Raw genomic sequence first — 144179 nt, 5'->3', positions numbered from 1 at the left:
ACTGTTGTCGAGGGAAACAGGGCGGGACAACAATGTAAGTTAGGAGGGCAAAAGTCCGAATAAGGCAGGTGGGAATGGTGATCCAACAGCTGCTGACTCCCATGTGGGAGACTGGTGTTCGCTTCCTGTATGTTTGTAAAGCCAAATCTTCTTGTTGTCTATACCTAACTACATGTGTTGACTAAATGTAACCATGTACATTTGTTGTTGAGGGAAAAAAATGTCAATTCACGGTGTTGTGTGTGTGTGTATATATATATATATATATATATATATATATATATATACATATGTTAATATATATATTACATCAGATCATCAATTTCGACCAAACAATGTTTTGTGGGGGTTAAACAATGGTTGAGTTACCTAACCACTACTGTTGTTATGGTAGCAGCGTGTCACCCATCCTCTCACTCATAGTGGCCATGCCCATAATTGTAAGCTTAATAATTTCAACAGATAAGTGTGGCTTTAGATGACACTAGTTTGTCTCATGATCTGGTTTTTCATATGATGTATAGTTTCATACAGTGTCTTTATTTTGATGTGTAGGCCGCACATATAATGGCAGTATTTTGTTCACAAATGTAGAACAATGGGACTATTTTGCCACAATTTAACACTCATTGAGAAGAGGAAGAAAAAAAGTGTTATCAAGATCTTGTTCCGAAAGAATATTGACAATGAGCAAATAATCAGCAAGAACTAGGGAGTTTCCAATTTCAGGAGCCACATGCTCAAAGCTATATATATGTACATATCTATATTAATTTTTATTTTACTGAGTTGTTATTGACAGTTACTTCACCAGGCTAATGCTAATGCCAGGCTAATAACCAAACCTGAACCCCAAAGCTTTATGCAACTATGAGCTTCATTCGGTTTAGGTTAGTTAAGAGAACTCTACCACAAGCAAACCAAAAATACTAACCTGCTCTGGCTGGCACTCACTTGAAAACATCAACAAAAAGGTATGCAGTAGCCCTTAATGCCTATTTCACACCCCACTTTAGCCCTGATTTTCTACTTGCCAACAGCTTTTGGAACTCCCTGACAAAAGCCCCACATCACAGGCAAATCAGCATTGTCTCCAACAATCCTGGAAAGGCCCCCCGTCCATCTCATGGTTCACGTGTGTTACTGACATGCAGCTGATGCATGTGAAATCCATTACAATGTAGTGAGAGAAAAGTTTAAAGCAAGTAAAAAGCAAAAAACATATAGCCACATGGGGCATATTCAGGCAGACTATAGAAGGCTGGTATGGATACATCTGGACTGCAGCAGTTGTAATTGCTTCTGTACTTATATACAATTAAAACAAAACAGTTTGTTTAATAGACAAAGTATAACCCAAATAAATGTTTTGAATGTTGTCAGGGTGAAAAGATAAGATCAACGTGTGTCAGCTATCATTTGGCACCAAAGTTATTAATAATTTAGAAGGATTTGTGCCAGGGAATCAGAGCAACATATCTCATTATCATCAATTCAGGTTAAGTGCCTCCCATTGACATCTTCTGTATTCCTGATCAATTCTACTAAACACGTCACACATCTCAAATCTAAATGACACTGACTGAACAGTATCAGTCAGATCACAATCACCTGATCAGGCAAGCAGGTGTTTAACTCTAACCCCGTGTGTGTATATATCATGCAAGGATAATTTGTGGGTCAAGCAAGAGGGAGCCTGTGTATGTGTGTGTGTGTGTGTGTGTGTGTGTGAGGGTTAGAGGCTTAAGGGCACTGGGGATGGGGGGGTAGAGGGAGTGTGTTTGTGTGTGCGCGTGTGTGTCTGTGTGTGCGTTGCTCCCCATAGGTGTGGGCACCGCCACATTGTTGGCTGCCAGGCTGCCCACTGAACCATCTGACACACATTCACACCTCGGCCACCATGCCCATGAGCACATGCAGACAACACTGGCAGCCTGTGTGTGTGTCTTGAAGTTAGACCGATAAGGCAGTTTGAAAGATATCAACAATAAACATCCACCTTTGACATGATAAAGTGTGATTTAAGTACTTTCGTGCTCAATTTCACACTGCTAAGAGACGTCTCTGACCTTTTTCTCTTTGACATTTTGACTCCACACACACACAAATCATAAACTATATTTAAAAAAGGATATGGCCTTGCAATGTCACCCACTGGTTTGTGGATTCGTGTTTTGAAGCCTCGACTTTGGCATTTTGACCGTCACCATCTTGGATTTTTGGGATACAAAAGTGACCATATGTGGATGAAAGGATGGTGCTAACCCTAATGCTGTCTGGTAGCAAAAAACAGACTTAAAGCTATGAAAACAAAATACTTACCTGGGAAATTGAAGGAACATCAATCTCCTTAGAGGTTCTTTTAGTACAACTGAACGTGGAACAAGCGTTTTTTAGGTGCCCAAACCAAAATGTTACAATTAACGTTCATGGACTGAAAACACATTAAAAGTTTTGCCTTGCCTCGGTGTGGGACTACACTGGGATTTATATTTCTGTAGCCTGGAATGCATCTCTCCAGAAATGTAACTACACATCGCAGCGTTGCAGACCTCCTTTCTGTTTTCGTAAGCTGAAAACCATTTCCCCTCAGTGGAAATGAAGCTTTTATTTACTTTTATTTCACAAATTAGAAACAATACATTGCAAAGACAATAAAGCCTCACTAAACAGCATTTTTAGTCTTGTTTGTGATTTATCCTGGCTTCATATGAACAGAGGAAATCTCCGCTATTCGCCAGGCTAATTTCTACAATGTAAAATGCCATAGGCTTGTGCTAATAATGCTAGCATGTTGTATTTGTTTGGAAAATGTGTTTAGTATAAGACAGTTGTTTTGTTGGTGAACCTTGTGAGTTGTAATAGAGCCGAATTTTATAACGTCACCTTTGTTAAATGTTGCTGTTGTCCCTGGCTTCTTATGAGTAGAGGAAACCTCTGCTAGCCAGTTTATACAATGCAAAATGCCATGGGCTTGTGCTAATAACATTAGCATGTTGTATTTGTGGGGAAAATGTGTCCAGCAAAAGACAAGTACTTTGTCTGTGAATTCTGTGAGTTATAGTGAAGCCGTAGTGTGTACTTGTGGTTGAAACTGTCACAGCTATGTTTTAGGCTATATGTGTTTTTGGTGTGTTTTGAATCAACTAATTTTTACTAATTTTTTAGCACTTCAAAGAAACCCCACCGCCGACACATGCTCTGGAGGTGTAATTGCAGAGTGACACAGACACACCACCGCACAGTTATTAATGCTCACAACGGCGTAGGCTATGTGTGTAGGCTCTGCAATGAGTTGATGCACAAGCTATACATGTCTTGACAATATTTTATCCCCAGATGTGGAACAGTGTTTTGTGCCACAGTTTAACACACACTGAGAAGCAGAACAAGTATCAGCAAGATTGTGTTACTGTGCTAATCAAAAGAATACTGACAATGAGCAAATCATCAGCAAGCTTTATAGGGTTTGTAATTACAAGAGCCACATGCTGGAGTTGTACATGGAGATAAAATTCCTGTAGACCTGACCCGACGGAACCTGACTGTAATGCTAAATTGGAGACCAGAACCCACCACAAGCTGTATGTTTTTCTTTTATTCAGGTACTTCACCATACTAATACTGAGGGTCCAAAGGACAGAGGGATGTCGTATGCTATAAAGCCCTGTGAGGTAAATTGTGATTTGTGATACTGGGCTTTATAAATAAAATTGATTTATTGATTGATTGACTAATGCTAACACCAGGCTAAAAACCTGAACCTCAAAGCTCTACACAAAATTCATTATGTGTGGGTTAGTCTCGCTCACCAGACCTTTCTCAAGAAAAGAAAGGTCTGGCTGCGCTGACTCTCACTTTAAGATTGGAGAAAAAAATGCCCCAGCTTTTTTTATTTCTTTCAACCAATCACAATCGCTCTTGGTGGTGCCACAGCAATGGTGCGCTTGCAAAAATATTGGGGAAACAGGTTTTGGTGTAACACGCCCACAAAAATATCACTTACAGGACGCGAACCATGGCACAAAACTGGCTACATCCCCGCAAGATCAAACACTGCAAAAGTTAGTAAAGGACATGTTGAAAACTGCTACACAACCGGAGGTGGTAGGGCGGGACCTCAGCAGGTGGCTCGTTCCGCCAAATGAGAGGCTGATCTATGCAGCGAACTTCCACCCACTCAGACTATGTTTGGGTTATTCAGGAGAACTCTTCCACAAGCGAGCCAAAAATACTTAACTGCTTTCGCTGAAACCTTCTTGACAACATTAGCAAAAAAGTATGCAGTAGCCCTTAATGTGATCTGTTCAAAGACCCAAGTCAATCTGATCGAGGACACAAGCCGAGAGGCTGACCAATGCATCGCAAACTCACCCTACATATCTAGCAGGCTAAATATCTGGACCTGTCGGGGACCTTGTCAGTGAGCTATGGCCAGTGAGAGCTCAAGACAGGGGTTGTCGACAGAGACAAGTGCCACGAGACAAGTGCCAAATTATGTGTCTGATTGAAAAGGAAATGGGGGGTACAATGTTAACTATTTTTGTGAGTCATTAGCCGAATAACTACCTCGGTACACTGCTTTGTCACTTTTTGACTTTGATATTTTCTATAAGCACCCTTCTTTTGGTTTGACCTGCACATCACATAACATACTCATTGCGGATTTCTTCTAATGAAAGTCCTTGTAGTCTGAGACCCCCTGTCGCCAGTCAGTCCCTCAGTGTGAAACGACTTTAAGGTTCTCAATTACAAGACAGTTGTGTAGTGTATAATCTTTACATATGGATATCTGAATACGTATAAGGGATCTGTAGGCAATCAGACAAGATTTTGGTATTGGATTTGGTTCTGGTTTCCATTTGTAGTCCGCTTGTAGGGATTAGCTGAAATAACTGGCTCACAGAAGAAGAAATATTTGCCCAAATATCGGCTGGCTTCACCAGATCCAACGCAATGTTGGTCCTCACTCCAAGAGTCTTTATTGTCATCAGACAATAACTGATGGGTTCCAAGATTGTGTAGTGTGAACAGTACAGCAATCTGATGATTCTGACAGTTGTGTAGTGTGAGCTTACCTTCAGGCATCGGTAGAGTCCCACAGAAGGGCCAACAATTTCTGTTACTCCAAAACTGACTATCTGACATTCACAACCACTTCACACAGCGATTTGACCCCTGTGTGGAGGTGAGAAAGTGAGCAGGGTTTCCTGTTTACAACTGAGTGCATCACTATGACACTTTCCTCCAGTGTGACCATTCGGAACAGCTGTAAACACTTTGCTGTGAGCTTGTGCTTTTTGAGTATACCCTGGCCTTTACACTTCCAAGACTCTACATTCAGCCATGTTAGCTGACACACACAGGGTGCATTCAAAGGTTCTTTTTGATGAAGTAACCGGTCAATTCCAACTTATGTAAGCGTGCATGGAAGCCATTCTTCTGGACTTCATACTATGTGTATGTATATTTTATATCTGTGTTTGTGAGATACTGTATGTGATGTAGGGATGCATCAAGTCATCGACCAGGCGACTATCAGAGGAGGACGACAGCCAGTTGTATAATAATAAACCCTTCAAAGGCTGTCTGATGTCACACCCAGCAGCCGCGTGGATGAGAGACTAAGACAAAGACCACCAGAGAGAGCGAGCAAGGGACGGAGCGAGGCAGACAGGGGAGGGAGGACACTGTTGTTGCCGGGCTTCATGAATATTTAGCAGGACTTGTTGGAGTGAAGATAGGTTTGCTGTGTGTGTGTTTGTGTGTGTGTGTGTGTGTATGCATGTTCAAACACATTTCCCAAGAGTGTGTGGCTTGTATGTCTGCCTTGTCTTTGTGTGTGTGTGTGTGTGTGTGTGTGTGTACATGCTAAATCACATTTCTCAAGATTGTATTTGTGCATTTCTGCATGTTTGTATCAAACCTTTTAATATGGATGCATGTGTGTGTGGTGGTCGAAGGGACAGCTATTCTCATGGCAACAGCGGCGCTTCAGGTACTGTGAACACCTACCTGTGAGTTACCCCCCCTACCCCCACCCCCCAAAACCCTTATCTACTGTGTGTGTGTGTCTTTGTATTTATGCAAAGATGATTAGCAGGTCAAACAAGCAGGTCCCTCTGCCGAGCTAGTTCACCTGCATGTGTGTGTCGTGTGTGTGTATGGGGGTGTGAGGCAGGGGAGGAGGAGGGGTCATGAGAGGTTGGTGGGGGGGGTCCCCAGCATTTTGTCATGGCACACTTGACAAAACAAAGACAACTCACTTTTCTGGTCCTCTGCCACATTTGGTATTCAGGAACAAGTCGGCGCCCTGGCTGCGAGGACCCGATAACACCTCCTCTCTCCCTCTCTCTCCCTCTCTCTCTTGGGCGTTATGGTGGTGGTGGAGGGCTGGGGGGGTGGGGGGTCCCTTCACTCCAGACAGACCCTGCCATTCGAATGCAAAGCCTCAGCTGCTGCAAATCCACCCCTCCTGCCCCCCTCCTCTGCTACCACCACCCTTCTATTATTTCGCCGGATTTCACAGCTATTTTTGGATGGGCAGGCTAAGCCGTCCAAGGATCTCCACTGGAGATATGTCATCAAAACCCGGCCACCACCCCATGTGGCCATTAACATAAAAATTAAAGAATTATATGCAGAGAAAATGGGCAGCGAATAAATGAATGAATGAATAAATAAATGAAAATGTATAAATCTTCTCCAAACCAGCCATCTCCTATTTTTCTCCTCTCTTTGCTGAATGAAAGTGACAGAATTAGGATGTTAATATCAAATTGGATTATTTGTTTAGAATTGAGACTAAACACATACTTACAAATGACTTACAGGAAGGCTGAGATGGAAACAAGTAGTTTGTACAGTATATGAGGGAGCATGGATGGTGCTCGCCCTAACGGTCTCAAGGTGTCGCAGTGGCTTATTTGCGTGTTTCTTTTTTGCATGTTGGGTCCAAATGTGTGATCCATTCCAAAGCTCAGAGGAAATGCTGACCACATGCTGCGCAGCAGGAAGCAGACAGGGAAAGACGGGATCTGATGCAATGCTTTCAAATACAAAGCAGTTGGATGTGAGGACCAGACACTCTCCACAGTTCAGTTTTTTTAAAATCAACCTAGAATGTCTCGGAAATGGAAATCTCCATGTGGAATTCACCATTTATACTGTCCTCCACATCCACATGGCCTTGAGCACTAAAAGCAAATTTCAAAATAAAAGCAATAAAAGGCCCTTGTATGGTGTCAGAGAAGATTTTTTTTTGTACCGTATGAATTTATTTAATCCAGGATTTTTTCTTGTTTTGAAATCTGCTGTTGTCCTTATGGACACCATGGCAGACTGGACTTTTCTATATTTCTTGTGCATTTTTAATAGGTTTTTCAACCAAGACATCAAATTGAATTTTTGAACTGCTGCTTGTCACAGCATTGTGTACAGTATAAAACTTAAAATATAAGCAAATAAACCTCATTAGTAGCACCATGTTGGGCTCATTCAGTATCAGTTGGAGGTGTTTTGGAGAGTTCTGCTGGTTGAGCTGGGGATATGGGAAAGAGATAATGGGTATGCCAGTTGGGTGCAAAAAAATGTAACTGTAACCTTCATAAGTGAAACACAATTAAGCTTTATTATCATGAAAAGTCTCCCCTCAAGGAACTGTATATCTGAAATTATGCTATGTCCTCACTGTAATGAGCTAAGGAGACAAACTCCAAAGCAGAGTCAAGAGGACCAAAACCAGTCTGTAAGCCTGGCACACCCTAGAAAGTGGCACATCAAACTTTTTCCAAACATCCTTACAAAATAGGTGAAACTAGAAACTTGAAGACAATGTGACAACTTACAGGGCTAGCTGGGAAACTACCGTAACTGGCGAGCTAATCACTAATGTGCTCACTAGCTAGCTAGGAAAATTCTACTCAGTCACAATATATAGCCTGCTCGCTAGAACTACGTAATGGGACAGTAAATTCAAACATTTCTTTAAGAGGCATATTTGTACCATTGACCCCTGTCTCCTTATTGTCTACAAACCATGCTGAATTTTTGTGGAGCAGATTAGAGTGGCTAGTTTTAGTGAATGCTGTCACACAACTAATATGCCCCAGACGCTTGGGACAGGCTGTTCTCTTAAACTCTTCATACATTTTCCTACAAAAAGTAATGCAGCCAAATTCATACATATCGCACATAATCATGAGTAAGTAATTTGTGCATGACCCACGTATTATGGAAGGCTGCGATCATGTGACCAATGCACTGACGGGAGTAAACAAGGAAGTGGTCCCAAGCATCTTGTTAGGAGACAGGTTGAGGTGTCACATGGGTCTCAAAACCACAGACTGTTTCTCAGGACTTTTCCCTGGAGACTCGTGTTCTGAACCATGTGAACGCTGAGTAATTTTAAGGTATGTCCTCACCATGTTTCTATTCCTAAACCTAACCACAGTAACTTTACTTGCCTAAACCTAACCACAGTAACTTTACTTGCCTAAACCTAACCACAGTAACTGTATGTTAAGGATGTTACATCATTCATGGGGCACTAATTTGTAGGATATCATACGACCTGCTGTGCATACATTTTCATAGAATATCATACGTACCATTCTATGAGGATATGTTGCTTGAGAACACTTGCACACTGTGACGACATCATTCTTCTGAGGGTCTGCATGTAGGTGACTATTAAAAATGGGATCAGAGATATTCCTTGATGAGCAATATAATGGAAAGTATGGGTGATAATAACGTGTAAAACATCAATGCAGTTAAAATAACTGTATATATTCATTCCTAGTGTGCATACTACAGTGAGACAGGGTATATTCTATTAATATAATATCAGCTCCACATATAGTCAGAACACATATATCGGTCTAAGCCTCAGTCCCTCCCCTCATGTAGTGAAGGAGTGTGTGTAGACCTGCTGATGTAGTCGTGCTGCTTGCTGTGTCTGAGGCTGTGTCATCTCTGCTTCTATTTGCAAGGTGTTTATTCTGTCAATGACTTGAGTGTTTGCCCAGCTGGCACAGACTCTGGCTCTGGCAGCGCCAATGCACCACCTCCCCTGGGGGGCGGAGGGATCTCGGGCCTCACGGGGATGGGGGGAATTGAGGGGTGGTTTGTGGGAGGAGTTATGAGAGCTAAATAGAAGGAGCAAGATGCCAGTCCTACCTCCCCCTCTCCCCCCTCTACACCATCTCCACCCTTCTGGCCCACAGTGTTTACCAGAGAGCATGTGCGATGTCTGCTGAGGCAGTGGTAATGGCAAGTCGACCTGCATGAGCATGTATCGATGCCAGTCCAAAAGCTGCCACCACCGCCATCAAGGCAACCCCCCCCCCCACCTCTCCTCCCCCAGCCAAAGTGGGGCGGCTTAGCCCCCACATAATCCCTATTGACTGCCTCTTGCTTTGTCTGCCAATTCCCAGCATTGGATTTGTCTCACTCGATGATGCGCTCCACTCCACTTCTCCCACATTAATCCATACTGTTATTACTTTTCAATACCAATGCTAATTATTGCACCCCCCCCACCCACCCATCCAACCCCACCCTGACATTGCCACACATACCGTTTTGGACGTAAAACAACGGCAAGCTAAGAACAAATGAGTTAAGAGCCATTGACGAGAGGCCAAGGATGACAGCAATGGAGTTAATTCCATCCTTTAGCTGCTGACAAATCAACTGGCGGCTGCAAAGCAAGTGTGAAATGCAATGTGGGATACAGTGCTGGGCTAGGCAGCATGTGGACACGAGGAGGCCATCCTCACTACGCTGTGATCGGAGATGTGCCAGCTTTGAGGGACATCCTGCATGTGTGTGTCTGTCACACATGCAGGCTGACATCCTCTGTTTTTGCTGCTTTTGCCTCCATTATTCATTATTCTTATCACTGTGGTAATGTTTGCATTGTATTTCCAAAACATCACCTGTCATTTCAACATCACAGCCATTGCTGTGGTATCTGTGTCTTTTGGTGTGCTGTAGGTACTGGTCATTAAAAGGTCAAATTACAAAAAAGAAAAAAAAGATAAGTGTAATTTATATATATATATATATATATATATATATATACCTTGAGAAAAAAAGACAAAACTTGGTAACACTTTATATGAAGACCACATCAACGCATTATATAGCCATTCATAGTTAATTACAATGCATTTATAATGCACTATAACTACACTTATAAACGCATGCTTCGTGATGCACTACATCAAGTCCTAAAGCATAATAGATGTCATTTATAATGAATTATAAGATGACTTACAGTATAATGAATTATAAGTGTCTTATGGATGCTCTTGACTAGTTATAAACTAGAGATTGACTGAAGTGTTTATGATGCATTATGAATACCTATACTCATGTATTCACACTTCAATAATCAGCTGTACTAAGGACTCATAGTATGTTATAACAGTCCATGTAGTAACGTAAGTTATCATTGTATGTGTTAAGTAAAGTGAAGTGAAGTTTGATGTATTTATAATGCATGCATCATCATAAGGTTTCATTGTTGATGGTAAGTAAAGTGTGATGCATTTTCATGTATTTAAAACAATCTATGGTGCTTCATAAGTGATTCATGTCTATCATACACTAGAACACTTTGAAAACAATTTTAAAAGGCATAAGTCTGATACCCTCTCATATCTAAAGACAATGTGTCATGAGTAAGATTTTGCAAAAACTGTGGACCTTGCAGTCACTATTTCCAAGATTGTTAGCTTCAAGGCAGAAAAAAGTGGACAGACATTGTTGCAGTCTTCAAAATCCCCAGGGTTAGGGTTAGTATGCTATATGCTATAGCATGCTAACTAGCTAACCACCATCCCCATCCAAAATAAGGTTAGCCTACCTGTAAGCTAATGTTAGCTACTTGAATGTTGGCTATTAGCCTACTTGCAAACTATACATTTAACTTAAGATTTCTAGCTTCACCCATATAAGTGGTGACATAATGTGATTTTTTTTAAGCTAGCAATTCTTTAGTTAAAACATATGGTTAGCTTGTAGGCTAATAGCAAACATTCCAGTAGCTAATGTTAGCTTGTAAAGAACCTCTACGTGGTTAGCTTGCTAGCAATTACAGGGGACTTTAAGGGCTGCAGCAAATTTTGTCCACTTTTTATCTTCTTCACTCTATCATAGCACGATAGACGTTCCAGGCACGTTCCAGGCAACCAGTGTTGCCAACTTAGCGACTTTGTCGCTATATTTAGCGACTTTTCAGACCCCTCTAGCGACTCTTTTTCAAAAAAGCGACTAGCGACAAACCTAGCGACTTTTTCTGATTGAAGACTTCTGGAGACTCTGTTGTGAGAGCACGTATCATTCTTATTCTTCTCAACGGGCAGCGGATGCTACCGTGGGCTCCTCTCTCGCCCCAAATCACTCACAGACGGCCCAGTCCTCCCTCCCAGCAGCAGTCAGAGCAGGAGACGTCAACCCCTCCACGTCCAGACTGCAAGTGAATTGTGCATGTGCGGAACCGCCGCTGGCTGATCTATCGCTCTGATCCCGACCTGGTTTACAGTCAGGGCGGGATGTAAATGTAAAATTTTCTTTGTCTAATATAAATCACTGAAAGAAGGTTCATTTGTAGTTCTAAACATATTCAGGGTGTTTTTTTACTCAGTTTTTGTCTCTCCCACGACGTTATTCCTCTCTCCTACAGCAGCTATTACAACTACATGCATATGGACAATTATGCAAATTAGGTAATGACGTCATTTAGCGACTTCTAGCGACTTTTAGGACAGCCAATAGCTACTTTTCTTACTGAGGAGTTGGCAACAGTGCAGGCAACCTGTAACTCCTGTTTTTACAACCTTCCACCTGTGAAAGTGCACTAGAACAGCAGTCAAACCCGTAACTTAAGTTACCACCCGTGAACTCGTACCAGATCCATGCACTTGCAGTTATGTTTTCTGACATCACACAGCCCTCTAAACCAATTACCTTACTCCTCTAAACAACATTGGCAGCCCTGTTGATGCGGTGTTGATGCAGGTGATACACGGTGAGAAATAGACATAAAATAACCCTAATGTTAACGCATTATTGGCAGCCGCTCTAACAGCTGGTCTCCAGTGCAAGAATAAATCAATACAAAATACGTTTCCAAACACACAGATAATGTAAAATAAAAAGTATAATAGCATCTGTGACCTTATGTGCCATTTCTCCTCCTCCATTTCGCTCAAATGAGGAAGGAACCGGCACCTTTGGTGACAGAAGTGATCATAAACAAACACAAACCCTGCACAGTCTGCCATGCTGCTTTGAGAGTTTGGCGTGACTTGCCTGGAACGCTATGAAGTCATGAGTCGTGACTTGAAGTGGTGACTTACGGGCTCAGAAACTTGCCTGGAAAGCAGCATTAGCTACATTTGTCTTCAGTGTTGCCAACTTAATAACTTTGTCCCTATATTTAGCAAGTATTCAGACCTCTCTAGCAACTCTTTTTCAAAAAAGTGACTTGCAACAGTTCTGGCTACTGCTGCCGTGGGCTCCTCCCCCGTCCCAAAGCACTCAAAGTAGTCCCTCCCAGCTGCAGTCAGAGCAGGAGATGTTCATCCCTCCGCGTCCACACTGCAAATGAATTCTGCATGCGCCAACCCGTTGCTGGCTGATAAAAGTAAAATTTTCTTTGTCTAAAATAAATCACGTAAATAAAGTTCATTTGTAGTTCTAAACATATTCAGGGGGGTTTGACTCATTTTTTGTTTCTCCCACAATGTTATTCCTCTCTCCTACAGTGTCAATTACAACTACATGGACAATTGTACAAAGGTGATGGCGTCATTTAGCAACTTCTAGTGACTTTTAGGACAGTTACTTTCCTTACTTAGGAGCTGGCAACACTGTTTGTGCAAGACTGTGGGAAAGAAGGAGAAAGAGTTGTGAACAGGAGTGTTGACTTGTACTTACATTTGTGACGACATGCCAAATGATGGAAAGAATAAAAGAAGCGGACAGAAATTGCCGCAGCCTCTGAAATCCTTAGTGAGTATGCTATATTCTATAGCTAGCAAGCTAACCACTGCAGGACTACTTGCAAGCATATAGCTACTGGAATGTTTGCTAGTAGCCTGTGAGCTATCTCTATGTTTCAGTTAAAGCCTGCTAGCTTCCAAAATTAGATTGTGTAACCATTTATATGACTAAAGCAAAAAATCTTAAATTGAAATGTACAGTTAGCTCATGGGCTGTTGCTAATATTCCAGTAGCTAGCGTTAGCTTACAAGCAACTTTATTTGAAATGGTGAAAAATAGTTAGCTAGCTAGCTAGCTATAGCATATAGCATACTTCCCGATGTGGTGCAGCAATACATCAGACCGGTTATCGTGTCATCACTGAGGCATCATGGGAGTTTTGGGGGAAACAACTGCCATTTTTAAATCCCCGACAGATACCGGATTAGATTAGATTGGAAGATTAGACTGGATTTTTTTTTTAGATTGGAAGATAAGATTCGATTCGATTTAGGTAGGCCTATAGATAGGAATGTCCACTAATTATTTAGATAGTTTACCGGAACCTGAGCATTCACGTTATTTAGAGAAATTATGCTTGATCAATATGCCTTCATGTCCATTCAGTCTCCCTCCGTTCGTATGGATCAATGACCCAACACAGTGGCCGGAGATAAATGTTGCCGACATCTACACTTATTTAATAGAGTCACCAGGTAGGCACCATGTTGCTAACTATTTGAACTGGGCCAGGCTGACTGGAAGACAACATTCTGATGTTAGCCTGTCGCAGCTTTCGTCACTATAACACTAGCTAGCTAGCTAAGTGTCAGGCAATTCTGCGTTGGTCTCCTTTTTTTATTCCTGTTTTTTTATTTCTGTTATTTATTTTATGTTATTATTTTTTATTTTTTATTTATTATTTATTATTTTAAAATTGTAGCTTTGGCTTTTTCTTACAGGATTAATCTGGCCGTAGCGATTGTTAAATCAGACATTGTGTTAGCTAGCTAGCTAATTATCTTACCTGATATGAAATGTTCTCCACAGACATAGACATGTAGAGATGGAGGGTCCCACAGCTTCCCATTTTCCTCTCTTTTTATGGCTTGGAGCCATAAAAGCCTTCTCTCGGGGCGTTTTTTCTGACATGGAAGAGGGGGGGGGAACGAAGCTCTGGGATTTTAATTTTATTGTTGGTGCACCCAATTACACAACAACTCTTCAGCATCGCTGAACTCAATCCAATCTTAACTATTCGGATTTAAAAATGGCTGTTGTTTTTCCCCAAAACTCCCATGGTACCTCAGTGATGACGCGTAACCAGTCTGAAGTATACTAAGTTAAGGTGTAAAGAAGTCATTGGATCATGCATCACTAACAAAACGTTAGCAACCCAGTATCCTTTGTTAGTTTCAGGCTCATGCTCATTACACAAAGCAACAATGGGCATGCACAAATTAAGGTGATTACATTATCGTTTCCTAAACACTTCACTTTACACATTCTCACAGATAAAGAGTAACGGGTTTTGAAAAAGCTGCACCTTAGAGGGATTTTTAAAAAATCTCCATTTTAGGGACCCAAAACTTCACATCTGCATGTGGATAAGAAGCCAAAATGTAGAGGATGATACTGGTTTAAAAAAATATCTGTAGGCCCTATACATGTAAAGGGCCTGACTGATTATAAAGCAAGACCTTAATTTACAGCAGTCTGTCTAGACCGTAGACCGTATTCTAGCTGAAGAGTCTGTTTTCTTCCACTTTATTCCTGTAACTGCAGTGATTGTGATTATTTTTTTCTTTTGAGCACTGCAAAAACGCAGGTGGCCTACACTCAGAAGTGTGTCTAAATACATCCTGTATGGACACATATGGAGGACTGAAAATGCTGCTGATATTCAAACATGTTGCCCATTAACTGTTTTTTACATGATTATCATAAAATCACACTGTCTTCACTGTGGAAGAGGTCATAAAAGTGAAAGACCCTACAATACTTAATCTTGTACAGCTGGTTCCTGGTCCCAACTTAAAGAACCAGACTCATTTGTCATGGTGTATGTGAAGAGTCAGACAACATTTGTTTGCAGGTGTGTGTTAGTGTTCATGTTCAGCATGTGTGCGAACGCACCTCTACTGTTAAATCTTGCGATTACACACTGTAAGCATTCCAGGGGCTTCACGGGGCTCTGACCGGGTTTACCTGTCTCCTGGAGCTCCAGGGGTGCCCAGGCCTCCAGGACAGCTTGTCCATCTGTCACTGATCCCAGATGAGTCCCGTTAAGCAGCTTTGCATTGGGCCCAGCCAGTAGCAGCTGCAATTGCTCAGGCTACAAAGAAGCTGATGCCAATGGCCGAGCTCTCTGCTGTGTGTGTGTGTGTGTGTGTGTGTGTGTGTGTGTGTGTGTGTGTGTGTGTGTGTGTGTGTTTGGTTTAGAATTTAGTTCTGGTCAGTAGAAGCCTGGATTCAGCTGTCTGCAGGAACTGTATATGCCCTCACATCGCTGCAGGCTCAGCTTTGGTTCAATTGATGTTTGAAATGGTGCACACACAGGTGTGTGATACTTCTCACTTGGTGAAATCCAGTCTAGTTAAATGTAGACTGTTATGCACTTAACATTAATATACATTTTTACTATCTATGTTCTTTAAAGTGGGCAGCAAATGTTTAATCTCAGCAGCCCAACAACTTAAAACATTTTATGAGCTTTGTGTTCACCATGAGCTTTACGTACTTTATGAAGTACACTCACTGAGAATTGAGCAAACAGTGACAGACAGGAGGCTGATGTGACAAGCCACTTCTCAAAACCAAGCGGCAACCTCCGGTGCTGAAAAATTAAGCGAACACCATGGTGCCAAAAGCTGCAGTTCCTTTAATGACCACTTGAGGCTGGCTCCAAAAATGAGTCAAAAATGCCCAACTTTACAGTGGAAATAACGATGTTTACAGTGGGGCTGGGCAATAAATCGATTTTATCGATTAATTCGAATTTGTAGTTTAGGCTGATTTGTTTTAATGAAAATCGAGTTTCTATTTACAATCCGCCACCGCCGCTCCACGCTGGGCTCCCGTAGTTCAGAGCGGGGAAGAACTCCTTCTCAAGAAAGGGAACGAGTTCTTCAGCGCTTTTGTGTGCACACCTGTGTCTGTGTCTGTGTGCTCACCTGTGTGTGTGTGTGTGTGTGTGTGTGTGTGTATGTGTGTGTGCACGCATCAGGGCCGAACTCCGCTGTGCGTGACACAGAGAGCACAGGAGGATTTTAGACGCGCACCATGTAGGGACATAAATGACATGCCGTTATGTAAATAAGATAAATAAGTGTTACCAACGCCAAGCTGGCAGACCCCCGAACCGTAGTAAAGGGACCTCCGAAGACTATTAGCTCCTTTAGTTTGTGTTAACTCGTTGTGGCAACAACCAACAGGACTTCGGCTGCGTTATAGAATGGCACTTTATTTTCAGCACTGCAGGGATGATGCACAGCCTCTCTCATCAGTGTCTGACTTTAACATAGAGGGAAATAACTCAAAAACAACACATAGAATTGCGTAGGCTTCTTCACTGTGGCTGCTCGATGTAAACAACAGAGCACATGCCTCACTTTGTTCCTGGGGCGCATCCGTCTGACGTCACACACCAAACCCAGTGCACTAACATCTCATACCTCCTACATCAACTACACACATACACAGCTCCACACACACACACACACACACACACACACACACACACACACACACAAGCCACACACATCAGGCTCAGCCTGTAACATAAGGCTATTTAGTTTGTTTAATAAAAGGACAAGGTATAGACCTGTTCTATAGGAAAGGTAACCTTAAATGACTTCTGTTGTGATCCAATATGATGGTAGGGGCAACACTGCCGTATGATAAGAAAGGGGTCCGGTGGAAAGCGATGTATATTGCAAGAGAAAGTTTTGGACCCCCAGGTATGTGCTACCAGACCGCAAATATTTTTTTTTTTAACTAGGCGGGGAAAAAATCAATTTAAATCGTGAATCGGATTTTTTGTGAAAAAATCTGAGATTTTTTTTTTTGCCATATCGCTCAGCCCTAGTTTACAGCCTGGTACAAAAAACAGGTTTGGTCTCTGTAGCTAATTCACCCATACATGACATATTTTTGTTTAGTTTAGTTAATCAAGATCCCCATTACCTACTGCATTCCTGAGGTCCACAACAACTTTTAATTTGTGACAGTTTACAAAACAACTCACATATAACACTGAACAAAATAATGGGACTAGACTAAAACATTAACACAGACAGACAAGACAGTTCATGGTAACACAGCAATTAGGATAAATGCATTTCCATGATTTCATCTGGTAAGAAACCGCCGTTTTGGGGCTAAATTTTGCTCTGATTATCTGATGATGCTTCATTATACTTAATACTACTATAATACTATGCATTAACATTTGTATGTTTCCATACACACATTACATGTGCATTAAAAGGTATAGCTCCCTGGAAAAACGCTGTCATATTTTCTTGTAGTCTCCTTTGGAAATCATGAAAATATGATTAGCATACTAACAGAAAGCAGTCACCAATTTAATGTCCATGCACCACAAACAAAGACAGACCCTTCACATCCTGAGACACATGACAGTCAAACTTGCTTTTGATACTAATTAATTAGGCTTTGGCAACTACACTTTCATCCGTTTTATGGATAATCTATGTCTAATTGTTTTCCTATGTGATGTATCAAGGGAGTGACTTCCATTCATGTATACCTCTGTACATTACTGTTTGATTGACTTTGTTCCTAGTTGTTGTAGTCTTGTAGCATGTCTTGCAGTGTAATCACATCCATCTGAACTAAAAGATAATTTTTTGAATAAAACAAATAGAACTTTTGTAACTGAAATATTTCTGGTGGGAACTAGCAATGAGTACAGTAATCTATTCTTGACATGTAACCAAGCCACATCATTATGCATTGCAACTACATTTAATCTGTATCCACAACAGAGAGCAAGACATGCTGCCCTGTTCTGTACAATTTGCAAATACTAGAATTGAACAACTGATTTCAACTCTACATTTAGTTCTGTATTCAGGTCATGTGCTGTGAATGAGGACATGTATATTATAGAATCATCTGCATACATAGCAAGTTTAGCCTTCTTTAAAACAAGGGGCAAGTCATTTGTAAAGATGGTGTAAAACAATGGCCCAAGACAGCTTCCCTGGGGCCCTCCACAGTTCAGTTGTGAATTTTTATATAACTCATCCATTTTCATTTGAGTAAGGCTTCAAGTTACGTAAAATCAAGGGTATGGCCACTTTGAGTGACTGTCTGTTAGGTGTCACCACAGTCTATGAGTCAGATCCACCCCTTGCTCTTCCACAGCTCCAAACTCTGGCTTCAAAAATTCAAGATGGCAACAGCTGAAAGGCCGAACTCGAGACTTCAAAACAGAAGTCCACAAACCAATAGGTGACCTCATGGTAGCTACATCCATTATTTTATACAGACTATCCTCAAAACTCGCACACCACATGGGCAACTTTGAACTGATCATTGTATGTTAAAAATGAAGAATGATTGTGCAAGTGCATGTTTCTCACCACAGCTTTATTCAGGCACTGATTTTTAGTAGCAATTTGACAAGAGCTTTTCTACAGTGAAAATAGAACGCTGCTGTTTTCATCCTGTCAGGTGTCGGAAGGGCTCATAAAGAGACTTGTCAGTCATATATTGTACAGCCTACCTGAGATGGCCTCTGTCTCAAGTAAATGTCTGCTGAGCCTTGCCAGAAGACAATGAGCGGAGTATAAATTGGTGGCTGTCATGTAGACACATAAGACAGCAGATCTCCCTATCCCAAAATCATCTGTTTCCGACAACACACTTTGTTTTCCAGCAGTACAGTAGTGTGTCTGCATTGTACTTATTAAGAGAAACTTAAGTATTTCTGACCAGCTCATTGTGTAAAGATATACATTTTTAATCCAATATTTTTTTCCACTTCAGTACTACCTTATTTATATTCCTTTCACCATTAGGGACCCAGGGCAAGTACGCACTGGAGGGGCAGGGAACAACCCAGTCGCCACAAGAAAAAAAAAAAAAAAAAAAAAAAAAAAAAAAAGTTGTGATTTTTCCTTTGCGCAAACTGCAGATTTGCACTTCATTATCTACCGAATATGATGAAAACTTACATTTTGACAATGCCGTGGTTAATGTGTGTTTAGATTTAAGGTGGATTTATAGTTGTGCGTTGGCTCTACACAGAGCCTACACAAGCGGCCTATGCCATTGTGAGCATTTATACATGTGCAGTGGTGTGTCACTCCACAGTTACATCTCCAAAATGCTGGACAGCAATGAGGATTCTGGGAAGTGTTTTAAAGTCTGATTCATTTAAAACGCACCTAAAACACACATTAAACATGTCTTAATAGCAACAATTTCAAACACAAGTGGGTTCCATTTTACTTGCAAGATTAACAGACAAAGCACTTGTCTTTTGCTGGATACATTATCACCACAAACACGACATGCTAACATTATTAGCATAAACCTATGACATTTTACATTGTATAAATTAGCCTTGCGGCTACCTAAGTTTTCCTCCACTCATATAAAGCAAAGGAAAAAGCAGCAGCAACAGCAATATCTAACAAAGTAACGTTACAAAATTTGGCTCCATTACAACTTACAAGATACACCGACAAAACAATTGTCTTATACTCTGACACATTTTCTCCACAGATTTATTGGATTGGATTGGATTAACTTTAATAATCCCCAAGGGGAAACTGGATTGCCACCATGGCCAACATACAGTACAACAACAAGACATAGACAAAACATACATATACAACAACATCACCTAGGAGTGCAGTGGTCCAATACAACAATAGCAAAATGACCAGAAAAAAATAAATAAATAAAAAATAAAATAAAATAAAATAAAAAAATAAAGATTAAAAAGAATAAAAAGAGCACAAATGCAATTTTTAACATGCCAATGTTAGTAGCATAAGCCTGTAACATTTTAGATTGCATAAATTAGCCTAGAAGCTAGTGGAGCTTTTCTCTACTGATATGCAGCCAGGATAAATCACACATAGGACTTAAAATGCCATTGTCTGGGGCTTTATTATCTTCATAATTTATTGTTTCTTATTTGTGAAATGAAAGCTTTGTTTCCACTGAGGGAAATGGTCTTCAGTTTACAAAAATAAACAGGAGGTCTGTGTCGCTGTGACATGTAGTTACATTTCTGGGAAGGTTCACATCAGGCTACATTGTAAACTATAGCAGTGATTCTCAACTGGTGGGTTGCAACCCAAAAGTGGGTCACGGGCCCATTTTCAGTGGGTCACAGGCCTTTGCCTGGGCAAAAAAAAAAATGTTCAGAAAAAAATCAATGGAGTGTCATCTATTCACACTCCGGAACAGTAGGTGGCGATAATGCCCTGTAATGCAAGTTGATACCTGCCATTTCACACCATAGTAGACCCACAAAGTTAATATACATATGGTAATTGAGCATGGCTAAACGCAGATACGACACAGACTATATGAGATATGGGTTTTCTTATATTGAGGACAAAGGAGGACAAAAACCTCAGTGTGTTTTGAGCAGAGGTGTTGGCACATGAAAGCATGAAGCCATCAAACCTGAAGTGGCATTTGGAAACAAAACAAATTCTCTGAAAGATAAACCTGTTGAGTACTTCAGAAGAAGTGTCTCACTTATTTGTGCTCAAAACAAGAACAGGCACTCCATGCATCTTGCCAGGTGGCACATCATAGTGCGAAGATAAAGAAGCCCCACACCATTGCAGAGGACCTCATCTTACCTGCAGTCATGGACATGGTCAGAGAGGTGTTGGAGCAATACACAGCGGATAAACTAAAAAATATACCCATGTCAAATGACACTATAAGTAGGCGAATTGAAGACATGTCGGATGACATCAAACAATAGACCACAGCTCGCATTAAGGCAAGTGGTCATTTTGCCTTACAAATGGACGAATCTACAGACATAATAAACAAAGCAGTTTTACTCGTTTCCGTGAGACGTGTGGGACAGGGACTTACAGGAACAATTTGTCTGCACATGAGAGCTCCCTATTACTGCGACTGCAGAGGACATTTTCAGCTGGGACATGTGCGTCGGTATCATAGCTGATGGCGCTGCCTCCATGACGGGAAAAAACTTGTGAGGAGAATACTTGAGACAGCTCCGAATGCAACTTGGAACCATTGTTTTTTGCATCGGGAGGCCCTGGCAGAAAAGGATATGGTACCAGTGCTTCATGGAACATTAAAAAATGTCATCCAAGTGGAAAACTACATTAAACAGAATACAAAGAACACTCTATGTTTTCAAAAACTGTACCAAGATCTTGGTAGTGAGCATGTACAGGTGTTGTATCATGCCGAGGTACGCTGGCTTTCGAGGGGAAAGGTACTGTCCTGTTTTTATGAACTATGAGGTGAAATTGCAGCCTTTCTTGCCCAGAACAATTTGCCTCTTGCAGACAAGCAACAGTGTGTGGCTTGCACACGCTGCTTACCTCGCTGATGTGTTTGAACAATTAAATACATTAAATGTGTCTGTGCAGGGGAGGTGGCACAACATTTTTGAACAATATGACAAAATCGATGCTTTCAAAAAAAAAAAGATCTCCTTGTGGGCAAGTCATGTTTCCAAAATCCAACTCGACATGTTCCCAAATGCCTGTCTTTAGGAACAGCAACTGGACACGGCAGGAAAAAAATATAATGAAGAAAATGATAACGACACATCTGAATAAACCTTTTGAACGGTTTAATGACTACTTTCCTGAGAAACAGAGGGATGACAACTGGATACTTGCAGAGTCAGCTGGTGGAGCTATCATGTGACCGCACACTGAAAAGAAATTCACAGAGGTAAGCCTCTCCCAGTTCTGGTGCAGCACTGTGATGAGCGACTACTTGAATCCTTTTGAATTGTACTTTTTGTTTAATTTATTTTGAGTTTGTGGATAAAAACTGCTACTGAAGAAACAGATTTTTTTTCCATAGTGCAGTGTTCATTGTCATAGATTCAGTGCTACATAATTTAATCTATTTTTTTTAGATGCACTTTTTTATTTCATGTATTTTGCATGAAAACACAGTCTGTTAAAAATAGCTGTTACTGAAATGTTCTGATTAATATGTCAGTCTTATGATTAATGCTTGAATACGTGACTAATAGTTTTAAAAGGACATTGTTTGAGACTGAAGAGGCTGAAGTTACTGAATTGAAGAGTTTTGGTTTTAACCCTATGGGCCCTAGGCGTTTTTGGGGTATTTTTACTGCCTTTACTTTTAAGCTCATTATAAAGGCTACATACACATGCTATATTTTGTGTTTTTCAGGACAATGTGGGCTATCCAGATTTGCCATCATTTCATGTCCTTCTATGTGCCTGTATTTTATATTAATTTTTATATTAATGAAAAAAACAAATCCATGTTACTAAATTCTTACATTTTTACATGTATCTCAGCATAGCAAGCTGGAAGAAGACATATTCTGCCATATATGAAGAGGGGAGACTCTCTGGAATCTGGCAATATAAGAACCATGATGCTGGGACATTCTGTCACTTCACAGCTGTCCAAAACATGTGGTTTGTGCCAGGCGGACATGATTGCCAGTATTTTTTTATTATTGCAAGAAATTCCATTGACTCATTCACAAGTCAAAAATGTGTTTTATCTGAAAGAAACATGCAATATTTACATCTAAGATCATAGAAAAATAGTCAACCAAGTGCAATGATGTCCTCCAAGATAATATTTGCCATTTTGTTTGCAGTAAACAAAAAATTGGGCACTGGGGGGGGGGGGCACGTGTCCCCCTCAATGTATATGGTGACTACGGCCCTGTCATGCATGTATAATTAGGCCTCAGTTGTCTGGGTGCGCAAAGGTGAAGTGGCTGGTCTTGTCATACAAAGTTTGATGGAGTGTCAACTGGACAATATGGAGATATTTGCATCTTGAAAGTCGGACTACAAATGTGGATAGACAGGGAGAAACACACGCAAGCCTAAGACGTGGTAAGATACGATATTCCTCACTATATGAAGTGACTGGTAACAAGATCTGTATAATGGATTGTAAAGAAATTTGTCAGGTTTTTATTTTGTAGACAATTAATCTAGATTTATAGCCTGATGGGATGACAGCACAATGATGTGTGTGGCATCTTTGGAAAGCTCTGCCCCTCACTTTCATGTGGTATGCGTGGCATTTCTGTGTGAGCCTGCATTTGCGAGTAATCCATCCAACAATAATGTGTGTGCAAAGCTGTATGAAAGCTCTGTTGTACATAAATTTAGTGTAACTTTATGATTATTTTTTGCTGTGAAAACATTTGACTACCGCTGTATCACGTGATATGCGTGGCTTCTCGCTATGACGCACGGTCGCGGAGAAAATCAATAGAGAAGAACAGGTGTGAATTTGGACACACTATGCGTTGGGCCCATAGGGTTAATTAAAATGCAGCTAATTGAGCGTATAAGGGAATATTTCCCTCTCAAGCATCGCCCCTTCGCTGGTCATTTTGGTTTATCTTATTTTTGTTTTTTTTGTGTTGGCAAACTGTGGTATTCTATTTTACTATCTCAGGTTCAAACTGCTCCATCTTTTCATTCAATAACTTTGGGAAATTGAAGATTTTCCCCGATTTGGGTCGTGTCTTGTCATTAAGGGGTGAGGTTGGGTCCCAAAGCCAGGCCAGCTGAGAACCACTGAACTATAGTGTGGCGTCATGCCATACACCATCCCCTCCACTTCACGATGACAAAGCCAGCTCATATACGACATGATATGCATAAAATGAACAATTGAAAATATTTGTGATTTGCAGAAATGTACAATGCCATCATTTCTTTTGGGCTGGATGGAAACAGTGGCCTGGTAACCAGCAGAGTGAGCAAACAAACATTCATACAAAGTCACACATAGGGACCTGATATGGGCAGTGTTAATGCTAACCATGATATAAACAACTTGTGATGGAAAGTTAACCCTCTAACTTTAAAATGACATGCAATAATGGGCATGTAGAAGTAAAAAAAAGTGTAAAAACGAATTGCAAACCACAATGAAAAGCAGTCCATACATAACCAAGTATGAGCATAACTGAATTATCTGAGGACTGAATACTGAGCACAGACATACAGTAGGTGCAGTAGACTTGGGAAGAGCCACTTGACCAGACAGTGCCAAAACCACACAGACACAGAGAAACACACACACACACACACACACACACTCACTCACCAGGAACACAACAAAGCAATTCTATGGGAGGATAACTGGAGCTCCACTCCACTGGCTGAGCATGTATAAAGGCGGTTATAAAACCACACACACACACACACACACACACTTTGAGTGTGTCCAGTTGGCCAGTCAGACAGGCTGTGTCCAGTCTGGCCTCCATCAGATAGCAGGTTACCTTTAATGGCCAGGCAGCACAGAAAGAGACAGCAAACAACCTGCCTTTGTCTTATCACCAGCCGCTAGCTGCCCTCCCCCAGCACACACACACACACACACACACACACACACACACACACACACACACACACACACACACACATTCACACACCACATCACTCCACCTGACAATTCCAATTTACTTTGCTGTGACAAAGTTTGGACTTGACCCATTCCATCCACAGAATAAACATGACATGCTGACTGTCCTTGTCATTCTTTAATGTGCAAAGCATTTTTATCTACGCTAAAGACTCAGTATTCTAACAGTTATGTATGTTTATGCATGTTAACATGGTAAGTTGAACTGTATGTGCTTACTGGGGAAGTTAAAGCAAAGATAATTCTATCAAAATATTTGTATTTTAAATATTGCCCTCTTGCTGCATGTGAAGCAACTACCATAAATCTGTATTCAGTTTTATTCTGTACTATTCTATGCTGAATCAGGTATAGAATGTGCACAATTAAATGGAAATTTCTCCACCTTTTATGCAAATGTCCAGTCAGTTCTGATGGTAAATGTAGTAGAGTGCATGAAAGCTGCTTGTCTATATGTACCAGGATACCTTGCATGTGAGCTTCTGACACCCAGCCAAAACATAGTATAGCTGGGATTTAAAAGTTGCACCTATACTTCTGCACATAAAAACACAGAGGGTCTGTTGACTGAATCAGGGTGAACCAAGACAGCAATGCTCTTTATTATTTTCCACATTGTCCACAGCAGTGCATTATGGATTCACTCCTTCTGTTTTTTTAATTATGCAATAAAAGCCCAACTTAAATTACTCACAAAAATCACTAACAAAATAGCTTATGATAGCATTAGGTGACAAAAATACTCACTCAGTGGTCATCTGCCCTGTCAGTCCTTCTGGTTTCGGTCATCTCTTCCAGGTTATCTCCAGGTTCTTAAAGACTGTCTCCAGCACACATCTGTTCAAGTGACGTGAAAAACTTTAATGTATAGTATACGCACACACATGTTCTCTCTGGGTTAATGTCAGCTTCTGGAGGGTCCCTGCTGGCCATATCCTCTTGCAAGGTTCAGCCCATTCGCATTCTCGCTGTCAAATACCACCACTTTGTCAGTGATTTCAGTGTCAGGCACCTGATGCCAAAAGCCACCTTTCGTGCCAGTTTGATATGCCATAACGTAGCGTCAGTTGGTAACACAGCTGGAAGGAACCTTTTGCAGTGTTTTGATACACCACCAGTCAGCCAGACAGCATCTGCCACTGCAGTATGATAAGTGGATGGGTGGCATCAGCTCATAACGCGGCCGGATGGCACCTGTCGGAATGTGGAACTTACTGCATTAATCAACTATATTTACCATCAACACTATTTGTACATCCCTATAAAAGGTAGTCATTTTTTCTCTTTACACAGCACTGAATCCTACTGCACAACATGCTAAGTATAGTACAGCAGATTCCATGCTTCCAAGGCTAATGCAATAAAAGAGGCCCAAGGATTGAACCCTGGGGAACTCCCATACATCATGTTGGTCTGCTAGAACATGCAGTTGTCAAAATAGCCCATCCCGGAGATAGGACTTGAAGCACTTTAGGACTATGCCAATTTTCTAGTCTTTCTAGTAGTACTTTGTGGCCTACTGTGTCAGAGGCAGCATCAAGATGCAACAGGAGAAGAATAGATATTTTGCCTGGATTTGTTTCCAGATGATAGGAGTGATGGCAGAACTACAAAAATAAAACCATGGTTGTATGAATCAAGAATATCCTATTAAAATGCTTTAACTGAGCTACATTTTAAAATTGTATTACATTACATTCACTCAGCATGCAGTAAGTGCATTCAGCTGAGAAGGACAAAAAGGAAGGAATGCTCCAATTTTTGCTGTGACTGAAATATTGATTATATAAACTGATTTCTTAAATCATTTACCTTTAACATATGTTGATACATTCTTACAAGTTTAAAAGCATTTATAAGATGAGAACATTCCAGATGATTTTAGTTTAGTTTGGTGTCAGCTACTTTTCTTAGTGCTGTCTTGCAAAAATACTGACAGTAAATACCTGTCTTACAAATGAGATACCATACAGCTCACAGCTATGCATTTACATACAGTGTACACAGGCAAACCAGAAGAGGGAAGTGTTGATTCAAGTAGTTCTCTTAGAAAGATCATATCCAGAAATGTGAGACAGAGAAAGAATGAGGCAGATGAGACACAACTACAACAATAATTGTTGGATAGCTGTCTTCATCTGTTTCACACATCAACAATACAGCCCTCTGCCATATAAAAGAGCCTCTGCCACTTCCTGTCAGATTCTTATAAGCAACAGTTCACTGCCTCTGACTTAAAATACAAGGCATATGAGGTACACCTATTGTGTGTGTGTGTTTTCAACTCCTTATGATGGCTACAAACAACCTTTCCTGAGCATCAGTAATGGTAGTGCATGTAGGTATGTGTGTTGGTGCTGCATGTATCATGGTGGAGTAGCAGTGAGACTACATGGGTGAATATTGTGGTGGTGAGTTGTGTGAGTGTAGTGTTGTGTGTGCGTGTTGGGGGGAGTCAAGGTGCAGTGGAGCAGATAGCTCAGCTCTATGCATACTAAAACCACCATCGCCACCGGCAGCAAAGATAGAGCTGGGGGGTGGAGGGTGCAGGGTGTACGGGTGGTGGTGCGGAGGGGGGGTGAGGGAGGAGAGGGAAGGAGGGAGCGACATAGCACCCCAGGGAGCCCCTTCCTTATCGCACCTCTCGGCTGAGTTTATCTGATTAGACATGACCGGGAAGACAGAGGTAGAGAGAGACAGAGAGGTGGAGGAGGGAGGGGGGAGATGTAGAGTATGGGGGATTGGTAGAGATGGTCAAACTTTGTCAAATTTATCTTTCATACAACCACAGTTACTGGCATCACTCAGAGATTTGGGATGATGTAGAACAGAATGATATTCACTGATAAAAATAGATTGTTTTCGTAACTGTTTCTTGGCTGTTTTAATGTGTTCATGTGTTCTAGTCCTCCAGCTTCAAAAGGTTTCACTCTTACTGGCTACCCACAATGTCAATCAAAGGTCTGCTCACATGATTTGAGTTCAGTTGTGCATCACCTTCATACAGCAAGGCAGTTCAAATTGCTTTAAGACATAAAAAGGCATGAGGACTAAATCTTTAAGGGGTGCAAGATGACATAAAAATTCAGATATAAAGAGGATTTAAAAGAACAGAATGAAATAGAACCACAGTCACAGCAATCATAATCAGGTGAAAGATCCAAATTTAACTTTAGATGCAGTGGCAAAGACAAAGGTTGTGAGAGTTGCGACAAATCATCTGAAAGTCTTCTGAATGTTTGTTCTACATATGTGCAGTGTTGGGCTGTCACGAGTTTCAATAATATTACCAATGCTGGGCAGTAATGTCACTATAAGTAGCAATGTTACTAACTACGTTTCTCACTAGCATGGTGGTAACGTTACTACTTTCTGAATCAAATAGCTTTTCAGTTACAAGCTTTATTTCCCAGGAAAAGCTCTATGGTGCAGCAGACTTTTTTCTGCGGAGGTGTGGTTAAAAGTAAGGATTATAAACTGAGGATAAGTAATATGACTGATGCCAGCACCACACCGAGGCATGTAGATGAGGGAAGCACTTGTCCATGATATCACATATTGGCTGAAAAATATATTTTGGAATTCTCTTCTTGAATTAGTGACATAGCCAGATAGTCTACTGAAAGAGGCCAAGACAGAGAAATGCATTAAGTAGGAAGAGGAGAGAGAAAGTGGGAGTGCAATAGGCTCACTGATGATGTTGTTGAAGGACATATTAAAATGTCACAAAGTCTTAAAAAAAAGAAGAAAATAAGAAAGTTTTAATCTAAGTCTCTAAGTCTGTTATTTAATAATAAACAGGTTTTTTTTGCCTGCCCATTTGTTTGGCTGACAGTTTTTTCTTCTCACTGAGATAATGCTCATTTGACATAAAGTCAAAAAATAAAAAGTAGCTTTGCAAGTAGCGAGCTACTTTTGCCATTTTCTTGTTGAATAGCTTGCTACATTTCTCTGGGGATAGCTTCAATGTAGTGAAACTTCATTTTGATGTGGAGTAACTGGTAGCTTAGCTAACTACATTTTCCAAGTAACAAGTAGTGTAACATATTAATAAAAAAAATGATAAATAATATCACAGCTACTCCAAAAGCAAATAATTTGTTGTCAACCCCCAGCTGATTTAAAGTCAAACAATCAATCACTTCTCAGACTGATTATCATGATCGTTGCGTATGCATGTCACAGAGCAGCAAACTAACTTGGACACACTTACATTCAGCAGCAGGAAATATTTCAGTTATTTCGACTCAATATTGTCTCAACATCACTGTTCCAGGTTTTGGTACTAAGACTCTTTTTTACTTCGAAAACATGAGCTTAAAGGGATAGTGCACCCAAAAATGAAAATTCAGCCATTATCTACTCACCCATATGCCGAGGGAGGCTCAGGTGAGGTTTTAGAGTCCTCACATCCCTTGCGGAGATCCAAGGGGAGAGGAGGTAGCAACACAACTCCACCTAATGCAGGCTGACGGCGCCCCAGATTCAAACGTCCAAAAACACATAATTGAAACCACAAAATATCTCCATACTGCTCATTCGTAATGATCCAAGTGTCCTGAAGCCCCGACATAAAAAGTTGTTTGGAAAAACGTCATTTGAACTCTGTTTTTAGCCTCACTGTAGCCTGTAGCTCTGACTGCCTCTCTGTGGTGGAGGTGGAGTTGGAGTTGTGTTGCTACCCCCTCTCTCCTTGGAGCTCCGCAAGGGATTTGAGAACTCTAAAACTTCACCAGAGCCTCCCTCGGCATATGAGTGAGTAGATAATGGCTGAATTTTCATTTTTGGGTGCACTATTCCTTTAACCCTCATAAAACACTTACTACAACCAACAGCACAACAACATAAATGTTATGGCTGCAGCTCTACATTGGCTAAACAACCAAAACTGGATTTTAATCATGGACAGCTGCAGGCAACATGTGACAAAGAACTAATAAAGCTTGTGGCTGGAGGTGCTGGATGAAATGTTGCCTATTTAGACAGATCCTTGGGAAAATACCAGTGGAAGAAATATTTTGACCCTTTACCACAAAAATGCTCAATCGCAATTAGAAGTACAGAAATGTTTTATGCATCTAGTGTACATAAAATTAAAATTACCCACTATACATAAATACTCCTTACAAAGTGTTACAAGCTGCAGTTATAAATGTTAGTCATTAATCATGTTTTTCCCATGTTCTAATAAGCTATCATGTCTGCAGCGGCAAACGTTGTTAATTATTTGATTTCGCTCCAAGTACCATCATGACATCCCAAAAGCTGTCCTTGTGTATAAGTTCTGACTAATCAATAGCATCTGTAAATGATTTATCAACCATTGATTAAGTAATTAGTTACAAATTATTTAATACTTAAGTAAGTCTTAGAAAGTCATACCCCAGACTGTTGACACTGACACAAAGTCTTAATGCATTCTGTGGTAGTGGGCAAGAAATGTGTCAAAATTATGGACTGGCAACATGAAGACAATGTCAGTGGAAAGTCAGTGAAGATCTTTTCTTGTGGGGTACAAACGAGTTAAGGATACAGAGAGAGAGTCTGTGTAGGGTGGGTGGGAGCGGTGGCAGATAGGTCAAACAATCATGGACTTTCAACTAGGATACTATTTATGTCTCACACAAAACCAAATGTCAGCATCATGTACATAGTCATTTTAACTGAAACTATGACCTTTTTCTAAACTTAAGTAGGTATTTCTTATTCTCTAAACCTAACCAAGTGTTTTTGTTTTACTAAATCTAACCAAACTGTGACTGTTTCACAACCAAATTGCGACCCTTCATTATAGACTTTGCTAAGACATTGTTTTCATGTTGCAAGCACGTAATTATGACTAGGGACGCATGATAATATTGGCATATCATTGGTATTGGCTGATATTGGCTTTAAAATGAACTATTAGAGTTGGCCAAAATGCTTTTTCTTAATTTGCACAATGAATGAATATTACATACATTGAAAGCATATTTCATGTCTCCATCTGCTGGTGGGCCATCATGATCAGAGTATGCATGCATAATTTGATGTTAATTCCACTACAGAAAAGACTTGATGATCACTAAAGTTAGGTAGGGAAAAAAGTGGATATATCAGTATCGGTATCTGTTATCGGCCAAATTAGTTGTTACATATCAGCATGTTGGATACTGGCAAAAAAATCCAATATTGTGCATCCCTAATCATAGCACATTTTGTTGTGTCCATGTAAACTATTTCTTTGAGACTGTGTTTTATGTTGTGGCTAGTGGTATACTGTAAACAGCCAGACAAAGAGTCAAAGGCTGGAGCGAGTCAAGGTGGGGCAAATCTAAACTACATCTCTAGAGTATCCCTTTCACCTCAGATTAAACAAATTAGTGAAATAAAAAGTACAATATAAAAAAAAAATACTACTAATAAAAATTTACTGTTTAGAAGTATAAAGCAAAATAAATTGTAATAATTGTAAAATCTAAACTAAAATCACAGTTCACTCTGTCTGTCTCTGTCTCTCTCTCAGACATCATGTCCCGCTGACATTTTGCTGTGCCAGGTGTCTTTCACATGCAATAAAATATCAGTGTCACGTCGGCAACGTGCCGACAAGCCGTCAAAGTCTGTGACAAAATTCATACAAATCTCTTCAGGAATATAATTATTGCTGGGTACACTCTGAACATTTGGAAATGATCCAAATCCAATTAATAAAGAAGGTAAGCACATGAACCCAAAATGGAAATGAATGTTTGCAATGCAAATACAAATTGGCTTAGAGGAGAACATGATTGTACAAAGGATTCCAAAAAGACGACAAAAAGAGAAAGAAAAATAAAAAAATGATGTAGAAAGTAGACTTAGGTTAGGTTGCATACACAATCAACACAGTTGTCCATGTTTTGTCATGTAGTGTAGTCTGGTTTTGTTTATGATTAAATATAATAAATAAATACAGAGCTGGAAAGTTGCTTCATTTCCACATTTTCCCTCCATTTCCCATCTGTGTTCAGTCTGGTCTCATCATCTACAGCCTGGAGCGAATGAAGGGTGTGTGTGTGTGTGTGTGTGTGTGTGTGTGTGTGTGTGTGTGTGTGTGTGCATGTGTGTGTGCATGCACACATGCATGTGTGTGTGTGTTTGAGACAATGATAAGGTCTTGAGGTCTAGAGAACGAGTGTCTGTATAAACGAGCAGAATGAAGAAGTGTGTGTGTGTGTGTGTGTGTGTGCGTGTGTGTGTGTGTTTGTGTGTGTGTGTGTGTGTGTGTGTGCACGCAGGGACATCCTCGTCAGTGAGAGGGCCCAGGGGACGGCCCGGCCTCCTCAGCCTCCTCATGATGATTGATGCTGGCGGGCCCCACACGCCCCAGCCGCCCAGCTAAATTAAAAGCCTATTTTGTAAAGTTGTAAAGAGAACAGAATGGTTGGAGGGTTGCTGTGTGTGTGTGTGCGTGTGTGTATGTGTGTGTGTTTGTGTGGGTGGGTCACAGCCGGGGCGCTCTCCAGTGTCTTTAGTATCATCAACCCCTCAGAGGATAGCCAGAAGGGGGTCTCCTCCATGCCTGATGCTCTTTCTCTCTCCTGTTCTCTGTCTCATTCACACACTCTCACACATGCACAGGAGTGCACGTGTGCACACACACACACACACACACACACACACACACAGAAAGCAAACACACATAAATGTTCCTCAGTGTGAAAGTCTTGTGTGTGAGATCAGTCAATTAAAACCAAGTACAGATTTTGCACAATTAAGCACATTTTTTTCTTTATCAGTTAAATGCTATCAAAACAATGCCAAAATATATTAAAATGATACTTTTATACATTACTTTATAAGAAAGAGCACATTTAAATCCCCCCACCTGTTTAATATCTTGTTACAATATAATTTTGTTTGATTTTGTCTTATCTTTCATTTGTGGAGTGACATTTTTACAGGACTTGCTATGATGGTTATGTCACTGGTTATGCTGTTGTTGTGATAATGATGCAGTTATGTCATACAGTTACCTATTGAATAATAGTATAGTATAACAGCAGCTGTCATTTTTACATTCTTATTTCCACCACATACATTTGTGCTTAGTTTTAGTCTTTGTTTTTATTTTCTGACAGCACAGCTCTTTAATGCAGCTCACAGATTCCAAATCCTCTCACAGTACCAGCACAAAAATGCAAAAATGCTTTATTTAGTACAACAGCAAAGGATAGACATAGACAGGAAAAGGATGGAGAGAGGGAACGATACGTAGCAAAGGGCTGTGTGCCGAAATCAAACCCAGGATGCTGCTAAAGACTCAGCTTTTATTACATTAGGCACACGTGTTATCTGGTAAGCTACAGCGCACCCAAAAAAGGCAACAATATTTTGGTAGACTTTTAAGACAGGTTCACTCAATGACAAACTGTGACCATTGGACTAAGACCCTCTATCCACCTCCAAGCCTTAACAAAAAACACCACAACATCACCTGTGGTCAAAACTAAAGCCATTCACAAATTATTGCTGTCAGGCAGAAACCTTGTATATCCAAAATAGCTAAACTAGGAATAAATTAATAATTAAAATAAAATAAGAACCTGTGTTTTTAAAAGTGCTGTATGTAACTTTGGAGAAAGATAGTCGATTGTATAGTCTAATTTCCAGGTCGTTAAATACTGAAGCTTAAGGTTGGTGATTCAGTCCAATTACCAACCAAAAAAGTCTGTATTTGACAACCTGGAAATAAGACCATACAGTCAACTAACTTTCTCCAGAGTTATGTACAGCACCTTTAAGATACTTGTATATGTCATTATATTCTACAATTTTTAACCTGCAAATGTCGAGATGCATGTTTTGTCCATCACTGATTAGAACGACCCCATTGGAGGCAGAAAGCGCACTGCATCTTTACTGAGAGGTTAGACTAAATGACCTCTTAAATGTTCACCTTCAGCTCAGCTGTGTACGACACCAAAGATGCTCTAATACGGCACTTCATTCAAGGTGGGGTGGAGCTACGAGGTTTTGGCAACAGATTGAGGACTCAGCTGAGTTACGAGATTTAGTCACAATACTTTTCATTGGTTAAGTATTAAAACCCACACACAGACATAAAAGGTGACCAAAAGTATTATTACAATAATATTAATTTAATTATTAATTTTAATAATATGGGATTATTAATATATTTATATTATATTTAATATTTTAAAGAGGATTTTAGCCTGTTTTTGTTTGTTTTTTTTCGCACGCATCAGTGTTCAATAATGTACTAAATAGATTCAAAAGATAGGAAATACTGCTAATTTAGATCAGCCTCAGAAAATGTTCAAACATTCAACACCAACTTTGGCATATTATAATACTTTCTGATATTTGATGTTGTACACATTTTTGGTCAGGTGTGACACCCAGCCTTAAAGAGTACAAACTGAATTTAATAAAAAAATCTTTGGACGTTGCATGCAGGGTAAGGATGTTTAACAGTTTAAAACACTACTATTTGCTTTGAAAAATTAGCAGCATTGATATATGTTTTAAACGGTAAAAACAACAGTTTAACATTTTTAGAAATGCAAGACAAAACATAATTTCAGCTGTGTACATATCACATTAGAAATTAAACTGATCAGATCTGGAAATACCAGAGGGGTAAAAAAGAAAGAGTGCCCCAGAAACGAGTCCTAAAACCCCCCAAAATGAGTTAGCATTTCTCTTGTCTCAAAGTCAATGGGTTTTTGGTTAGATGGCTAAAATAAGGTCTGTGGTTAAGACAAACTCAAGTGACTTTCACTTTTTATTCTAAGACATAAAATATGTCAGTTAATACCCCATTAAACAAAATTTTGAACCTTTTGTGTCTTAGAAATGCTAACAACTTGTTAAATGAGACTACAGAACATCATTACGCTGAACATGGCTTTACAGCTGTGCTGTGGGGACAACATTAAGACTTGCCGCCATAGTGTAGTTCGTTTATAGCCTAACGTTAGATTTTTACTTCTGGCAATTGCATTTAGGTATCAGAAATAGTGCCAAGAAGTAGTGTTCACTTGTGAAGATTATTTTGCTGAAAAAATGTGTAAGTATCAAAAACATTTGCTCACCACAGAGCTGATTTTCTGCAATAATACAAAATCCAATGGAGGGTGACACAGACTTTTGTGAAAATGTCATTCCTGGCACACTTTATGTTTTTATAATTTTGTTTTGTTTTGTTTGGACTGTTATATTCATATTGGTGGACATTCTGTCTTTTAATCCTGATCTTTGACAGACACTCAAGGACAGGACACTTACTTGTATGTGTATCATTTGCTAATCATTTATCCTCAATGTGAATTTAATTGACCAGATGACTCCAGGAGGCAAGGACAAGCACACACACATACAAACACACGCACGCCTTCATGTCACCCTCCAGCCACCCTCCCTCTTTGCCTTCAAGCCATGCCAGACATGCCCACCCTCCCCTCTCCTGTTGTTGGCAGCAAGAGGTGAGTGGAGTGACAGCCCACCCTGAATATGGCCAACCAGCCGGACACACACAAACACACACACACACACACACACACACACACACACACACGAAACAGAGGTCAGGGCTGTGTCAACTGGGGTGTGGAGGCCAGCTGAGGTGCCTTGCCTGTGCATTGTGCTAATTTGTGGTGTGTGTGTGTGTGTGTGTGTGTGTGTGTGTGTGTCCCTTCAGGTCAACAAGGGTCTTTAAAAAGATGAAAAACAGTATAGTATCAAATCTAGGGTATATCATCATCATCATTGTCATCATCATTACTGTTATCATTTCCATTCACTTCTGTCATCTTTATTGCCATCATCTTCATCACAAACAGCAGGGTAACTGTAATTGCCATTATTTGTATAACCGCCATCATCCTTTTGTTCCCTGCATCAATACAAGCATCACCAACTGAATCGCTGACCTACAGCTCTTGTCAGTAGGTAAGTAAAGACGACTCAGATAAGGAAAAACTCCCTTTATTGAGAAAGAAAATGGCAAATTGTTTATACTGTCCTGACATAAGCTGTAGTGATGTGTCTCTCTCCTAACTTTAAAAAAAATAAATTCAACAGCAGAATGTATGTTACTAATATTATTCATGAAAGGTTAACTCATATTGCAGCGGTGCCTGGATAGTGTGACGTGTGTGGTTGTGCTGCTGCCGTGGTCCTGCCTGATGCCTCCTGCTGCTGCTGTTATCATTAGTCACACTTAGAGCTTAGATTCTCTGCCCGAGCCTGAGCCCAGCCCGAACCAGCCCGCGGGCCCAAGCTGGGTCGGGCCGGGACCCCCCACCCCTCTGGTCAGATATGAGAGAGAGAGAGAGAGAGAGAGAGAGAGAGAGAGAGAGAGAGAGAGGGGGTCAGATATGAGAGAGAGAAAGGGAGAGAGAGAGTCAGATATGACAGAGAGAGAAATGGCTACAGGTTGGGGGTTGCAATTCACACATACAGAAAGAGAGAGAGAGGGGGGTGATAGAGATAAGTGGGAGGGACAGTGGCTTTCCGTGCCTCCAAAAATATGCCCTAGTCATTCAGTGTTTACCCAACACGCTCAATACATGGACATGCAATGACAAATTGTCATAAACTTATCACGTTCTAAAAAACGATGAAAATATGGACTTACCCATGTTTAAAATGACCTGCTGAAGTGAAAAAACGAGTACTGATGGGAACAGATGAGTGGAGTCGATGTTTAACTGGCGCAGAGAGCGCAGGAGAAATGCAGCTGCCTGTGTGGACAGTCAAGTGCTTGCGAGTACACTTGCAGGACTTCCGCGGCACTAACGCACTCGGTGTGTCCTTAGCGTTAATTGTAACAGCCAACTTATTGAAAAATGTCAGGTTTAAATCGGGCTCGGGCCCATAATTACAGTTAATTGGACGGGCCGGGCTGGTCCTGGACATAACGTGCACGGGCTCGGGCCGGGTCAGGCTGAATTTTTTGGGCCTGATCTAAGCTCTAGTCACACTTCTACTGTTATTATACACATATGATTATTGTCACATACATATACTGTCATATATTGATATATACTTTCAAAATATTGTACCACAATAGGCGTAATTATTATTATAATATTATTACTTTAATTAATGTTGTTGTAAGCTACTGTCATTACTGTCTGTCCTGCATCTCTCTCTGTCTCTGTCTCTGTCTCTGTCTCTCTCTCTGTCTCTCTGTCTCTTTTCATGTATCATTTTGTATACGGATTACTGTTAATTTATCATGTTGATCTGTTCTGTACGACATCTATTGCACGTCTGTCCGTCCTGGAAGAGGGATCCCTCCTCAGTTGCTGTTTTTTCCCCATTAAAGGGGTTTTTTGGGGAGTTTTTCCTTATCCGCTGTGAGGGTCCAAAGGACAGAGGGATGTCGTATGCTGTAAAGCCCTGTGAGGCAAATTGTTATCTGTGATATTGGGCTTTATAAATAAAATTGATTGAGTGATTGAGTGATTGAGTGATTGATTGATTGAGTGATTGATTGATTGATTGATTGACTGAAAGACTGCAGTGTAGGTTTATCTGTGTCATCCCTGTCTCACAGAGTCTCATGGATAGTTGTACATACAGCCTACATACAGAGAATACAGCGTCAGAAGACAAAGAACCAAAATACAAATATGACTGCATAGTTTTATTTATTGTGATGTAGGAGATGAACACTCATACAACATAAAGTATAATGCTTAAGAATGACAGACAGTTTTAGTCTTGATGATATACTGTAAATGTTTCCAGCCCATAGTTTGCTAAGAGTTTGGATGTGACTTTAGGCATCTGAAAAACTATAAAACTCTGTAAGACAGTAATGACACCAGTAAGGTTTCTCGGGCTGTACCCCACTCAGAACTATGTCAGTTGAATTAGCTTTGGCTGTGTAATACAAATATTTGAGGATTATCTTTTGCCCCATGTAGAGTTTTAAAGTTTGAACGGTGTTCAGCAGGAGGGTTGTTACAATGGATGCTTTGGAAATAAGTTTATTGTTTGCCTCTATCTACCTGACTTTGCTGTAGCAATGTCACCATGTTCCCAGATATCAGCAATTACTTTGGTGAGTAAAATCTTATCATAAACAATGGATTTGAGTAGTAGCAGCACACATCAAAGAGGAGGCTACCAAAATCGCACATACTGTGTTAAGAAAAACACCTCGCAAGTACAGCAAGACATAACTCATTCTAAAATGAGGTAGGCTTTCACTGGCGAGCACTAAAGGAGAGGATGGGGATAAAGAGTGACCTGGAGTTGACCTGTTTTCTGTTGGACAGGTAAGTGGGTGCATTTGGCTTAGTTAGCTTGGTAAGTATCAGCTTATTAGCTAGAATACCTTAAACCAACTCACTTTGCATAAACATTTGTGCCCAATACTGATCAACGATCTGTGAACCTGCTGTGACTGCATACTGCTGTCCACTGAAAATGAAGTCAAAGAGTCAGCCCCCAGTGATTGGCAGTGTCAGACTGAATAATGGTGTAGTAACAAAATGACTATTCAGTCTGAATATCAGTCTACCTTGTCTTCGTCATCACCACAGTCATGACCAGAATTGTCATCATCCTCTCCCTGCTCTTTACCTTTGTCATCCTCACATCACCATGGCGATTTCTCTATCATGGTCATTGGTATTGTACCCTGTGGTTCTTCATTTTCCTTATTCATGGACATCTCAGCGCACGCACGCATGCACACACACACACATACACACACACACTCCTTCTCATTGCTGTCAGGCCACTTACAGAGAGGTCATAACCCCAGTGAATGATGGGAATGCTGAGCTGGAACCTATCAACGCTGCAGATATGACGAACAGCACCCCCACCCACTCACACACACACACACACGCACACACACACACACACACACACACAGAGATCTGTCAGTATATGTGAATGGCAGTAGGGGTATGAGGGGTGTTAGGGGGTTACAAAGGCAGAAAGAGTGTGTGTACATGTGTGTGTGTGTGCATTTTGTATGCATGCTGTCATGATCAATTTCTTTTGGAGAGGTGAAAAGCTGATTTTCTCAGTCACCTCGTGTGCCGCCCTATGGTGTATTGTGTTCATGCGCGTGTGTGTGCAGCCCCAGTTGCATGCTGTGTTTGTGCAAAATATGTATGGGCCATATGTACGCTTCCCTGTGAGCATATTGGTATCTATTTCTGCATCTGTGTGTGTGCCTGCATGCAAATGTGGAAATGCTTTAGCATTTGTTGCCACTTTCTCTCTATCTGTGTATGCGTTCCTATGTATATTTCTATACATAGAGTACATTTTCTTCAAAAACAAATCAGCGGAATGACCCAAAGGAACGATATTTTGTCCATTGTAGACTGTTGAATTGTTTTATTTAGCTACTTCAGGCAAAAATCCAGCGTTGAACATACATAATAAAAATATAATCAAAAATAAATTAATAGATCATTTATAAATGTATTTTTTTCCATCTTGCATTTTGTTGTGCACCCCTATGTTGTAGAATGACAATAAACAAACCTTGAACCTTGAAATGGTAATTGCTGTTTCCTATGATAACACTGTTTTCACCAAAGTACTGATGTCTAGGGACACAGTGGCAAAAACACTGCACTTAAATCGATCAGGGTTGGAAACAGGCCATCAGTGTAGCCATGTAATATGTTATTCAAAATGGTGCACTAAAAAAATGTTTTGTGCCTGTAGCATTCTAATCACCAGAAAAACTGTTGACATTGTTTCTGCAAACCCTGGATACATTACATTTGCACACTGGGGATACGTTTAAACCAAACAATGCTGTGGTCAATGTGTAGCTAGGTTTAGGCACAAAGACCACTTCCACTTCCTAACTACAGCTAGGAAAATATAATATTTTTGCTTAAAATGCCCAGTTTTAGCAAGTCGCCAGTCTGCGAGTCAGATCCACTCCTCACTCCTCCACAGTCACTTCTGGCTCAACAAAATGAAGATGGTGATGGCCGAAATCCCGAAACCTGAGGCCTCAGAATGGCAGTCTTCAAACAGATGGGTGACATCCATTATTTTATACAGTCAAAAAAAGTCTAAAAAAATCATCAACAACAACAAAAAAAAACATGTGCGGTGCCTAAAAAGCCTCTGGAAACTTAGCAATGACTCGCTAAAATACAACTGATTTTGTTGTTTGTTGGTTTTGAACAGTGGTCTGCAGCTTGGCAGGCACCTCGCCTAGGTGTCAAACTGTCTACCGTACCGTCTACCTTTAATGGTTGTCAGCTCATATGCTACGCCGCAGTATAAACATTAATATGACAGGTATAAAATATACAAAACATAACATATTCCTGTTTACAGAAATGTGCAATGCTATCACTTTCTTCTGGTGACTGGGCTGAGCCTCAGTTTGTTGACTTGTACATTTAAGTTTGTATCTGCTGTTTGTACCTGTTTTTAAAGTTTGTTTATGCAGTTTTAGGCTTGCAAGCTTCACAAAAAAGAATAAATAATGTGCAGGTGTATGTGCACTCTCACAACTTTTAACAGGTTTACTGTGTTGAAAAGTTTTGGACACAGAGCTCTGTGAAGACATTAGAGGATCTGCAAGAGGGGACATTCATTCTCAACCTTTGTCTTATCTGTTTCCCCAACGCATTTAAAACCAATAGTTTTATTATGTGACAGTGACACAGCACACATTCGCATTGCACATGAACACTGCGTGCATACCAGTACAGTAATGTCGGTCAACTGGGGGTGTTGTTTTGGCAAAAGCTAAGGTATAGAAATGTGACATGACATCAAGGACCTAGTATGCTTATGTAAACATGTAACTTAGACTTACCTGACTTAGAGAGAGCAGTGGAACACCACTCATTATGTCATTTTTGGTGCATATTTCAGCACCATGGACAGAGAGCAGAAGTCTTATATCTTTCATCATTTGTTTAGACTACACAGAAAATTTAGGAACCCATTGAATCTCATGTTAATTTCAAGTAGCTAACCAAGAGGTGTTTAAACCACAGTAAAGTTTATTGTAGTTTAAAAGACTAAAGCCCAACCATGCAGGCTGTAACATGTTTGAATTCATTCCTTACTGAAACACCTATAATTATGAACATCATTTGCACAGGCTGTTGGACATTGCCCCTAAACCAGCTGGGCAAAATGCTTTAATAACACACAAATCATTAAGGAACAAACAAGTCCACTCACTGACAATCATATCAACTGACAAGCATATCATAGAGCATCAGCTGATATATGTTTCCATCTCTTGTTCAATGCTTGTTAAATGCAAACTAGCTACCATCTGATTTTTTCTTCCTCATGATGTTGATGAGGTTAAATACGTAATACTGTATTACACATTATGCATTATGGCAAAATAGCCTATGTAATATTCACAAACACACACAAACATGAAAAGACTCAAAATGTACAATATTAATAGGCTTGTCTTTGTTGACCTGGAAAAAAAAATGTTTAGCATAAATTATGAATTTGAAGGCAGTACAAGTGAAATTAATTTGTTATTTTTATTAAATTAAAAAAACAACAAAAACAAATAACAATATGGAGATGATCCCTATGTGGCCAATGTTCACCCAAGAATCGATTTGTATAACAGCTTAACTTTTTACCTGTGATTTCACTGATTATGTTTCTTGCTCCATCTGGCTTCTTTTTAGTGACCTTACTATGTTCCTAGATCTCATCTATGAACTTGGTGAGTATTAGGTTATATTCAACAATAGAAAGGTATTATGTAAAACATCATAAACTACACCCTAAAAAAGTTCCAATGAACTGCCATATTGCAATGCCATCAAATAATGTCCTCACAAGTAGGCCTATAGTTATCCTATTCTACATGTGTGTTTGTGTGTGTTGTGACAGCAGAAGCCTAGACAGACATCCAAGAAGTGAGAGGTGGGAGGTTTTGGGTTGCACTGAGGGGAGCAGCCCATCCTGCCATCCTGTCATCCCTCCCACAACCCCACTCTGTTTCTGGGCCAGGCCCGATCTGGGGCCCTTGTGTCGCCAACAGATGGGCCTCTCACAAAAGGACCCCTTGGCCCGCCAAGCCGGTCTCCTGCACACCCGATTAAATCTCAATAGCAAAGTTAGAATTGATGCACTCAGTTTATGGTGATTCAATTAGAGCAGGACGGCATGAGGAAAAGACAGGGCGATGGAGAGAGAGAAACAATGAGCATGTAGTTAGAAAGTCATTTACCTGGTGTTATTCAGGTCGGGGGGTGGATGGGGCCAGACAGCCACAGGCTCATGTATGGTGGGATAATGTGCTGTGGGCTTGTGGCAGAGAAATATCAAAGGAGCCTGATCTGAAAACTCACTGGAGACCCTGAGAGTGACTGACTGACTGATGGCTGCTTCATGTTTTCTGTGAATGAGATCCATGTGAATGCACACACATTATACACAGATCTTTGCATCCATACCATGCATGTTTGAGGCATAAGCTAGACAAGCAGCTGTCCTATATATATATCTATATATGTATATAACCCTATATGTAGAATTTTTAGGTGATTATAGCACTTTTCATGATACCCTGATGATCTCATCCTGAATGTGGGCAGCAACTCTACTCTGCAGCTACCTTGACATTTAGCAATTATCTAGAACAGAAATAGGAAGGCGCCTCACATTTCCACTGTCACACTACTCCTTATTCACTGTAAAGCACACACCTCCTCTCCTAACACATTCTCACTCCGACCTCATCACATATTGACGTTTGGTCATGGACTTTCCCAGCTGAGATATGATGTGCAAGGTACCCTGGGTTCGTTGGTTGTTGATGTTCTTGAACACTGTGTCAAATTCAGTATGTTACATGCATTGTCTGTTTTTGAAATACACTTCCATTTTTATGGGAAATGTACAGTTTGCATACAGTCTCTTTCAAAATAAACACAAAACTTTTTTTCCCAACAAATGATCACAGTTGGGTTAAGGTAAAAAGAACAGGGTTTGGCTTACAATCTTATGAAGCAAGTGAGAGTCAGTGGTTGTTAGACCCATCCACCACCCCTCCTGCTTGCCCATCTCGGACTTCTACCGCTTTAACTTTTGTTGTTGTTCTGCTGCATTTCCCCCTGATGCAGCTGGCTAATGGCGACCAACCACCAATCGCGTCGACTTGAAAGTACAGCTTTTGTCGTCTGAGTCTGACGTTGGAAGTCACTGACGAAGCGGTGGTTTTTCGACAACTTCGGAGTGAGACCATGTTGAATGTACATGTACATACAAAAAAAAAGTAATTAAAATTAGATATTCTTCAACAGGTATCACTATCAGTAACATCAAACAAATGTCTATCATATAAATGAAAGATTATTAAGAACCAAAAAGCTTCTCCTTGAAATAGATCTGACCATTTGTTAAGCCTATGATGGTCACTGACTGGAGGTCATATTTTACTTTACTTTATTACCCACCAGTGTTATAGTACTGACCAGAATTTCTTTTGGTTGTGTCTCTCTGTGTGATTGAAAAATAATCTTCATTTGTTAACTGTGGTTTTTTTTTTTCAAATTAATATGGATCTGTTAGATTGCTTTGAGGAGTGCCTATGGTTTGCATGCACATTTTATCATTAAGTGTGTCATACATTGTGGTCATGGCTCAGTCTCGATACACTCTCGAGCACGACTTGGTCTCAGTTTAGGTGGTCTTGACAGACAACACTGTTAACCACTGCAGCACTTCAAACACCAACCAATGAATAAACAAATAAAAAAATCTCTTCCAGAGACATAGGAGAAAACTACAGTTTATTGCAACATGGATTTTATTTTTGGAGCTCTGGCAAAAAATCTGTCAGTTATGATAACTGTACCCACCACAGTAATTGCTGAGAATGGAGCAAGAAACACAAGAGGTCAGACAGGTTGTAAACACACCCACAGCTTAGCAAAACTTGTTTTAAAGTGTGAAAACAAAAAATGAACAGTAACATTATCACCCAAACTATCAGCAGTAAACATCCATCACAATTTACAGACTAATTTCTTTGTCTAAGATTGACTTACTTTACTTACTGTAGTTGTGTGCATACAAAGAAGGATTACTACCAACATTTCAGGCTTACTTCAGTCCAAAAGGATGAAATGTGTCTGAGTAATCTGGATACACTCTTTATAAACTAATTATTTACCTGCATAGGAAAAGTACAATTGCCTTAATGCTTGAGCTCAGTGGACGAAATAAACACACTATGTTGGTACAATACCGCAATTTGATTTTTTTTTTTTTTCTCCTTCAACAGCAACTCATATGGTTACCTTTAGCCAACACATGCATGTGGTTGTGTTTAGGAAAAAAGAACAGGGTTTGGCTTTACAATCACACAGGAAGCAAACACCGGCCTGCAGGGTGAAAGTCGGTGGTTGTTGGACCCATTCACCACCCCTCCCACCCGCCATAGTCCCAGTTTTGCCCTCTTAACTTTCGTTGTTTTCTGTCCGCTTTCCCCCCTTACACCTGCCGGGTGCTGTTACAAAATAACAGTGACCAGTCATGTATCATGCCGACATATAAGGATGGCTTTTTTTGCTGCTGTCTGACACAAGAAATTTAAAAGGATATCATTGCCCAAACGCCTGTATTCCATGACTTTGCAGTGAGACGAGGGTGGTGTCATAGCCCCAAGCTTGATGGACCCATCTATCCACTTCACTCTCTTCTCTAACAAGTTTGCTTCATGTTTATGGGTGTGGGGAAATAAAGTTTGGATTTAGACACTTGCTTTTATGACACAATTTGAATGCTCAGAAATAGTGATTCATCTTCATGTCAAGTTATTAAATAAAGCAACTTTGACTGACCAGCGCCTGATTAACTGACAGGTGAAATCAATGACAGACTGACAGATGGATTCAGGAAATGACTGATTGACTGGGTGACCTACTGGTAAACCACCACACTGACTGGCTGCCAGGCTGACTTACCAACAAACTCACCCATTCACTGAATGACTGGCACTTACAAACTTACTGACTGGCCCAATGTGCGAGATTGCCAAGGGCAACCAGGAGTAGGGGTTCAGCTGTGCATTTAATAGTGTGTGTGTGTGTGTGTGTGTGTGTGTGTGTGTGTGTGTGTGTGTGTGTGTGTGGGACAGACAAGCGGCTGTCTGTGATTAAGAATAAATAAGCCAATAAATATTCAATCAGGACAAAAAGAGGCATGATTAAAAGGCCTGGGAGGCTGTGATGGGGCGAGGTCAGCCTGGGCCTGGGTCAGGAAGCGTGTGGAAGACAGAAATCACACAAGCAATTTCTTTCTGATGTTCTCATTTGATAGTAATACACCACATAATAATGTAACAATGACAGCGAAACATAGTTTCATTTAAAGACTGTAATGCATTGAATATTTGATCCATTTCAAAGACTTTTAGAACAAATGAAGATATTATTACCTTAAACAAATGAACCTGCGCGCACATTCTTATACACATACACATATAGTACATACACAAAAACAGGAGCAAGACCAGCGTTAACCATAAAGAATAGTTATTAATAATAATACCAATAATAAGACAAAGGCGAAGAAGAAGAAGAAATTTCTAGTAGTTTGCAATCTAGACCTCAATGTTTTCCATTGGTTTAGTTTCTCAGATTCTCAAATTGCTGAGCATTTTCATTGTAATAAACATGTTAAATGAAATACATTGCCTAAGGACAACTCCAGGGTTTTGAAATCGTATATATGTTTTCCTCCAAACAAAGCCAAAAATATGTCATTTGAAACTGCCCTCCAAAACTATCACAAATCACTTTTGAAAAATAAATGGGCAAAGATTGTGGTTTGGGTTAAAATAAGTGCCTGGTAAGGGTTGAGAGACCTTCATTGTCATTGTCATGGCTGCAATAATAACCATGTGGTTAAGGTTAGGGAATCATCATAGTCATGTGACTTACTGGGATGACTGTCTCATTTTTTAATTTGAACTCAGCAGGGGGCATTCTGCCTTCATTTTCCATTTTAGAAAGCCATTGTTTTGCAGTTACAGACATTCTGTTTGGCAGAGTTACACATCTGATCAACCTGCTGAAGTTGTGGATATGATCATTATTTTATTCTCATTTTAAAGGTTTGCAGTGCAAGATTGACCTGATATTTGTAAAGTGCAAAGAACAGTGTTGTTTTGCAGCAGAGGACATGACAACTGCTGGGAAATTATTTCCATGAGAGAATCAACTGACGATCTTTGTCAGTGAAATATAAACACAAATACCTTTATTGTAAATTCAGTAAAAACTGAAAAGGATAAGCGTGTGGATATTGAACAGCAAATTCAGTTACTTTTTACACTGATATGTAAAGTTGCATTGTGCAGCGGTAATAGACAAGAATGCATGATATCACAGTAGCACTCATGTATGTACATGTACATGTGATCATGTATCATTCTTTGTTTCACAATCAATAAGGCAGCTGATGCAGAAGAAGCATGCATACAGGAGCATGAGGGCGTTCCTTATTCAACTATGTGTGTGTGTGTGTGAGTGTGTGTGTGTGTGTGTGTGAAGGATCTATGCTCGTGGCCAGCACGCATTAGTCAAATATACTCTCCACAGTGGGACTATTGGCAGGTCCGAGCCGATAGGACACGGAGGCAGACAGTAAGATGTATGTACTACACCGCCACACAAACACACTGTAATGGAATGCACTGTGTCTGTATCGGGTGTTTCAGCAAATGTTCAGTCATGTATTGTGAAGAGGCATATTAGCTGACTGTGTGTGTGTGTGTGTGTGTGTGTGTGTGTGTGTGTGTGTGTCAGCTAAAAGCCATACCTGAACTTTGTCGCATACCTTGGTGCATGTGCTTTATTTATGCACTGCAACTGCTACAGTGTGTGTGTGTGTAGCAGCATTCGTGCGCATGTTGGGCAGTGTGTAATGAATGATATGTGTGACATGTGCTCTCTGTCTGGTATGCCAGGCACGTCAGGCCTGCTTAGCATTGGCCCAGCCCCTATAGAGATGGCTTATCAGTGAAGGTACATATGGAAGAACAGTTTGCCTACGCAGAGTCTGCTACCACCCCCTGTCAGAAAGGGAGAAAGAAATCCTTATCACGTAGCCCTCGTCTTCCCCTCCATTCTCTTCCTCCCTCCCTCTTCTCTCCTTCCGCTCTCTATCTCTGTCTCGTCTTGGAGATATGCTAATCGCTGTGTAAGTATATCCTGTCAAATAATTACCATATATTAAGCTCTACTCATCTTGGCATAATTTCCCCTTCCGCATAATCATATTTGGGCTTCTTCCTTCGTAAAAAGCAGTGGACAGAAGGGACTTACCTCAGGCAAGTTAAGCAAGTTAATCTTCATTGATTGAATATCAGGCTCATCAATGTGTTAACGGAATGTGTGTGTGTGAAGGGGTATAGTGTGTGAGTAAGGAAAATCTAAGCATTCATGCATGTGTGGTATCGGTTGGTTGATTAAAGACCAGACACTGGTTATTAATAATAAGAAGTACCACCCCATACTGCAGTCTGTGTGCTGTATGATATATGAACACTTTATAAAGTATTCTGAATCTGGGACCTTGACAGGTAAGTGTCAAGAAGAACTCCAGAACAATGAGGACAAGTTGTAGCTAGCACAGGGGTGTAATGTATGGGGGACGGCGACATAGGGGGACTCCGACCTCGTCACATATCGACGCTTGGTCATGGACTTTCTACACTGAGATATGACCTGCAAGGTACCCTGGGTGCATTTGTTGTTGACATTCTGGGATGCTGTATCAACTTCAGTCTGTTATATGCATTGTCTGTTTTCAAAATACATTTCCGTCTTCACGGGACATGTACAGTTTGCATACAGTCTCTTTCAAAATAAACACACTACATCGGACGTTTTTTTTTCCTTCAACAACAAACGCCACCCCTTAACTTACATTGTTGTCTTGCTGCATTTCCACCTGCTGCCACTGGACACCATTACATAATACCCCCACTATCTCCAGAGTAGTTTTTATTTATTTGTTTTTCACCCATGATGTTTAGATCAATTTCACCACTTTTTGCTGTGTAAAATATTTTGTTACAACCATCCATGTCATGATGAGGATGTATCAAAGTTATGGGGAAAAAAATGGTCATGTTTTGCTCTACCACAGGTCGGGGTATCTGATACACTAAAGCCCTTCTGAGGATTTGTACCTGTGCTAACTGTGTCCCTGTGTGTCCTGGGTGTTTGTCAAAACACAACTGAAGAACTCTATATTTGTAAATCAACACATCGTAATTCACAAAAACACTTGGGAGCCTCAGGTATTGCAGTTGTGTAGAGTCCTGTGCACCATTTTATAGTTTACATATGTGCTTGAACAATAATGATAATAATACATTGTGTGTGTGTGTGTGTGTGTGTGTGTGTGTGTGTGTGTGTGTGTGTGTGTCAGTTGCATGGTTCTCCCAGTGTGGATCTGTCCTCCAGATGACACTCAAGTGACATTGTAATCTACATGACTGATAAATGCTCCGTGTCATTAAAGCCAGGAGAGGCTCTCCATTGCTCTCAGTGCAGCTTTACATCAGAGAGCAGTGAACCTCGCCAGGTGAAGCCACAACTGGGTTTTTTTTGAAAGACTGACACAAGTATATCTGGACAGGAGCATCCTATACTCTGTACATCTTAGACCCCAAGACCACAGTAATGCCTGTGTTTCAAAATTTGCTTTGGTTCATGAGATTAAAAATGAACTATAATTCACACACGTTTGTCAACCCGTGAACACTTGGATATGCACTTGCATGCATGTATACTTGTGTGAATGGGTGTGTGTCTGGGGACTGACAGCCATAGTCCCCTTCGAGAGAGCCAGTGCTCTCCAAAGAGGCATCCATCTCTGGGGTCTTTTGTGTTGGAAGGAGCAGCCAAGGTCAGCAGCTGAAAGAGCTCTCTTTGTGTGTGTTCATGTGTGTGTGTGTGTGTGTGTGTGTGTGTGTGTAGTCATCGCCTCTGTCTAGTGACTCAGTAACAGGATCCTTGGCCTATTAATTGGCCTGACAATGATAAAGGAAATGGAAGTGGATGCTATTTGTCTCTAATGCAGCCACACTCATATTAGCCCAAAGACAAATGGACACTGTTTTCCCACTTGAGCTACTCTAATTTTTTAAAACCCCTCTGAGGGTGTGTGGGGACAGTGTGTGTATGTGTGTATATGTTTTTCCGTGTTTATGTGAGCTTAGTTCATGGGTATATAGTATGTATTTGGTTGCATTCTTTTTATTTGATATCTTAAAACACATGAATCAAGCTATTATTTGCATGAAGGTCTTTGTTGTGCAGTAAACAGGCATGGGGTATGATGTAGTAATGATGTCAGCACTGGAGTGTTTGTATGTGTGCAGTATGTGTGTGTTTGCATATGCATATGTTTTTATATGTGTATGTATGTGTGTGTTAATATATGTGTCCTTGTGTGTGCATATGCAAACAGATTGGTTTCTGAGCTTCTTATGTAAACATGTGCATGCCTGAGCCTGTATGTGTGTGTGTTTGTGTGTACATGTGTTTGTGCGTAAGGCAGAGGAGGGACAGACACCTGGCTCTACCTGAGGTCAAAGGTCAAGGAGAGACTGAAGCCTGAAGCAGACTGCCGGGTGATGATTGGGGAGGTGTGGATGGTGTGAGGGGGGGGGAAACAGCCTTTATTCTACTCCAAAAAGGCCTTTTGTTAATGCTCTCTATGACACATGACCAAATGACACTGACTCACACACACACACACACACACACACACACACACGCACATAAAACCCCATGTGTGTGCACATACACAATTAGATATTTCCTGGGGCCCTGACAGATACAAGTAATTCTATTTCAGCCTCATTCTGAGTCAAAAGGCCTCTTTCTCTTTCACATGCTGTCTGCGCATTCATCAGGTTTTATATAGAGCATGATACATTTCATTTTAAGTCCAACTGAAACCACAAATAGTTAACAAAATTCATGATTTTTTTTTTTATTATTTTGTTAATGTCTTTTATATTTTAGAAAGGAAGAAAAATATCTTTGTGGATACACAGTCTAATATTTGCTCCTTTATGTTCTTAGCCTCTGAGTAGGGGGCCAGAGTATAACCCCTTACACATTTTAAACTTGAAATTATCTCGACATTACCCGGAGAAGCTGTGTGAACACGAACATCCAAATCAGTTGTATTGGATCACCAACGGATTTTATCATGCCAACTCCTTAGTACAAAGTCCATGTGATGTCCAACTGAGCCCATGTGTGAATAGAACGGCTCATTTTCCAGAGAATTCACAGCAAGCAAGTGGCCGTGTACATGATCTTTTAATCATTCTGGCTCGCACCAACTGGAAGAAAACAAACATCCACATGTGAAGAAGACGGACATAATTTACATAGCGTCGGCATGAAAATGTCTAACTGAAGAGACAACACAATTCAGGAACTTCTGTCTCTAAGGACAGAATCTGAAATCATCAGACAAATTAAAGGAATGGCAAGAGACTCTGATGCTCATAACCCAATTATGAACCAGCTCTGTGACCACAGTGTGATCTATGTCCTGCCTCCTGCACACTGTACCCAGGCGCCAGCACTCACCTAAACCAAACATATAGAAGTATTTACATTAGGTGAGCAAGCTTCTGATAGTCTCCTTTTGTGTGCTACATGTGTGAAAGTGAAACTTCAGACAATGTCTGGACTTGATTCTCCAGACAAAACTTATGCATACATATACTGTCTGTATGGAAGTAAAAGAAGTGAATGAAGAGGAATCTCTATGTTTTCTGAGAATGTTTTCATGTCAACGTGGATCTTTCAGATCAGTTTGAGAAGTGCCTATGATTTGCATGTTCCACATTTATTGTAAGTGTGTCATGCAATGTTGGACTCACACTGGTCTGGTTTTGGTTTTGATTCGGCCTCACCCTGTCTTGGTCTTGACTTGGTCTCAACCCATCAAAGCCTTGGTCTTGTCTCAGTCTGTAATACATTCTGGTCTTGGTCATGTCTTGGTCTCAGTTTAGTTGGTCTTGACTACAACACTGGTATAAGTTTATCAGCTGAGTGTGAGGGTGTGTGGGGTTGCAGTTACAACCGGGCATCACATCATGATGGGAAATGGTTATGCAGAGAATTATTGTAACCTAATCACTGATTTAATGCACCACTCTGTGAGCCTGCTAAGTGATCCAAATCAAACACACCCACAATGTTGCATCACCAACAGGTGCATACTGGGTTTGACTAACACGCTAACGTTCAAATGCTCATGGTGGATCCTCCAGCGGTGATCGCTGTTGTGACTGAGTGTACTGGTTATACTGGGGCAGAGATGCTGAGTGGACTGGTTATACTGGAACAAAGAGGTTGAGTGGACTGGTTATACTGGGACACCAAGGTTATACTAGGACAGAGAGGCTGAGTGGACTGGTAATAGTGGGACAAAGGGGCAAACTGAACTGGTAACAGTGGGACAGAGAAGTTTTAAAGTGTAAAGCAGTAACATTTAGTGAGAGTATATCTGAAGTCACATATGTTTTACTTTGAAGTAACTTTGAACTTCAAGGTCAGATTTTACTCAATTACTTTTACTTGTGTACAATGTATTTAAAGAAACAGTACTTTAACTTGGGTATGAATTTCTAGTACTTGTTCTATCCTTTGTTATTTAAGATAAAATGTTTTCCATCCACATTGAGAACATTTTGACTGGTTAATGCACAGACAGGGAGACACCATCATCAATGCCACAGATGTAAAAAAAATTCCAACTTTTAGGAACTATGGGATTGTTTTTGTTTTTTGTATGTATTTTAATGACGGCAAAAGGCCTCTGACTGACAGAGCAGAACTGTATGCGTTGTCAGAAAATATAAGCAATTTAATCTTAGTTGGACTTGGCATCTAAGGTGAAACAATGCTTCAAAAATTATAAACCTGAATGTTCTGTTTGTGTTCGGCATCAGTGTGCACTGCAAAAAAAAAAATATTTCATTACTCTCATCGTTATCATTATTTCTGTGTGAGGGAATTTTCTCTAGTCTTTAAGGCATCTATGGGAATACCTCTAAACACCCCTGTGTTGACCACCTGTGAATGGAACTTTGTTCATGGTGATCAAAACAAAAATAAAAAATAAAAATAAAAATTGCAAGTGCCTTTCTGAAGACCACTTCCTGGTTTCTCTGGATCATCCACAAACCAAACAAATAGTCATGATGATACCTGTTGTCAGTGAATTATGCAGAGTATCCAGGACATTGTTTAGGTAACTTCAGTGCAATGTAAACAGAAAAAAAGGAAAATCTGCCCTTGATGGTATGGTATGTAAGAAAATGAAAATGTATGTATTTTGTGGATTGGGTGAATAGATCATTTAAGGCTTCATAACAAAATGACTTTTCACAAAGTGATTTGTTAACCTGTCTATATTTTTTTAGTACACAAATGTTAGTGCAAGTATTTTTAAAAAAAAATAAAAAAAAATTAAACCACATTACCCATAATCCCAGGCTTTGCTTTATTGCTCCTGTGAAATGATGAAGCTCCCTGCTGCTCCGTTAAAAAAATAAACAAGAAATCTACCAGAGCTCTTCCATCTTGTAGAAAATGTGTCCCCTCCTCTCCTCCTCTTATATTTGAATGTGAGCAATGTGCCCAGAAATGGGTATCCGTGTTTAAGTGTGTGTAAAGCGTGATAAGGGAGAATGGGATCTGATAGGGCATGATAAAATACCTGGGTAATGTCTAGGTGGATTTTTATGTTTCTCCCGAGGAGCCTGTGTGAGGATGTTATCTCCAGACTGGGAAGCCATGTTTCCTCCTCCAGGGAATCCCCCCCACCAGTACCACCACCCTCAAGCGCTGGTTATACTGGGCATATGTCCACTCCCTCTCTCCCCCCACCACCCCTTTTCTCATTTATACTATCTTTTTTTTTCTTTTTTCTCTGTATTGGCCGAATCACTCCCGAACCATTTTTCAACCAGCTGCTTTTGTCAGTAAACAACTTTATCTCTTGGGATATGGGTTATTCTCTCTAGCATTATCTATATTATGTTATCGCCTTTCATTATCTTTTGGCTCAAAACCATATGGCACATGATAGTGGATCCTGTGCAAGTATTAGAGACCAGACTTCACTGTCTTGGATAGAATGTGGATCAAAGGAGGAGATATTTTCTTTTTTCTTCTAACCCAAACACCTGCAGTGGATTTCATTTATTGAACATACTTGAGGTAGAGTCACCAATTATATAATTAATACTTTCTCCACTGTAGTTCACCTCCTTATCTGCCTAACATGCTTTACTTAGCTCTAGCTGTGGTGTTGACCAAGTATTAAAAATGGCAATAGGCTGTAGTTTTAACCGTGAAAGGCAACACACAGGTCATGTGTCTCGAGACACTTTTGGAAAAGTGCTTGTTTACCATCTTACCCAGAGTCATATGAAAAGATTGATAGCAATTATGTGTCTATGGTCAGGAGAGAAATCAGGTCTTTTACATGCTAAGCACAACCTTTAACGTCCTGCTCAACTGTTTGGTAGAGCAGATTTTTAGTATCTTGATAAAAAAATGTGTTGACCTTAACTCAACCTGTCTGAATCACTGCTAATACCATAAATTTGATGTTATTATATTAAATATGTAATGAAAAACTATATATTAGTATACTTTTTCATCTTTTGTAATATGTTGTCAAAGTACTGTAAAGGTGAATTCATTTCATTCATTTTCTGTAACTGTTTATTTTGTTGGGGCTCGCAAGGGGGATGGAGCCCATCCCAGCTGGCATTGGGTGAGAGGCGGGATAGGTCACCAGATTATCGCAGGGCTGACACATAGAGACAGACAACCCAACCATTCACGCTAACATTCACACCTATCGGCAATTTACTTAACCTGGATGTCTAGAATCTGTTAATTAAAAACAACTGTTCAAAATATTTGTTCACTGAATCATTCAGTGTTTGTCCTGAGCTCCGACTGCACATAGTTCCACTCACTGAACTTAAACTCAGCTGAATATTCAGGTCAGCTCATCAAGGGCCTGTGTCCATGTTCTACTTCAGCAGAAAAGCACCGGCAGGGTGCTGGGGAGCACTTCATCCCAGCACTTCATGAAGAAGAGCTGGTAGTGATTTTTTTAATGACGTGCTGTGCGTGGGTTTTGTTTCTATGACAAAAATATCATATAACACTAACATTACCTTAGTAGCAAACATAACACTACATGAATAGAGGGTTGACTATGCAGTAAACTTCAAGCTTACAAAGCAAACAGTGATAAAAGCACAACACTCAGCAAAATCAGCAACATCTGGTGTCCGCTGGCTGATCTGCTCACGAAAAATGAGCTTTTCTGTCTTGTGACAGGAGACAGAGGCCTAGCTAAAGAAGCAGCAGTGACATCACCAGCGCCTTTCTGTAAAGTTCAGAGATTTTCAACTCGAATTGTATGGAGCAGCTGCACAAAAAAGGCGGCAAAAGACGATGGGCATGACACTTTGTCTCTAGGTGGCTGCATATGCAAAGCCATAGAAATGTTTAATCTGATCCAGGAGCAGGGCACCGCCATGTTGAATGACACTCTCACCACTGTAGTCTCATGATCTCAGCACATCTTCAAAGATATTATTTTGGGCATTTTTTGCCTTTAATGGACAGGATAGTTAAGTGTGAAAGGGGGGCAGAGAGAGAGGGAGTGACATGCAGCAAAGGGCCACAGGCTGGACTCAAACCCTGGCCGCTGCGGCAACAGCCTTGTACATGGGGCGCCTGTTCTACCACTAAGCCACTGACGCCCCATCGCAGCACATCTTGCAATCCCAAAGTCAGAGTTAGAGTCTAGAGCCATTAAAAAAATGACAAAATTGTCAATGCACCTGCAAAGGGTGAAACACTTCCCTACCTGCGCTACCAAGCAAATAGCATTTCCGGGCTCCTGTGCTATTGCACATTTACATTAGGTAATATGCATACATTTGGCGCAAAATTTGCCTCTACCTTTGCAAATGAGCCTCAAGTCACATGCAGTTAAAATGAAATTATTAGCGCCTTCAGTTTGTGGTAACTGAAGCACACTGACAGACTGGAATATCGAATCCCAGATACGGTTTCTCTCTGTCACATTTAAATTCAAAAGTTTTGAGGAACAGCTCTGCACCTAGTCTGTCTGAAAAGTTCTGTTTTCTTTTTCTTTCTGCCGTTGTTCTTCCTGCTGTGTTCTTGGTGCAAATGCAACATCTATACTTTGCCACATTGATAATTGCAATCAGATGCAAAAAAGGGGGCAAATTGCATCCAGCTGCAAAACTTTTTGGGCGTGTTTGCACTATAACATCACTAGTGCAATATCTTTTGTGAATCAGGGCAGATTGCCATTGCAGGTGATGTCGTGCTATCAATGACCGCAATCCATTCCTTTTAATTTTCCCTGTCAGATTACAGTGAGTATTAATACCAAATATTAAAACAAACATTCTGTGTATGTTTAATTAACATTTAGACACATTGTGTGTATTGTATTATGCGGCAGTTTATTATCACTGATTCAAATTTGCTTGTGACCCACATATGTTTTATAAGCACATCTGCAGTGCTTCATAATATTATTTGTGATCAGATTATTCAGATTCATAATGTAAACCACACTGACATGCAATTGCGCACAGGTCTGAGGTTGCATCTTTGCTGTGTGGTCTAACCATGACCCGAGGTGTTGCAGTACCCATCCACCCCCAGGTCTCTGCTCAATGCTCATTGCTAGACTCCGTGTCTCATTTGAATATATTGATTGGGCCATCTGTAAGCCATTTATCTCCTTCAAAAGACCGTTAAAGTAGGCCTCTCCACCCCTCAGCCCGCCCACCACTGTTTCCCTGACAGAGAGGATACACACACGCATAAAGCAGGACATACATACACACACACGCACACACATGCACGCATGCGCGCATGCACGCACACACACACACACACACACACACACACACACACACACACAAAGACACTCACACTGGCTGAAGAAATGGACCAAATATCCTCAAAATATTGGAATTTTTTACTGAAACACTACCTTAAAACAAATAAATCAGCAGCAGAAGCAGCCATGTTCACTGCGATTCGAGATAAGGGCCAGAAAACACATCATGTAAACACAGGCCCATGGTGGGCGAGCTAAGCGCACAACTCCAGCCTGCTTTGGGGAACCAAACACTATCTAATGCTTCATTTAGTGTTGCTGAAATTCCCACCAAATAATGAAACCAATTATTGCATTCATACGGCGAATAATGCCTCCTTCAAATAATCTGCTTATCTGGCCTTGCCTCCATGGCTTTACGTGTGTGTGTGCATGTCTGTGGATGTGTGTGTATGTATCTGCCTATCATCATAAACTGCATCCTGATGTTGCCGTCGCAGGGTTCTGGCACATCTGCAAGCCCCAGATATTCTTTGAACACGCGTACATGTCGTCAGCAGAGTGCATGCATCATCATGATTGACTTATTCCTGACATTCCCAGTGGTAAAGCCCGGGTAAAGGATTACTCTCTAGTTTTGGACTGCTGCCCACTGTACAGTAAGACCCTTGAACACACACACATAAGAAAAACACACTCACATACAAACTGTGCGTCTCCAACAGGCATACGTCTCTTTGTGTTTAGCGCCTTTTACTGCCTCTTTGTTTCCTCTTTTGTCTCCATTCTTCATTCAAATCTGTTTTCTCCTCAGACAAACCGTTGGCGGGCAGCCATTTGCAAGACCGAGCAAGGGGGGAGCACAGAGCTAGAGAGAAGGCTCGATGAAGAGAGGGAGACGGGGGAAGGCAGACGAAGAAAAGGAGGAGTGGAGAGAAGCAGGGAAGCATGGAAGAGAGGAAACTGAGAGGGAAAGACAGAACAGGGAAAAGAAAAAGGGAAATGAAATCGGAGAGGTGAATTTATGCTCCGCCCTTCAACATGAGCACATTCGGCTGTTTCCTCAGCATGGCGGTTGCGGATCACTCTCTACTCCTGCAGGCTGCAGGTTAACATTTGAAATTTCTCTGCTCCGACAAGGTGAAGGGTGGCGGTCGCTATCCAGCGGAGACCTTGCCTCTGTGTGTAAGTACAGGGCACAGGCAGATGGTGGAAAATTGGCGTCGGTGCTTGAACCATACGGAGCATATGCACATGGGGGAGTTTGCAAAGACCCGGGGCATGGGGTGCGAGCCGAGGACCGGTGCCTGCTGAGGCTGGCACTAGACACAAGGCACTGACATTGGCACTGGTGAGGGGTAACAGTGCGCCTGAACTTCTCTTGGAAGGCCCCACAACCAGAAAGCTTGACTTTCTAAACACACAACAGAATCCTGTTCTTTATTACAGCTGCAAACTAATTTTTTAATGTAAAAGTACACGTCATGTTTTATGCTAAATAAAAAAATTTGGTCTGCAACAGAAAGAAAGGTCCTATTTACTGTCAGTTAGCGCTTACTGTACACTACAAACAAATGTTTACCAGATTGCTTGGATTCGCTCTTTCACATTTAATAACTGGACAGGTGTGTAAAAGTGTGAATGTAGGCGTGTGTGTCAACAAGTGCAACACCATGAACTGCCTTGAAAGAAGAATACCCGTAAGTGTGAGCTGGTTATTCCTATTTCACAATTTGTTGCATCTCACCACCAGACTGGGTATAAACACTTTTGCCTTTAGATTTGCTCAAACAGCACTGTGTACAGATCTCGTGAGACAGAACATCTCAGGTCACAGTAGCACCATCTAAAGGCTCAGTGTTCTTTACACCAGTGGTTCCCAACTGGTCCAGCCACAAAGTCCAGATTTCTCCTTGGTCACTGGTTCAGAGTCCACAAGGGTTAATGTAGTCAGTGTCATACTTGCATATGGCCATATCCTCAAGCTAGTTTGCTGTCTCGGTTGCTGTTCACTATTTACTCACTCTACAGCAGGAAATGGCACTTCAAAATAAAAGCCTGTGCCAGAAATTCACTGTTCTTCAAAAATAAAGTATGTTTTTTACTAACTTGACATGTTTGCAAGTCACATGCAGTCCATTTAGAATGGACCCTGCGACCAACTTTTGGAGCGCAACCCACCAGTTGGGAACCACTGCTTTACACCACACAATATGAAAGTGTTGGACGGAACTTACAACAGGATGTAAAGTTTGTCCTGAAGATGCTGGTGGAAGAAAGCCATTCAAACTAAAAATGGTTAATCAATTTAGTAAATTTTTTTACTGAAATTTGCATATTTCCAGTTGCTTGTGTACAAGTGGAAATTTTGGCATGATGCTGGCAGCAGAAGAAATGTCAGAAGAAGGGGGACCTTAAAACCCAAAGCAAATCTATCAATATGTTGTCAAGACTCTTGTTAACCAAAGTGTTAAACAAGAGCAATGTGTAGAAGAAAAGTAAGAGAAAGTTAAGGGGTCACCAAAAAGATAAGGAGTCATCTTCTGGTGACCACGAATAGCCATGGGGAAAGTTTAGGGCCAGTACATGTTATAATATTTTAAGACAAGAGCATCCACATTTTTTTGAATGGAAGCCAGATTAGATAATTTAAAAATACCTGAAGGCCAGCTGCTTTTCACATTGTATGGGTTAAAAGAAAAAAAAAAACACACTTAAGAATTAGACAAAAATCATCTTCCACTGAAAAAGTATTCAGCTGAAAGTGGCAGCCCCTGCTGTCTACTTTACACTCCTTTCTTTGTTTACTTGCTCATTTACTGTCTGTCTATTAAAACACACTAGTTCTGCCTGCTTAGTTCATACCTGATGCATGTCTTTAAAGTATGATCGTCCTGCTATGATGTGGTGTACAGAAAAAAAGCGGGGGGGGGGGGGGGGGGGGGGGCATACTGTAGGGTACTCTGGCCACACAATATGAAACGACTGGCCCCTGGGCTGAACAGGTGTGTCATTAAAGTATGCACAGATCATATCCAGTATCTATGAACATTTATCCATTCCACTGAATGATCAGGAACCACAATAACCTATAATACTTACACCTAAATATTAAAAAAAAAAAAAAAAAAAATTATAGTGCTGACCAACCTGCTAACTATTCTAAATTATCTCACACATTATTGTTGGTGCATTTTGTAGGGAAATTGCCTCTTCATTCCGTTCAGGTAAAAAGCAGCAAGAATCAGCGCCTACATCATGCACAATAAAGTTTACACTGGAAGCTGTAAACATTTATTTCACAAATTGTGCATTAAAAAGGCAAAGTAGACTTTACACTGCGCGATGTGAGCATCACGTTACAACATGTTAGGTGCTTTAAGGGAGCAGAGGCAGAACTGTGAATCTCAAAAATGGAGGTGGATTTAGGGTGGTAGGACATCCGGTGCATAGCCCAGATGGTGAATGAACGAAAAATTGGTGCTTTTGTGTTTTGCTGCAACACCACAACCTTCAAATTACCACCACCTTAAAGTGGAAAAAAAGGGACCGGAGAACACATAAATTCATACCCTCTAGTCAAGTCAAGATACTTTATTAATCCAAAAAAGGAAATGGTAATGTTACAGCAGCATCACTTGTAACCACATACTGGATCGAAAAACAGCACTCTAAATAAAAGCAAATCAGTCACAAATAGATTCAGGAATAAAATAAAGAAGGCATCAGTGTTAAACAAGTTAAAAGTACGTTAAGGTAACTGCACATCAGGGGATAAGATCAGATTATTGCACACTATTGATCATTAAAAAGCCTCATGGCAGTGGGCAGAAAAGGCCTTCTGTACCTACTTGCATTTTGGTGGGATCAGCCTGTCACTATGGGTGGTGCCTGTCATTGTTCATGATGGCATTCATATTATTGAATATTGAACTATGTAGCAGACTAATGAAAAATTAAAGCCTTAACCTTCGTATACTCGCCGTGACCACTGGCTGTTCACTGACAATTGGAAGTGTTCCGCTTTCACCCACGGATCGTGGAAAAAAAAGTTACCCTGGAGAATAATAAACAAGGAAACACTTCTTCTTCAGGGCAGGCCCAGGCAGGCTATGCAGTATGAGGCTACTCTCCCACAGCTGCTGCCTCTCTGTTGGACTCCGGTACTGCATGTTACTCACGAGATGTTTTTTTCTTTTTTCTTCAAAAGTAAAATTCTCATTTGGGGCATTTCAGAAAACATCCAGGGCTTGAGCCCAAGTAGCCACCCCCTAGCCCTGCCCCTGCTCGAAAAGTAACAGCAAACTTACATTCAAGGTAACATTCAAGGTCACTGTGTGAAGAAATTCCCAGTGCATTTTTCAAGATTTTGTGATGGCATGTAGAAAAATCAGACAGTCTACAAGGCATCATCACCGTCAGTGCGCTAAGGCAGGACCAAACCATTTCATGCAGCTACAGGGGGGTGGTCAGTCAATTTGGATGTCTACTTTTTGGTCAGTAGGGATATTTAACTTTTACTGCCAAAACATGTAAAAACAAAGAGATCATTAATTTCATTACTATATTTGAAAAAAAATATTCTTAATGATGATGGTTTAAATATTTTATATTAATCTTTACCTCTTTTGGGGCCCCTGTCAGTCAGGGGCCCTTGGAATTGTCCTAGTGCTTCTTAAAATCAAGGATGTTCCCTTGGTAGGATGGGTTCTTACAAGTTGAGTCCTACAGAAGCTAGGCAAAACTCCTTCCTAGCATTCGATTAATATACATTAGAACAGGCTAGCAAGTGCCCAGGTGTGCGTCACTGAAGTGGGTACTTGAAGAATTGTGGGTACTTCATGCCCACTGAGGATACACACATGCATCCTTGAAAGTCCATAAAGGAAGGACTCGGTCCTTGGTAGAATTTGAAGGATCCTTGACATTGGAACAGTCCTTTGGACGGATTTGATGACGTAGCCTCCTTGAATTCGGGATATTTCCTTGACTTTGAGAAGCACCAAAGAATTATTTAGAGAGTGAAGAAAGTATTTATTAAAAAGAGAAAGTCAGAGAAGCAGAGTGGTGTGTTGCATGATTCTGTGATTTTACTGATAAATTAATGCTGTGGAATTGCTCATAATTCAGAATTTACTAAGTCAGCCTTTTATTTTGAGACTTGGCCCTTATTTGAATACCAGTTTTATGTTAGAATTTATGGTAAACATTTCGTATTTACAATATGTAAATGAAGATAGCATGTTACCGTCATGTAACATTTATTTTTGCACAACATTCCCACAACTTGGCTGCTGTGCAAAAGAAACACTGTCAAAATCCAGCTTTGGGCTGAGCTTCAACAATAATTTAACCTCTATTACAGCTCCTCCCTGAAAATCAGGACAATGATGTACAAGTGTATCTCAGGCAAGTGTGTATGTTTACCAATCGATCTACTCCACCCTGACATGTTCCGAGTCCTAGTGTCATTATGGCCACTGTTTGGTGCTATAAAACAGAGTTGGACAGTGCTGATAGCAGTGAGGGATATGGATGGGCCTGTACGGAGTAAGACAGCAGCATCGCCATACATCTTCCAGAGTAGAGGCCTGTCATCGTCACACCATCACAGGGTTTGTCAGAGAAGTATGCACACGTGCACGTCCAGTATCCATGCATAACACTGATGTGTAGTGACTAGCTAACACTGAGCACACACTCAGGTACACACACACATTTTTGTAGTGAAAACCTTATTTCTGCCTTGTCCCATCTTCCTATCACTGGTCCGTCACACCTTCCTAAAACACACACAACACACAACATCCCCCCCTCACACACGCACGCACACACACACACACACACACACACACACACACACACACACACATACACATACATACAGTCCTTTCTTCCTCAGATGTGTCTGTACACGACTCCCTGGCCGCAAATCCTTCAGTGGGATGGATGAGTGTCTCCAGCCCATTCATCATCCGCCTTATCCGCCACCCTCGCCACTGTTTTTATATCAGCCAGCAGTCACACTGACAACTGATGGCCCTCTCTCCCTCTTTCCCCTGTTCCCTTCCCTTTTCTTACTCCCCCCACCCCCCACCCCCCCGCCAAGTCTTTCTCATGCCATTTCTCTTTTTTCTCGCTCCCCAGTGCCCTACTTGCTTTGCTTGTACGCCTGACAGTGTGCATGTTTGTGGGCGTTCATGCACACTTTCTCACCTCTCCACCCCCTCCTCCTCCTTCCCCCCACTCGTACAGATCTCCTTCCTCCACCTCCCGCTCTTCCTCTCCTCGCCCTCCCCTCTCTTCTTCCCCTCTCCACGTCCCTCTCCATCTATCTATCTCTCTCCTGTGCACCGTTGGGACCAGAGTGGCACCTTCAGAGCGGGCCGTAAAAAGGCCCTATAAAAAGCCCCAACACGGGGAAGAAAGGGTAATGATGAAATTTAACTGCTCCTCTTGGTGCACCTGGGGTCTGGCCCTGTATGTGTGTGTGGATATATGAGCATGTGTGTGCAGCGTATGTGTTTGTGTGTGTTTGGCAAGCGTGAGGCCTGGGCACTGAACCGGAACTGCCCTGCTAGGGGGGTCAATGTCACGGCACCGCCATGAGAGTTATCGCTTTTTAAAGACGCACTATAGATTTTGTGAGGGAACTCATTTGCACCGGCATAAAATGGAAGGTGGCAGGGGAAGTTTAAAATCTAAAAAGGACGGGGGACTGGGAGACCAGGAGGAAAATAGGTTCGATGGCTTGAGTGGCCTCACTGGTGTGATACCGAGTTAACCCTTTGTGGAGGATGGACACTGATTTTATCCCTCTTTCTCTGATGGACTGAAACAAAAGCAAATCTAGGACAAACTAAAATTCACAATGTTATGAGTTCAAGTTATGTGCCTTTGTCTGTTCAGATGTAGCTTGCACTTTATTGCAGTATACTGTGTACAGTATATGTCTATAAAATCCATACGGAGTTATGTCCACTGCAGATGCCGAAATAGTATGTTGTTAAACTGATTTATGAAGTGTGTCGCCTCAACATTTTTTAATGTTTTATTGATGCAGGAGTGCCATAACGTCAATGAATAGATCCCATTAAAATCTAATGGCTTTGTGGTGCATGTGTTTGTTGATGCAAGGTAAATTCTCCAAGTGTGCGTGTGTGTGTGTGTGTGTGTGGTTGTAGCCACATGCACCTTCAGGCCTGTATGTCAGGGCAGGACTATTTTCAGTTCAGTTACTGGCTGGAGCCCAGCACCCTTCCCAGGCTCAGATGCTGGCTCACCGGCCTCCTCAGCCTTCCCCTGCCTCCCCTGCCTCCCACCTGTCCCTGGCTGCAAGCCTCCTCGGCTGGCCCGCCGGCGTGGAAAATCAGCCTTTGATGGGCCTGTGGGGACTGGAGGAGGGAATGGCCGGGGTTGTGGAGAGGATGAAAGCCCCGGGAGGAGCAGCATGCACTGACTGACAGGGCTTGACACTGAGAGGGCCCACAGCCCAGGCTTGGCACCTTTCCTCACAGCTACCACCAGGCCTCATTGACTGGCCTGCAGAGCTGGGCCCCATAGCCCAGTGTCGTCTAGGCCTTCATGTGAGGAGACCTTTTTCAAGAGCAATGCCCCAATCCAGTTCAAGATTAGCAAGATTATAAACAACATTATAGCCTTCTGTTATCTACCAAAATGTTCAACTATGGCTGCAGCCTGAAAACTAAGCTCATAATTTTTGCTTCTGTCTTATAACCTGGCAAGAAATTTATCTTGCCATTATAGTTGTAGGCTGCACAATAGATAATTGACACCTTTCCTATAGTCATCAACATGAACTCTTCTTACACCTGATTGGACAAATGCATCATTTACTTGGCAGCGGTTTTTGCTGATCCTCAGACTGAAAAAGAAAGATCGTGCAAATCTGAAAACACTTTCCACAAAGTCATTGAGTGTTGCTGAATGTCTAAGTTTTAGCTTAAACACGAAAACCACTCTGTGTTTCAGGCTATTGCCTATTTGTTTACCTTTTGGGACATCTCATTGCCCCGGTTCACATTGCACAGAAACCTGGACTACACTGAGACTGAAAAAAATCTGGATCTTATAAACAACAGACAAAATCTGAAGAAGTTATAAGCAGCATCATTTGATTAAAACAGATTTATGGAGCTCTATCCTTGACGAATACCAGAGATCTACCACTGTAAAAAGTGAATTGGGCTAATTGCAGTGAGGTGTGTATGATGTCTGTGTGTTCAGACCTGACCAAGTTATGACTCTGAGAAGGAGCGGTGTTACGTTTGTGGTAAATTGCATCAATCAGTTGAAAGCTCCAGGGAGAGTGGCAACATGTATATTTTTTGTAATTATTTTATAAATGTGGATGTTTTTCATATTTCTTTAGAGCACATTATCTTTGCATGCGCAAATAATGTATTTATATTCAGTTACACCAACACCAGTCAACTAGAACAATCTTGCAGTCAGTAACCTACACCTTGTCCGAGTTCAATGTGTAGTTTGTGTATCACTGCATCATGTCATCGGTCTGGTGCAAAAGGTCTTATAGTGTGAGCAGTACAGTGATTCTGACATTTTGAAAGTTGTGTCCACACTGACGTTAAAACTCTTGTTCTTTCCATAAGACTTGGCAACCCTTAAATGAATATCCACAGGCTATGCCGTAAGTATCCTCTTAACCCCTTCCTATAATAACTAGATAATACCTACTGTAAAATATCAATAATGACCAGCCTTGTACCTTTGGTAATATTTATACTGTGTAGTTACTGTACATGTCCTATTGTTTATTTATGTGCGTTTGTGTGTATGTTCTGTAATATTTCATATAATCTGTCCGCAGTGTTCACTGGTTGTTAACTAAAATACCAATAAACATACATTAAAACAACAACATTTTCTTGTTTAAAGAATTGAGCTTTCTAGACACTAAGACATTGGTAGTAGGGTGAGGACGGAGTTTCAATACGGTTTCGAATACACTGGTTTAAAGGAACATATCAACACATTCTCACTCCGACCTCATCACATATCAATGCTTGGTCATGGACTTTCCACGTCGAGATACAGTATGACATGCAAGGTGCCCTGGGTGCATTGGATGTTGATGTTCTAGGACGCTGTGTCAACTTCAGTATGTTACATGCATTGTCTGTTTTCAAAATACACTTTAGTTTTAACAGGAAATGTACAGTTTGCATACAGTCTCTTTCAAAATAAACACAAAACTTTTTTTCCCAACAAATGATCACAGTTGGGTTAAGGTAAAAAGAACAGGGTTTGGCTTACAATCTTATGAAGCAAGTGAGAGTCAGTGGTTGTTAGACCCATCCACCACCCCTCCTGCTTGCCCATCTCGGACTTCTACCGCTTTAACTTTTGTTGTTGTCCTGCTGCATTTCCCCCTGATGCAGCTGGCTAATGGCGACCAACCACCAATCGCGTCGACTTGAAAGTACAGCTTTTGTTGTCTGAGTCTGACGTTGGAAGTCACTGATGAAGCGGTGGTTTTTCGACAATTTTGGAGTGAGACCATGTTGAATGTACATGTACATACAAAAAAAAAAGTAATTAAAATTAGATATTCATCAACAGGTATCACTATCAGTAACATCAAACAAATGTCTATCATATAAATGAAAGATTATTAAGGACCAAAAAGCTTCTCCTTGAAATAGATCTGACCATTTGTTAAGCCTATGATGGTCACTGACTGGAGGTCATATTTTACTTTACTTTATTACCCACCAGTGTTATAGTACTTAAGATCGGTCTTGGTCTTGAGATGGGTCCCAAGACCACTTTTTGAAGGTCTCAGTCTAGCTCTAAACTGACCAGAATTTCTTTTGGTTGTGTCTCTCTGTGTGATTGAAAAATAATCTTCATTTGTTAACTGTGGGGTTTTTTTTCAAATTAATATGGATCTGTTAGATTGCTTTGAGGAGTGCCTATGGTTTGCATGCACATTTTATCATTAAGTGTGTCATACATTGCGGTCATGGCTCAGTCTCGATACACTCTCGAGCACGACTTGGTCTCAGTTTAGGTGGTCTTGACAGACAACACTGTTAACCACTGCAGCACTTCAAACACCAACCAATGAATAAACAAATAAAAAAATCTCTTCCAGAGACATAGGAGAAAACTACAGTTTATTGCAACATGGATTTTATTTTTGGAGCTCTGGCAACAAATCTGTCAGTTATGATAACTGTACCCACCACAGTAATTGCTGAGAATGGAGCAAGAAACACAAGCAGTCAGACAGGTTGTAAACACATCCACAGCTTAGCAAAACTTGTTTTAAAGTGTGAAAACAAAAAATGAACAGTAACATTATCACCCAAACTATCAGCAGTAAACATCCATCACAATTTACAGACTAATTTCTTTGTCTAAGATTGACTTACTTTACTTACTGTAGTTGTGTGCATACAAAGAAGGATTACTACCAACATTTCAGGCTTACTTCAGTCCAAAAGGATGAAATGTGTCTGAGTAATCTGGATACACTCTTTATAAACTAATTATTTACCTGCATAGGAAAAGTACAATTGCCTTAATGCTTGAGCTCAGTGGACGAATTTGTAGCAATGTTAAAACACACAGAATACTGACTAAAAAACGTTATTAAAGTAAATTCAAATCTAAAAAAATACACAGAAGAATCCATATCACTATGGATAGGTGAATCCTGTCAACACGTGAACATGGAGCAAAGAAAAAAAGAGAGAGAGAGAGAAGGAAACGTTTTTCCAACCCTAATATGTATATAATTTCATTATTTCTGGTGTGACAGGGACAGGTAAATCAAAGGCAGGTACTGATGCCGTTAACTCCATGTCCTCTGTTGTAAGAACCACCAAAAAAGTTGAGTGAAAATGGTTTGATATGACTCTTGATGCAAAAAATCCATAAATGCACACACACACACACACACACACACACACACACACACACACAAAAAGACAACAGCTACAGGAGGAGGCTCTCCCCAGTCACAGCTGCAGATGAGCACATAGCTTGCATCATCGGAGAGACCACTCTGTCAGGAATTATTCCTAACAGAGACAGCAACATGTCTTCACTGGAGCAGTCAATAACAAACTCATAAGGTAGGGTTATGTACATGTTATATAAAGTGTTAAATAGCTATTTATTCTGATAGCCATCACTGATAGCTTAGTGTTTGGTCAGTAACGTGAGTCTCACAGTCTTACCACTCAAACAGAAGATACATTTGTGTAGTTCTCTCTCCTGATTGATTCAAGTGGGGACGGGATGCCAAAACATGTAGAAAACATGTGTATTAAGTCAATTTAAATAACCTATTCACATTTTTAAGAAACCTAATCTAAGCTTAAATTTGCTAATTGCCAACTTATTTAGCAAAATATGTTATATTTCTAATCTTTGTCAGGTTTAACTTCTAAGACATCTGCATATTGGGACATAACAGAGCAGAATTGAAATTGTATTTTCTAATAATGACAAGCAATATTTATGTGCATTCCTAACCTACATAAGCACTATGAGCACTCTGAAGCAGGTGAAGATTTTGTTCATACCTATGAAAACATTGGAGCTACAAACATAGTGATGAATGCCAAAATACACATAAATTTCCTTCTGCGAAAATACGTAATTTCCATATAATTTCTTTGAGTGTAAAAATGAATCCAGTGTTATAACTGACAAAATGTATTAGCAGAGACTAAAAATTAAAACCCAAATTATGATAAATGATTGTTTTCCCACAACAAGTGGGTGGTTTGGGCAGACCAGAGAACAGCATCAAAGTCATTAAACGACATCATCATGACAAAACCATGAGTCATTTTATACAAATTCTGCCTTCACCTCTCTGATTACACTTACCTCCAGAGACCACTTGTGGAATCTCTTAGTGCCTGATATCGGATATTTATTTGTATGCTGTGGGTTATTAACTGAAATAATTTTTAATTGCCAAACAACATACTGCGTGGAATGTCCATCCTGCCAACGTACAATCCAATGAAACATGTGCCATGCATAAATTACTTCTACTTCCTGCAAAACAGCTTATTGCTAAAAGGATTAGGGTGACACACATATAAACAACACAAACATGCTAATCCTCATTAGCACTGCTGAAAGCCCCTCTGATGCACTGGTGGAGAGGGGGTGCATGTAGCCAGGCAGGATGGTGGGAGGCAAAAAGTCAGTTAGCTGCTAATGCAAATGGAGCTGGAATCTGGAATGTATGCACACACACACACACACACACACACACACATATACACACAGAGTACACACAAACACACAGGTTGTGTGGTTTCCTCACGTCAGATAGAAGTTGATCGATAGAGGGAGTGAGTGTGAATGAAAGGAGGGGTCGAAGAGGAGAGGAGCAGCAATAGACACGGACCTTCAGCCAACAGTGCTGGCACACACCGCAGGCTCCCTCTTGGTTTTTGGATCTGACAACTCCAATGTAATAACAGATAAATAGAGAGGGCTCGTCAGGCCACAAAAGCAAACAGCTTGGGCTTGCCAAAGAGAACAGAGGGAGTCAATGTTGGAGGGCGTGCGTATGTATTTGTGCATGTAGAGAGAGGAGCGACAGAGAGAAAGAGCTAATGGCTGACATCTGGCATCGGTCGCACCCATCTGAGTCCTGCGCTCCAGCCCCATACTGTCATGCTGAATGATAAAGCAGAGAGATTGCCTCTGAATCGGCACACTTGCAAAGCCCCCGGCCAGCCCTGGGGGTATGGGCAGGAGAGCCTCTTCCAGCCATTCACCGGTTAATGTGCCAATTTGTTTTCCAGAGTGCTCGAAGGAAGAATTTATCGCCATGTTCTGCGGCTGTGGGCAAATGCTAATAAAATGCTCTTTTGCTGAAATTCACTTAATTGGCCACAGTAGGGACAGAGAGCTTGAGGAGAAAGAGAGCTGGCTCCTGCTAAGGCTGTGTTTGCACATGTTCACCAAGATCCCCCCCACAGTGTTATATACCCCTGCAGTAGTCACTAGTATTTATCGTCTCCGGCTCCAATCAGCAGTGACAGAAATGCGACAACCTGGTGAACGCGTTCATTTTAGCCCCTTTACCAGCAAGATGAAATGATATATGGCAAATACATACAAAATACCGTCCGTCTTTGTCCAAGCAGCGCTCAAACATTGTTACCAATTAGTCTGCACCGAGTCTGAAATAGAGACAGCTTCTTATTGTTTACTAACCCATTTTTCGACCTGTTGGTAAATGTGAATGTGACACATTAGAAAAACAAAACAAAACAGAAAGGCATGCTTCTCTGCTGCAGAGCCATGTACACAACTCTAGTTTACTGGCAATTTTGATAGGTTTTCCCTTGTTTAAAAAATATGCAACACATACGCTAATGTAAGTGGAAAAGGGGTAAATAATCAACAAGGTGGCCACTGACTATATCTTTGTGGTGTCTTGTGCTGGGCAGGTAGTGTACAGTGGGTTTATCAGAGCTTTTCATTGAAAACAGCCGCCTGCTGCTGAAAATACGGTTGATTGGAGCCTTGAGCAGGGCCACTACGGGGGTAGAAATGGGAAAGCTTTCTGGGGCCCAAGGGCCCAGCCACTAGAGGGAGCCCATGGAGGCTAGCAATAATCATGTTTATCCAAAATGTAAGCAATGACAACCAAATTTTGTTTTAAACCAAAATATCCGCTATTACTTACCAACAACAACAAAAAAAGTTATGTCATGTTGTTGTTTTTGTTAAATTTAGTCTGTTTGATAATGAAACCCTCTTCTGAAAATGAAATGTTTCTTTATTTATTTTCTGTACCCAACTGTTGCAAAAGTGAAAACGCATGGAAGCCACACTGTTGACCCAAGAAGTTACTCATCTGAAGGGTCCATCATGAATGTATAAAGAGAACTGGATACAGCGTCAGAGACAAGGCTCTGATCATGATAGCTGACAGTTGCTCAGTGGCGCATGAAGCCAGGACAGTTTGACTTATTGTGAAAATGTACTTGCTGCATCCATGTCACTGGGCCAGTGGAGCAGGCAAATTAGAGACTTTGCTGGCTGAGCGCCTGACTTCTGGTTTAGCCCTGCACTAATTTGAATTTGAACTTTTTAAATGTTACTGGTCCCAACAGATCAAATCCCAATAGTGATATGAGTCATTTTGTGGCGATTTTGTGGAGAAGTTGTAATTCCACAGTTTGGCCACTATGTCAAATAGTTTCAAAGCCAGGCACTGTTCCTGGGGGCTTGGGGCCCATTCACTGGACCTTTTCAGGGGCCCACCCATTTCTGTGGGCAGGCCTGGCCTTGAGACCGAACCAAAACACTTAAGTTGTGGACTGAAAAAAATAAGTGAGTGTCCCCTTTCACACACAAGTAGCCATTTGACCCAGTGTTTATATCGACATATTAATTAGGCATGTGCAGCTTTACAAATGTTTAGTTCACAGATGACCAGTTTTGATTGGATGATTGGATTCTGTGGGCCTGTTCAAGGCAGGAATATCACACCGTTATACCACCTAGCCATGCTGTATTTAAGGTACGATCATGGAATGGATGGACAGAGTGGTCTCGCTTTTAAGCCGCCACAGGAGGAAGCAACATCACTGAAACCTGTCTGTATAAACAGAACAGCTGGCAGGACAGGACCATGGGTGGCACAGGTGTGATGGGTGACGTTTTGTGTACGACCCACTGTAGGAAATTTAAAAAGTAGCTGTTAGCAGTTAGTGATTAACTTGAAGAACAGTGGCCGAAAATGTCTGCAAATTGGGAAAACAATGAAATTTGGGATCTCCTTACCCTCCAAGCAGAGGATCAGCTGCGGTATATCGGGAATGGTAAATGATTGTTATCACCATGTTATGCCATTTTTATTGTTTATAAAGCACTGCCGATGCGTGTTATAAGTCACACTAGAGGCCAAACACTGTTGTGTGACATGTCACACCCAACACACCTCTTTTGATTCCGCAAAGCCAGCATGCTGTCTAAAATCACACACTGGAGTGGCATGTTGCTGGCGTTCTTTGATTCTGTGTAAAAATGCAAAGGCAGCGTAAAGAAGGTTCTTCGTAGCAACTTTATAACACAATCTCTTCATGAAAAGGCCCACTGTTTCTGGAAAAAGGTATTGCAATTTGTTTTTAAAATATTATTTGTTAATGCGAGTGGCAGTGATGAGAGTGGCATTAACAAAAGTTCATTCCCCTCCATTGCATCGGGGCAGAGACAGAAATCTCTGAGAGAAATATGTTAAAACAAATAAAACTAAAGCTACCATTGATGCAAACAGAGGTAAATGGGTAAAATATGTTTTATTTTCAAGATTCGGGTGAACCAGTCCCTCAAGGGCAGGTTTAAGGGCTTGATTATGATTGAACCCATATTTCTGCATTCTTACTCTCCACCATGCTGTTTCACTGTCAAAATAGTCCAAGTCCAATAATCCAGCCCCATCTTAACTACATAATGATTTCATGGTGGAGAAACAGTGCTGTCAGCCTTCAGGCATGGAGCATATTATTTGCAAATTAAATACTGCATCCGGCTCGCAAATTTTTTAACAGCAAGTTGGCAGACATCAGTCACTGTGACTGGGGAGAGATGAGACAAAAGGAAATGACAAAGAGAAGGAGGGGTGAGGATGATGTGGAGGTGAGGCAGGATCTTAAGGAGAGAAGGATGGGATAAAAGTAGCTGGTGCTTTGGCTCCTGTTTCTGTGCCAGCCCTGAGCCAAAGCCAGTGGAGTTCTACCAGGGGATGCTCTCCAGAATCTGGCCACACACTAATTACTGGCGGTTTTGTTCAGGAAATTATCTCCATGTCCATTGCTGCATTTCACAGCAAATTAGCCGTGGAAATCCCAAAAACCAATAAATAAGGCTGAAATTGTTCATCGGGTCTCTGCTGATTGTCTCGCTCACTTTCTTTGTCCTCCTCCCTAATGCTGAAGAAACTAAGAGCCCATTTCCTTTATTTGGGAATTCTTTCTGCCCTCAAAAAAGAGACAAATAAAGGCTTTGTTTAGGTCGTGCTGTGAGGTAGCGATAAGCTGTCAGTATTGATGCCAGAGTGTGTAAAAAGCATTCTTAGTGCTGTCATACACACATACCTAGTGGGCTATTCTTGCCATGTATGAGCACATTGGAATTAGCATGTTGAAAAGGAGTTGTTTCAATGTATATCCAAATATCTTGTATTAGTCAGAGGAGGAGAAAGGAGAGCATAATAGAAAGAAAACAGCAAAATGCCAAATTTGTGGTAAATAAATGCCACTGCAACAGTTAAGTTGAAGCTTTTTTGCTGAAAATAATTTTTATCTGTTCTTTCATATCTAAATACTGAGCTCCATTCAATACACTAATGATATGGTGACAAAATGGTGCATCTTAAAATTATGTATCAATGGGGTAGGATAGAGTGTATGGTGAAGTGATGTGCCCTATATGTAGTGTGGAAGGGTCTAAACATGCGAGGGACAGGTGGGTACTAGCCCGTCTAACTTTCATGTGGAGTTTCATCCTGTTACATTTGTGTTTGTATTATCTGTAACACAGCCCAGTCGCCAGAAGAGAATATTGGCATTACACATTTCAGTAAACCACAAATATTTTATCATTTGCACATTTCAAACATATCATATAATCATTTCTAGCGATGTAGTATATGGGCCGACTTAGTCATTAGGAGGTGGGGGGGGGTGGATGGCATGACACCTGGGCAAGATGCCTGGCAGGCTGCAGACAACTATTCAAGACCAACAAACAACAAAACTGGCTGTGTTTTAGTATAAGTATTTTTTTGCGACTGTCACTGTTTTTCTAGTGGGGAGAGTGGCATGAAATGCAGTTGATATGATGTCTAATGAATTATAGTGCCCCATAAATGACACGTACTTAACGTAATGTTACATAGGTCACGTTTAGGCAAGTAAAGTTACTTTGCTTGGGGTTAGGAGAAGAAACATGGTGATGAGGTACCTTGAAATGACACAAAAGCCCAGTTTTCACCAAACACTTTCGGTATGGTACCTTTGGAACCAAAAGTAACCCCTCAGACATGGTACCTAGACCCTAGCGTTTCCACTGCAAACAGTACTCTTAAATGTGGGCAGAGTTGTTGTCACTCACTGCTCCGTCCAGCACTCACTGTATTTCCTCATTACCAGTGACACAGATGGAAGTCTGCACCTTGTTGATCATCCACAAAATGGGGTTGCACGCTGACATTTTCAGAACGAAATAAAACAGGCTGCAGTGAGAGTCTCTCTCGATGGGATATTTAAAAATAGCAGGTTTGTGCATTTAGTTCTCCTCAGGCAAGCTCGGGAGTTTAGTGTTCTGTAGGCCGCAGAACGGCGCTCTGCGATGCTTTTTTCTTTTTTTTTTTTGTCCGAGCGAGGTTTAGAATATGCAGTTCACATAATCCGGTTGAAATTACTACACACATATATTGTTAGGTTGAGCTGTAGGCTCTTGGTAGGAACACATATTACTTCCTTCTCATCTGGCTGGCTGGTGGTGGGCAGGGCTTATCAATTAACTCCGTGGTCCAGGTGTAATAATGAGCGTCTTCAGAAAGAGTGAAAGAGCACTGCACTACCGAGAGACCTGAGGACAGCACTGTGGTTTTTTCGCTCGGTGAACCTGACCGCCGACTTCCTTCAGTTTTGTGTTTTGTTAGTTTTGTTTTGACCAACACCTTTATAAAAACTTGAACAATATCTGTCTGCCTCGACATTGCCTGGGCTGGCCGCTCGTGGGGAGCCTCGTCCGAGCTCGCCGTTGTTGCTGTTTAAAGGTAAGCCCCACGCACAACCCCACAGCCAGCCAGCCATGTTTCCGCTCTGCACACTCTATGTTAGAGAATGAAGTTGCCTAGACACGACCGGAGTCAGTCATCAGTCATTCTCGTAACATTAATGGGGGCTCGTCCGGGAGGTCTTTGTTAGCCATAGGTTACGTTAGCTAAACTTGGTTAACAATAAGCTTTAGTTGGGAGAGTGTTACATTGTTTAACGTTTAGCTGTGTCACGTAGGCACTAGTTAGTGACATACGGGCATTTCGTTTTGTACACAGTGATACTTGGAGTTGTATTCAGCTCGTCAGAGAGTCACACGCTGCGAGGTTTAGTTTAGACGGGCGTGTGTATTCAGAGTGTGGGCTAGCCACGCTGTACTGACTGTTACAAAACGGGTGTCCGTGTGTCGGAGACTTGTCTCCAGTTAGGCTTAACGTTATATTTTGTATTAACGTTAACACTTAACACATTTAGCGCTGTAGTTGTTACCCTTGTACTTTTGTGGCAAGTTGTGTAACGTTTTGAGCAGTGGAAAGAGCTGGTCATTGTCTATTTTGTGGAGGTGTGTTTAACCCATTAGTTGCCGAGGTGGCTTGTGTGCTGGAAAACGGGTTAAAATTGTTTTGTCGGCACAAAACCTCTGACAGGTTTTGGTGTTGCTTGTGACTCGTTGACTTTGAGCTGTGTAGCTTCTTTGACTGCGGTGGTAGCAATTATGATTAGCCTGTTAGCTCTGTATCTGCACCGTCGCTGCAGCGGTAACAATTAGCTTCTGTTAGCCCTGGGTTGGGTCTGTCGGCTGCTGTGGCAGCAATTAGCTTCTCTTATCCCTGTGTGTGCTGCCGCTGTTAGCCGTGTGTGTGTGTGTGCCGCTGCTGTATTTGCTGTTGGGGTGTCGGCGAGCTTTATGAAATGGCTACGTTTCAAGTAAAGGAATTTTGTGAGACTGATTTTGGCTGTAGTGATTTGTGCAAACCTAAGAAGGACCAGTTGTTCTCAGTGGCTGAGTACTATGAAGTAGAGGTTGATCCACAGCTCAAGAAAAGTGAGCTTGTTGAAGTTCTTATAGAAGCCTTGAGGTTGCCAGATCCCATGCTGGAAAAGCAAGAAAGGGAGAAAGCACGCCAAGATAAAGTAAGAGAGCAAGAGCTTCAGATTGAGCTGGCAAGGATTGCTCTAGACCAAGAAAAATTAAAACAAACTGCACAAAATCTACAGAGGAAGCATGAAGCCCGATTTGATATTAGCAGTTGTTTGAGGTTGTTGCCCAAGTTCAATCAGGATGAAGTCGGATCTTTTTTTGATGCATTTGAAAAAATTGCTCAAGAGCTAGAGTGGCCACAGGAGAAGTGGACACTGCTTATCCAGAGTGTATTTGAAGGGAAGGCACAAGAGGCATATGCAGCGCTTGATCGCAACCACAGCAGAGACTATGACGTTGTAAAGGAAACAGTTTTAGCTGCATATGAGGTCGTCCCTGAAGCTTACAGGCAAAAGTTTAGATCACTCCGCCGCAAGCCAGGTGAGACCTACCTGGATGTTGCAAGGCAGCAGGAAGTAACTTTTGACAGGTGGTTGGCAGCTCGTGAAGTCTATGCATTTCAAGACTTGCGTCAGTTGATCTTGCTCGAACAGTTTACCTCTAGTGTTCCAAGGCATATTGAGTCTCATTTAGATGACCTTGAGGTAAAAGACTGCCGAAAGGCAGCTATGGCAGCTGATTCCTATGAACTAACCCACAAAGATATTCCTTGGAGAAGCAAGCTAGGGAGACAGGACAGGAAGTTTGCCAGTGAGGCTGATGGTCCTGGAGACAGTGTGACAAAGTTGAGCACAACAGTATTTTCCCCACAAAATGTTGTGAAAAAGCCTAACGGACCACTTTCAGACAAAACCGTGTCTAGAGGTGAGGTGCTTTGCCACTATTGTAAAAAGCCAGGTCACATGAAATCCAACTGCCATGCTCTAAAAAGAAAGGAAGGAAAACCAATTGCTCTGCTTGCAACTGAGCCCAAAGTCAGCCTTGTAGACCCAGTGGTCCCAACTCCCAAGCAGCCTCCTAAGGCCTATGCAGGTTTTGTTTCTGAAGGAGGTGTGGCCGTAAGCTTGGACACAAAAATGGTCCCTATATCTATTCTGAGAGACACGGGTGCCACTCGGTCCTTGCTCGTTTCTGGAGTTGTAGATTTATCACCCACCACCGAGTTGGGAGTTTCTACCCCAGTTAAGGGTGTGGGCGGTGGATTTGTTGGTGTTCCTCTGCATAAGGTTGTCTTGAAATCTAACCTTGTAAATGGTCCTGTGGTTGTTGCAGTTGTGCCCTCCCTGCCTGTTGATGGCATTGATTTTGTACTAGGTAATGATCTGGCTGGCACACGAGTCTGTGTAACACCTGTAGTAAGTACTGATCCCTGTGAAGTGCCTGAAACATCTGCTCTAGAACAAGAACACCCTGAGGTTTTCACAGCATGTGTAGTGACACGGTTCCAGTCAAGTAAGCAGCAGCAGCCTGAAGCCCAGAGTATCCAGGAAGATTCTTCCATTGACTTAGCTGACACTTTCTTTGCGAAGGTTGCTGGTTTGGAGGCAGCGACTCTGTTTTCACGAGAAACCCTTATTGGTGAGCAGAAGCAGGATTCTACATTGGCTTCTGCCAGAGAACAAGCTGGTAGCCTTGAGGACATTCACGAAGTGGCAGAGGGGTTCTTTTGTCAGGATGGAGTTCTGATGAGGAAGTGGAGGCCTCCAGGCCGTCCTGCAAATGAACATTGGACCACTGTGTCTCAGATTGTGTTGCCCTTATGTTTTAGACAGGAAGTGTTGCGCTTGGCTCATGAAACTGCCATGGCTGGTCACCTTGGCATACGAAAAACACAGGAGAAGCTGATGCGCCACTTCTTTTGGCCAAAATTGCATCAAGATGTAGTTTCATTTTGCCGAAGTTGTCATGCCTGTCAGTTGGTAGGTAAGCCCAATCAAGTCATCCCAGTAGCGCCTCTGTATTCTCCACCAAGAATGGAGGAACCTTTCTCTCGTGTCCTGCTTGACTGTGTGGGTCCCCTGCCCAAAACAAAGAAAGGCAATGAGTATCTACTGACTATCATGGATGTTGCCACTAGGTTTCCTGACGCTGTGCCTTTAAGAAATATCAAGGCTAAGGTGATAGCCGAGGCTCTGCTTCAGTTCTTCTCTAGGGTTGGCCTTCCAGTTGAGGTTCAGCATGACCGTGGGTCTAATTTTACTTCTGGATTGTTCCAGGAAGTCATGCATGAACTAGGGATCAAGCAGGTCATGTCCACCGCCTACCATCCTCAGTCTCAAGGTGCCATTGAGCGCTACCATCAGACTCTCAAGACCATGGTTAAAACATACACTGTGAACTGTCCAGGAGACTGGGATGTAGCCATGCCATTTTTGTTGTTTGCCATCAGGGATTCAGTGAATGAATCAACAGGGTTCAGTCCGTTTGAACTGGTGTATGGGCACGAAGTCAGAGGCCCTCTTAAGATGGCAAAAGAGAAATTGTTGGAGCCTAAGGAGGCAGGTGGGGTTTTGCAGTATGTGGCCACGTTTAAGGACAGACTAAAAACTGCCTGTGAGCTGGCCCGTGATAAATTAGGAGCTGCTCAAAGAAAAACAAAAGTCCGTTATGACAAGAAAGCTGTCAAGCGTGTGTTCTCAGTTGGGAATAAGGTATTGATCTTGATGGCTATGGTTGCTTCTCTTGGAGTGAAGTTTTGTGGTCCTTATACCATCCTAAAGAAAGTGAGCGATCATAATTATGTCATCAGCACTCCAGAACGCAGACTGAAAACCAGACTCTGTCATGTTAATCTCCTCAAGCCCTATGCTGAGCGAGATACTCCTGCTCAGGTGGCTTTAGTGACTCATGGTGATCAAGCAGAACTTGAAGTTGAAGAAGACAGTGAGGAGGAGGAAGTCCCTCCTGTAGAACCAGTCAGTGCAAGGCTGAAAAACTCCAGTGCTATGGCAGATCTCAGAGTGCAACTTTCTTACCTTACAAGTCAGCAGGTGGAGGATGTAGTTCAGTTGGTGGGGGAACACGTGGCATTGTTTAAAGATACACCAGGTCTTACTCATTTAATAACTCATGATGTAGATACCTGAAATGCACCTCCCATTAAACAACACCCTTACAGAATTCATCCTAGCAAGTGGGCTAAGGTTAAGGAAGAGTTGATTTATATGGAAGAGATAGGAGCCACTGAACAAGGCTCCAGTGAATGGAGTTCACCGTTAGTACCTGTGCCGAAGCCTGACCAGTCTGTTTGCCCTTGTATTGATTTTCGCAAGGTTAATGGTGTCACGAAGTCTGATGCATACCCGATCCCCTGGTTAGAAGACTGCATCGACCGAATAGGTAATGCCCAATTTGTGTCCAAATTCGACCTGTTGAAGGGTTATTGGCAGGTCCCTTTAACAAAGAGAGCTCAGGATGTGTCAGCGTTTGTAACCCCAGAGAGTTTATATCGGTGCCTTGTTCTTCCGTTTGGGATGAAAAATGCACCCGCCACATTCCAAAGGTTGATGAACAAAGTGACAGCTGGGCTAAGTAACACTGTAACTTATCTGGATGACGTGGTGGTGTACAGCTCTTCATGGGCAGACCATGTTGCGCACATTAAGCAACTTTTTGAGCGGCTAGAAGTAGCAGGACTGGTGGTTAACTGGCCGAAATGTGAAATTGGGAAGGGTCAGGTGACGTATTTGGGACACCATGTTGGCAGAGGTTCAGTCATGCCTAGAGCAGCTAAAGTGCAGGCCATACTAGATTTCCCAGCACCTCAGACTAAGCGGCAGCTGATGCGCATTCTGGGGATGTGTGGGTTTTACAGGAGGTTTGTACCGAATTTTGCTGCAGTAACAGCACCATTAACCAACTTGTTGAAGAAAGGTGTCAAATTTGCATGGTCACTGGAGTGTCAGAGCGCTTTGGACATGGTGAAAGCCATTTTGTCCAGTGAACCTGTGTTGGTGGCACCTGACTTCACAGCTCCATTTAAGCTTGCTGTAGATGCATGTGACATTGGAGTAGGAGCTGTATTGATGCAAACGGATGGTAAGGGAATAGACAAGCCAGTGGCTTATTTCTCCAAAAAGCTGAATAAACATCAAAGGCGGTACTCAACCATAGAGAAAGAAGCCCTAGCTCTTGTCCTTGCAGTTCAGCACTTCGAGATCTATGTGTGTAGTGCTGGGGGTGATTTGGTGGTTTACACAGATCACAACCCCCTTACCTTTTTGGCCAAGTTTCATCTGTCCAACCAGAGAGTGTTCAGGTGGAGTTTGATTCTTCAGCCGTATAACCTGATGATGAAGCACTTACCTGGTAGGGAGAATGTTATTGCAGACACGCTTTCTAGAGGATGAAAGCCAAGAGCAATTCATGATGGTTTGTTGTGTGTCAGGATTTGAAATATTATCCTGCGTTTAAAAAAAAAAAATATTGTGCTCTTGCTAGCTCAGAATGAGGAAATTGCGATTTGTGAGAGTCATTGTAAATAGCTTTAAGATGTGTGTAAATATATGTTAAAGTAAAACAAAAAAAAAAAAATTAGAAATACAAAATAGGTTGGTCTCTTTTTTTTTTCTTGTAAGGGGGGAGGAATGTTAGGTTGAGCTGTAGGCTCTTGGTAGGAACACATATTACTTCCTTGTCATCTGGCTGGCTGGTGGTGGGCGGGGCTGATCAATTAACTCCGTGGTCCAGCTGTAATAATGAGCGTCTTCAGAAAGAGTGAAAGAGGACTGCACTACCGAGAGACCTGAGGACAGCACCGTGGTTTTTTGCTCGGTGAACCTGACCGCCGACTTCCTTCAGTTTTGTGTTTTGTTAGTTTTGTTTTGACCAACACCTTTATAAAAACTTGAACAATATCTGTCTGCCACGACATCGCCTGGGCTGGCCGCTCGTGGGGAGCCTCGTCCGAGCTCGCCGTTGTTGCTGTTTAAAGGTAAGCCTCACGCACAACCCCCCAGCCAGCCAGCCATGTTTCCGCTCTGCACACTCTATGTTAGAGAATGAAGTTGCCTAGACACGACCGGAGTCAAACTATCAGTCATTCTCGTAACAATATGTATATATATATATATATATACATATATATATATATATATATATGTATATATATATACATATAAATATATGTAGACGCTTGAAGATCCACTCATTACTAAAAGTGTATGTTATACAAAAACTTAAGTAACCGTCAAAGTTGTCACATGGAATATTTAAGGTGTGTTGATTGATTGTTGACTTTATAGTTACTGTCTACTAATAAAACTAACATGAGCTTCAAAACCAGCCACAGCTCAACCTGAGCAAGAATAACTGTCCGCTATTGACCATCAACGGACTGCAGTGTTCACAGCTCCACCTTTTAGTACCAGATCTGTGTGCTTGGTACCCCAACAGAGGGGTGACCAAAAATGGGAATGGTACAGAACAGTTCCATTGGTACAATCCACAACTTTTCACAGTGGAAATGAAAAAAAAAGCATACCGAACTGAACTGTACCGTACTGTACTGCTTGGTGGAAACAGGGCTAAAGATCACTTAGTTTCACACAGTTCCAAACACCAGTCTCCTTGGAGAAGTCCTGTGTTGGAAAGTTCTATGCTTTGTGACCTATCCACCACCTCAACCCCAATATTTGTGCAGATTGTAGTCATAACCACATGTTAACCACAGCGTTGTTGAAGAAAGTTTTAAGGTATCCATTACATAATAACGTGCAAATGTAAGGTGGTTTATATAACAATAATGGATATAATACCAACATTTATTCTTTCCCAGCCATGTGAAGATTGCGAGTGTTTTTGTTTACTAAACCTAAAAACACAGGACTCAGGATGTAAACAGTCCTGCACTTTGAATGCAATCATCCACCCTGACCACCTGCATGTGCTACAAAAATGTTGCACCTCACTGGAAAACAAACCAAAACATTACCAGTGAACATTATCAGGCAGCACTTATATTTCCCATGGAAACATAACTGGAAAAAAACAAAAACAAATTAGTAGCACATAAATAATTTATAGGAAACTGAATTGAAGATTTAACATAGTTTAACTGATTATACATTTACCTCACATTACCGCCACCTTCATTGCAATGTATGAAATAAATTATTCTGACCAGAATCAACAAAAGCACACTTGAACATCTGCATTATGCAGTATGTGTTATATTGTAAGCTGTTTTCATTGTGTGGACATCATTTCCAAGAGGTGCACGTACATTCCATGAATATACTTATGTTATGTACACTGAAAGACAAGAAATACCAGCCCAAAGAGCATCTGGGGGGAATAAGATGTGTGGGTATTTTTTGTCTGTCCCACAACATAACCCACTGGGTGCACTGGAAAATAAAAAGAAAATGAAATAAAAAAACTGACCCTGGCAATTACAAAGCTTGTCTAAAAAGACAGTGTAGAGTGCAGATGTCTGCTACCAGTAACTCATTGGTTTTGATGAATAAAATAGTGTACAAGGTACTAAGAGATCCTTTAATGTGCTCATTTTTATTACTGAAAGATACACCAGGGAAACACACTGCTGTATTCTGTACAAGTGGGTTTGGCAAAAATCAACCAGCATACAGAAAAAAAAGCATTGGATGTAAAGGCTGTGTTTGTGGAAATGTCGGTTGTACATGTTGGATCAAGACGTTATTTTTGTAATCTTTCCTGGCTATCATCATTTGCACTAAAAAGGCAAAAATTAGTTGCAAACAATTAGTTGCATTGAACTTGAACATTAACTGGCTATCGTTGTTGTGCCTAATCACTCACTGATGTATTAAAACTATGTGTTTTAAAAAACATAAAACCCCACCACCCAAGTAAGCAACAACAATTCTGGCCACACAGTCAAATAGGAGTCCTCGCCAACTTGGATAAAGATGACATATTTTCTTGTCTTCTCCGTGAACATGTCAGCTAACGTGAATGTCTAAACCCTGGAGGAGGGGTCATCAGTTAGTGACAGTAAGTGGGTCAGTCCATTCTGCAGGGTGCATGGGTGGGTGTCCAGACCACCCAGGCCCTGACACACCCATAGGATGAGCAGGGAGAAGTGTTTGTGTGTGTGTGTGTGTGTGTGTGTGGGGTGGGGGGGTGGTGGTGGTGGTGGTGGTGGTGGTGGTGGGGGGGGGGGGGGGGGGGGGGGGGGGGGAGGGGAGTGGGGGGGGGGGGGGGGGAATGTGTGTGTGTGTGTGTGTGTGGGAATGTGTGTGTGTGAGTGGGTTGGGGTTTAGGAGATGTATAGAGGTGCTATACCCAAATGACAAGCCCACTGGTCACATGGCAAGGCACAATTAATGACCCGTGCCAACATTACAGGATGAAAAATCCCCACTGTCCGAGCATCGCCCGCCCAGCCTGGCAACTGGAATTCTTCATTAGGTCTGGCAATGGAAGAGAGGGTGTGAGAGACTGTGTGTGTCATCTTTGGACCAATACATGGGAAAATCAGACACTATGTTGTCTATGTCGTATTGTAGGAAATGTAAAACACATCTAACCAAAAAAAAATTACATACAGTATCTGGGCCTTTATAGTATGAAGTTTATAAGTATGAAATGCTGGTCATAGCAAACGTGTCTCATCTATATGTTTGTTTACTATGTTTGGAAAGAGGTGGTGGTCATATTATGTTTTTATGTTTACTTCAATGCTATCAATTTTTCTATCCAAACTACTTTCTACTAAAGAAATAACCCCTATGAAAACAGTTCAGACTGAGGTCTGCGTTTCTGCAACCACACAATGCTATTAACTCTCTCACAAAAAAATAAACAAAAAACTCAACAATTTGAGCAGCACAAGTGAAATTCCATGAAAGTGTTGCTTGGCTTGATATCATGAGGGCTACATGAGAACATTTTGTTGTTGCTGCTGTTATTGTTGTTTTATCATTTGAAGTAACCCTTTGCATTTAAACCCTCCCATGATAATTCACTTGTTTGATTTTTTTCATACATAAGGCCAATTCTCAAGTAATGACTATTTCAAATAATAATAATAACAATAATAAAAGGTCACTATTTTAGGGTAGGTAAAAACATTGTAATGAGCACACTTCCCCAGTACTCACCACAGGTTCTCTTGTTATTACAGAAACTTTTTTATGCAGTAATTGTTTCTAATTGCTACATATTTCATATTTTAAAAGGCAAGCCTTGGGACATTTAAAATCAGTGGCCCCTGGGCCAATGTGGACATGCCTGGCAAACAGCATTGAGAGTAACTTAGAAAAGTGCACTACAGTGCAAATCTTCACTATGCAACAGAGTTTATTCATGTTGTATTGAGCCTAACATTAGTGGATCATGACGTATCAGGTTTGGAATTAATCTACAGATGCTCCTCTTTAACATAAAACCAAACTTTTATTTATGGGTGTCAGTTTTTGAGCCATGATTAAGGCCTAAATGTGACCTGCACCAGCCAGTAAGGCGTCTTTTAGCCAAGCTGATTTCCACAAATGCCTTTTGCTCAACACTTTTGTAATGTAATTTAGCTGATCATCTGCGGCCCCTACAGGCTGGTTAAGAGGAGTGAGGAGTCAGAAGTCATTGATGGTATAAAGCATTTAATAAAAACAGGTTTTTAACAGTTTTGAATCACCACGACCATGTGTGGTTCTTGAACATACAGTTATAATGTGCACACAAAATATTACACACACACACACACACACACACAAGTAAATTCATGATCCCAGCCAAGCTTATACCTGACAGAGATAATAAAACAAGCGTAGATCAGAAAACATATGTTTATTACCAAAATATGATTAAAAAAAACTTGTTTAACTTGAGGGTTTATTATTGATGTTGTAAATAGTTTAAGTCCACTGTCCTTACTTTTGGCTGTTCATCTTGTGGTTTATCAGTGCATTAATATTTAAAAAAAAAACAAAACATAAATATATATATATATATAAAAAAAAAAAATCACATCATATACCTTGAAATAATACTAAATAACATAATTAACAGCTTCCTCTTCAGTTTTTACAGGTGGGTATGGGGAGATTCTGCTAAGGCCCCCAAAATGCTTTGGCTGGCCCTGGTTGTTGAGACCAGCTGCAGACTCATCACACCTTCCTGTACCACAGTCAGATTCACTCCACCATCAGTCCAGATTCAACCAACCAACCACTGTGCGTCATCCAAATTCTCACCTCATCATTTCACAAGCCACAGAGCCAGGATAAACAAATCGAACCAATCTCAAGCGTGGAAATCGCTCTCAAAATAACAACTGTGAATGTAGAAATGTATTATCTTCACCCTCCAAATCCAATTTATTTCATGCATATCTTACCATCTAAATTGAATACAGCACGTAGCTTGTGCGGGAAATCACTTTCAAAAGACTTGCCTTATCTTATCTCTGGGCCCTATCTTATCCCGGGCATCTCGCTTTCTAACCATGCAGAGGCGTCAAAGTGTGCAGGGCTCTGCTGAGGGTTGTCTCACTGTGTTTTCATTGGTCTTCTCACATAACATGTTTTGCCAGATCCACCCAAACCACCGTAACTTTTAAAGGAGTGTTAATTGACATTTATGAAGTTAACACATTTTTTAATTAAGGGCAATTATCAGATTATAGAGTGCTTTTAATTATGGCCAGATAAACTTAGTGAAAATATTGGGTAAATTGCTAGAAAGTGACCGTTTGAAAACCATCATTATGGCTATGGAAAAAAAGAAAAAAAAAATATTTAAAGAGTAGATTATCTCACTGTGGATAGTACTTAATAAAAGTTAACAAGTGCTCTCTGACAGAGTAAAAACCTTAATTAAATAAGATTGATTGTTGTTGTTAATTGAATTTAATTGACAGGCAGAATGTGGTCCTGGTTCTCTGGAGGTCCTTTTCTGACTGAGAACAGTAACATGGTTCTTCCATTAATTTAGGATCTGCTAGATTCAGTTCCTTTCAGACTTGGATCTGAAATGCAGAATGAAGATGTTGTGCTGTGGCCACTTGTGCATATGAAACCTACCTAGACTGCTGGTTGGTGCAGGCAGTTTGTCTAAAGTTGGCCAAATACCAAATATTGGGCCAGGTACAGGGTTTTTAATTAAAGATGACCAATTAACTTCAAGGGTTCAGCCAAAAAAAGTATGAAGAGAAGGTTCTCCATATTCAAATGTGCTATGCAAGTACTCTCTGGGCAGAACATTTATTCATTAGCAAATCCCTGGTATCCAGTCCCAACATTGCAAGCTTTGTGTTGGCCATGATGATATCCAGTGCTAATCCTTTAAACCAATAGTTGACTTTAACTCTAAAGAAATAATTAAAGTTAAACAAGAAAGCAGTTTACTGTTCGAGCTATGCTGTTGTTGGTTGCTGCACAAAAATTGTTGACATGGGACGGAACATCCATTTATCCATCTATTATATAAACTCAAAAGGTGAGTTAGGCTACATCCTGAAAATAATGTTGATTTCACAATTCTGCATTAAATTCTGCAACATTTTGAATGTTCTGATATAGAATGTAAGGGTCATTGCCTGGGTCCAGACAATGGGATCACTCCACAGAGGTGACTGGTTTGTCTGGCATCGTAACAGGAAGCAGTGTTTTCTTGGTTGAAATAACAAACAACCAAAGAGCTCCACTGGGCCACGAAGGGTTAACCAGTCAGCACCATAAGCAGGATGAACGCTATTGTCAAGCTGTTGTCAAGTGTTGTTAAGTGGTGTATCAAAACCATTGAGGAGTAATAATAACAATGGGGAGCACTGTAGCCAAGATCGACACTGATATTGAGGCTGTTCTAAATCAACATGTTGTGTCAATATCTCACCAAAGCGCTCCGCTCCACTCTCAAGACATCGGCAAAACAAACATGTTGGCATAGCTACACATCTACAGACCTGAAATGACATTAGATCCCGATGCATACATTGGTTCCTACTAAGGCGGTCTGCGTTAACATGTTAATCGCAATGCAATTAAGGTCCCAATTATAAATTGGGTTAATTGCGTGCTGCTATTTTGACTCTCCAGCACACTGCAGTCAAGCCGCTTCAGCAACTTCCTGCTTACTGTTGCCATAGTGATGGAAAATATTGACACCACTGCGCTTTTTTTTTACTTAAAAAAATGTCCAAGATGGCTCAGTTGACAAGTCAAAAGTAATATGCACCCTTTGTCAAATGGAATTAAAATATTGCCCAAAAAATTTCAAGTCTGAGCTACCACCTATGAGCTAAGCACACAGATGCAGATGGTTTCTAGAGGATGATCACTAATTATTTTTAATTTTCTGAGCTCAGTCCTACTTACATATGGTTAAACTATTTGAATGACCCTCTGACCATTTGCATGTTAAGCACCACTAACTACAGGCTCCTAAGATGATCAGTATGATGTTTAGTCCACCCATGACTTTAAAACTGTGAAGAGTAAATAACAGTTCCCAGGACACAGCCCCCTCATCCCAGCACTCAACATGCTGCGCAGAGGTAGTTTTTCTGGGTGTGTGGTGTGTTTCAGGTCATTCCCACACTGAACGGTTCACAGCCCTGCTTGTTAGGTTGCTTACTGATCTACCTAAAAACTTCCTCTCTCACACTCCCACCCAACCTGTCCTCTTCCTCCCACACTTCTCAGCCACACCACTTCTCTTACTGTGACATGTCAAAAATATCTGCTGTGAAAAAATGTGGAAGCCCTCCATTTTTTTTAAATATGCAATATGAAGTACGTTGAAATACAATATTTTTAAAATTAATTTCAGTTACTGGTGTGGTGTTTGGGTTTTTTTCTCCCAGATTCTTCACAGACAGTCTTCACAAACTCACACCCATAAACCTCCACAATAATGTAGCTGTGGCTTGTGTGCAGAACAACTGCATTTCTCTCAAAATCGGAAACATTAGCTGACTGTAGAAACTGGCTGCAGAAAGCCATCGTAGACAAGGCATCCTCATCCCATCCTAGTGAGGTAGCGGCACCAGCTAGCAGATTGTCCAACTGAGTTGAAGTCTCCCTGCCAATCTCCTTGCTAGTCTCCAGAAATTCTGAGGTTATTGTATTGACTTTGGCTACCAAACAGTGAATTTCCTTGGCTTTTTTCCACAGTGGGGCACCCCTCAGTGGAGAGCATCCCCACACCTCTGAAGCCACACCTGACACCCTCAAGCTACAGTCTTTCCACCTCAGTTAGTTGGGCTAACTTCAGCCCCCACGGCTTATAACTCTAGTTAATGCACTGTCTGTGAGACAGCTCCCTCCCTCAGGTGGACAACACCGAGGCACATGGTGCATTCATAATGTCTATCTGCAGCTAGCAGTGGAACCACGCAAATGCGGTAAAAATGGGACCCTTACATGGTGGGGTCAGATCAACGCATTCAGACTATGACCTTGTCACATATTGGCATTTGATCATGGACTTTCCACATCTAGATATGATGTGCAAGGTACCCTGGATGCGTTTGTTGTTGATGTGCTGGGACGCGGTGTAACAAGCTAAAAAAAAAAAAAAAAAAGAAATCCCTCTCTTCCCTCCTGTGCCTCCATCTCATGTAGCGTCGCCTGTTACCCCTGGCAACCCATGGCCTTAAAAGATGACGTCACGCAGCGTCTCAGTAAAAAAAGAGGCACAAGTCTACTCTGGCCGACAGAGAAGGATCTCTTCCGTTTAGTCCGCACTCCGCGGCAGCTTAGGCACAAAGTGGAGGTAGCTAGTCCCTCGTTTTTCCCCTGCCACTATGGACGAAAAGGATAACGCATACCGGAACGGAAGGGAATGGAAAAATACATACTGGAACAATCATCTGCTGATCCTTACCCCGGCTGTCCCTTCTCCACTTCATTCAATCATGCATTCATTCACCCCCCTCTAAGGATGACGTGGCATTGGGATTCAGACTTGTGAGCAGCGAAACATAAAAAATCCCTTCTCTACCATTCCCAAACGACTGTTTTTTTCTTTGAATATCAAGAGTGACTCTTTTTGTTTTTTTATATGCCCTGAAAAGAAAAAGACTATACTGACTGATTTCGTTTAATATCATACTTACTTGGTTCTGGACTTTTGATTGGTGAATGGACATTGGTGTATTGACTTTCTATTTTGTGTTCTTGTGAAAATATAAGTGTGGAAAAAAAGAGAGAAATGATGTTTGGTTGATCAATTTTATTTATTTGAGGTTGTATACGTGTGTATATTTGTGCATCCTTTGTGCTGTTTTTTTGTTTCCTTGAGTCAACTAACTTTGAAATTGTTAGGTTACACCTGACTGGCACCCCAGAAAAAAAAGGTAACATAAAATAAAATAGTCACTCAATAAAACCAGCGTTACGTGCATTGTCTGTTTTCAAAATACATTTCCATTTTCACAGGAAATGCACAGTTTGCATACAGTCTCAAAAGATAGATATTGTCAAAGTAAATGCACTACGTTAGATAACACAGTAAACTGACGTTTTTTTCCTTAACAAACACAGGTGGTTATGTTTAGCCAACACACATGTAGTTGGGTTTAGGCAACAAAAGCACGTGATTGGGTTTAGGACAAAAGAACAGGGTTTGGCTTATAACGTTCATACGGGCAGCAAACACCAGCCTCTTGGGTGAAAGTTGGTGGTTGTTGGAAACATCCACCACCTGTCCCACCCACCCTACTCAGATTTTTGTCCCCTTAAAGCCACAGTGTGTAGGAATTTTTCCCATCTAACACTGAAATCATATATTGCATTCAAACGGATAACGCACTCTAGCGCCTCACTGTTTCAAACGCGTATTGCAACAATGGTAGCTGCTGTGCACCAAAAAGCTATGATAACATTGATGAAATGGACTTTACCAATATCAGATTAGTCTAAACGGTGATATAGTGACATGAAAAATGTGAGATATTCATATATATATGTAGCTAAACTTTGCTGGTTTTCTACCCGGAAGTATTTGTTAATAACAAGGTGATTCCCTCCAAAGGGACACTAACAACTCAAAGTACACGCCAAATAAAATTTCTCCAAACATATTTTTTGTTATTTTAGGTAGTTATCACGCTAATGTATGTTCAAGCGTTCATTTCCCCTGATAAGTTGGTTTTAATTTTTGTTATTTGATTCTATAAACACAGTCTGACCATCTCGAGCTTTTATTTTGGTACTTCCGGTGACCGGCATTGTGAATTTGCATATTAGCTAAATATTTAGTTTTACCCAGAACATTTAGATTTAACATTTCACATTTAGATTTAGATTTAGTATTTAGATTTAACATTTAGATTAAGATTTAATATTTAGATTTAACATTTAGATTTAGATTTAGCATTTAGATTTAGCATTTAGATTTAATATTTAGATTTAACATTTAGTTTTAGATTTAATATTTAGATTTCACATTTAACATTTTAGGTGCCACATTTAATATTTAGATTTAACTATTTAATATATTTCTAAGTTAACAAATATTGCTGTAAATGTGGTAAAAGGTGACGTTAAAAAATTCACAACACTTTTTTAAACATTGTTTGAAGCTAAATGTGGCAAAATGTTGATGTTATTTTCAGTGTGAGCCACTTTACTAATGGCACCCCATAATTATTATCACTTTATTATTATAACACTAGGAATAAATAATTAAGGACAGATTCTGGATCAGCACCATGGAGCAAACTTGTGGCCATAGTATACAGTATTTCTGTAAAAAGAATGGAAAGTCACTAGGTATATGTCTGTGTGTGTGTGTGTGTGTGTGTGTGTGTGTGTGTGTGTGTGCATGTGCTGGGGAATCCGATTGTCTTTTATTTAACCCACCTGATGAAATGGAATGGGGACAATGATATAATATGATGCGATTTCATGTTACATTCTTTATGAATATAGGCTGCTATAATTCAGCTAGTTTTGCTTTAAGTTATGTCATCATATGGTGTTTTAAAGTCTTGTTCCATGTGCCCCTTTTTAACTTTCAGCACCTGCCCCTCCAAAGGTCTCTGCATGGCCCTGGTGCCGGGGTAGTAGCGAAGCACCTCTTGCTCCTCTCCTTCGGCTTCTCAGTCACTCAGCACTGGCCTGGCTCTCAACAAAAAGGCCAAAGGTGAAGCTGTATGTCCCTTGCTGGCGGATGTATTTCTCAAGATAGCGAAATGTTATCTTGTCGATAGCGCCATAGGTTCGCTGCGAACAACACTCGACTCTGTAGCTCCTCTTAAAAAGAAGTTAACAAAGCAAAGAAAGTTCGCTCCTTGGTATAACTCTCAAACCCGTAAGTTATAACAAATATCGCAAAAATTTGAAAGGAATTGGCGATTAACCAAACTGGAAGAATCTTGTTTAATCTGGGCATACAGTCTCAAAACGTAAAAGAGGGGCCTCCGCAATGCCAGAGCAAACTATTACTCAGCATTAATAGAAAACAATAAGAACAACCCCAGGTTTCTTTTCAGCACTGTAGCCAGGCTGACTGAGAGTCAAAGCTCTATTGAGCCTTGTATTCCTTTAGCCCTTAGCAGTAATGATTTTATGAGCTTTTTTAATGACAAAATTATTAGAAGTATTAGAAGCAAAATTCATGACCTCCTGTCCTCAGATAGTACCTATCTAACTTCAAACACAGCTGTAAGACCTAATAAATATTTAGATTGCTTCTCCCCAATTTCTCTTCAAGAACTGACCGCAGTGATTTCTTCATCTAAATCATCAACGTGTCTCTTAGACCCCATCCCAACTAGGCTACTTAAGGAGGTCTTACCTTTAGTTAACACTCATATATTAGATATGATCAATATATCCTTATTAACACGCTATGTACCACAGTCTTTTAAGGTAGCTGTAATTAAACCTCTCCTAAAAAAGCCCACCCTGAATCCAGAGGTGTTAGCCAACTATAGACCAATATCTAATCTTCCCTTTCTTTCGAAGATCCTTGAGAAAGTAGTCGCAGACCAGCTGTGTGATTTTCTCCATGATAATAATTTATTTGAGGAATTTCAGTCAGGATTTAGAGTGCATCAAAGCACTGAGACAGCACTAGTTAAAATTACAAATGACCTTCTGATTGCTTCAGACAAAGGACGTGTCTCTGTATTTGTTTTATTAGATTTTAGTGCGGCGTTTGACACAACTGACCATCAAATTCTGCTACAGAGACTGGAACACTTAATTGGCCTGAAAGGTTCTGCACTAAGCTGGTTTAAATCTTATTTATCTGATCATTTTCAGTTTGTTCACGTTCATAATGAATCATCCTTACGTACTAAAGTTTGTTTTGGAGTTCCGCAAGGTTCTGTGCTCGGACCAATCCTATTTACTGTATATATGCTTCCTTTAGGTAACATCATTAGAAATCATTCTGTAAATTTCCATTGTTATGCGGATGGTACACAGTTGTATTTATCTATGAAGCCAGAAGAAAGTAATCAATTAACTAAACTTCATAATTGCCTTAAAGACATAAAAACCTGGATGAGCACCAATTTCCTGATGTTAAATTCAGACAAAACTGAAGTTATTGTTCTTGGCCCCAAACAACTCAGAGACTCTTTATCTGATGACATAGTTTCTCTAGATGGCATTGCTCTGGCCTCTAACACTACCGTAAGAAACCTCGGAGTAACATTTGATCAAGATTTGTCTTTTAATTCTCATTTAAAACAAACTTCACGGACTGCATTTTTTCATCTGCGTAATATTGCAAAAATTAGGCCTATCCTGACCCGAAAAGATGCAGAAAAATTGGTCCATGCTTTTGTTACCTCAAGGCTGGATTACTGTAACTCTCTATTATCAGGTAGCTCTAGTAAGTCCATAAAAACTCTCCAGCTAATTCAGAATGCAGCAGCACGTGTACTAACAGGAACTAAGAAACGAGATCATATTTCTCCTGTTTTAGCTTCTCTGCACTGGCTCCCTGTAAAATCCAGAATTGAATTTAAAATCCTACTCTTAACTTATAAAGCTCTAAATGGTCAAGCTCTGTCATATCTTAGAGAGCTCATAGTGCCATATTATCCCACCAGAACACTGCGCTCGGAGAATGCAGGGTTACTTGTGGTCCCTAAAGTCTCCAAAAGTAGATCTGGAGCCAGAGCCTTCAGCTATCAGGCTCCTCTCCTGTGGAATCATCTTCCTGTTGCGGTCCGGGAGGCAGACACTGTCTCCACATTTAAGACTAGACTTAAGACTTTCCTCTTTGATAAAGCTTATAGTTAGGGCTGGCTCAGGCTTGCCTTGTACCAGCCCCTAGTTAGGCTGACTTAGGCCTAGTCTGCCGGAGGACCCCCTATAATACACCGGGCACCTTCTCTTTCTCTCTCTCTCTCTCTCTCTCTCTCTCTCTCTCTCTAACTCGGCCATTCTGGATGTCACTAACTCGGCTTCTTCTCCGGAGCCTTTGTGCTCCACTGTCTCTCAGGTTAACTTGTATTGCTGCAGTGCCTGGATAGTGTGACGTGTGTGCTTGTGCTGCTGCCGTGGTCCTGCTAGATGCCTCCTGCTGCTGCTGTTATCATTAGTCATACTTCTACTGTTATTATACACATATGATTATTGTCACACAAGTATACTGTCAGATATTAATATACTGTCTCCACATTTAAGACTAGACTTAAGACTTTCCTCTTTGATAAAGCTTATAGTTAGGGCTGGCTCAGGCTTGCCTTGTACCAGCCCCTAGTTAGGCTGACTTAGGCCTAGTCTGCCGGAGGACCCCCTATAATACACCGGGCACCTTCTCTTTCTCTCTCTCTCTCTCTCTCTCTCTCTCTCTCTCTCTCTCTCTCTCTCTAACTCGGCCATTCTGGATGTCACTAACTCGGCTTCTTCTCCGGAGCCTTTGTGCTCCACTGTCTCTCAGGTTAACTTGTATTGCTGCGGTGCCTGGATAGTGTGACGTGTGTGCTTGTGCTGCTGCCGTGGTCCTGCCAGATGCCTCCTGCTGCTGCTGTTATCATTAGTCATACTTCTACTGTAATTATACACATATGATTATTGTCACACAAGTATACTGTCAGATATTAATATACTGTCTCCACATTTAAGACTAGACTTAAGACTTTCCTCTTTGATAAAGCTTATAGTTAGGGCTGGCTCAGGCTTGCCTTGTACCAGCCCCTAGTTAGGCTGACTTAGGCCTAGTCTGCCGGAGGACCCCCTATAATACACCGGGCACCTTCTCTTTCTCTCTCTCTCTCTCTCTCTCTCTCTCTCTCTCTCTCTCTCTCTAACTCGGCCATTCTGGATGTCACTAACTCGGCTTCTTCTCCGGAGCCTTTGTGCTCCACTGTCTCTCAGGTTAACTTGTATTGCTGCGGTGCCTGGATAGTGTGACGTGTGTGCTTGTGCTGCTGCCGTGGTCCTGCCAGATGCCTCCTGCTGCTGCTGTTATCATTAGTCATACTTCTACTGTTATTATACACATATGATTATTGTCACACATGTATACTATCAGATATTAATATATTATCATTAATTATAATATTATTACTTTCATTAATGCTGTTGTAAGCTACTGTCATTGCCGTCTGTCCTGCATCTCTCTCTGTCTCTCTCTCTCTGTCTCTCTCTCTCTCTTTCTGTCTCATTGTGTCATACGGATTACTGTTAATTTATTATGCTGATCTGTTCTGTACGACATCTATTGCACATCTGTCCGTCCTGGAAGAGGGATCCCTCCTCAGTTGCTCTTCCTGAGGTTTCTACTGTTTTTTTCCCTGTTAAAGGGTTTTTTTGGGGGGAGTTTTTCCTTATCCGCTGTGAGGGTCCAAAGGACAGAGGGATGTTGTATGCTGTAAAGCCCCATGAGGCAAATTGTGATTTGTGATATTGGGCTTTATAAATAAAATTGATTGATTGATTGATTATAGAACCCCCCCCAGACGACTTACCCGCACAGTGTACAAACAAAACCGAAAGTCTCCTTTTACAAGAATAAGTCAGATTTTTTGTGGAGGTAATCATACACCAATGATGACATATTTATGAATGCAGACATCGATTTTTGCCAATAAACAACTGAAAATGTTACTCATTGTCCCTTTAACTTACTTTGTTGCCTGGCTGCAGTTCTTCCTGACGCTGTCGGGTGACCGGTCACAAATCACACCAATGTGAAAGGACGGCTTTTTCAGTGTCTGATGTTGGAAGTCACTAACCAAGCGCCAGTATTCAACGACTTGGTCTCTAGGAATGAGACCAGGTTGGTTAGATACTTGCCCAGTGGGGTGGCTCTTTGATAATAATTATGCTCTAGTATTTATTTGCATGTTAATTTATTTCATTATCGTTTCTTTCGTCAAAGATAACAGGTTACTTTGCAGCAAAAGTACTCCTTTGTAACAGAGAACAGCAAACTGTGTATTTGTGTATAATGTATTTACTCTACTTTGAATGTGTCCATGGTAGACATAATTTGCAGTGTGCTCATACACTCTCTGTGTACAGTTAATATCTAAAATGAGCTGACCAAGCTTGGCCAGCATGCATTTCTACCAGTCTAAGGTCCTCCTAATACAAAGAATATGAAGTTAGCTTTTAATTTTGGATTTTGTGATGTTTCAAAGGGACTTTTTGTTTATTTTGTCCCAACTAGCATATTTAAAAGCATGTTAAACTGTGTATCCCAAAGTCTGACAGCTATTGTTGCAATAAAGGGTTCAAACTGTGATGAGAGTCCTGACTGAATGGACTTCAAAGAAAAAAGTCAAGATGGAAACTAAAAGACAAAGAGAGAACTAAAGTGGTAAAAGAGGAAGCAGAGCACAGCAGACCAAAGTTCCTCATGTCACTCCATTAAATAGGAGTGTTCTGCATCCCATACCCGATTCTCCACCCCTCCCTCATTTTTTTACCTTCCTACCACACATACTCCTCCATAAATCCCTTCACGCCAAACTCGCTCAAGATTAAGCATGTGTGAAATTGAGGACTTTCTAATACACATGCCCCTTCTGCTCTCCACAAACACACACACACACACACACACACACACACACAATCACACACAAACAGCCCCCACACACACATACACACACCCACTCCAGTCCTTCCTGGGAAAAATAACAGAAGAGTAAGTAGTGAATGAGTAAACGGCAGATAGGAAGTGGGGTTTGTCTGTAAAAGAGGAATTCTTATCAGCATCTCCTGGTCAGTGTGAATACTTGTGGCCATGGGTCACAGGATCTAAACATCCTGTATGTGAGTACCTGTTTAAGACTTCCTCCACTTTGATTGGAGCCTTTTTCCATGACCATCCAAGTACCACAGGGGTCGTGGGGCTGGGGATTGTGCTCGTTTACTTGCCTATTTTATTCTTTCTTTACCATAACCAAACACTGCGTTCGTAGTATTTGATAGAAAATTTACATTCCTTCACTGTCCATCAAAAGAACTTCCCCCTCCCCAATGAAATCAGAATTTTTGCATTATTGGACTATATCAAACTCTTATGCACATTTGAGATAATAAAGATAAAGGGTCAATGATATCCCCCCAACAACAACAAGTAAACCACCTGTTATCACCCTGTGAAGAGAAAACCTGTACTGCGTGTCCACTGGCAATATTCATGTGATGATGACTGAATGTATGTATGTATGCTTCTTTAACAACAAATAGAAAATTTTAGATTATTTCAAGACAACATTCAAGTAATCAAATTAATTGTATAATATTTTACCCTTACAGCTAATGAGTCCCTTTTGATAGACAGTTTATAACCATATACATTTGACATGGTGATAAAGCTACCATGTATCAACATCCTCATATAATGGTTCATATAATATCCTACAAAAATGCACACACAACAGTTCATATCATATCCTACGGATAAGTGCCCCATGGATGACATTTTGTCCTTAATGTAATATTAAGTAATTAACATAAAGTTGGTGGTTAGATTTAGAAAAAGAAACACGGTGAGGACATACCTTAAAATGACTCAAAGTTCACTCAAAGTTGACACGTTTCCAAACACTACTCTCCTTGGAAATGTCACAGGGGTAATGCTGTGTTTTGTGACCCGTTTACTACTCCAACATGCCTCCTAGCTGGACTGCTTGGGGCCGCATCCTTCTTTACCTCCAAAATACATGGATTATGCCAACATATTCTCAAAGAATGAGTCCCTCAGTTATTTTGATAGACAGTTTATAACCATATACATTTGACATGGTGATAAAGCTACCATGTATCAACATCCTCATACAATGGTTCATATAATATCCTACAAAAATGCACACACAACAGTTCATATCATATCCTATGGATAGGTGCCCCATGGATGACGTTTTGTCCTTAATGTAATGTAAGTAATTAACATGTACCACAGTATATAGTGCTCACAAAACTTTAGGTTATTTAATGATGTGACCCTCTATGTTGTGCTTCATAGTTGGAGAAGTAATCACCTGTGCAGCATCCTTCGACTCAACATTGCATTGTACTTCGTAGCCTGTGATAAAGAAGGCCCTGTCATTGTACAGTCTGAATACATCAAACTTGATGTCGTACCCAAGTTTATTAGATCCATGTCGCACAGTGTAGCTGCACTAAACTTATTGGATTGCTAAAATCTTACGGTCTGTAGGAGACTTAGGGGGTCAGGAGGAATCCTCCCACTAAATAATTTTTAGATGAACAAGCTCTATTTTGAAGCTTTTTTATGCACTTTGGTAATAATAATGTAATTAGTATTAGTACTGTGTGGGAACAGAATACTTCACAACTGCTATAGACCCTGCCATTGACGAGATTTTCTGTCATTTATGACATGCTTCCCCGCCATTGACCAGATATTCTATCAATCTGTCTTTTCACTGTTATAGGGGGTACTGAAACAGAACAGCAGTGCCGTGTCCAAATACAAATGAAGAAGAAGAAACCAAAAGAAAATGTTGCAGCTTGTAAACTGCATGAAAATGCCGGAGCAGACAGAAAAGTTTACGGTTGCACAAGCCGTGGAGATGTTAATGTACTCAGACTGCAACAATTTTTGTTTTGATTTACATTCTAAGGACCCATCCCAATACCCCCCCTTAGCCCTACCCCTTGGCCCTACCCCTACATTTGTGCGTTCCCGCGAGGAATAGTGATGTCCCATGTCCCAGTTCCTTTTTGCGTTTAGGGGTAGGGGGCATAATGAGGGGTAGTGGGTATGAAACTAGCCCTTCGGAGCGAGGGATTTCAGATGCTGACTTGCCAGCGAGGGGTAGACGTCGCCATGGCTACCACCGAGCAAGTAACAGGCAAAAAAGTTCATACGTAGCTAACGTTACCGTCGTCAGGTTGCTTGTTAGCTAGCTAGCTACCTCGCACTATCTGGCGTCTGTCATCTGTCCTGTTCTGCCAAACTGTCTGACTTTTCACATCATGATAACACGCCAACTAGTATAACTATGCTGCCTCGTAATGTTAGTTGGTTAGCTAGCTAGCAGAAGTCCCCTATCATCTGTTGTTCATCAAACGAAGCATGATGAATGCGGCAAACGCTATCGTTAGGATGAATGAGACTCCATTGTAGATGCCAGTTGGAAATGTAGATGGCTCGCAGCTTCCTGTTTAGCGTGAACATAACCGACGCGGTGACATAGGGAGTACTAAGTAGGGGTAGTGGACAAGGGGGGGTATTGGGATTGGGCCTAAATCTCATTTGGATGAAGGAACAAACGAGTTTGATGGGACTAAATGGGATCTCTATGATGTTGACAGTGACACATGGACAAGACGACCACAGAGGAGAAAGAGACAGGAGAACACTGAATGATCATTGAACATGGCAACATGTTCCGCTACACCTCAAACATTCTTTTCATTTTTATTATTATTATTATTATTATTATTATTATTATTATTATTATTGTTTTCATTTATACAATTCAAACTGATGTAAGGAAATGAGAGAAAATAAAAAATGTAAATGTGAAATTGATTTTGTACTTGAAAATGACTGACAAAAAATGCATTTTTCTCAGCTTTTTGTCTGAAATGTTTTTTCATGAATTACACAAATACAAGTGTTGATCAAAAAGAAATAGAATAACATAGAATAAAATGTTTTTTGTGTGTTTAAAAACAAGAAGGTCTCTTCTTTAGTTCTGTGAATACACTGTTTACATATTCACAGAACAAATTATTCTCTGGGTCATGAAAGATTAGTGAGTACGTCCAAAAATGCTGGTGGTGGCTGGCAACTTAAAAATAATACTCTGGCAGGGAAAGTGTTAATAAACATTTATTGAAAAGAGTTCAAAGAGAAATGTAACTAAGTACATTTACTGAAGTACTGTACTTAAGTACAGTTTGAAAGTACTTGTAGAGTATTTCCATTTTCTGTTACTTTGCACTATTCAGATATATATATATATATATATATATATATATATATATATATATATATTTTTTTTTTCTTTCTTCAGCCATTCTTCAACCAGTGTGACCAGTGCAAAAGCAGCTGAATAACCCTGTCTAACAGCCAACTGAGTGTCTGGCATCATAGTCAAGTATCAGGCATTAAAGAGCCCCATTCTCTCCTCGCCCATGACGTGTTTCAGAGTCCACAAATCATCAGAAATCTTTGACATTATCTCTGCTATTGTCTTCCATCACGCACACACATACTCAGTGTATGTGATTCGGCTGAGTTGAGAGCAGACATTTGCTCGGTGTGAGGGCCATCGCTGTCGTTTTCCTTTGTTTGCTACACATGACACACTCCCTCTCCCACTGTGTGGTAATATGGCTATTTTCTCAGTCAATTTGCCACTCTCAGCATCCAAGCACATGCAAATATGGAAGATGATACCGATTGGGGAATAGTGCTCGGCTGTAAAATGTGTACCAACTGTTTAAAGTCCAGGTTATTGTTGGATTTACATGAAACTGTGCCTACAAAGAACAAAGGATTGAAATAATTGTTTGAATTTTAACATTGAATGTTTATTTTCTTCTTTCAATATTTGCAAGCAACAAAAGTAATAAATAAGTATAACTTAACAACCTTTTGTTGACAGAGAAGGCAGAGACAATAGAGTTTTACTGATATTACCAATCTGTAGAAACAACATGAAACTTAGCTGAGCAGCAGATGAAAGCTTAACTCGACATCAAATGAACTCGAGAAGACCTATCCCTATCAATTGCTGCTGAATTACAAAAAAACAGAAGAAAAAAAAACCTCACTCCACTTTGAGCATAGAGCTGGGGCCGCTGTGGCTCTGGAGGTGAGTTGTGCACCTATCAAAAGATCGGCTATTCGATTCCAAGCCCTTCAGTCTCCATGTTGAAGCTTCCTTGGGCAATATACTCAAATGGTATGTGAGTATGTGTGATTGTTTACATACCAAGTCAGATCTGCTGCGTATATTTACTTAAATGTTGTTGCTCAGAAAATATGTATATGGCATACCTTATTTGTCAAGAGCTACTGAGATTAATGTGATGTGATCTGCAAGGGAGAAGACATATCACTCTGTCAGAGTTGTGGGAACCACAGAATCACTTGATTCACTCACGGTTTTATGGTAGTGTTAGGCCCGGATTACATTCGCTAGAAAACGTCACCAGCAAAACCATTGTTTTTCTATAGTAGGTCGCACTTGGCATGTTCTTTTGGGTTGCATTTTTCTAGAGTTTTTTAGATCCTATATTCTCAGCTTTTCAGTGCAAGGTACATTAGTGTCACACTTGGCCCAGGAAACCAATCAAATCGTTTATTTATCACAAATGACCAAGTACAGACACCGGCTGCAGAGAGCACTTTAACCAGACAATAGCCCAGTTTCATCTTGTCTTGCCATCAAGTTACCCATAGAATTAACATTAATTAGTGGCAGTTGAAATGACCTGCTGCTGGCTGCAATTCTCATGTTACCCGTGAAGAGTTAGCACCCATAACACTCTTTTATTCCCCCAGCCGTAAAGCTTAACTGGCAACCTATAAATATCTTGTTTTAAGATTATCATAAGTGTGTTTTATATTTAAAGGAGTTAATGTTATTGACCATTGCCTGCACACCATGACCTACACCCTTTGGATGTATACTGCATCTCTTTTAACCTAACCCTAAAAATGAGAAGCTGCTGAATGTATTGTACAATTCTACTCTAATGAGAAACAAATTCAGAAGTTAGCGAATCCTTGTTTGTTGAATTTAGAGTCACTCGGACCAGCATGCCCAAACAAATTTTCACATACATACAGTTACAACAGTAACAATTGCATCACAGAGGCAAGGACGAGAGCCCTTACTGAATTCCCACCTGCAAAAATGGCTGAATGTGTTTGTTGGAAAGTGGGAAAATTTTTTTGAACAAGAAGGAAATTGTAGATGTCAATACAGCTGACAAACAGCAGAAAAGCACCTGGTAATAAAAATCTACATTGCCATTATTTTTTCTCACTTCAGATTCAAATTTGTATAGTAAGTAATGTATGGTTGATTTTAAATTCATAAATATGTATGCAAAGACAGATGTGGAAGGACAAGTGTGCTAACACAGCATACTCCTTACTGAAGCAAGCAAAAGGCTCTGGTTTTTATAAGTGGTGTGAATGTGAATAACGTATTATTGCATGCTTCTTTAGTAGTACCCACAACTTCAAATCTTTGTATTTTGTAGCTTTCATTTATTTAATTGGTATCAATTTTTATATGTGTGTGTGTATGTGTGTGTGTGTATTTGAATATTATTTAATCTATCTTATACTGTCTTTTATCTGTATTTTTTTCATTTTATTATGAAAAGCACTTTAAGTTGCACTTGCTGTATGAACTGTGCTATACAAAAAAAGTTATTATTATGATATTATTATTATTATCCATTTTTGGTGGCCCAATCTCCATTGGAAAAGCAGCAAATGTCTCGGCAAAAAACAACCACTTTTAACTGCACTATACCTTTCTAAAAAGCGCCACAACAAACACCTATGTTTGGTGGCTAAAGGCTGGAAACACTGTGATGGCTCGCTACAAAACAACCTCTTTGTTGATCTTGGACAGTGGTCTGCAGCTTGGCAGGCGTCTTGCATAAGTGATGTCATCCATAATCCCCTCCATCTCCAATAGATAAATTCAGCTCACACACTACATCATTTTGATATTTTACATATGAAATGCACAAATGTAACGTATCCATCGTTTGCAGAGCTGTACAATGCCAACATTTTCCTCTAGCAGTTGGACTGTCTACATCCATCTAAAATACTGCATTCATTTGTATTTATTTCTGTGATCACCCATGTGTAAAACAGAGCCAGCTTAGTGGAAGAAATTGACTGTGCTCACTCTGTCTGTACTGTACACTGAAGGGAGAAAATAAAAAGGGAGACAGCTTACACTTCCTGTCAGGTGTATTGCACAATGGAAACTGTCCCATCCTTTACAGGCATACCCTCACACTTGAGAGCATCTGCTGAAACAAATTCACAGTATGCATACATGCACACAAAAGCGTGCAGAGAGTATCAGAGATCTGACAGTGAGCCAAGGATTAAGAATGGCTGGAGCTTTGACCTTTTGACCCCTGGATAGGGAAGGCATTTCAATTGGTTGGCTGCTCAGGAGTTAACATATAAGAGATCTTAAGACACTAAACACTGAAGAAGCTGGCCTCTACTGTAATATCCTTTATTAGTACGGTAGTTAAGCAGTGCACATAACAATATGATGGCCACTGCTTGTGTTACAGTCCATATACTTTACATCTAGCTTGTCCAGACTGCAAAAACAACTGATATTCCTCTTCTAGCTATATGTGACTTATCAGAGTAGAAAATATCCAAGAGAAAAACAGATTGTGTGAACGGCTTGTCAACATTTTTTTAGTGGGTTACAAAGAACACTGACAGAACACTGTGAAAACTGGTAATTCTGAAATAGTTCAGACAACTATAGAGTGACATCTTTCTTCAGGAGTTAAGAAAAAATATCGACTTTGTAAGCTAAAAAAAATGGATGATTTTGTCTGATGAGACATGTGACAAAATGCTGACAAATAAACACACTGACATCTGACAAGGTGTGTTAAGGAAAAATATCCATGAGAGTATGAACTAGTTGTCTGTCTGATGCCCAATTATTGATAAATGTTAAGTATTAGAAAACACATGTCCAGCCCTTAGACACACACACACACACACACACACAAACACACACACACTAACACACCCTCCCCACACTGCCCCCTACAGCTCAGGTACACCCTCCTGACTCCGTCCCCCCCAGTTGCTAGGCAACATGTTCCTTGTGCGGACACCCACCTGCCTTCAGGCTTCAGCGCTCTAAATTTGGTCTTAATTGCAAATTGAGTGGGAGAACAGTCCGACGCTGGCTGAATGAGAAGCAGGCAGCCGAGGCTCGGCCGCCATGAAGTGACAGAGACAGTCAGGGGAGACACAACAGGGTTTAGATGTGCACAAAGGCAGACATGCAGGCTGATGCCTGGATGGAAATGCAAAAACACAAGTTTGGAGGCTCGAAGGTATGTCGAGAAAAGGTTGCAAAAGCAGACAGTATTGCCTTGCTGCAGTCATCTTGGCATTCACTTCCAAACAACAGAAACAGTGTTGAAAATAAGACCTGCAGACAGTTTCCTAAAACATTTGGTTTATAGTTGAGCTCAGGAAACCTGCCATATTTTCAGACTCATCTGATTTTTAAAAATGGAAGTCAGTCTCTGGGACAAAATGAAATGTGAATTATCAAATTTTGAATTAAAAAACAAGAGCTGGAATTAAACTTTCTATACAAGGATTTCACCTGAAAAAGACAATTTATAACAACAATAACAACAAAACTGTGGATTTGAGAATCTTTTAAAAATCATTATGCTGTTGTTTTATTTCTATTTTTTTTGTCAGACAACAACTCACAGTAAGTGTAGATTAATATATAAAAAATCAGATCTTAGAATATACATAGAAAATAGACAATAAGACAGTAAGACTAACTTCTCTATACTAATTAGACAAATCTCAAGGCCATGCAGAATTACAAACACCACACATGGTGGCAAGGTTTAGCCACTATAGCTGTAGTTAAAAGAAGGGAAATAAACCCGAATTACAAATGAAGTCCATTGCATGTTGCATGAGTCCTGCTATTCAGTTACTAATAACATAATAGGTGTTGGATGTACCTCTGTCTCATTCCTGGGGTACGTCATTGCACAAGGGAAGATGCAAATGGACCCAGCCATGGTCTCTGCCGTCACTTCCTGGTCGGTTCCGGAGAATCACAAGAACCTACAACAATTCCTGGGGTTCGCCAACAGTGCAGTGGCTGCCCCTCTCACAGCTCTCATCTCCTCAAAGACCCTGTTCCAGTGGACCCCTGCAGCCAATGAAGCCTTCCAGACTCTCATGTCTCGGTTCACCTCTGCTCACATACTTCAGATGCCTGACCCAGAACGTCAGTTTGTAGTGGAGGTGGACGCCTCAGATGTGGGTGTAGGGGCTGTCCTCTCCCAGCGAGCAGTGGTCGACCAGAAGCTCCACCCATGTGCCTTTTCTCTCTGTGTCTATCTCCAGCCAAGAGAAATTATAATATTGGAAACAGAGAACTGTTGGCGGTGAAGCTGGCCTTGGAGGAGTGGCGGCACTGGTTTGAGGGTGCCCAGCTGCTGTTCTTGGTGTGGACTGACCACAAGAACTTAGAGTATATTCTGACTGCCAAGAGATTGAACTCTCGCCAGGCACGGTGGTCTTTATTGTTCAACCGCTTTGACTTTACCCTCTCCTACCGCCCAGGGTCCCGCAATGCCAAGCCTGACGCCCTCTCCCGGCAGTTTCAGAGGGGAGAAGGGAAGAATGAGGGACCCACCGCCATCCTACCAGCACCCTGTATCATTGCCGTTCTATCCTGGGAAATTGAGGAGAAAGTAAGGTCCGCAACGGAGGATCAACCAGGTCCCAGCACTTGTCCTCCCAATCGCCTGTACATGCTGCCAGCTCTGAGATGGGAGGTGCTGCAATGGGCCCATACCTCCAAACTTACCTGTCATCCAGGGGCTCAGAGAACTCAAGACGTCCTCCTCCAGTGCTTCTGGTGGTCCTCCCTGGAGAAGGATATGAGGGACTTTGTGAAAGCTTGCCCGGTCTGCAATCAACAGAAGCCATCTCACCAAGCCCCAGCAGGACTCCCTAGTTCCCCAACATCCGTGGTCCCACATCTCCCTGGACTTTGTAACGGGCCTTCCCCCTTCCAGTGGTCACACCGTAATCCTCACGGTGGTGGACGGATTTAGTAAAATGGCCCACTTCGTGCCTCTTCCAAAGCTCCCATCTGCAAAAGAGACTGCTCACCTGATCCTGCTCCACGTCTTCCGTCTTCATGGTTTACCTGTCGATGTGGTATCTGACCGAGGCCCCCAGTTCTCTTCTGTGTTTTGGAAGGAGTTCTGCAGCCTACTGGGGGCCTCTGTCAGTTTGTCCTCCAGGTTCCATCCCCAGTTCAACGGCCAGACTGAATGCAAGAATCAAGAAATGGAGACGGCACTCTGCTGCATGGCCTCCCAGAACCCTTCATCATGGTCCCAACAGTTACTGTGGGTGGAATACGCCCACAACACTCTGACCAGTTCTGCCACCGGCCTATCTCCCTTCAAGTGTGCCTACGGCTACCAACCCCCACTCTTCCGGGCCCTAGAGAAAGAGGTTTCCTGCCCGTCTGTACAAGCCTTCATTCGTCGCCAAACCTGGACCCAGGCTCGCTCCACCCTCCTATGTTCTGTGGGTCACTACACAGCCTCAGCTAACCGGCGCCACACCCCAGCTCCTGCCTATCAAGTTGGTCAGAAGGTGTGGCTCTCCACCCGGGACCTCCCTCTCCGGGTGGAGTCCAAGAAGCTGGCTCCCAGATTTATCAGCCGATTCGCCATTGAAAGGATCATCAACTCGGCAGCAGTACGACTTAAACTTCCGCACTTCATGCGTATTCATCCCACCGTTCACGTCTCTAAGATAAAGCCTGTCCATGAAAGCCCCCCTGGTACCTGCTACTCCGCCTCCTCCACCTCCTCGCTTCATCGACAGTGGCCCTGTCTTTTCAGTCCAACACCTGCTGCGGTCCCGACATCGTGGGAGGGGTCTCCAGTATCTGGTGGACTGGGAGGGGTATGGTCTGGAGGACAGGTCTTGGGTCCCTGCACGACACATCCCAGACCCCACACTCATTGCCGACTTCCACCGACGCCACCTGGATCAGCCATACACAGACTCTGCCCCTCAATCAGTGGTCCCCTCCTCTCCCCCCTCTGACCCCGGAGGAGGATCAGGTCATGGAGGAGGATCATTCCCTGGAGGAGCCACCGGACGATTAGAGATCGCTCCACCTGGAACCCACCTCCTAACCAGAGGAGATGGACTACAACTCAGAGGAGTTGCCCCGTTGGTCCTGTGGTAACTCGCTTGCCTGGCACACGGGAGACCGGGGTTTGAATTCTTCCAGAACACTTGCTGCATAAGTGTTTAATAAAGACTGGTGCATTTGTGTTGCATTTGGGTCCTGCCACACACCGTGACACATGTACACTCTATCACAGCTGGCAGTTGCCTGGTTCTGTGGGACTGAGTCCAGGCTCACCGAAAGCTGGACACTACCCAGTGGTGCCCAGTTGTAATAAATTTATTTGGTCTTTTTTTTCTATTAAACTGATGAGCCAAAGCATTTTTAGTTCATTTAGAATTAAAACATTAATAAAACAAAATACATAACCCTTGCAACATTGTAAGAATTTAAATACTAGTAGTCTATAGGCAATTACACATTTACCATTCATCTGTTTGGACACAGCTGGTGCGTCTCTGCCATCTGTTATAGCCAAAAGGGAAGCAGACCCAACACGAGGCTACATGCTCCTTGGGCTGGGTCAGTTGTAAGCTTTTATATGAATAGTATACCAATATTAATACTATGTAGCCTAATATTATTAATATATGTAGGCCACTGGTTAGTAGGCTACATAAAACATTCAGTATTCCAATCTCAGCTAGAGTTCAACTGATCACTGCAATGCTGTTGACTGCAGCAGTGATTTCTTTCTATGCTGTATTCGTCCAACTTCCTTGATGCCACTTTTCAGGCTGTCAAATAGAACCAGCTGACTAAATTTGACCTGGGATGTCAGCGTTTCCATTTCTGGCTCAGAGAAATTTCTCTTTTTTGGCCGTATTATGTCTCTCCATGTTGTAAACTCTCGGGATGAGGAATATTTGGGGCAGGATGTGTAAATGACGATTGTTTTCAGCCGCCACATTTATTAACACCTGATCATTCTTTTGCTGTGATTGGCGAGATAAGAACATTTTATGAATGACATGCGAACCTTGTCATAGTAGGATTTCTGCGCTCAGATCTGACCTGGTTTTTAAGATAGATTGATGAATGAGGACCCAGGTACAGTTGCTGTTGCTGTGGGGAAGAAACCAGAGAGCTGTGAAGAAAACACATTGTCAGTGCAGTTGGGTTTAAAACAGGTTGCTGTAGTAGCCCAGTTTTATCTAAATGTGACAAACAATCTGCAACCTGGTTTAAACTGCTGAATGTTTTATAGGATTTCTGCAAATCATAACCTTACCAGTACTGATGCAACAGAATCTTAGGTTCCTTACCGTAAAGCACCTTTGGAGATGTAGTTAACTTATTGTCTTTTGTTTTTATGTACAGATTCTTAAAACTTCCCCTTTTTTATCATAAAACAAGCACTGTCTTTTGCACTGGTTTGATTCAAGGAAAGGAAGGAAAGTCATCAACATATCACAAAATTTTAAAGTTATCTTAATAGACTGTCATAAAACCAGATATGCTCATAACATATTGAGAGCAAGTAAAGTATCCAACTAATTTACAGTGGCAGTTAAAGACTAACATCAAAATTTCTTCACAATGATACTTATTTGCCTTGTCATGAGCTGAACTCCTCTGAAATGTTTGTCACAAAACTTTACCGGCTTCTTGAAGTCTCCTCCAACCGAAATATTACAGAGAAACATCGACAGGCCAAAAACTCTTAAGAGAGCACACATCGGAGAAGGGCCCTGTTCGCTCAATTCAATTACCACAGACCTATACACAATCCACAGGAGACAACGGTGCACCGGATGCTCATTTCAACTCCTCTTTCCCCAAATCCCCATAGAAATCTCCTTCGGTCGGACAATGCACTTTTTCCCATTTGAAAAAAAAGAAAGAAAATCAATATCTGGTTTCAATACATGTGGAAGCCGATCAATACCATCCCCAGCTCTCTTTTTCTCTGCCACGCTCTTTCTCCAGTTTTCCCTCCATCTCTGGCAAATGGTAAATAGAAACAATGGTGTATGGTTATTGGGAGGTCAGGGTGCAGCCGCAGGAGAGAATAAGGCGGCTGATGAGAGTGCTTGAGCTGGAATCACACAGGCATCGATGCCGTTAACCTCTCTGTGGAGCGGCATGGACAAAAGAGCTGGAAGGACTCACATACACACAGGAAAACACACGCACATTTAACCTGCATGGGGGAGAAAATCACATGTTTAGGTCTCTGCATGATTTGGCTGTTTTGTGGTTGATGAAGACTTCATTTGACTGTTTGGACATAAAAAAAAAGAAAAAAGAAAAGAAAAAAAACTGCCACAGATGTAGGGCACGGGACACTCTAGAATCAGTCAGAAGGATGGAAAATGATGAAAGAAAACGTTGAGTTATGTTTTGAGAACAAATTAATACAGAATAATTTTAACATTTTATTTATGATGGAGAGCAATAGATAAAAGATGAGGTGAAATCATTAACCTGTCCTCAATATATGTGCAGTGCACCCTGATTGTGAGGTTTTTTTTTTATTTTTATGAAATAGCCATCACAATAAAGGCTGAATGAAAATAAAATACTTTTGTGACTTGTTTCTTTCATATTGTTAGGGTTAGGGTTGTAGTAGTTGTTTATTATTTAGTGCATTTCCATGGGTTGTTGAATAAACACTTTGAGTTACTTTTGAAAAGTTATTGTTTAAAAAACTACATCGGAGTCTCTTAGTGCCCTCCATCTGCAAAGTGCACATGGTTCAGCCCACTGAAACAACAAGATGAGATCGAAACAGTAAGGAAGAGAGGCTCAGAGTGCTAGTGCCAGGAGTGCTAAAATGCTTATTCATTTTCAGGTTTTAGGACTCATCTGTGCAACACTCTACAGAGACAGGTTTGAGGGGGTGGATCCCTCCTTTATTTCATGGATCACAGATTACCTGACTACAGTTTATCCAGCCTGGTCTCACTGACAGGGTGTCAAAATATGATTGGGTAGTGCCCCAGCATCACCAATTTATCCTGGTGACAACCTGGATCATCTGTTTGAGACGGACCGGGCTTTCAAACAACTCCAGTGAAAACCCATTCGAGTCATTATTAGATGTTCAGAGGAATGGGCCTAATTTTAAGAGTGCAAAAGTCTGTTTAGGGCGGTCTGAAGGGAAGGTGAATGGGTCCAACAAGCACAAGACCCAGGTGACCACTGTTCCTGTCAGTGGTGGTGCCATAGCTGGACAAGCTAAACGACTACAGACCTGTTGTCTTCACGTCAAACATCATGACGACTCTGGAAGAGCTGCTTCTCTGCCCACTGAGACCACATGTCAAACCCCTGTAGTTTGCGTACCAGGGACACACTAGACTGGATGATGCTGTCCTTTACATGCTTCACCAGGCCTACTCTCACTTGGATGAGCCGAGTGGTTAAGTGAGGATTATGTTCTTCATTTTTTTGAGCACATTTAATACCATCCAATGCCTCATACTTAGAGACAAGCTTGAGGGGATGGGGGTGGATCTCTCCTTTGCTTCCTGGATCAAAGATTACCTGACAGGACAAGCGCAGTTTGTCAGGCTGGCAACCTATGTCTCTCGGACAGCAGTGAGCAGCAATGTGGCTCCTAAAAGTAATTTTCAGCAGATTACACTGACATGCAGTTGTCTTTTAGTATAAAATACAGAATTGGAAAGAAAAAAATGTTTAACAATGTTTGCCTTCACACAGAGTTGAGGGCTGAAATGTTTCAGATTGTGCAGACTACAGTTTCTTCTCTTTGTATAGAAGAGAATGGATGCATAAAGAAGGTAAGGGAGCCCTGTGAGACTACAGGTCTTGCAGGGTGACAATTCATCTTGTTTTACTGATCGACTGCAAGACCAACAATATAAGTAATATAAGGAGTAATATAATATATTATATCGAGCATGACTGTTCCTCACCATCTACTATACAGGATGTCCAAGATGAGACTGGGAACACTGGAGGGCAGTTCAACTAGGGAAGGCTGACTTCTTCTTAATAACCCCGCTGACCTGCCGGAAACTTAAGCCCCTTTTACACTGCCAGATTTTCGGCGAATGTTGGGCCGTTTTGCTGGCAAGCTGCGAGCGTTTAGATACACAGAGCCGGATTGGCAAGTTGATCCGAGGTGTCCAATTTTCTGCCTCGTAGGGTAGTCATATTGGCGGAACCCTTTTAGTTTAAACAGTCCGAGGCGGCCTTCCGCAACGGGAGGGGCTGTTGAAGACTTGTGGGAGGAGCTGTTGATGACGCCGCACGTGCGAGCCACTGGCGGTGAGATAAACAGGAAACAGTTGATAGTAGGAATTAGCAAGCAGCTAGTAGCAAGATGGAAATGCAAACCTGACAGACACTGTAAAGATGAGCAACTGGGGAGACAAAGAATTGTGCGCCCTCCTTGTCTTTGCAAACAAAGAGGCCATTAACCGTCAGATAACGGGGACGGTGAAGAACGAGCCGACTTACGAGAGAAAGCACAGAGGAGGAGGAGCTCCCGAAGGACTGACTAGCCACGGCTTCCCTCCCACGTCACTGTTTACATCACATGCCGAGCTACACGTTTTGTTACTTGCTCACACCCCCAATGCCCCAAAAAGGCACATTCTGTATAAACAAAAGTAGGCAGATTTTGTTTTTATACTGCCAATGCTGAAAAAAGATTGGGCTTTCCTCCAAATTTGCACAATTCCTATCTAAAAAGGGCTTTACAGTGAATGTTGGGCCTTATCTGGAGCCCATCATCACACTAACAAATTAATTTCATTTTTAGGATATCCTCTTTAGAATATGTTTACCTTACACTAAGTGTAACAGTAGCATTTCTGTCTCTCAAATAAGGATGTAAACCTGGGAGGCATCTAATGAACAGACTTTGTCAGGCTGTTCTAAGTAGTCTTTTGAGAGCAGCAGGATGGGTGCCAGCCAGCCTGGGCATTATGTGGTCTCCCTCTCAGCCTGACAAGGACCCCTCTTATCCTGCCTGTCGTGGCTGCAAGAGGGCGGGCACAGTGGGGGCCCTAGGAAGATCTATGGGACCCTACGGTGCTGTTGTCTCACGGAAAACGAATTACAAACAAATTGCTGAGGGCCAGCACATAATTTCAAGACTCGTGGCAAGTTTATGACTTGCTAATGTTCCTAATTACATGGCCGTGAAAGACTTAATTAATTGAGGGGTGCATGGGAGACGCGGTGAGGGTGGGGGGAGTTAAGAAGAAGGGTGCAGGGGAGAGTAAGAAGGAAAGAAAAAAAAAACTAGGCCCCAAAGTAAGAGAAAGAAAATAAGAGAGTGATGAGAAAGAAAGTGGTTGCCTGTGTTTGTTATCATGGTTCCAGTGCATTGGTTTTTACTGCCTGAGGAGAATTTAGTAGCTCTCACTATTGCGTGCAAAAGAAAATGTGAGTCTCCGGGAAACGCGACCATTACGATCAACCCCTTGCTGATACCTAATATGCCCTGCGTTCCCCCCATGACTTTGCCAAAGTGTCTGTAATCATATTATTGTAAATGTTGGCGCAGTTAATTGCATGGAGAGGAAAATGGGCTACGCTTGGCGGGTTATGGGGAATTTTTTGAAAGTTTGTTTGCCCTCTGGAGTATTGGAGGCACTAATAATGGTGGATTGGAGGCGAGAGCGCGAGAGAAAGGAAGATGGAGAGAGGAAGGAAGCAGGAGGAGGGGAACACTTAACCGGAGTGTTTCTTCTCTCACCGCAGAGTCTGATATGATTTCAACAAATAAAGTAAAAAAGAATACAGTGCCATTGATGTGGATGACTACCCTTGAGTGTTTTGAATTTAGCAGCAGCTTGCAAGCAATTGATGAATGGTGATGTACATGAAGTGGACAAGTTTGATGTCAACTTAGGACATTTTTGAAGTGTTTAAAATGGAAAATTTACTGATATAGAAATGCAGAAATTAAGGCCTGATTTGACAAAACAATGCAAATAGCACCTGACAGTGACATATCCACACTATGCATTAAACATTTAAATAATCCATTCAAATGTTGTTCTATTTATTTCATTATTGCATTGATTTAATGGCTTATTTCATAGGGGAACTGCAATAACATGATTCAATTCCATCACTTGAAATTAGAATAAATTTGTAACAAAAGTGCCCTAAGAGTGTGTACTACAATTATTCAAGTTTATGCAGGGGTGCTGGGACGGAGGTAGTGACTGAGAGGCAGGAAAAGCGATGTGGATTTCATCATTGTTGTGTAAAGCAAAGCTTTACTTTTGTAAGGATTCATTGGTTTTGTAGTCTTGAAAAAGGCTTTAGCACAAATTAAACAGTCTTGTCTGCACAGTTGCAAGGGACATATGTTCTGTCATCTGCCCTACACAGGTCTTTGTGCACCTTACATGCTGTCCAAAATGATATGGCCGAGTCTGGTATCCAAGGAATTCCTTTCATATTGGAAGATTCTGCACCTAAATATTACATCTGTTGGCGTTTGGTCATGGACTTTCTACATTGAGATAAGACCTGCAAGGTACCCTGGGTGCATTGGTTGTTGACGTTCTGGGACGCCATGCCAACTTCAGCCTGTTACATGCATTGTGTTTTCAAAATACACATCTACTTTCACAGGAAAAGCACAATTTGCATACAGTCTCTTTCAAAATAAACATACTAAGATAGGACAATGCTGACATTTTTTCCCTTCAACAACAAATGGTCATGGCTATGTTTTGCCAACACATGCAGGTAGTTGGGTTTAGGCTACAAAAGCATGTGGTTGGGTTTAGAAAAAAAGAACAGGTTTTGGCTTTACAATCACACGGGCCTCAGGGGTGAAAGTTGGTGGCTGATGGACTCATCCACCACCCCTTACAGTACACCCGCCCACCCTACTCCGACTTCAGCCGCCTTAACTTTCGTTGTTGTCCCACCGCACTTCCCCCTGATGCCGCTGGGTGCCGTTAAACAGTAACGGCGTCTGGTTGTGTACCATGCCAATGTGAAACAGTGGCCTTTTCATTGGTTTCTGATGCTGGAAGTCATTGACCAAGCATCAATTTTTGACAACTTCAGAGTGAGATCAGGTTGGCAGTGCTAATGCAGGAAGTAATTTGCCCTTTACCCTAACTTTTTGCAGAAAGTAAGGGAGATGATGGTGGATGGGTTTATAGTGAATTTGTAGCAAGACAACAGAGTTCATGTTCCATCACAGGTCTTGAACTAATGTTTACCCTTTATCAACCAAACCTGCCCACTCGGTCAACGGTTTTTAGTTTGTTTGTTTGTTTGTTTTTGTTTGCCTAACCCTCACCATATCTTAGCCATTGTTATTTACCATTAATGTGATCTTTGCCTAACCTTATGTGTAATCACTTAGGAAATGCCAGGATTTTGCAGAATTATCCAAAATTGAGATTGTAGCACGTGGACAAGGTTGATGCATTGACAAGACCATGTCCGCTAAGTGATATGGTGAAAAATGTTATCATGATAAAAATGTTATCAGTATCAATAATTATGCTAAAAAGGTCAAATCATTATTTCTTTTTAAGTATAAGGCTGATTTTTGCTCCCAAGTGAAAGTTGAAAAAACCACAAGGTTACTATGTACCGTCAGAGCATGACAAACATTTGCCATATAGCAGAACGTCACAAATCTGAGGGAGATTAAAATTAATTACAACCAAAATAATTCCAATAAATAAAACAACAAATAGACAACAAAATTTCAATTTTGGTCAGGAGCATGTCAAACTCTTTGTACAGATGGTTTCAAACATTTTAGCTGTTTTAACTGACAGTGGAAACACAATGCAGAGACAAAACACTAAATCTTAGCTGTGGTCAATACTTTCTCTACAAGTTCTACACCCTCAGTATGTTATTTCTGCTGTTATTTAATGACAGCATTAAGAAACGGCGATGATGGCGATTACCAATGACATCAGTAAGTACTGTGGGGTCATTTATCGTCGATCAAAGTCTATCTGATATGAATGAGGCAGAAATTGTGTTTACGAACAAGGAAATGTATGATGTTTTATTCATGCTACCTTTAGTCACATTGTGTGATTTCATTCTACTGAAACATCCCACTAGTCATTTGAACTTGCTAACTTATCATTAGCATTAGATGAGCCAACTATAAAGCTACTATAGTTAACATTATGTGGCAAATTCAATTGTGGGGTAGTGCTGTGCTGTCAAAAACATTCATACAAAAAATACGTTTGTGAGCATTTTCAGTGTTGTTGTAACGTTAACGTATGCATTAGAGGCTGATCTTGTCTTCTTCTTCTTCCACTACCACTGCCTCTCCTTCTTTTTCATATGGTGGTGAGTGGCAACTGGTGTTTAAGGTGCACCACTGCCCCCCTCTACAAGCATCTGGGTGGTTTAATTGTGTTATATTGGGAAAATTATCATTATTGTTTTATCACCCCGCCCTGCATCCACCTATCCAAATACCTAATGTAGGACTATGTAAATGTATTGGGCATTTTGAAGGGTATCTGACCCCTTATGCTCCCCTTATTTCATCAATTCTTCATATTATCTTTGTAAGAAAAGAAATCAAACCATGTTGATACAGTGTCCGTTCATTGTTGATTTATTCCAGAAACTGATAAATGAATTTTCCCTGACACAGTATGTACTAAGGAACAGGTCAGCCTAATGTATTTCAGAAAGATGACATCTTCGGTGCATATTAGGTCAAGGAGATCTTGGATAGTGAATAGTGCACATGTGCACACACTCCCACATACTTTTGTACATGCTTCTTGCTTCTCAGTCCTGAAAAAGTGGGCAGGCCAGGCAGTACTGAGGCAGGCCCGACCACTCTGGGCTCACCCAGGGAACATTAGTCATTTTCCAGCTCATTGCTGAGGCTCATTTAGCAAAGCCTCCTCCCGACCATCATCAATATCTCTCTTAAAGAGGCCTATGAGCTGGGAAGGACCAGGCTGCCCTAACCTGCTGTGGGTCACGCTTCACCATGCCTGCACTGGATAGTGCCAGGAACTAATGAGAAATGACAAGAGGCTATTCAGATTTCTTCTCTCATTTTTTTTTTTTTTTTAGAACCTGTTGCATCATTTTCTTTACGTATGCTTGCGGAGTTATTATGATATTTACTCAAATTAATTGTTAAAAGATGTAACATCTTTATGACCATAGAATTATTTTGTTATGTTTTTTCTTTTTTTTTTTCTTTTTTACATGTTTGAAATAAAATGTATCAGTCAATTTACTGAACCTAACTACTGTAACAAGACCTCTCAGAAGTTTTCTTGGCTTCTTGTTTGGACCATCACTTGATTGCAGTCTAACCCATTTTTTTAAGCTGCCAAGTTCCCATTGTGGTCACCTAATATGACCCTCAATAACAGTTGTGTCACTGTAGGGATGAAGGCACTAAAATATTTGAGAACAACTTTTTAACTGACATTTGACCTGTCATAAAAAAAAATAAATAATGATTTATAACCCTTTAAAATATATAAAAATACATACATACATAAAAATAAAACAAAACACTGTAAATGTTGTTACTCTAGTCAAATGATTCATTAGTGTGGTCCTCCTGATGGATTAGACATAGAAAGCAATTTAATGAAACAAAAAAGTGCCATAAACACCAGCCAGCTTGACACCGGCTTGAAGCTATCACTATTGCTAGCTCATAAATGATCTATCAAGCACAATTTAATGACTCCCAAGCATCAATAAAGCCATCAGGTGCAGTCTTGTTAATAACTGGTACAATCATTTGTTGTTCTGAACACACCTTAAGTTGTATAGAAGCAAAGCATCAAGACTTTCCATACTCCACTGCCTTCTTGTCCATGGTGCCAGATACTTGAAACACCACAAAGGTGCGTTTTCCAGTATGTGACTGGGACAGAAGAGGACAACAAATGAATTTAGTGACAAGTCAAATGTCAGCAATGTTACCTTGGGACTTTCCACTAAAAGAGTACAAACATATCTTTGGGTTCAAACTCAATTTCTCATTTGAAACTACTTCTCATTTTCAAAACCAAGGCAGCCAAGTCCACAGTTAAAGTCAGAGACGTGGATCCAGAAATACTAATAATAATGATAATAATAATAATAATAATAATAATAATAATAATAATGATAATAATTTATTTTAAATTGGCACAAATGGACATCGACCTGACTAATTTTTCATATGGAAAAAAGCTAGAATTTGCGAGTTTATTTTGAAGACTTACATGGGTGTAAAATATAGAATAGAACAAAATACTGGTCAAAACCTGATTTTAAAAGTAACATTTCTACCGATCCATTATGTAGATAAACCCTTTTTGTCCTGTACCAGAACATCAGCAATAACTGTTTTCCTTTCTCTTTTTTTTGTTTGTTGTTATTTCTTCTATCTTTGAGTAAAACCCTTTTCTGATCTGTCCTTGCTGCAAGACAACCTTTTTTTTTTAACCATAAACTGCAGTGAATGTAGTTGACTGCAATTTAGTGAATGCAGTGACAAAATCTGGATGGAAACTGGTTAAAACCAATCTCCTTTTACAAAGTTCTTTTCTTTCTTTTTTTTCATGAAAGTTGTTGAAACGCCTTGTTCAAGGTATAAAGTATTTGCCCAGCTGAAGGTACCTTTGTCTTGTAAATTTCAGCCTGTTTTATTATCTCACAATATTTGGGCTAATCAAGAAGAGCAGTCACACATGTTGTAGATGCCTCACAGCAAGAATGATGCTCCTCAGGATTAATTTTTAATCCTTTCTTATTTATTGCAGATATTCACTGGAGAGGGTGAGAAAACAGAGAGACGAGATAGGCAGAGCAAATGAGAAGGAAATGAGAGGAAGAGTGATTAGACCGCAGCCAACGCTCTCAAGTGAAAACAAAGAAATGCGGCTAAAGAATAGTGCATTGTGAATAAAGCTTTGAAAATTATGAGAAACTTACATGTTTCATCCTCAGTACATGTTTCTTTATGAACCAAGCTTTATGGATGCGGATACTGTCATGTTGAGACAGGAAAGGGTTTAAAAAGTATGTGGACAGTGGTGCCAGCATACTTTTATATAAAACCATAGTGTAACTGAGTGATATAACAAAATCAACTTTTATCTAGCTCATGAAAGCTATTACTTTTTATTTCTAAAATATATAAGCAGCAACATTTCTCACACCTGAGACCAAGTGGCAAAGCCGTGAAGATGCTCACAAAACCAGCAGATACAGTTGGACTACCACAGAGGGTTGGGTAAAATAAAAGAAAGGTGGAAGCTCATAATTAGATGACGGGAGGGCAAAAGGCATCATCCTGCTGTGATAAAATGCTGACTACAGTAATGTGTGATTGGCAGTAACAACTCAGCTTGACCGGTCCTCCAAGGTGTGATATTAGTTCATTTGTCCTCAAACAACCTGGTTTGTCCATGATAGTTTGTAACATGTCAGCATTTCCCCAATACTGACTAAGGGTATGCCCTAATGAGGGTATTGTAAGGGTGAAGCTGCAGATTGCTGATATGTTTGCCAGTACTCTCTGTGTCTAGTCTCTTTTTGTGCAAAAAAAAAAAAAAATGTTGAGCTTTTCTCCAGAACTGTATCACTTTCAAGCATCAGAAGCAGCATTTGGACCACACTGAAACTACCAGCCTACCAGCTTTCTGGTACTCAAGTACTGGACCTGGACTCAAGTCACAGTTTTGATAACTTGTGATGCAACTTCTATTTACTATTAATGATCATTAAACTTGAATTTAGATTAGAACTTGAGACTTTTCTTCTTTTCATCTTTTACTTATATATTTTCAACATCACACTGACAGTGTAATAAACTGGTGATTTAGAAGAGGATGTTTCTTCTGCACATGAAGACATGCATGACCATTTGTCTTTAGGCACAATCATTGTTTTAACATGCAGTATTTTCAGTGCTGGAGAAAAAAAAATCCTCTTGCTGTTATGTATGTTATGTGTATTAGCTCATATCTAATTATGTACACATGTGAAAGGAAAGATTCAAGGAAAATACTGTTCTAGTGTATAATGTGACTTAAACCTGTGACGCAGATGACAAGAGGCCAAATTTACTGTCTGTGAATTGGACCCAAGGCTTAGTGGCTCCATTACAACATTACCACAACTACTGTTACTACCACCATCATTACTACAATTAGTACAACTTTAACTACTACAGCTGCTTTTACTACAAGGACAAATAAAATTGATTGATTGATTGATTGATTGACTGATCGATTGATGACGACTACTACTACTACTACTACTACAAAATCTACTTCTACACTCAGCAACCACCTCGACAACTACTTTAACAATAAAGCTATTACAACTTTACTGCTACTACTATTGCTACAGCACAACAACTACTTCTTGAGTTGTGTAGATTTCTGGGTTTTTATGAAAACCAGTGGAACCAGCATTTGATATTATGACATGTTCTGGCAAGTTAAAAAGCAGCCTCCACCAGCAACGTGTGCTATCTGCGTCACAGCACTTAATCTAACTCATATGTCCTGTTTTTACTGAGTTTTTCCGTGTTTAAAAATCTGCCTGCACACACGAATTTTGGTTGAAAGGGGGTAAAGTCTGTCACAGAAACTAAAATTGCACCAATATGGCAACATTTTAGATTCAAAGATGATGAAAAAAGGTATCATAATCGGCTGTTAGCATTGTTTTGACCTGAACTTTCATCAGACGCCATGTTGCTATTTGTATCTGTCGCTCACATTGACAGTGCCACAATGGTGATTCATTAAGTTGAAATGAATTATCTATACGATACCTTCTTATTTTAACTACAAAAAAACTAAATACAGCTACAGCTGACTGGAGCGAGATCACCAGGGAGCTAAACGTTTCTGTTAAGGTGAATGACCCTTGCCAGTATCAAGCTAAGCTACATCCTGTTGGCTGTGTTGTATGTCATTTCAAATAAATATCAGAAAATATTCTGTTTTAAAAAGTAACGTTACACATGTAGGAAGAGAGCAATTAGGCTACTCTCCCATCTAGAAAGTGTTTACGTCTCCAGTGTGATCTTGAGTGCACAGCTGATAGTTACATGCTTTGTATACAGCATGGACAGAGAGCTACAATGTTATGCAACACTGTACAATATTTAGACGCTAGTTTTCTGTTGGGACATGATGTTATTGAATTGCAGTTAAAACCCTATGGGCCCGAACGACGCATAGTGCGTCCAAATTCACACCTGTTCTTCTCTATGGATTTTCTCCGTGACCATGCATCATAGCGAGAAGCCATGCATATCCCGTGAAACAGCGGAACCGTGGCTTTCCGACAAGAGCAAGCACTTGTCGGTAGTCCAATGTTTACAAAGCGGAAAAAAAAAATGATAAAATGATAACAGAGCTCTCATACAGTTTTGCACACAAATTACTCTTGGATGGATTACTCACGAATGCAGGGTCGCACAGAAATGCCACGCACATCACATGAAAGCGCAGGAGCAGAGCTTTCCAGGGATACCACACACATCATTGTGCTGTCATCCCATCACGCTATAAATCCAGATCAGTTGTCTACAAAATAAAAACCTGGCTAATTTCTTTACAATCGATTCTACCGATCTTGTTATCAGTCACTTCATATAGTGAGGAATGTCGTATCTTACCACGTCTTAGGCTTGGTGTGTTTCTCCCTGTCTATCCACATTTGTAGTCCGGCTTTCAAGATGCAAATATCTCCATATTGTCCAGTTGACATGTTGACAAGAAAACGTCCAGAATTTTTTTTTACTGCAAAGTGGCAAATATTATCTTGGAGGACATCATTGCACTTGGTTGACTATTTTTCTATGATCTTAGATGTAAATATTGCATGTTTCTTTCAGATAAAACACATTTTTGACTTGTGAATGAGTCAATGGAATTTCTTGCAATAATGAAAAAATACTGGCAATCATGTCCGCCTGGCACAAACCACATGTTTTGGACAGCTGTGAAGTGACAGAATGTCCCAGCATCATGGTTCTTATATTGCCAGATTCCAGAGAGTCTCCCCTCTTCATATATGGCAGAATATGTCTTCTTCCAGCTTGCTATGCTGAGATACACGTAAAAATGTAAGAATTTAGTCACACAGATTTGTTTTTTTAATTGATATAAAAATTAATATAAAATACAGGCACACAGAAGGACATGGAATGATGGCAAATCTGGTTAGCCCAGATTGTCCTGAAAAAAAAAACAACAAGATATAGCATGTGTATGTAGTCATTTATAATGACTGTGATATGAGCTTAAAAGAAAAGGCAGTAAAAATACCCCAAAAAAGGCCTAGGGCCCATAGGGTTAAGTCGGACACCTGGTAAAATCCGGTACACTGGTCCAGTCCAGTGGTTGAGTTAATATAAAACCAGTTTCAAAATGTTCACACCAACCAAACCCTAATTACTACAAATGAAGCTCAGCATAAGTTCCCTATTCGACTATGGATTCATCACCCTCCTTAAATCATACCATCTCTATGGGGTCTAATCGCCAAAGACTTTCCACATTTTCATTCTTGTGTGCACATGTTAATATTCTGTTTACTATAAAAAATGAGTCTCTCCTGATTGAAATACTGCTACATTGTTACTACTGCTACTAGTGTATCCACTATTACTACTCCATAAAGAAATCCATACTTCTGTTATAACTATAATAAGCACTACTAATTTACTGCTACTGCTACTACAGCCAAAATGTTTACAACTACCAATTCAACAATAAAACTAAAACAACTGCAACAACAACAACTACTACTACTGCTACAGCTCAATTATTGCTGCTACTTCTACAACAGCAACTACTACTACTACTACTACATAGCTGCCAACTCTTACGCAGTTGCTTGATTTCAAACTATCTCAATCCACACCTCCAATTTCTGACTCGAAAAGTCATTACACTCCTGTACGATAGGTGGCACCACCTTACATAACTAGGCTACTACTACCTACAATGACGAACGATGCCCTCCTGCTAGTAAGAAGAGGAAGAAGAAATATTTCAAGTCTTGCATTTCTCACCTCCAGATATGTTGGCATGTGTGTTGTGAAGTAGTTAGTCCTTAGCTTTTAGCTTTTATTTTAATTAGGGACGTTGGTAGTGGATAGTGCTGGCGCAGTCACGGGTTCAACTTTACCTTGCAACCATTAATTGCATGTCATTCCCTCACTCTGTCCTATCCATTAAAGACGAAAAAGCCCCAAAAAACAATCAAAAAATCAAAAGACTTTACATTTAGTTTCTTATATATGTTCTGAGAGTGTGTAAAGGCATTTGGAGAGCTTTGTAAATGTAAAAAATGCTAAATTAGCAGCAATGAGTACTTTATGTTAACTTAAGTTAAATTAAAATAGTAGCCTATTGCTACAGCAGCCATCGAAAAATAAACTTTGGGTGCTTACTGAGCATATGCTAATTGATGGATGTATTAAGCAGAATCGAGCCATTGTTTGTTTATGTGATTGAAATTATGTAATTGGAATTGCAGTTGTGAGTTCATCTGGTCCTCACCACACTAAAATGATGTAAACACAAGGCAAATTAGAAACATGATTCATGACAAATGCAAGAGACAAATTTATATTAATATCGACACAGCATTTATTTTTTAATATAAATTTATGTCTGTGTAATAGGTCACATTATGTTAAATGAAGGTTTTGTGGTTACCTGTTGTATTTGGTAAAGAAAAGAAAAATGAAGTATTAAAACATAATTGCCTGTGATATTAAGAGGTAATAATTAATAGGTATTAATGTGTAGGCCTAAATGACAAAATTGTGGTCGGCCCCGCTGAATCTCACTCCAAGGTTTTTTGAAACGTTGGCAGCCCTGACTACTATTACTTCTAAATAAAAACCTTTACAATTTCTACTTCAACAGTAAAAGTAATACTACCACTTATACAACAACTACAACTACTCCTTACTCTGAATGCCAAATTTTCTTGTTATCCGGAGCATCCACTCCAGAAACTTTTATTGGACCCTTTCTTTTATGTAAAAAAAACAAGCAAACTTTATATCAAATTGTCAACATATATAGTACCAGCAAGCAAATATCAGAATCATGCATGTGCAGATGAAGAATTGAGAAAACAAAATGAAAATCAGTGCCAAACAAGGCAACACAAATGAAACAAATCTAACATAAAATAAATAAATTTATCTCTCCCTGGTTAATGTAAAACACATCACGTAGGCCGTGCCTGCACAGGAAAGTTGCCAAAGATACCCGACACCAAAACTGTGGTATACTGAAAAATACAAAGAGCTTTACCTGGTGGTGATAGGCCTAATCAGCATTGTGTGAACTCATTTGGCTTGAATGTAAAAGATGTATTTATATGTAAAAGTCCCACACTTCAGCCTTAACTTATGAGTTTGTTGATGTTTTTGGTTGTTTGCTTTATGATGGTCACTTGCTACAGGTTAAAGGTTGCCAGCTTTATCATTTACTACATCAATGCTGCTCGTAAGAGCACCACAAGTATCTATCATTTTCATAATGTGGTTTGTGTACACAGGGTGGTTGTGTACTGTATTGTGTTTCTGATGGCTGCAGAGTGCCCCGAGCTGAAAAAGCATGGAAATGAAGTGGAAAATGCATATGATTAGGCAAATACAATCTCCTTAGAACCTGTGTGTGTGTGTGTGTGTGTGTGTGTGAAGCAGATAGAGATAGAGAAAACAACACACTCTAAATACACGATTACAGCTGCATTTCCACATCCAACATTTGTTTTCATTAAATTGCCATTCAGCGTATTTGCTTTGGCATTCCTACATTTCACAGTATTTGCACCAAATTATGCAGTAAATGATGCACAAACATTTTACTAGACTTAACTTATATAGAGATGCGGCATGTGCACTACTTATTACCTCTTTAGGCTTTAAACATATCATCACACTCACTTCAAGACTCTGATTCCAAAGTGAAAAGTGAAAAAGTGAAACTTTGATATCAATACGTTTAAACTATCCTTAATGACTTTCATGTTTACAGGCTATGTTCCATACTGTCTTTAAAGGGAACCTGTTATTTCAACCTGTCTCCTATCGTCCTAAATTTGTTTCAAGTGACTAGTGACATAAAAATAATAGTTAGCATGTTAGCCGTTAGCCTAGATACAGCCAGGGCGCATAGTAGCGTCAGACCTGTTAAAACGTAAGTGAACGGGCATACTTCAAGTGCAAAGTTAGTCCACTAAACAAGCTTTTTTTCCACAAAGACCGCCTCATATCGTTAGGATAAATGTCAGAGAACATATAGAAAACAACATGTAAACGTGTTGTCTTACCCTACCGGTGTGCTGCCATGTTTGTTTACCATTTAGCTCTGCTTTCCAAAGCGTGGCCGAAATAAATCTTGCGAGCTCTAGATAAAGCCCAGCTGGATACTAACGTTAGTCCAGGTGGAGGTGTCTCGTCCTCGGTCACATCCAGACCTTGAAAATAAGGCTGCAACCGGTCCCATTCCTTGCAACAGAGGCATTCCTCTTCTGTGGGCACTGGGACACAGCATTCACAGGTACACCACCAATCTCCAGAGCTACGCAGCCTTGCAGCAGCCATTCCTCCTCTCTCATCCTCTACCTGTTGCGCCTCTCTCTCTCTCTCTCTCCTCCTCCGTTCTTCAGTTTCACGAAGCTCTTCGTCAGTGTATTCTGGCTCAAATAAATAAGGGCGGCCACCAGTGGATGATGGCAGCGGATGATGGTGGTGGATGATGGCGGTGGATGCTGGTGGTGGATGATGGTGGTGGATGATGGCGGTGGATGATGGCGGCGGATGCTGGTGGTGAAACAAATATGTTCACATATATGTGGGAGACAAAAAAATATACATGTAAACATTATTGAAGGGATAATGACACATCATTTAACCCGAGGCCTTGATTAGAACAAATATGTAATATTTTTAATGTTAGTTAAAATAGTTAGTCTGCAATAGTCGCTTAATAGTGTGAAGACTGGTGAACATGTAAGTCACACTAATAATGATCATAACATAATAATAAACATATCATCACCTTACTGAAGTAGCAATTTCTGCAGCAGCTCACTTTTCTCTGCAACACCATCTATGATGCAGCAGAGCAGCATTTAGCTCACCAGCTTAAGGGAAATAAACAAGAGATAATGTTAGATCAGATGTTCAGTTATTTTATTAGTTACTTAGCCATGCTGATATTGACTAATGCCACTGAGCACTGTCTGGCTCTAGTAACGTTACACAATAATGACGTTTTGACAGCCAAACTAGCCTACAAGCGTAGACTAAAAGTTAACAAGCTAGCCAAACAATGTTATCACATTAGCTTACAGCCGCCTCACCTGACTAGCATCCCCCTCCCGGTCACGTTGTCCTCCTCCTGCAGATGGCGATGCGAGAGCTGCAGGTGCTGCTGCGGATGCTGAAGGTCCTGCTTGAGATGCAGCAGCAGAAAATAAATGTGTCAACTTTTGACACTTGGCAGCATCTGCCTGTAGTGCCTGCCTTTTTTTGTCTCTCAACTTCTCCGCTCCTCCGTTTCTTCTCCATTTTTGCATGTGTGTATGATTGATTGATTGATTGATTGACTGACAGATGCAGAGGGAGGAGGGACCGAGGCCCTCGGCCTTCGGCCTTCAGCCTTCGGCTGTGATTGGCCAACAGCCCCAGAACCGAGGTGAAAGGGGTGTGACACACCCATGTGGGTCAATGTTGATTAGCCAGACACTAGAGAAACTGTAAACACTGGTTATCATATTAAAGGCCAGCCCAACTTTTTTTTTTTTCTCAGTCCGGCCGTACCGGCCCACTGACGCAGCGGCCCACCGGGAAAACTCCCGGTGGCCAGTCCGCCTCTGCTTCCAGCTGTTTTCAGGCACGCTATGAGATCGCTGCTTGTTCTCGCGATATTTCGGCCACGCTTTGGAAAGCAGAGCTAGAGGGATAAACAAACATGGCAGCACACCAGTAAGGTAAGACAACACGTTTACATGTCGTTTTCTATATGTTCTCTGACATTTATCCTAACGATATGAGGCGGTCTTTGTGGAAAAAAGCTTGTTTAGTGGACTAACTTTGCACTTGAAGGTTGCCCGTTCACTTACGTTTTAACAGGTCTGACGCTACTATGCGCCCCGGCTGTATCTAGGCTAACGGCTAACATGCTAACTATTATTTTTATGTCACTAGTCACTTGAAACAAATTTAGGACGATAGGAGACAGGTTGAAATAAACCGAAATTTCCCTTTAAAGAATACTTCACACATAAAATGGCCGTTTGTTATTTGTTATTTTCTCATGCCTCCACCGTGAATCCAAAAGGGCAAACTGGCATATCCGTTTACAAACTCTCACACAACTTGTGCAGTAAAATCCAAGTCTGATTTATCCAGTCATGCTCAGTATTTCCCAAACACATGTATTTTCACTGAAACATTATGAAATTAAACAGTACAAACAGCCTCCTGCATGGCAAGTAGCATGCCTGGGCAACGTGCGTATCAAAGTTATGCACAGGGCAAGCTACTTGTAGGCGGAAGTGTTTTGTATTGTGAAGTTTTTGCGAAAATGCATGTATTTGGGAAGTACTGATATAGTTTTGCTGTTGTTAAAGATGACTTCAGCTCATTAAGAATGTATACTTTCCTTTCTTTTCTTTTTTTTTTTGATTCTCCATTCACTGTGGAGACATGCACGAAAAATGTTTTCTCCACGAATTTAACATTGAGTAATTTATATAAAAATGGTAATTCTGTGGGTGAAGTCTTCTTATAAATTAAACTTGAAGTGACAGCAATGTCTTCTACTCTTACATGAATTTAATTTCCAGCTTGCCCTGTTGGGCAGCAGTGAGCATGTTCTAAAGCATTATTTATGTCCCTGTTTAGTTGCTTTACTGAAAAACAAGTTAAAATTCCTGTTATTTTGATAAAAACCACTGACAATCTTCTTAGACTCAAAAACATGATTGGACTCATACAACGAATAAACAAAATTTCTCATCCCAAAGGCAATTTTGCACACAGGCAATTTTATGTGCTTGCGAGCGACCTGCACACATCTGTTTGTCTATTATGGTAGTGAATGGGGGACGGAGGGGAGGGGGGCTGTTTTTTTTTTTTTTTTGATCATATCAACAACAACAGGGACACGGGGCATCCATCATGACCTGCCCACCTCTCCCGCCTGCACGTACTTGAACGGGCCCAACCAGTGGTAGCAATTTTCCATTTTCATTTGTTGACCACTTGACCATGTGCTTTCTCCGGCTCCAGCGGATGAGCTCTCATTCATGGTCGAATTCTGGTCTGTACACACCTGCGAGCTCTGCTTCGATGCATCAGCTGCTGACAACAGAGTGCAGGCTGCATATTGCACACTGCTTTAGCAATAAATATACTGTATATGGCACCATGGACATCCACAGGGAAAAGGTGAAGAGCAATCAAATAGGCCATACAAACATTAAGTAATACATTCTTTGTTTGTTTAGACTTTTGTTGTCTTATTAAGTAAAAATTGCCATTGTAATTGTAATTGCAGTAGTGATTAAGAACACATATAATAATAATAATAAGTTGTGAGAAAGAGTAGTTGTTCTCCTGCTCAGCATGTTAACTAAGATTACTCAGAAACAAGACTACATGGAGGCCTACTGTATGATCTGTTTGGTCAATGTGCTTAACTGTGGCCAAATTCTTACAGGAGTAGTCAGTGGTGTCTAGGATGTAAATTCCTGGATATTAAATGTTCATGTGCAATTTTTCATAGTGGTCCCAGTTTATTTGTTCTTTATGTATATCAAAAAATCAAAGTAAGGCCTGGACCGGGGTATTTCAGAAGTTTTTTAGAAGCTTGTCTCATATGTCTCTCTTTCCTCTGCCCTGTCCTCTTCTGCTATTCAGGAATGGAGGGATTTTGTCCATTGAAACGCTACAATAAAAGGAAGGGAACAGAAATGTTGAGTTTGTATTAACAATTAATCTTCATTCTGAAAGAAGAAATATATATAGATATCAGACAGAGTGAATTAGAAATTACGGAGCCTGCCTCCATGAGGGTCTGGTAGTCTCCACTTGGGTGAAATAAAAGCAACAGTAATAATTATGTTTGTATCTAAAGTAGACTTTTTCACAGAGCCCAAAAAGGTTCATGGTTGGAATTTTTTCGGAACTACTTTTGCATTTACTTGCAATAATTTTTTCTATTCCTTCCGACCCATAGGAGCAGTTATGCCTGATTTAATCTTGACACATCCTTGATTGTCGCACATGTTCACATGGCCAAAGTGGCATTACACCTTCAGACACAGCCCTTTGCAAGGGTCCCATGCAGTGGGTTCTTCACCTGTCTGTGGACATCCAACATTTTCTGACGACACAGATGTGGGTGGATGGAGAACCATGCTATAGACATGAGTTTTTGAAACACTTGGGAAAACATCGGTTTGCTGTGAGGAGAAACCGCACAGAGTAAAAGATCCAAACGTTTCCTTATCAATATCCCACATCAGCTCATTGACCATCCGTGCAGAAAGCATAACTGAGTCTTTAGTGTGTTGGTCCAGTCCAGATATAATAGACTGCCTGTTTAGGGAAACACTGCAGATTCTACTGAAAGCAGAGATGATGATGATGACACTTGAATGTAATGCTTATTACTCCTCTCAGTTTACAGCCACAGGCTGTGAGCACAGCTGGCTATGCTGGGTGAAGCTGTGGCTGTGGATATGGTTTGTGCTTCCAACACAGAACCCTGGATCTCTGAGCCACACTGAACATCCTAAACATGTATCCCAAAACATTAAAAGAAAGAGACTTTGAAATAAGAAACCCCAAATCCAACAAGATCTGCCACCGCTCCCTTACCCCAGCCAAGTGGAGGTGGATGAAGATGTTGCCATCCTGTCACCTGTTGAGAGAGACAGATTGGCTTAAACCAAGCCTCCATGTGACACCAAGATGACTTGAAAATACCTGAGGACACCTGAGAATTCCAGGGAGCTCCAGTCGGCTGGCCACTCCCTCCAGCACAACTTCCCCACTGGCCATCAGAACCACCTGGTGATATTTTACATTTTCCTGTTGTAGTGTAGTATTAGATCATGTTGCTTCATATCTTTGTATGACTTCACTCTGGGTCTGTGCTGAGAAACACACAATAATACACAAGTAATATGAAACATCCATAAGAGACAATATGGGGTTACAACACAGAAAAAAAGAAGCTTCCCAAAGAAAGAATCCTCAAGAAATGAATAAAGCCTTGGCGGCCAATATTGGGTCAAAAAATGAGATACAAAAGAAAATCAAGATTATGACTGGAAAAATATACAAGGGATGAACCAACTGGAACATTTTTTGTAGTACTTGAAGTAACCTTCTTTCACATGAAAAACTTATTAAAAATGCTTAAAAATTATTTTAATATATATAATATATCATACTTCCCTGTCTAACATCCATTTCATATTGCTGAGGAAACATGAACACATTACACTTGAACATTTCCCTTCATCCATTACTCATTTTTACTTAATAGAGGAATACATCAAAATGTAACTCACTGCAACCTAAGTCAGCAGTTACTTCAGGCCACTGGCTGCTAACAGCTAACAATTAACGTTAACTTGCTCTTTTGTTCACAATGTAGCATGATCATGGAGACAATAGTTTACCACGTCTGAAGGTGTGAGGGCAATGCATCTAATTTGCCAGTAGGCTGATGGCAGACTACAAGACAAATATTAGCTGATTTCAGTGTGCAGCCAATAAATGATTGCATCCCCAAAGGATATTCATTTTAGGTAAAAAATCAAAAAGATGGCTTGTCATTGACTGTCTTGAAGAAGTCACAATCAACTTGCCTCCAGATCATGAAGAATGGCTTTAAATGTATATAACAACACAGGATCCTAAAGTTTCCTGTCTAACTGAAGCATATCCTAGTCACAGGGAGCAGCAGACACAAGGGCTCCCTTTTTCATTAAAGTATGTTCCAGGAATATTAACAGTGGTTTCAGTTTTATTTGGGGTGTTAAAATTGCATAAACACTGAGGTGAGATGCCAATAAGAGCTTTGTACAATACTCTGTAGCTGTGAGTGAGTTGATGGATTCCTTCTAGGCCCTCGGTGTTCGACAGCATCCTGCTCACTCCTCTTTCTCTACATGTTGGCCCTGCTCCCTGGAACCACTTGCTGCTCTCCCTCTGGCCTCCTCCTCTGCTTCCTCCTCCTCTCTGTCTTCCTCTTGTTTTCCCTCCATTCATCCAGCGCTTCCCCCTCTCCAGCGGCCCAGACAATGGGACCCCGACTGCAGCCAGCCGCGGGGCCCCTCAAGCCCACTGAGTCTTTTCACAGCGAAGCCCAAGGGCTCCAGGGTAAATCCTACAACTTGGCATGCTAGCATGCCAGCTAAAGGGATGCCAATGTCCGCCAGCATTGCTGCACTCTTCATTTGCAGCCTCCTCTCTTTGTTTTACAGTGTCTGTTTCTATGACTGTATGTTTCTATCTCTCGCTTTGTCCCTTCGATTTCTTGGCTTTTCCATCTTCTTTAGTTTCTCTTTGTCTCTATATTGGCACACAGTGGAGTGTTGAATGTCTCATCTTCACCAGGTGTCCCACATCCAGTCTGAAAAAGACCTTATTCTCTCAATATTTAGCTGAAAAGTTTAAATTTAAATACTACTGCAATAAAGCTCTATTAGTAGCTGTTACAAAATGTTACCACATGTGGATCTGTACAAACATTAAAAATATGTGTACATATTTTTTCCCTATTATAAAACAAATGTTTTTTGTTGTTTTTTTATGTAAGTGATGTCTGAAGCCTCTTGTTTAGGCTGCTTTTAAATGTTGGATTTTACCCCAACAGAACCTGCTAGATGTGTCAGGGGATGATTGTCAGCCACTCTTCAGTGTGAGATGGGCCTGCTGCTTTGTTACATTTGGCAGCCACACACAGTTGTAGGAAAAAAAAAAAAAAAAAAAAAAAAAAGACTAAACAGAAAGTACAACCCTGGACTGCAGCTCCACTGGCACCTGATCATCCATTGGCTTATGTTAAGATTATTGAACAAATTATTTGTATTTGGCAGAGCACTGAGTTAATATAGCCCAATAATATACAATATGTTGACAATTCACACATGTATCCTGTTGAATTCACCTGAATTCACCTATCCAATGCATAATCAAAGTAAATTTAACCCTGTTGTTGTCCCATTTTTAGTACTAGTGCATGCATGGTCTCATCTGAAAGGTAAGTCAGAAACGTAGATTTCAACACATGGGGCCATATCATAAAACATCACATCGTCCAACTTCAAAGTTGATGATATCACAGAATACAAACCTTTTACACCCGTTTTTCTGAGGTTGTATCCAGGGGGTTTTCTAAAAAAGTATGTGTGATTATGAATGAAAAACTAATCAACAAAGACAGAAATGTCATTGTCACTCTGTCTTGAGATGGCATTGCAGTAATAGTAACAGTAACAGTAATCAGTTTGTATATTGCTTGATTGTGACATTGAGTCTAATTGCTCTTTTATAGTTTTTTTATTTACTTATTTATTTTTTATTTGATACATTTTTTGCTGCTGCAGCACACAAGTTTCCTTTCTAGAGATCAATACAGGATTGTCTTATCTCAAATATACCACAGTATGATCTGGATGAATGATAATCTTCACAAACATATTATGTTGATTTATGTCATATATAATGAACATATTTAGGAGGCAGATTTTAATTAGCCATTGATAGAAAGAATGCTTGAATACAGTGGTGATGATAAACTCTTCTGGAAAGAAACTTCCAGTCTTGTGCAAAGGTCCTCTATAGTCTGCTCTGGGTTCAACTTTTCTGCTCATTCATTTTCTGTGCATGATATAAGTCGCCTTGGACTCTGTGTCAGTCAAAGTTTGATGCATAATGAGGATCTACTGTTACATTAGCATTTAAAGTCACAAACAGCAGAAAGACGTCACATACCTCACTAGGGGCCAAGTTCTGTTAGTGAATGAAGAGGTCACCGCTGGAGGATCCACCACGAGCATTTTGTCCAACCCATTTGTGTTTTATTTTGGTCACTTTGTGGGCTTACCGGTTGATGCATTATATCAGTGATTCAAAAATATAAATTCAGAGTTAATGCTAATCTTAATCCTAACCCATATTGTCATCCTTAATAATACTGCATTTTTGTGCCTTTTTTTTGTATTGTTCACAAAGTTGTAGGCCTGACTGCCACTGAGAGTTCATCATGTTCAACATGTATGTTACAATGTCAGCTGAGTGCAGAGGGTCTCCTCTCTGGAGCTCTGCCCTCCTGCAGCTGCAGACACACCAGCAGCTTTTTCTCTGCTGTAGTGGCTGATTTATCCATTCTCACACTTCATCAGGACTGTTCCATGTGACTTTTGTTCTTACGCTGTAACATATGCAACTTTAAATGAGGAGAAGCTGTGTTAAGAGATATTTCAGTACAAGTAAAATTACTTACGTTTTACATATAAAATAAAAATGCAATCATATGCATCTACCCTTGTTGTTTGCACAATTAAGTATTATCATTACAGCTATTAAACAGTTTTACATTTCTACTACTGCTATAATTGTTTTTCTTACTGCTACTACTACATTCACAATCACAATTTACCAAATCCTGTGCAGCCAAAGACACAAACACACTAACACAGAAGCAATACAGCAGTGCCCTTTGCGTTATCAGTGAGCCAGAAGGCCAGTGAAGGAGAGGAGGGAGCATGTGCAGGGGCTGCTGGACAGCTACATAAAAGGCCGCTGGCATGTAGAGTGATGGGCCAAGCCCCTGCATCCGCTATTTGGCCTTCATTTGCTCCATCTGACCCCCACTGCCCCCACCCTTACCCACACTTGCTGACCATCCCCTCCCCTTTCATTTATGCTTTTATGGAATCATTTGCATATGGCATTGGCTATGCTGTTTTTTATTGAGGTCATTTTTATCATCACCGTGTGGCAGCCGTGACAACAATAAATCCAGTTTACTCCTGGACAACGATGACCTTTTTTCTCTCACTAATCAAGCTGTTACAGCTTGAGTCCATCTTCTTCTCCTTCTTCTTTTTGATGTCTGGTTATCAGCTGAATAAATGAGTGATCGCTAGGTGTGTGCAGACAGCTCTGGAACTGCAAAAGAATACCAAAACACCCTGGTTTTGTCCACACACCTGCATACATGCTATCAAAGTTACCCTTACTTTAAGGTCCTCGTCAATGCATAAATTTGGATGGGACACAGGGGACACACCCTACTACGTATTTATTTTTATGTTTCTCTTTGGTTAAGGTTATGGAAAGGTCACGACCTCAATAAAATCATGAAAGTTGCAGAAGGTGCAGGAAGTGTCTGACGCTCAAAAATTTACTAGGAATGAACCCCCAACCCACCCATTTTATATGCCCCCCCAAAAGAAAATAAACCCCACAATTTTAAAAATGAAACTTAGGCCCTTGCGCATATGCCATCATTTGGCATGCGAGTTGTCCTATACATGGTTTGAAAGCATTTAGATTTTTGCCAGCATTTGAAAATGTTTTCAACACAGGCAAATACACGGGAACTGCCCACTGGTCCAATCATATTTAACCCATTGTTCTTAAGTCCCGTTGTTCCGAAATCATCATGATGCCCTGTGGTTAAGGTCTGGTTAGGTTTAGGCACAAAAAAACACTTGGTTATGGTTAGGAAAAGATCATGGTGTGGGTTAAAATGAAAAAGAAAGTGGCAAACACATAAGCTGTGAGCCTGCTTCGCCTCAAGCCTTTCCCAGCTGACCCAGAGCCGGTCTTGGAGCCACCGGGAGCCGTTCAGCACCACAGACAGCTCCCCACACAACCCCGACCCCAGAGTTAATAACAGGAGGTTACGGTGTTTCATTCTCTCCTCTCTATGGCACTTGTATCTCGACCAGTAGCCTACTTTTGTTGTGTTGCTGATCCTCTATGGTACACAAATACAGTAATAATCACATATCGGAACAACGGGACATCAGACTAATGGGATGTCGGACCAATGACATGGACCCAAATACACATGTACATGAATGCATAGATGAATGGGGGTGAATATCAGGAGAACATTAACATCAGTGGGCGGAACATTGCCATGGAAAAATGTACTGATAATGCAAAACAAATGAAAAGCTTATTTTCATGGATAACTCCTGCTGTTTTTTTTCCTTGTTTCCATTTGGATGGATTATGTTTTGAGCTTTGAAACTACAGGTCCCATCATGCTTTGGCTGATGTTGGGAGTGCCCCAGGAATTTATCCTACAAACCGGAAATTAATTAGCATTTCTGCACTGCTAGTTCCCTTGTCTCAACGTCAACAGGTTTTTTGAATGGGTTTTTAGTTAGATGCCTGAAATAAGGTCTGTGGTTAACACAAGCTTAAGAGACTTTCAAGTTTTGTTCTATGACATAAAATACGTCAGTATATACCCCATTTGTGAATTTCAAAGCTTCTATATGTCTTGGAAAAAAAATACTATCAAACTTGCTAAATGAGACTACAGAATGTCATCACGCCAAACACGGCTTTACAGCCTCGATGTAGTAGGGATGTTAAATTATGCGACTGTGGTGTAGTTCGTTTAAAACCTAACGTTAACTTTTTACTTCTGGTGATTGCAATTAGGCTTCAAAAATCATAAAAGTGTTAATTTGTGAATAAATTCCAATGGAAAAATCCCATTAGTTTTTTGGCGAGGGAACCAGGGTGAAGTTATCTTCTGCATCGACCTACAGTAAAATATCATCCCTGGAGCATTCAACGTTAGGTGTAACAAGACTTTAATTCTTGACTTTGGACACAGAAGTGGAAACAAAAACAATCTTAACTTGAGGTTCTTAATACGTTTTCTATGAAGCTTTTGACATCTTTGAGTCTTCTTTAGCAGTTTTCTTTTTCTTCTTCTTTTTTTGTCAAACTAAATACAAAATACACAGGTCTGTAACAATAAGTTGATCAGATGATTAGTCTTTTAGCAGAAAATATAACAGTTTTGATAATTAATGTTTAATAACCAAGCACAAGTGTAAGGATTCTTTTCTTTGTTTCATTTAAAACTCAATTGTCAGCCTCTGTGTTCTGGGCTGCTGTCTATAATACATTTTAATTTGTTTTATTTATTATATTTAAACTATATTATATATATTTTATATTTTTGTGAACATATACAGTAAAAAGTCTTCATGCATTAGCTGCTAGCAGTTTCTATTTTCACTCACTGTTTAAAAGCATAAATGTGAAGACAACTATGATATGATTGCTTTTAATACTGAAAGGAAAAATGTCTCAAGTTGTGGATCATGAAGCTATACCTTCATTCAAAAGGAGTATCTGATTTAAAAGATTTCCAGACTGATTTATGGACACATTTCCTCCATGAATGTTGAAGAAACTGTTGTGGGCAACAGCACAAAACTTTGAAACCAAGCAATACTAAGGCCAGAACACTAATACTTTCGATTATCAAAAGCAGTTAATGAGCTAATGAAGTTCAGTCAGGAAGACTGGCTTTACACTCATTTAATTCACATTTTTCTGTTCCTCTCTGGCGTTTACTCTATCAGCCAACTCTGGGAATCACCCCAAGTTAATCCAAGAAAAAAAAAGAAATCAAAATCTTTATCTTTTACTGTATTTTACTAAAACTATTTTTATCATTATTTTGAAATATTACATAAGGCCGCAACAACATAACTACAAAGCAAAACCTTCTAAATAATAGGGAGCCCCTTTTTTTCTGGGTTTCTGCTGCACCCTGGCCCCCCTCCCCAGCTCGTTACACTTTACCTGGTCTCTGGCGAGGAGGGTAAATTATAACGTTCTCATGATGTCTTTCATGTATTCTTGTAAAATGTAGCTTTTGGCAAGAAAGTTGAATAAATCCTGATGTTTGAAGTAGAAATTTGTTGATGTTTTCAAAGCACTATAAAATATATATTAGAGAGGTAATTATGTTGTATCATACATAGTAAAAAGACTTTTCATATATTATTTTAAAGATATTTTTCATGTTAAAGAAGGTTGTGTTAAAGGTTGTTTCATAAATGTATATTATTGAATTTGTGGCCAGGTTGTTTATTTGCATTTAATAATAAGAAGCAGTACTTTAACTGTTGAGTTGCAGCAAATGGGGGGTGGGGTTGGGGTGCCAGGGGAGGCTCACCTAGGACACATAATGTGCTAGGACCACCACTGCCAACTAGATTCTGCCGTAATCTCCCTCTCAGTTGTTGCTGTCTAGTTTTTAAAACTGTTCTCCTCTCTGCTGCTGTCAGTTGTTTGTGTAAGACTAACAGATGCAACCCCATTCACCCCCAGTCTTCATCTCATCCACTGCCCAGTCCTGCTCCTCATCCTTTCACTCTCATCCTTTAGCCATCCCTCTGTTCACCTCCACCACCATCGGGGGAATATTCCATAACCATAATATCTCTACCCCCTAAATATACACATCATGGTGTGGTCTAATCGCCAAAGAACTTTTCTTCATTTATCATATTGTGCATTTTGTAATAAATTATTGCTCACACTTAAGTAAGTCTCCCCTGATTGAAATACACTGTGCAGGCGAATTTCATTATCATCACTATGCCAAAAATTCAGCACTCTTTCAGGGTTTTTTTTCTTATTTTGTATCAATCATATTAATTCTATGGATACTCAGACAAAACGTATTATTTGTAATATAAATACTTTAGGTGTTGATCTTCCCCTCGCTGGGAAAATGAGACTGTCTTTAAGAGCAAGTCCTGCTGGTTGTAGCTGTATGTGTGTACGTGTATAACGTCAGTGCTTTGGTAAATGTGACACCAAATGGGCCAGCCAGGTGTTAAGAGTGAAATAATCAGCAGTAAATTTATGTAACCATGATACCTCCTAAATTTTATCTCATCTTCTCTATACCTTCAGTATCATCTAAGCCAGTCTGGATATTTCACACCTGACTTTTTCATTTTGAGCGTCTCCATACTTTCAGTGATCACTACATCTGCTCTGCAGTCTGCACCTGCAGCCCTCTGTGCCTCCCCCTGCTGAACTGCGACCTGATCTGAGACAGCTGCTGCAGAGGATTAAGTCTGGTCTTTAAACAAACACAGCTCCGCAGAGCTCAGCAGGGGCCAGGGGCAGGGGTCTGGCTCTGGGGCCCGCTGAGAGCTAGCCATCCCTGCGGAGAGGTAGAGAGAGGGCCCCTGTGTAATATGATGAGTCCCTGAAGCTCCTCATCATGACTGTGGTACGAGGGACTTGTTTTGACTTCATGTCCATATGAATTTCACATAAAGAGGATGGTACAGTCTATCAGTTCCAAATGCAAAGCAGGAGTGAGACAGTCATTTTGGCTGCTGATGGCCTTTCAGCCCTTGACAAGGAAAGGACTGATCACAGCTCCATTTTAGATAAAGGTGAAGTGTCTTCCTCCTTTACCTTTTGCTACCTTTGTCATTCTCTTTCTCTCTGCATTCAGCCCCATGTCACTTCAGACAGGGGTCATCTCAGCAGATTAACTCTGAAAACCAGATCCAAACGAAACAAGCCACGGGGAACATCTATCACTCGCAGATGCAATCATGCTAAATGTGTCTATTTGCATCCCTCTTTTTCCAAAAGAAGGAGGGTCGGGGGAAGTGGGGAGGGGGGTATCCATCTCTCTTGTAGTTGACAGTCCCCATTAAAACGCTGAGCGTGCTGAGGACTGAGCCAGCAAGACGGCCGCAACTTGTTTCTCACACTGTTGTGACAGCGAATGCAAATAGCCCGACTTTCCCCCCGGAGAGAGACGGAGAGTGGCAGGCGGGAAAAATGCAGAAAAAAAGAGGAGTGTGAAAAAGGGAGATGAGTAGGACTAGCTAGTGGCAAAGCAAAATGAAGGGGGAAAAAAAAATCACTCCTCCCTCCTTTGGTCCCTTTTAATGACTTCTCCTTCCTCGGCTCTGCCATCAAAATATTATATCAATAATTGCTGGCGAAAAATTAAACAAGTAAAACAATGAGACGGCCCCGGGGGCTGCCTTCCCCCTCCAAATTAGTCTGTGCATTTTAGAAGAAGGTCACTTCCTCCTCCTCTCCCTCCCTTTCCAACCCCTCACGGCCCCCTCCTCCCGCTTCCATCGGATCAGTGACACATTCTCAGGCGTGATAGCGCTGACCTGAGTTTGAATTTAGAGTGTTCATTAATAGGATATTATGCCATATGCTCACTGCACTGTCTTATTGTAATGTCTGGCACTGGTTTAAGAATTTGTAATTAGTGCTGATATAATGAGGGGACTGAGGGGGCTAATGCTAACTGTGGTGCAAGAACGAGATTTGCACTTTGAAATGTAAACTGGTAGGATTGGTCATCTACTGAACCACTAGCTCACCAAGTGCACACTGGAAAAAGACCTTGATCAGGCTCAGCCAAATTCTCAGAGGCAGAAATCAGTCTGAGATGGCCCAAAATTCTCAAAATGATAAGTATGTGATACTTTTAGGCTTTGGAGTAAAATCATTTTATATTATATATATATATATATATATATATATATATATATAGGGAGAAAGAGAGAGAGAGAGAGAGAGAGAGAGAGAGAGAGAGTGCAGATGCAGAGAGCCATAGCCTCTCATGTTAAAATGACTGACAGGCTGTCAGCTAGGCCTCACTGCAGACCACTCAACTTCACCTCCTTGCCATGTTTTGAGATGCTGCTGGAGATTTTTTGTTTGTACAAATATTGGACAACTAATAAGGCTTGCTGTGCAGATAATTGTACCAAATGACCATGCAAGACACCAGTTCTCCAGTTTTTCAGTAAGTGATATTCTATTATCATGTTACTTACATGTTGGCGCTAATTAGCAACATGAATCGTTGTTTTTCTGGCTTGTTGGCTTTGCTCATTATCTCGCTATCCAACATGCACCGAAGTCCAAACATAAAGTGTTAGAATTTAGGGTGATAATACCTTTGACCAAAGGGTGTCTGTGTGAAACACTGTGAAACCTGAATGACCGGTGCCAACAGAGGAAAGACCTCGTGTATGGAGGGTTGTATTTGGTGCCATTCATCTGGACTGTGGAGAAGGGAGACTGCATGGATAACATCCTGAGTTCTCACATGGGTTGTGATTATGATGCCAGAAAACCACTTTAAGTTCAGCTTCCTCTGATAAAAGGACAGACCAAGTTTTACCAGTTTGTTTGTTATTCTCTGTCCTTAGTATTCAGAGATTCAGTTTCTTATCTTTGACTTAATGTCTGCTGTTATTAGACGGAGGTAGTAACATTTTAAAAAACATAATTCTTTAAACATTAAATGGGAATCAAGTGATGGATACAACTATAGCACAGTCACCACCTGCACAGGTGAAGTTATTTGACATCAAAAGGGTCTTCAATAGGAACAGCTGGAAATGACCAAACCAGAAGTGCACACAGGAGCAAAATGCAACTCCTGTAATAGATGTGTACTGAGTATTCATTAGGCATAAAAGCTTTGTTACGTGTAATTAAGATTTGACAATTAGATATTCATGTCAAAGCAGTTGGCTTTAGTAATTCATATCACGTTCTTTTTTCATGTGCTTGAGACCTACATGATGTCAGCGTGGTACAGCTTATGTAGCCTACATTTGTTTTTTTCCAAATTACAGTGATTACAATTGAAAAAAAAAAAAAAAAACGTTTTGTGAAGACAGTTTTCTATTTCACTCTATTTCAAATCAACCCACCATGATTAAACAGGATTTTTCAGTAACTACAGAATGCTCTTGTCTGGTTTATTTCAGATTTACCGTATGAATCTAATAGGACAGTTTGGTGAATTTGTGTTTTTCAGTGTCAGAAAAACATGAACCAGAAAGCAAAAACTGTAATATCTGTTGTTTTATATTTCACTAGTCCATACTCAGTGGTAGCTTTGTCACCTTCTACCTATGCCAATCCTCAATGCCTATGTGCAGTTTCACATAGATTGACCACGTCAGTGAGTAGAAAAACATGGAACAGACAGAATGACTGACTGACAGAATGACACACTGACAGTTTCCATGATTATGTACAGCATACCATACCATGACTTAGTCATACCAGAAATTAGAAAAAACAACAACATTGGTCCACAGGGGGAGCCACAGCGATCGGTCGCATTTTAGCCATTTTTAAGCATTTTTCTGTTGTTATAGCGCCACCCAGTTGCCAATTAGAGTTAAATTTCTCCAGTCACCTTGAGGCGTCCTGTTCTATATATCTACCTAGTTTAGTAAAAATCCATATGGCGGTTAGGCCTAGATAAGAAATTAGCTCTCTAGCGCCCCCACTTTGTTTGATCGAGTCAATAATGGAGGGGTCCCCTCAGATTATGTGTGGTCATATGCCTACAAAGTTGCGTGGTGATTGGTGAAACCCTTGAGATGTTATACACCTTTATGTGATGAGCCACGCCCTCCGCAATATTCATTGCCTTATAGAAGCTCAGTTTTAGTAAGTTTTCCAACTTCTGCCAAGAGGGAACTTTAGATATTGGTCCCTAGATTCAGTCAGAGTTCCTAGGAGGAGATCGATTTTAAGTGTTTTTCAAAAAATTCAAAATGGCGGAAAATCTATATAACTGGAAGTTATGGGTTCTTGAGGCAAATTTGTTCCTCATGAGGAGAGGCATCTCTGTGCAAAGTTTCATGTCTCTACGACATACGGGGCATGAGATATGCCCATTCAAAGTTTGCGATTTCAATCGGTTGCTATAGTGCCCCCCTTTGGCCAATTGATGTAATATTGCTTCATTCGCATCCTCCCATGACCCTCTACCACTGTGCCAAATTTCACATGGATTGACCAAGTCAGTGAGGAGAAAAACGCAGAACAGACACACAGACAGACAGAGTTTTCGTCTGTCTGTGTGTGGGTCTGTGTGTCCGAAGTACACATGCACAAACAGGACCTATACATGCACAAAGTGAAGAGATGTCAGAGTGAGGGGGCTGCCTTGGTCAGGCGCCCCGAGCAGCTGGGGGGTTCAGTGCCTTGCTCAAGGGCACCCCAGCAGTGCCCAGGAGGTGAGCTGGCACCTCTCCAGCCACCAGTCCACGCTTTGCATTTGGTCCGGACGGGGACTTGAACTGGCGACTCTCTGGTTCCCAACCCAAGTCCCTATGGACTGAGCTACTGCCGCCCCCATTGTTGTTGATTAAAGCTAAAATAGAAGTTGCCCTGTTATTAATTATAAATTCCAGCAATCAGTGTTTCTGCATTATTACAGTACTAGTATGTAGTAGTATGAGTGAAGGAGTAAAAGCATCTTTACAATTAAAGTAGGGATAGTGTAACAGTCAGTGAAAACGCTATTGCAGCAGTTCCTACATAATGGAGGAAAGGTGTAAAATGTACAGAAGTCATTATTCCTTATAAGTCCTTGTGTGTGAGACAGTTCATATCTAGCAGGCTCACAGTTTGGGGGAAGAAGCTGTTCTGAAGCCTTTAACCACACAGGCTTTGCAAGGAGGTCGTTGGGTAAGACGTGGGACGTACAAACTGCAGGACCTTGAGTAGAGAACTTTGGGTTCATGTCTAGACTCCTGTCTTAAGTTTAGGCAACAAAAGGGTTCTGGTTTAGATTAGGAAAAGATCATAATTTTGGTTCCATTTTAAAAAACAAACAAAAACGTTTGGAAAAAACGTGTTAACAAATGCACTTTGGTTGAGGTCATGGAAAGGTCATGATTAATAAAAAAGGTAATAGAAAACAACACTGTAGTCACGACCAGTGGATACTGTTTTGCAAGAGTGCCTGTTTTGGTGGAAAACAACTGATTGTCAGTGCACCTTCTGCTGATAACTGAAATACGTCTTAAGTAGACACTTTGGAGATCAGGCTGTTCTCATAAATTGTTTGTACATTTTCCTAAGAAAAGTAATGCACCCAAATTTGTACATATCCCAGTAAACCAGTAATTTGTGCATACCTGCTTATTTAGGAAGGCTGCAATCACATGACCAATGCCCTCACAGTAGTTAACAAGGAAATGGCTCTGAGCGGTCTGTAATGAAGCATGTGGGTGGTGGTTCGCTTAAAAAAAAAAAAAAGCATTTTCAGGATTTCAGGTATCCCTTTGGAATGATGCAGCTGCAGCTCTAAACCTCTATCACATCATAGTACAATATGTGAACATTAACTCTGCAAAGGTTGATTCTGATAAAGTGAAGCAGAACAATATTAGAGAGGTTTTAGTACAGAAAATTCAGGCGAGCTCTCCAATATTGCACCATGTTTGCATGTGATTTTTGTCATGTACAATCCTATATCTTTCATTTTCTGTTTCTGTAAATCCCCACTGATGTTTAGGATATACACATACAACTGTCCGTTTCGTTTTTTTCCTTTTTTTCCCACTCCAAACTGACCAATATACGCCTACTACATTTGAACCTGAGTTTCTATGCTGAGGTTTGGAGGCCCGTATCTCTGTTACTGAGTGATTGACACCTCGTTTGATTCGTTAGAGCCAATAGAATGATGCTAAACAAAACGAGATTGACAGCACTGCAAGCCAATCAGAGTCAGCAGAACGCGTTGTGAGGCGATTTCGGTTGCTGTGAGTGGTCATTGTTATGCTTCCCCGGAACCTCCGGCTGGCAAGTTTTTCTGCCTGGATTCATTTGAATGATGGACAACATCACGGTAAATGGGTATGAACTGTGATTTAATGGCAGAATGCACTTTTCACGGCAAAAACAACAAGGTAAGAGAGATATTACAAATATATTTTGGCAAAAAGATTTTTGTTGTTGTTGTTCTTTGGCCTGTAGCTCTCTGATGGTTTGGGGTAGAGTGCTTTGGCGCATATGTGTGGAAACAGCGGAGTCTCAGCTTTCATTTGAAATGAACGGCATGTGTTTTGCATAATGTGTGATCGAGTTAGAGCCCGAAATATACTGAGTGGGTCGGAATATCGCTGCTGTATGGAGTTGGATTTGTTGTAATTTATTTAGTTGTTGTTTGAGCTGTGTTTGGGGCATGTAGGGTTTTTACAGCCTTGTAGCCCAGGTTCCTCCGTTTAATTTGAAACATCACTATATTCTTCGTGATCAGTGCATTGTTTCACACTGTGCTTGCAAAGTCGCTCTCAAAGTCCCCCAGTTGGGGGACTTTTGGGATTAAAAGGTATGACCTCACCATGTTTCTTCTCCTAAACCTAACCACAATACAAAGAACATAACGTCATTCATCGAGCGCATTTTCATAGGACATCATATGAGCTGTTGTGTGTGCATTTTTGTACGATGCCAAATAAAATATTCTACGAGGATACATTGTGGAGATATGTTCAGTATCAACATTTTTGCTCTTTTTCTCTGCATTATGTTTCTCTCAGACAAGCTCAACAAAGGCTCATTCTTCTACTCATCCAGATCATCAGCACTGCTCCATCTTCCTCTCATCACATCTTCACCAACTCTTCCACCACCAGCGTCTAGATGCGGGGGAGGTTCCCTATTCGACTATGGATTCATCACCCTCCATAAATCATACCATCTTTACGGGGTCTAATCACCAAAGACTTCTCACATTTTGCATTCTTTTGTGTGCATGTTAATAAATATTCTTTTACTATAAAAACATGTCTCTCCTGATTGAAATGTATTTACTGTTTCAAATTACTGGATGTTAATGTAATACCTAGGAGACAAGACTGCAGTCTTAGTCAGTTTTAACCATACTGAGCTCAATAGTAAGGAGGTCATTTTTGTAACTTAACTTCTGTGGAGTGCAAAGGAGAATGCACGCTTTGTGCACAAACCAATGTCCTCACAATCTTTGCAACAGAGAGAATTTAGGTCTGTAACAACCATCACTTCTGGCAAGAATGAATCAAATTTTGATTTTGACTTGATAGTGAACTTACAGCCTACAATTACTATAAATTATATCATCATATGTTCACATATTCAACCCAGGTAATTTCATTAAATTATATGTCAGTTAGCCTGCATTTAAAAAAAAAATGGCAACATTGTTTCCAGTTCACAAACTGCTACGATCTTGTACTTGCACAGAAGAAACTGGGTTGGATGGGTAGACTTAGTGGGAATAAAACCCTGGTCTCACATGAGGTCAGTTTAGGCACCAAAATCTCTTGAAGGCCTAGGCAAACCAAACTGACATCAAAGGACCAGCAGCGAATAAGAGGACTTTTGCATTGCCTCACATCACCTGTGGCCCGGCCAAAAAGATGCAGATGAACACACGGCACAGACTAAAAACAACAGCCAGCCAGCATGTACATTTTGCACCTACGTTAGAGGAAATAACTCTCCACACCAGCAGACAGCAGTATTCTGCATTCATCACTGAAAAAGGGAGGCCAGAAAAAATGGAAGGCTGTCATGACACTAGTCAGTTAGCACATTAACAACATAATCCAGTATTAAAAGAACAAAGCATATTTACCATGCGCCAGTAAACAATAACAAAAATCATCATGAAACATCTCTGCGAAAGAGCTCAACAGCTAAAGAAAAAAAATATTACCTTATGCAACAAGTTTGTTGTCTTGACTTTAGCTCTTTGTTTACTTTCCTCACTTCTGTTTCACACTTGAGTTATTTCATTCACCGACAGGCTCTGCCATCTCAGTCTCGGATTCAACATGCTGAATTGGCTGAAAAAAAAGTCGACAAGGGCCGATGATGCAGAACACACCCCAATGGTGCAGAACACACCCCAAAGACTAGAGCAGGGAAGCAGACCGACAGCAAACTGTCAGCTTGGTGTGTCAGGCCCCTTAAGGGTTAGGGTAGGAAAAGATTAAGCTTTTGGCTAAATATAGAAACGGGAAACACAGAAAGAGAAAACATATGTTGTCTTGTGTAACTACTCAACTTCAGTATTTACTTACTGTTTACTTAAACACAACTATAAAAACCTTAGTGATGCTTTTGCTGCTTTGAGCGGATTTTGTTGAAAACTGATTGAAATATGTTGACAGTGAATGTTTGCAGATACGTTACATTTTGACATTAAGCAGATCAGCTGATTAACAATGTTTCAAAATCAAAGATCTCACAAAACTATGCATGTTATCATAATTTTAACTTTGTGGCAGACAGTGACATCACACTCTCTCACAGGAGTAGTCCTATTCCTTGCGTCATATGTAAAGCTATTCTGAGGTAGGAGCATTTTCTGTCCTAAATTTAATTTTGACAATGCATTCTGAGACACTTCAGAAACTGTGTATTTTCATTGATGACTTAAACCAGTATCTTCCACTCTTCCAGTAGCATATACTAAAGCAGTGATGCCCTGGCTTACAGGGATGCTGTGCTCCCAACACTCTGCCATGGTGTTTTTCTCGAGCTCCGCTGCCACGTCCCACCGGCACTAATTTTCATCCATAATGATCTTCATGGGCGGCATTGAAGAATGAGGGTTTGAGCGGCTTTTGCCTTGGCGCTGTCCCAGCACTTTCAGCCCTGATGTGCTGTCATAATTATGCTGTCCATGCTAAATGCCTATTGTGTAAATGTGCAGTGCAGCTGCCAACAAAAGCAGAAAATGGAGGGATTTTACCATCACCAGGCAGTAAATAATTGCATACAATGTGGGTTATGTCAAAAATCCATCCCCATAGAAGGCATATTTCTGGGAGCAATGTATGGAATAAGACAATGACACAGGAAGTCATGTGCTGGCAGCTGCAAACACAGTCACACACACAGATTAGGAAGGGGCATTAAGGGGATTCACATTTATTGGAGGAGAATAGCTGCTACTTCTGTTTAGGCACTTAGATTCGTCATTTTCAAGTGTATGAAGTAAGGTTGTTGCTTTGTATCTGTACAATGATTAAATAAACAGGGAGCAGCCCAGCTGTCTATTAGTGGAATGAAAATTCTTTTTCAAGTTGTAGCCAAAAAGCAAATTTGTTAATTCACATTCGTAAGTGTGGTTGAAGGCTCAGGAGCTCTTAGATAGCTTCTTTTGTAGACATGTTAATGTAGTTTTTGATGTAATTTCTGACTTCTTTTTTTTTTTTTTTTTTTTTTTTTTGCTTAGTTCATTGCTTGTCAGATATGCCTCTGGGTGAGGGCCCACTGGAGGAATTTAAACTCATTTACCTTAGTATGTCTAAAATACTAGATATGGCCCTGGTCACGACTTAATTGCTGGAAAGCAGCAACTCCAGCCGTGTCTTTAAATACACAGATATAAAGACAGGTATCAAATATATAAATGACAAAAAAAGACAAAACATCAGAGGCAAAGATGGTGGAAAGCATGTAGATACAACCATATTTGGAGGATAAAAGCAGCCAAAAAAGAGATGGTCTGCACACTGTATATTACAGGCAATGTTGCAATCAGCAAAGTCTTTGTTGGTTTTTGTCCATAATGTAGAAAAAACAGGCTATACAGTTATACAGACATAA

This window comes from Epinephelus lanceolatus, chromosome 4 (assembly GCF_041903045.1).
Source record: "Epinephelus lanceolatus isolate andai-2023 chromosome 4, ASM4190304v1, whole genome shotgun sequence".
NCBI classification, from domain to species: Eukaryota; Metazoa; Chordata; class Actinopteri; order Perciformes; family Serranidae; genus Epinephelus; species Epinephelus lanceolatus.
The sequence above is the reverse complement of the archived record's forward strand: the minus strand, read 5'-3'. Positions refer to the sequence as shown.